This window comes from Arvicanthis niloticus, chromosome 13 (assembly GCF_011762505.2).
Source record: "Arvicanthis niloticus isolate mArvNil1 chromosome 13, mArvNil1.pat.X, whole genome shotgun sequence".
In the NCBI taxonomy this organism is placed as follows: domain Eukaryota; kingdom Metazoa; phylum Chordata; class Mammalia; order Rodentia; family Muridae; genus Arvicanthis; species Arvicanthis niloticus.
This window is the reverse complement of record NC_047670.1, coordinates 32,474,805-32,618,983: the sequence shown is the minus strand read 5'-3', so window position 1 is coordinate 32,618,983 and position 144,179 is coordinate 32,474,805. Positions and strand designations below refer to the sequence as shown.

Below are 144,179 nucleotides of genomic sequence, written 5' to 3'. Positions count from 1 at the left end.
GATACCTCTGTACCTGAGGGAAGTTAATTAGATGGAAGTAGACAAAGGTGCAGAAAGGAGAGAGATACCCTTCCTCCCCATATACAGTAAATGCCAGCAAGTCTGTCTTCAGGTGGCCAAGAAAGGCACTAGTGGATAACCTTCCTAAACTTACGGTAAGTCACAGCTTCATCAGGAAGACAGGTCTGAGTTAGTAGTCCAACTTAACAATTTGTCCTGAACTTACATGTAGACATAGAATAACCCACAAGAGATCCAACATCATTTTCTTTTTGCATGAGAGAATAAATTGGAATCCCATAGAGTGTGCTGTGGTATTAGTGGAAAGCTGTGGAGAGACCAGGTTCTTATGATTGACAGGGCCCTGTGTAGTGACTGGCTTGGTGAAGGAGAACAGACTCTGCTGAACCCCCCCCCCCACCTCATCTCTCTCTAATGTAATTCAGTGAAAGGAGATTTAAAACCAAGCTGCATGCCCATCTCAATGGATATGTGCTCTGCCCTGAGGTTGGCTCCATTATGAAGTCCCACCGAACACAACGTTACCTCTAATAGAGTCACCAAAGGTCCCTGTTAGAGTGTATTAGCATCTGACCTTCGCACGCTCAGTAAATACAACAGTTCATAAGAAATCAACTCTGCTTGCAAATGTGGAGAGGGAATAAGGAACTCTGAAAATGCTCTGGGTTCCAGCCCCTTGATTATGATGGATTCCCTGTCTCTGTTCTTCCCTGTGAAGTCTGAAAACAGGGTGCTATGACTCCCAAGAGGTCTAGTGATTTTGTGATCTTGTTTAAACAGTAAGCCCGAGTCTTACATCAGTACCCTTCTCTAGGCAATCTTGGGAGAAGCCGTGTTTCTCTAAAATATTTTATTACAATATTGAATAAATTAAATTAGTAGCGCTTGTTCGTGGTTTATTGTAAACTAATGAAACAAAACTACCTAAAGTTCCACTCTCGATAGATAATTCTTCATGTGTGTATGTCTTAAGAAAATAAAAAGTTTATTGTAATGTATTGCTATTTTGGAAGCTGCTTTTTCCAAACAACTATATCTAATTTTTTTCCTTCCTCAAGAGATGACTATCCAATGAATTAATTTATATTTTCTAGACTCTGTGTAAATTGAATGATACACCATATATAGTTTAGATGTGGCTTATTTTACATTGCACAACTATTTGAATTTATCTACGTTATGGTATGCATGAATAGTTCATTCTTTGATTTTGTTTTCCCTTTTTTCCCATTATATAGATGTATAACATTTGGTTACTTATTCACCTATTGATAGACATTCAGTTCTGGAGAATACAGATATTTAAAATAATGTTATTAAGGCTGTCCCTATATATTTCTGTGTCATGTTAGTTACTTTTCTCATTGTTGGAACAAAAGATCTAGTGAAAGCAACTGAAGGAAGGGGGTAGATGTTGGCTCACAGTCCATTGTGGTAGAGAAGGCATGAAAACAGAAAACGAAAGCAGCTGTTCAGTGTTGTCCACAGGCAGGAAGCAGGGAGAGATGCACATTGGTAGTACACTTGATATCTCTTTTTGATTCAGTTTGGGATGGTAGCCTATGGGATGGTGGACTCTCCATTCCAAATAGGTCTTCCCTCCTCAGTTAAATGTCTCTGAAAGTGCTATTGTAGACATGCCCAGAGGTATGTCTCCTGGATGATTCTAAATCCATGGCCAAGTTACAGTGAAAAATTAAGCATCTCATACAGTCATATATGTTGATTTCTCTTGGCATAATTCAAATGCAAGAAGTAGCTGAGCCAAAAAGATATGTGCATGTTAAACCTTCGAAGAAATCCCTACACTGTGCATTCCAACCAAATATATGAGAATCTTATTAGCACCACATCCTCCTCCACGTTTGGACAGGACAACACTTCCTTATACCTTCTTTTTCTAGTTGCTATATCTGTCTGTTCTGCCTAGTTTGCTGCATAGGCGTGTGTGTGTGTGTGTGTGTGTGTGTGTGTGTGTGTGTGTACATGTGGAGGCCAGAGATCAACATCAGGTATACTTAGCACTTTCAACCTGAATTTTTTAGACAACATCTTTCACTGAAGCTCAGTGATTTGCTAGACTAGTTGGCCAGTGAGCAGCAGGGATCCCATTTTTGCCTTCCTTGTATGATGATTACAGAGGTAAACCATCACATCTGCTTTTTACAGTATGGGGTATCTGAACTCAGGTCCTCAGGTTTGCATAGCAAGTACTTGAAGTCATCTCCCCATGTCCCTTTCGATTTAAGTAGTCCTTTCTGATTTCCCGTTTTCCTTTGCCTTTATCTGTCCATGGCTCCCAATTGCTGGGTCCTCCATATTGTTTAGCCTGAGCTAGAAGAAGCTGGAGATGTGAGCAGACTTGCCGTGCACTTTGTCTGTGTTCTATCTGTGACAACGTCCCTGAAGCTGGTACAGGGGTTAATTACCTGGTGTCTGTGAAGCATTCTGAATCTGATAAATGCTGATTATTATTACACCAGTATCTCTTCCTTTGTTCCAAAGAGCTGGCAACTTGAGGGGAAGCAGATGAATCAAGAGTTAGCCAAGATAACCAGCATCTTCAATTTAAAAGTTGTCATCAACTTTTCCAGAACTTTCTTTCTTGCTATCAGTCACTGTCCCTACATTTGAGTCTTTGTTTCTAAGCTGCCCAGTACAGCAAGGAGCGATACGGGAGTGCAAGAAATAAGTGAAGTCCTCGGGAAGTGTATATTGCTAACTTGGGCAAGACCATGTCAAGAACCCTAATGTCTCAGACCTACAGGAGTAGCAAAACTTTCCCTGGATGACACTCAGAAGATAGCAAAACCTTTGGGTCCAACTGTGATTATTGACGGTGTGCATAGGAAATATCTACCACAGCTTTCCTCCCTAAAGCCTGAAGAATGCACCCCTATAGAGACGGCGCCTACTGAGATGATCTAAACCTGCCTCCTTGCTCAGCTATATATAATAATCCTACCTCCTTGCTTATATTTATGTGGTACTCCTGCCTCCCTGTTCAACTGTATATAATAAATACACTGAACTTCCTGGGTGCTGTGGCTTCTCAACCAGAGATCCCAGTCCACCCAATCACAGCTTTTCTATATTCCCATGTGTTTATCTTTTCCTTATTCACTCACCACTCTAGTTAGGTCATCCCTAGAGCCATGCAAAGCATGGCACGGGGACAACCAAACACATCCAGCATCTACTCTGTCTCTCACTTCATCTTCACAAAGTGTGCGTGCAGGGAGGCTATTTCAGTGGGTGATACATCTGAGGACAAGTTACCTGGGAGTCCAGGGCTCTGATCATATCCCTCAGCTGGGAAGTAGCAGAGCAAGATTTTGAAGCAAGTCTTTTTTTAACTCCAAAGATCATGAACCTGTTCCACTACCACTGCTTAAATAGAAAGCGGAAAAGGAGTATCCCATTGCCTGTCCTTCACTCTCTTTGTTATACATGCAATGAGTGCTTCAGAAACTGACAATTACAGCATCTGAAGCAGAATGGCAGGGGGAGGTGGACAGTGCTACAGCCACTGGAGACATGACTGCATCATGTTTTAACCAAATGCAGATGTTCCCCCCAGAACTGTTGCATTGACATTCAACTACGATTGGGTACCAGAGAGGATAGAAGACTGAGTCAGATGAGGGATTAAAAAGAGACCTAAAACCAAGAGGAATCATAAAGCAAGAATCTTTGTGGCTTTATGGCAGAGACTTTTAAATTAAAAGAAAAAAACTGAGTTCAGGGCTGGTGAAATGATGCAGTGGCTAAAGGTGCTTGCTGCCAAGATGAAAGATCTGAGTTCAATCCCTACATCCTACATTGTGGCAGGAGAGAACTGATCCCCTGTATGCTATGACACACACACACACACACACACACACACACACACACACAAAGAAGGGAGGAGAGGGGGGAGAGAGAGGGAGAGGGAGGAAGAGGGAGAGACAGAGAGACAGAGATAGAGAGAAATTTTAAATGATTGAACTTTGAAAGCCATTACACTCATACAAACTCAAACCCACTTTGTCATTGCATTGGCCAATGAGGACATCAAGTCAGGTGAGGCAAGCAGTCCTTGTTCTAGCCCATCCATATCTTGAATCTGCCATCACTATCCTTACTTAATGGAATAATCAATCTAGCTAATACTAAGATTTGCTTGCTTGCTGTACAAGGCACTCTGTGACGCCCTCCATGGGTATCTCCATGGGTATTATTAGTGATTTCTTTAATCTTGAAGACTGACTTTGTATTAACAGTAACCACCCCCTTCAGCCTCAAAAGGTGTTGATAAAAGTATCATTTTAGAAGCATATTTTGTATATTTCATAGGAGACAAGGTCAATGTCTTTCAAATGCTATTCCAGGATCAATAGGAACCACTCTCAGGAATAACAGATAAAGACTTAAAGTCAATGAGGTGTCAGCACCCCACCAGCACACAACCCCATTTCAACTGCCTGTGCTTTTCCCACTAAGTTCTAGGATTTACAGTTTAATCTAAACAGGGGACAAAGTTTGTTACCCGTGAACTTAATGTTTGGGACTCATTGGGACTGCGATCCCAAGGGGGTTCATTTACTATAATTCTCTCCATGTCCACCTTTCATTTTTCATTTCCACCCCTCCCATCCTTCATACTGGTTTGCAAACCTGTCCTCGGATGTGCTGTGGGACTGAAAATGAATCTGTCTACCACTGCTTCTGAATTCCTGCAGAATGGACTGTCTTCCCATTGCCTGTCCTTCACTCTCTTTGTTATATATGCAATGAGTGCTTCAGCAACTGACAGTTACAGCATCTGAAGCAGAATGGCAGGGGGAGGTGGACAGTGCTACAGCCACTGGAGACATGACTGCATCATGTTTTAACCAAATGCAGACGTTCCCCCCAGAACTGTTGCATTGACATTCGACTACGATTGGGTACCAGAGAGGATAGATTTCTAACAGAAGCTGTCACCAGAACAATAGCACAAATACTTGAGTTTAACAATAATAACAACAACAAAAAGAAATGTGCTTCCAAGGGATTCAGAGTGGGGCTCATGTGGAACATGTTTTTTTTTTTTTTTTTTCAAAATCCTGTTTTTGTTTTTTTTTTTTTTTCCTTTCATGAGTACAGTGTGTAATATCTCCGAGAGAGGCATATTCATCGGGATATACACAAGGGCATTGCTCTCTACTCTAACAGGCAGAGTGTGTTGCTGACCTTGAAGCATGCCTAACTAATCCAGCTACCCAGCTTGCCCTGGAGATTCCTTGGCCCTGCCCTCTGGGTGCTGGGATTACTGGTGGCATCTATGCCTACCCTACTCCTGTGTGGGCCCTAGGGATTAGAACTCGAATCCAGATGGATGCATAGCAAATGCTTCATCCACTCCATCCACTATGCCATCTCTCTGGATCCCAAATTTTGTTCTTTAATAGGACTTTTTTCCTTCTTGCTTAGTCAGTTGTTCTCGTGGGCAGCCTACTACTCTGAAGAATTTATGCAGAATGAAAACAACAGATCTACACACAGTGGTGGTGGGAAATAGCCCTTCAGAGTTTTCTCACGGTGTATGTTAAGAGATCCCACATAGGTAACTTGAATAAACCATAAAATATGTAAGGCTTTGGAATGATTCAAACCTATGCATACCACTGGACAAATGGCTGTGTCACTGACCCCATGGGTACAGAGGGCATCATGCCACCATTAATATTTACTGGCCAGGTTCATTCTGAAAACTTCAAATTGTTTCTCAAGAATCATGATATTTTTTTAATGTTCATATTTAAATGACTGATTTCAGTCAACATTAATGGATCAGAGCTGACTAGGTAAGATAGCCACCCTGGGAGGATCATTTTGTAGCTTCTCCAGTCTTAGTTAATGACCTGGAAAGGTAATTTACTAGTTTAATGTAGAAGCTGGAAATTTTTATTTCGATCTATTTTCCCAAACTACAACTTAATTGCCTTGAGACACACACATAGCTTATTCACCTTGTAAAGGCTGGTACTTCTCCTTCTTAATCTGTTTTGACCTTTTGCAGATGTTCCTGCTCTGTTGTAGGAAAGTGATACAAAGTCAATAAGCTAAAGGTAGAAACATTTAGTATGCATAAACTACTAAAGGGAGGGAAGATACACCACCAGTCAGTCATTCACATTCTAGTATAAATAGCTCTACAAACACGAAGGCAAGGATGCTCTTTAGGAAGCAAGTCGCTGTTTGGAATTAATGGAAGGCAGTGATGTATTAAATGTTAAAGAAGGGTTCTTCCAGGGCAGGGAGCTTGGGAAAAGTAGAGGAAAAACACTACATTGTTGGTATCAAAGGTACATTAATTCATCTTATAGTTTTCCACAGGGAAAGACAGTGTCTTCATGTTATTCATTCCACGTCTAAAGGACACATTTCCAACAACAGTTTTAAAAATTAGCGGATGCAGTACAATCTCTCTATCACCTGCCAGCTGCTAAGCACATCATACTCACGGCCGCACTTAATCACCTGAGTAGCATCGGGCACTAGGAGCTCCTCAGCACGTACCTCCGTGGTGCTTGCTCTGTGTTGCATTAAGCCCTCTATTAGAGATGCTAACTCGTGTATCTTCACACCATCCTCTGCTCAGAGGCTGAGTTACCATTTTACAGGTGCAGAAACTAAAATACAAAGGAATCAGATGATTGACAGCTAGCAAACTGTGAAGCAGGATTGGTACTCTGGCTTCCCAGCTGCAGGGTTCACGTTGCTCACCTTTGGGGGTACATGTGTTTCTCAGCATGGACAGGGAAGCAACAGAAGTTAAGACCACTCATGAACACCAGAACTGTCCTTGGGTTACACAGAGAACTCAGAAAAGTCAACCTGAGTACAGGCTGCACATTTCCTCTCCTTTGGACACTGATTACTACTGCACTGGCTATGGTGCTTGCTGGTGGGAAAAGAGGCCGCATGCATGTGCCTCCCCCTCTGTTCAGATTTCTCTGTGGTACTTAATGTGATGTTGAAGCCAGGCATGATAGTGTAAGCTTGTCATCTCAGCCCATAAGAGGCTGGGGCAGGAGGAGCGAGCCTAGGTGAGATTCTGTCTCAAGAGAAAAAAATAGCAGTATATAGAAATAAAACTATTTTAATCAACAAGTAAAAAATTATTATAATATATAGTAATAGTTATATATACATATATAGGAACAATTATATATTTATATGCATACAGTATATGTATAGGTGAATGATAAATGATTAAAATGAAAGGAATGGGCAGACAAGGTGGTTTGGCAGGTTAAGGTGCTTGCCTCTAAGCCTGATGACATAAATTCGATCTCCAGCACCCACATGGTAGAAGGAGACAACTGACTCCTGCAAATTATCCTCCAAACTCCATATGCATGCTAAAGATCACATGGGTAAAATACACACATACCTAATACATACATACATGTATACATACATGCATACATACTTTTGAAATACAAAGGAGGAGGAATGAGCTGTAATTTGAATTTGGTTTATGGTTAGGTTTACTTGTATTCTTAATAGACCTTAAGTGATGGCTTATACAAAACTTGTCTGCACTGAGGAGCTAACTCTGTCAAAAGGAATCTTTGACCTAACTTGGAGCAGTGCTTTCTTAATCCTTAAGGAGCATCCCGATAAATATCCATCTGGATGGGGCTGAGATTCTACATTCCCAACAAGCTTAATCTGGGTCCCCATGTTTGAACGAGCACTTTCGTGGGCAGAATTTGAGTTCAGTGGACTGGTGATCTCAGGTTTCAGCATCGGAAGGGAATGCAAATGCATCTGGTCCAATTATGCAACTGGTGCTCTCTGCCCTGTTCCTGCTTGGCCATCCTGATCCTTGAGTTAAATACATATTCTTCATTGAGTAAGATTGAACAGTCAATGGCAAAGAGAAAATTTTAAAGTGATGCCAAATCCCCGGAGAAATTCCCGAGACTGCATGCCTTACACCCAAATGAGGAGACACGTGGCTCCACAGGATACTTTTCAGTGCCTTTTGGAAATTTGTTCAAATTTTTTTCATAAGAAAAGTGCTCCACTAGAGCACGAGATGGGAGCCCTGACTCCCCCAAGCATTTGCCTCCCACTGTGAGATAATGATTCAGCACTGACTGACAGGTGAGCGGCACAGCTGGGAATGAGGCTTCTCAGCTGCACAGAAAGCACATCTGGGGCCCTTGAGATGTCAGATATTTCCAATGATTGGGAAAGGCTAGAATCACGCTGGAGTTCTTTCTTTCCATTTCAACTACTGAAGCCTGAACCGAAGAACACTCGTTTTAACAAAGCCCCTCTGATTGAAGGGATGCTAATGTCTCTTTTCTGCTCATCCTGTCCTCTAGCTGTTTCACAGTTCTGTGCTTTCTGTTTCAGGTGCCCGGAGAGAGTGAGAAACAGTGGAAACCAGCCCTGGTTGTTCTGACTGAGAAAGATCTTTTAATCTACGACAGCATGCCACGGAGGAAAGAGGCCTGGTTCAGCCCGATGCATTCATACCCACTTCTTGCTACCAGGTAGCCTTGGCTGCTGTTTGAATTAATTATGATTATTTCAATATACTCTCATGCCGTCTAATTGTATGGCAGGGGCTGAGAGCTCCTCAAGAGTACAGACACACATATTTAGCCAGGGATATTACTATCTGTGGTTAAACACAAAGCTACATGGAGACAAGACAACACAATACTCATCTGTTATCAAGGAACCAGGACATTGGTGTGACATCCCAGACTGGAAATTTTCCTGGCTCTCTATCCTGTCCTTTGGAAATGAACTAGATTCATGTGTTTCCGGTCTTAGTATTGGAGCACAATCATTATTCATGGGCCTTTGCTTGCCACCATCACAGAGAGACTGTGCAAATGACTCCTTTTGTTCGTGAGAGTTTCCATAAAGTTCCTCCTGGTCTGTGTGATGGTCCTGTGGAAGGTGGGAACACCTCGTTCTGTCTGTTTCTTGGAATGATCAATGTACTAGGTACTTGTGTGAATTGCGTCTTCTCTTAGACCAGTTCACTGGGCTATGATTGACACACAAAGAACTGTACATGTAAAGCATATGATTGGGTGCAGAGGGACATTCACATCTACAAAACCACCTCCCCAACCAATGCCATATTGTGCATCCATCACCTTCAGGAAGTTTCTCCTACCCTCTTTATTTCTCCTGATGGAAATATTGTATCCTTTGGCCAACACCTACCAGTTTCTTCATCAGCTCAGCTCCTGGTAACAAATGTGAAAGTCTCTATTACTGTGAGTTTGACAGTTTAAGCTCTTCATTTAAGTTGAACCACAAAGTATTTGTCCTTCTCTTCCTGACTTATTTTACTTAGCTGAACTTTTCTTTCTTTAAAAAAACAGAATAACATTCAATTACACACATACACACACACACACACACACACACACACCAGGCCACATTACATTTTCCTTTTAGAGGAGAATTTGGAGACCTCACATTCACTGATTCCAAGTACAAAATTAAGCCAGTGGAGAGCAAAAGCAAATAATACTGATACAACAATGTGTGTAGTCATGGAAGACAATGGGAAGTTCAGAAATAGATCCACCCATGGACAGTCAGCTGCTCTTTGACAAGGGTGCCAAGAAGAGAAGACATATGAGGAAAGCATAGTCACATCAGTAAATGGTGCTGGGAGAACGTGGGTATCCACGTGCAAACCAATAAAACTGGTTTATTATTTGAAACTACATAGAAAAACATCAACTCAAAATATATTAGAAACATATTTTAACATAACATCTGAAATCAAGGAAATCCTCAAAAGACACCATCATGTCATTGGATTTAGCAATGATTTTGTTTGGAAATGACACAACCAAGCACAAACAACAAAATGACTTTTCTATCTATTCTACGTCTCCATCAGATATTTGTTACTTATAGTGGTGGCCGCAGCCCTGCCCCAGGAGGCCACAGTGGGGCACTGGGTGTCTTCTGCTGCCCTCAGGCCTCAAAAAACCTAATTTTTTTTTAAATGCTGGTTTAGGAGCCCTTGTCCACCATTGTTGGGATTATAAAGTGAGGTAGGCACTATGAAAAGCAGTGTAGAAAGTCCTCCAACAGTTAATATGAAATTACTATTTGCCTTAGCAATCTCACTTCTGGAGATATATTGAAAGGAATTAAACCTGGTATCTCAAAGAGATAGCTATCCTCCATGTTCACTGTAGCAGTGTTGCTATCAGCCATGTCATAAAATACAGTCGGAGTGCATCATAGTTGTGTCCTCTTCCTTAAAGGCCTGCGTCCTTAAGAAACAGTGAATTAAACTTGAACATTGTCTTGAAGTAGTTGAAAATTCCCAGGCCTGGCCTCAGCTTCTGGCCCTTTCTGTGAGTGGTTTATAACAGTGAGCTATCCTAATCTAATCCTTTCTATGCCACTGTGATTTTTCTTAGAAGTTGAGCATATAAATCTAATTTTCACCTTCCTGACATAGTCTCTGTCAATAAGAACCCTTGCTTTTCTGTTGGGTGAACTGTTGGACAATGTGAGGAAGGCTCCTTTTAGAGTTTGGTCCAGCAGACTCATCAGAGTTCACCTACACTTTAAGCATCTGTCATGAGGTAGACACACAAGTGCTTACTCCTAACAACAATCATAATCAAAGCTTAGTCACAGGAAAGAGAACCAGAGGCAGTTGAATAGGCTGTAACAATGACAACACTTAACAGAGTTGAAATTCTTCTGACTTCCTGCTGTAGTTCATGGTAGACACCAGCAAAGCTGACTTGAAATAGAAATGTTGAGTCCCCCAGTAAATTTCAGGGAGATTTTTCAAAGAAGAGGAGCCATCTCTACATCAGTATAAACAATAAAAAAAAAGTGTTGGATCTTCCGTGCTTCAAAACTTGTGGCAGAATTTAATTCTTCAGGTACAGTACAACATTATAAAAGAAGATAGTAACCATCTTAACATGTATACACACAGGTGGGAATATGCCACGCTAACTCAGGCTGGTCACCTTCACGGTGTGATTTATATCCACAACACTCATGTTCACATAACAAGGAATCCATGCAGCAAAAAAAAAAAAAACAAACAAAAATTAGCACATAGACATGGTTCCAATTTCTCAGAGGGGAGACTGAGCTGGTGCCTCCCATAGCAATTGTCAGGAACGAAAGTAGAGATAGAATAGTTTCCAGGTAACTTTGGAAACCATGGAGATAAAACTAACTCCAGCTCATTCTCAGGTTCCTCTTCACAGCTTCTGGGAATGATGACCAATGAAGATTGTGTTTTCTTTCATTCATTCATTCATTCATTCATTCTTCAGCATTCACCATTCATGTGCTACATGCCAGAAGTTATAATTAGGATGAAGGCTGAAATAAAGTTCAAACTCCAAGAACAAATACATTGATGGGCACCAAAAGCTAAGGAACTATTTATGCCAAATACAACAAGAACAAAATGTTGACTACTGCCTAGATGAGAGGCTGAAAAATAATGTTTGAATTGAAGCTGGAGTGAGAACTCTCCAGAAAATGGTGGTGGGATCCAGAGGGGGGGGGGGCAAGGCTTCCCAGGAAGAAAAGAAATATACCCGCAGAGCCCTTTGTTTCCTATATATTACAGTGTGGTGGGGTCAGAACCCAGACATGACCTTGCAGATCAAGGACATGAGAATCAGTAGCTGTCCTGGTCAGGTGTCCAACTCTTAGCATAAGAGCTTTTCCAGAGCTCTTACATATGTCTCGCAAGGCTGTGGTATGGTGCCTCCCCCAGATTCAGAACCCAGGGCTCAGAAGAGTGAGGAAGTTAGCTCTTGGTCAGAAGGGAACCATATCCTGGAGCCAGTAGAGGTCGATTCAGGTTAGCCTGTTCACTGTGCTTTTGTGCTATCATCAGTCTGAGCCCTGGAGACCACTGAGGGTCTTGGGAGGTAGTAACAATCATGAGCATGATCAGAGTAGATATTCTTAACATTGGTATAAAAATCACAAAGGTCAAGGGGTATCTGCTTAATTCATACATGGTTCCAATTCCATGATGAAGAAAAGAGAAACAAATAGATAAAAAAATTAAGCCATATTTCTATGACAGCAAAGTCTTGAGTTTCTAGAAGACATAGTTCTTTCTATGAGGTTGCTTTCAACTCTTTCACAATGTGACCAATCACAGCAATAGTGTCACTTGGTGAACTTGGAAGACCTAGAGAGGCTACACTTAGGCTCCCCAGAGGTGGAAGAGAGGACAATGACTGAAGGGAAAGGAAATACTAAACAGGCACTTCTAAGAGGACAAGGAAGGAGGGATGAGATGAGCCAGAAACCACCAAGGTGTATAGAATATAGTTTTAGAGCCTCCACCTAACTCTGCAGAGAACTCTTCGTTCTCCAACATGGCACCCACTCACCACATACTCTTCCTTTAGCAGACTGAATGTAAATAAAACTAAAAGTGTAATTTATGTCTTATTGAATACATTTAAGTACTCAATAGCAATAGGTGGCTGGTTGTCAAAAGCCAGATTTGACATCAGAGGGTTAACCAAGCCATGTGGCAAAAAGGAGTATGGCACTGGCAATTGGGTTCATGCTGGCAGCATATGAGCCCAGTGACAGTGACAGCTGGCTTATGGGGTCAATATTACTGGCAGAACAGAACTTAATTATCTGGGACAGGCAAGAATGCCCAGTGACAAGCTCTGAACTCTTTCAATTCTTTTTTCCCCCACCTGGTCACCCCCCCCCTCTTTCAACTCTTAAGTGTACATGTATAGACTAGACATAGTCTTGTGTATAGATAGACATTTCTGCTGGCAGCAGCAGGAAATTAAGTAAAGAATTAATTGTTAGAGTTCCTTTTTTTCTTGCCCAGGCTGGCCAGGCAAGAGTTTTGGAGCTTATTAACTCATTGTGAACCGGGGGGGGGGGAAGAACGGGAGAATTTAAGCACACACATTCTGGATGTAGTAGAAATGGCTACAACCAATTTTATTATTGCTTTTAGCTTTCTTATAGCTTTTAGACAAAAAGTTCTCTACATAAAAAAGAATTATCTCATAGATAAAATGTTACACAAAAGGGAGTTACAGAAAGATGTTGATATTAAGTTCAAAGCAGTGTTTCATTTTATAAGCTCATTATAAGTTCAAAGCAACATTTCACATGGCCTCCCATTATATCATAGTGCACACCTGTGGCTTTATCCTTGGATCTGACCTAGAATAAATGTTTTTCCTTGATCATAAATTTATCCCAAGCCTATTTCTCTTTTGAGTGTAATTATGAAAGCTCATTGTATTCCTTATCATGCAACCTTTACTTACTATTTTATGAAGAGTGGGCACATTCTATTCTTGATTCTAACTTTGTTGTATCTTTCTAGCAAAGTAACTAAAACCATCTCTTTAAACTTTCTTCCTAAAATTATTCGAATCAAAACAGGAATTCTATAAAATCATAAATTCATCTAAATAGCATTAATTCATAAAAGTATCTTTATGTTGATCTGCAGGAAATCTGACCAGTAGGGTGGGCTAATGCCCAGAAATCATTAGATTGTGTAATAGTAACAGGAAAAGACATATCAGCTGTAAGAAGCAGTCCTAAGATGGGACCTTGCCTCTCAGAGCTCACCCATCATAAGCCATGCAAAAATGATGAGCCACCTCCAGCAAGGTTACCTGCTAGCTTTGGCCTCTCCTAGATGGCTCTTGACAGCTAGTGGCTAACATGACAGACAGCATATGTCCAGGATGTTCCCCCAACTTCCAAAAGCAATATGTACCAGTGCTTCCTACAGTACATGCACAGTTATACACACAATGCCTGACTTGTTACAGATCAGCTTCTGACTTTTTAACACTATGATAATGCAGAAATGTTGTACCTTAGTATAAACAACTCATATTCTATGGTATCCTATGTTGCTAAGTTAAATGTGGTGTTAAATATGGTAAGTATATTTAGTGAGTTGTAGGCTATATTTTGGAGGTGTGTTAGGTTTATCAATATGCAATCTCATCATAAGTGGAGAATCACCAGTACATGATTCCTTCAGTCTGTCTCAACCTCACTCAGCAGGTTGGCCCTCTTTCAGCAGCTAAAGATGCTGGATAGTTATCATCTTTGGGGTCTTAACACTGACTGCACAAGCCAAGCCGGCTCAGTAGCTCCAGGCTCAGGGCCATTGCTAAGGAAACTGACAGCTGACAGATGACCCTTAAAAGCAAAGCCTCCAGAAGGAGAGATGTCAGCTTACAAACAGAGAATGGGGTATGAGAATCTTCCAGGGCAGCATGCCAAAAATATGTGAATGTAGGCATAAAGGTAACAGGCATGCCAAGGAGAATTTTTGGGCAAAGCACATAAAGAAATCCAAAGCCATAAACCTTTTTTTTTTATATGAAAATGAAAACAGAAGTCCCCTTCAAGTATATACATGTAGCTGGTTAGAACATAACACAATATAAAAATATTAGTGCTTACTACTAATCTTAAAGGATAGCTGAAGGCAGGACATGCTTTCTCAATTTACCACCACCCTCCCAAATAACACAGGCTAACCATTGAGCTACAAAGTGAAATTCATTCTGTATATGCACAAGACCTACCTACATGTAAGGATAAAGTCCGGGCCATGGGTATTACTCTGAACTCCATCTGACAGTAAGCTCAGAATAATCAGATGACTCAGCCGTTCGTTCTCACCTCTTCCCCTCCAGCTAGCAGATAATTCACTATGTGCTCCTGAGTGGTGGTCTAGAAATGTAAGAGCAAAGAATCTTCATCTTAGTCTCTCTCTCTTTCCAGAACAGTGCCTACCTCCAGGCTAACCAACCCTCCTGTCTTCCAGAGCCATCTTTTGTTAAACACACTCAGTGGGATGTCTTTGCTCTAAAGCCTATGGGATAATGTGCTTTGGAGAAATAGGTTTTTAATAGACTTTTACCTTGGATACCAGCCACTGTAGGTCATTTATCCTGTTCAGCTTCTCCTTGGAAACTCTGTGTGAAGACTTTGATAGACTAGACAATGAAAACAAAGCCCTTTTCTCAGCCTATTGAGTCAGGAGATTGTGCCTTCATGTAGATCTATGCAGGGCTTCCAAATTAGCCATAGAAGGCAGGGTTCCCTTCAGCTGGAACTGGAACTATTCTCTGATGGCACACAAAGCTGGCCTCTAAGATGGGAGGCTAAGCCAACACTCTCCATTTCTTGGCAGAATCGTGGAAATGTAGACTGCTTCCCTAACCTCTTATTCATCAAGTACATCATTTTTTACCTCCTGCATCAGATACTTCTTTCTTCTTGTGACCAAGTATCACATAAAAATGGTTTCTCTGGGATCCTGGTTTGAGATCATATAGTCTATCATGAGGGAAGAGTATGATGAGAAGAGCACGAGGTCGCTGGTCACAATATGTCCTTAGTTAAGAGCTCTCATGACAATGTAACTCCTGTACTTTCTGTCCCTAAATCTCATCGAATAATGAAAGTGGTGCCTCCTGTCCCACTGTGAAGTGAGCACATACTTGTGGATAGTATCACGAAGGTTTCTGTTGGTGTTTGCAGTCTTCCTTGGCTCTCTATGAATTGATGTGTATCATCTTAGCACAGAAATACTCCTCCCAGGTCACCAGTTCTGCAAGCTTACAACTTAGCTCCAAATGCCAGCTTTGTAATCTTAGGCAAGTTTCCTGTCTTTTGGCCTCATATTGCTCATCTATAGTTAGTGAGGCACTGTCTACACCTATCTGATTTAGTCATGACAATAATTATTACATCAATGTAAACTTCTTAGAGTAAGACTGACTCATGGCAAGTGCGCAAATATGCCTTATCCCTTCCTCCACATGGTGTTCACAAATACATTGCAACCTTTTTTACAACACTGCAAATGTGGGACCAACTAAATTTTGCAGGTGGGTACCATAGCATAATCCAAGACATTTTTTTTAAAGACTAAGTATCAAAGTAGTAAAAAGCAGAACTAAGCAAACAAAACATCTCAATATATTTCCTTAACCCCTCATATGCACGGAAAGAAGCTGGAGGTGAGGAGGTGGACAGTCAGAGAGAGGAAGAAAGAATGAGGTAGAGGAACAAAGTGTGTGATCATGAGCAATTCTCGGGGGCATGCATGTGATGGCTTAAAGGAAGCCCATTATTCTGCATGTTAATGGGATATAAATGAATAATGAAATTTTCTTTTAAATATATTTTCATAAATGAGTTACATACGCTGGCAGATAGAGAGGTAAATGGTTTGACAGACTGAGTTCAGACTCATCATAAAGCTTCATTTAAAGTCCACTTGACAATGAGGTGGTTACTTCTTTCTGATCTCACTTCCCTGTGCAAAGAAAAAAGAAAAAAAATGGGTAAATAATGTCTATCACAGTATGAAAGTGACAATATAATTAATGTATTATATTGAAACAAGATTCGTGTTGAGTGAAAACAAGATGCATGTTGACGGCTTGTTATGTGAAATATATTTTGAATTTTTCTTTAGAATATGTAACATTTATGTATAGGTAATGAGATATTTGAGAGAGGGAGCCCTAACACACAGAGAAAATTTATTTATGTTATATGTGCACCTTACCTGCATGGCCTAAATGGAACTCCATACAACAGTTTGCACATGAAACAAAGTCAAGATTACAATTTGGGATTTTCTACTGTGGCATTATGTCAGTGCTCACGGTGTTGAGGTTAGAGTCTGAGATACAGAGCATTCACCTGCAGTTAGTCTGGGGAAAATAAACAATAGGAACTCATTCTCCTAGAACTCTAGAGGCTGGGAGTCCAGGGTGAGGGTTCCAGGATCGTCATTTCTGGTGATAGTCCTCTTGATGGTTTAGAACAGAAATCTTCCTTCAGGATCTTCATATGACCTCCCTTTTTGAACATGTCTGGAGAAAATGCCAGTTCTTCAGTGTCTCTCCATAGGAGGACACTATTCGTGCAAGATTGGGGCCCCATCTTTATGATTTAGTTACCTGAATCAGTCCCATAAAGGTCCTAATTCAGAATGTGGTCAAATTAGGGTGAAGACCTAGCATATGTGTGCTGTGCTATGCTAGGTGTGGTGAAGATGTTAGCATATGAGCTAAGGATGGTACACGATCATTCACTCACCACTGTGCTCAGAGCAATGACCTGAACAGCCTTATTTAACGTAATGTCTGATTTAAGCCACCTGTGAGGCTCCTCCTCCTTTCCCCTTAGCTGAGCTGGGGAGCTTTGTTTGGATTGTCACAGGTGCTGTGTTGCTTTACACACAGAGGGATGACATTGGCTGCACCACAGCCAATATGAAAGGGTTCTCTCTAAATTGAGTTCCTTCTTCACCCACTTCAGAGCTGATTTATTTGGTTGGGTCTCTTTTGTTATTGTCGATTTCAAGGCCCAGACATACGTTATGTATATGCGAATATACATTAAATATAAAAATTGGTTGTTTTTCATAATAGTGGCATCATAATTGCTCACAGCATATTCTCGATGTCCATTGCCACACAGCAGTTTGCAAGCATCTCTCCTACTGACAAGTTTCTGTGGCCTCTCTGGGCTCTGGGAATTCCAGTTTACAAGGCACTTCTGATTTACAAGAGCAAACTCAGGACATCTTCAAACATGCTGTAACTTTAGCTATTTTTGCCCCTGTACTTTTTATGAATCCCTGGGAAAACATATTTTGCTTAGCTAAAGTTTGTTTGAGATTGCTGAATATTATTCTAAAGGTCCACTTACCCACATGAAGTAGGAGTATTGGGGTTATTATCATCATCATCATCATCATCATCATCATCATCATCATTATTATCCTAATTACTAAGTTACGTGAGTCACCAGAGAATGAGGATTAAAGTCACAATTTTTCTAGAATTCTAGAGTTTTAATGAAGAAATTCTGCTCGCCCAGTCCCAGTGGTTGATGACCATTCAGAAACACAAAGCTTGCAAAGAAAAAGAGGTTGCTACACATCTCACACGGACTTGTGGGCCTGACAGACAGTGGAGGGCAGGGAGCAGAGGAAATGATGAGTGTACACTGCTCAATTTTCATGCCACCTGGCAGCCAGGATCATGGAACTTTTGATACCAAGTGTTCAGGTGCCTTAGGAATGAACCTGGTTTCTAACTGCTAAAAGTAGTCAAAGCCTCAGGCCAACCTTCACAAATTTAGACTCTCTTGCCCCTGGAGAATATGACCAATTGCACTTGTTAAATGTTAAATTAGAAACAGGCTGTGGTGTTTATACTCAGCCCAAAAGGCATTCTCACTCTTTGGAAATGTGGGCCTATTCTACAGGCCCGCCCTGGGATGGCATAAAAGATTTCGAGGCTCTAGGACATAGCTTGTACTCAGACAAATCATCATGTGAGGTGCACCTCTTCCCCACGGCCATTCCATCTTGGTCTTGCACTCTCTGGTTGCTGGCCCCTGTCCTGCCTGCTAAACTATGTATTCCTCAGGGCAGTCAGGGCGTTTGCTATTTAGCTCAGGTTAGCTTCCTGGCCTTAAAAGGGCTAGTTGTCTTTGGCATTAGACAAACCAGAAGTTGAATGAATCTGGAAACTCATTTATAATATGAACTTAGGGAAATTATCATCATGCCTCAATATCCAACTTTCTTCGTCTGTGTAATGGGACAGTAGCATCCTCTGGTTTCTACACTTATTGCTAAGACTAAATATTATAAATGTAAATGTGAAGCATACGAATAAGACATGCTAGGCCTGCAGTTGTAGTGCTCACCTTTAATTCCAGCACTAGGGATGCAGAGGCAGGCAGATCTCTGAGTTAGATTCCAGCCTTGTCTATAGAGTGAGTTCTAGGACATCCATAGCTGCATGGAAACTTCTGTCTCAGAAAAAAAACAAAAAACAGGAAAAAAAAAATAAAGGAAAAGAATGAGTCATGCCAAATGAGTGCTCAGTAAACACTAGCAATTGTTAGGATCTGAAAATATACCTCATATGAAAGTGCAAATGGCTGAAAAGTAGGTTGCCCCAAATCATTCTAAAGAAAACACAGTGTTGCATCACAGATGCCTGGTGCCTGAGATATGAAGACCGAGGCTAAGAAGAGGCATAGGCAGCGAACTGCCGGTGGTTCCGCCCTTAAGGCGCCCGCCCGCAGAGGGCGCGCGTCTCTTGGTGCACGCGTTCGAATCCCGTGCTCCCGCTCCCGCATCTTGTGGGGGAAAATAAAAGGGGGAAAAAGATAAGCAGAATTCTTGGGGGAAAAAAAAAGGAAAATGTGGGAGAGAGAAAACCAGGCACTGTAAGAGCTATTGCTCAGGTGATCATACATGGTTCATTCCCCCCCCCCCCCCCCAGGAGAAAAGATCTGATTTTGATTAGCATTGCCTTACGTGGTGATGTTCTCAAAGATCTCTTTGGAAAGTGTATTCTAGGCGTGCTATGGCACATGAAAAACTCATTAAAACAGAGATGGGATAGGGGAATATTAAGAGATGACTAGCAGTTGCATAGGATGTCATGAAACGTGCAGTGTTAACAGTGCTGGATAAAAAAAAAAAAATAGCTGCAGAGGACAGTTTCCTAAGGCTTTGTTTGAATGGCTGTAAATGAGACTGTCCATCAAGTTACAAGTCTTGCTTAGATATGGCGAGGAACATAAAATGAACAAAAGACACCCACAGATGTCTCCTTACTTTTTCCTTTTCATTTTCTTCTCTGTCTATGTCTGATGTTCTTGAGTTTGCCCCCCCCCTTCTAGTAGAATAGAAAAAGTATGGTCCCTGTGGGCTTATAGAACAAGGTTCAGATTCTAGACTATAAATATGGGTTCCTGAGCATTTGATTGATTGCACATAGACTTTTTATTTAAGTGGACCCCAAAATACCATAAAGGTCTTATAGAAACAGGACCATTGGTGAAAGCTTCTATGTATTGAGTATCACTGTCTCTCTTTCTGTACTGCCTCTAAAAGCTGGCTGCGATAGGTCATGGGCAAGTGAGAGAAGAATGGAGGACACTCAACCATCTCCACTTGGTTAATACCAGGAAATAGTCAAGAATGGGCTCCAAACTCCCACCCTGTTCATTCTCTGTTACGCTCATCCCCATGGCTAGTCAGGATCGATCAGTGCTGCAAACTTACTGGAAGATGGGATATTGAGTGACTTTCCCCACCATATTCAGATGAAAGGACTTTAGAAAGTAAAAACCTACCCAACTAATTAGCTATTCCTTGTTGGGCCAGTGGAAGGGTATCCTGGTTCTTGGGTTGTGGGTTTGGCCATGCCCCCAGAACCCAGGCTCTTGACAGGAGGTCTAATCTCCATTCAACCTTCACTCTTCAGTCATGTACATAGGTGGGCGTGATAAACAGGCCCCAGGCCCTAGAGAGATTTACATACTAATGTACCTGAAGGCCAGAGGGTGGAGCCAATTAAGCAATCCTCCCCAGCCCCGCCCCCTTCCCCTCGCTATTTAACTGAGGTCCGCCCTGGGTTTAGGGGGGTGTGCATCCAGATCCATCCACCATCCATCATGCCAATAAACCTGTTTGGAAACCCAAGGACTTTCTTGTGTGTTGGGGCCGTGCTGTGAGGAACCGTGGAGCCACGGAGAGGCCTTAAATGAGCAGCCAGGCCTAACTTCCAGCTGGAGGAACCCAGGGTGTTCCCAGCTGACTACACACAGACTGGCATGAGGAATCCTGCGGTTCCCCAGCCATTTTTTACCCACAACTCCTGGCTGGGCGAAAGGAAGATCATACCTAACAGTTCAATACTTGGTAATGATTGTATGTTTCTGAAATGTCTGAGGACTGCTGGGCCCCATTGGGGTGAACAATGAGTAAAAGTATTTGGGGTCAACAGGAACTTTACAAGATCCAAGTGACTCTTTCTTCCTGTCTTTTCCTTCCCTCCTCCTTCTTGCCTGTTCCTTCCTCTATTTTCCCTCCATCCTCCTCCTTCCAACCTCTTTCCTTCCTGTGTCCCCCTCCCTCTCTCTCCTCGGTTTGCATTGTGGCATCTGTTGGGAGATGCTAATTACAGCAATTAAGTAAAATGAGTATGTAATATTGCTTAGCAACACAGTTACCTAATATGTAATTTTCCTAATTTGGCTGAATCTGTGTGCTGCAACTGTTGTTGCATTAATTAAGGATATTAATAATAATATTTGTACATGGAACATTTTATGCAACATTCTCTAACACCTATCCGGAATTAAATTAGTGTAGAAGTATCCCTTGTGAGACAGGATTTTTTGCTTGCTTATTTATTTGTTTTTCTCAAAAAGCAGTCAGGCTAGGAGCCATACATGAGGACTCAGAAATGATTATGTAGCCTAGTTTATCTCTTATTGACTGAAGGAGAAGCACTTGCCATAGTACCCTGAAAGAACAAGTATTCTAAAGTGAGTTCCTCTAAATATTGAATAAAAAATTGGACCTGAAAGTGCTTTTATCCTGCAGCTGGTTTAAGTGTCATGTAAGCTACACTTTGAGCATGTGAAGTAGTGTGTGTGTGTGTGTGTGTGTGTGTGTGTGTGTGCAGGCAGGTACACATGAATATGTGGGTAGTTGTTTGTGAAGGACAAAGGTGAACATCCAGTATCTCCTTCATTGTGCTACACTTGATTTGTTTTTGGAGACAGTGTCTCTTACTGAGCCTGGATCTCAGGGGTGTAGCTACAGTGTCTGGCCAGCAAGCCAAAGGGATTCTCCTGTCCCCACCTCTCAAGTCGTGGGACAATAAACATGAAACACATTGACTTTTACTTGGCCCTGGGGCTTCAGCTCAGGCCACTCTGCTTGCACAGCAACTGTTTTAATTACCAGTGACCGATGAACTGCCCCAGTCCTGGGTTATATGACAATTTTAAAATATCATTTTAAATCTCTCATGGGGACCCATTTTTTATATATTTCTGTGTAGAGAAACCATATCATTGAATGGAAACTCTTAATGACTTTAAGGGTTTTGAAAAAAAAAAGTTAAGTTCTACCCCCTATGTCAACCAAAATGATAATTTCAGTTCCCTAAACCAGCAAGTTACTACTAAAAACACTAGTTGCTAAAGATAGACCTAAAGAGAAAAACCAGAAGTGGCTGTCAGACATCTTTGGGAACTAATTCATTCTCATTACCTTTAAGTCCACACTCCCTTTTCAGTGAGTACAAGCCAAATACTTTAGATTGTGATTTGCTATTTCTGCTTTGAGGGGCTGAGGGCAGGGGAGGTGGTGTATAGCTGCTGCCATAAGCCACAACTTCTTATGTGGGTAGCTACTTGATAATCTGGTTCTTCCTTTAGCCATAGAGTTAGTAAATATTCACTGAGGTCTATTCTGGAACTGTTCTGGGCGCAGAGAAAAAAAAAAAAAAAAAAAAAAAAACCCAGCAGGGAGTGACCACACAGAGTCCTAGCCTCCTCCAACTTACATTATAATGATAATGATGGCGCCCTAGTCAGGGTTACTGTTGCTGGGATGAGACACCATGACCAAAGACACTCAGGGAGGAAAGGGTTTACTTTAGTTGTACTTCCACATCACTGAAGAAAGTCAGGATGGGAACTCAAAGAGGGCAGGAGCCTGGAGGCAGGAGCTGATGAAGAGACCATGGAGAGATGCTGCCTACTGGCTTGATCCTCATGGCTTGCTCAGCCTGCTTTTTTATAGAACCTGGGACCACCAGATCAGGAATGGTACCACTGGTAATAGGCTGGGTCCTCCCCTATCAGTCACTAATTAAGAAAATGCCCCACAAGTGGATCTTATGAAGACATTTTCTTAATTAATGTTTCCTTCTTTCAGAGACCTCTAGCTTGGGTCAAGTTGTCATAAAACTAGCCAGTACAGATGGGCACTAGAATATATTCTGTGCTAACCAAGGCTACATGCAACATTCACATATCATGTTACTGAATCCTCACATGAGTTAAGATTATTGTTCTTGCTTTGGAGTTGAAGGAACAGAGTTTAAGAAATTAGCCAGCTCATAAGTAGTAGATCTGGGGGTTAAATCCATGTGGCCAAACCTCTCCACTGAGATTCTTCCTGCCTAAGGTTTCATTCAGTCTCTTGCCCCTTCCTCCACAGTGTTATAATGTCCAACTCAGTTTGTACTGTTGTGGGTTGGTTGGTTATTTATTCATATTCTAACTAATAAAAATATAAAATACTACAGGAGGTTGTGGTTTGGCTTCCGAACACGGGAATGCACATCTGCATTTTACAAACAAGGAACGAAGTTGCTCAGTTTCACATGAATCTTGGAACTTGTGTCTGAATGGCAGCCGAAAGCCCGTCTTGGGATGCCAGTGTGTTTTTCTTGCTGGGTAGAAGAGTTACCTTTTTAGGATGAAGCATTTCCTTGGTTGCTATAGTTTAGTTCCTGTTACAGATAAGAAACAGATGGTCATATTTTTAAGGATACACAAATAACCTAAAATGTAAAATAATTGAAAGATAAATAGTAGCTATTTCTGGGTCCCCCTGAGACTGCAGAACAGGAAAAATTATCTTTCCTGTTGGGAAGAATCTTAGGAGGAGTATAAAAGTGCTGTTCCTGGCAGAATAAGAAATAACTCATACAGAGAGAGGTCAGCCCCACCTTTTCAGTCTCCAAATGATGATTTAGTGTCCACTGTCATTTACTGGGCACACGGTTCCCCAGATCTAGCTGTGGCAATATGCTCCCAAGGGTGGTCTACAAATAAGATTCCCACTGAGAAACTCTTTAATGGGCCCCAATTTTGGAAACACTTCAAAATAGATCAATTGTGTACATGCATGGTTTCCATTGCAAAATTAAACTTGAATTATAAAAACATTTAGAAAAGCATGCATCCGTGCTGGTATCCAACTTACATCTACCATGTGTCAGGAAGAGTATCGAGATCATTGGATTGATGAGGCATTGGAGCAGGCTCCTGCTCTGGCGAGTGAGTCTAAGACATGGTGATCAGGAAAGAATAGAACTATGACTTGGTAATAATACCTGAGGAATCGGAGGAGGCGCCTTACCTCAGGAGAGGTAAAGTATATTCACTAGCTGTGAGTTTTATTATCAACACAACTTTGTGGGCTGCGGAGATGGCTCAGTGAAGAAAAACAATATGAGGACCTGAGTTCAGATCCTGACCCCCTCCCCCATGTGAACATCCAGGCATGGCCTCTTATACACCTACGGTCCCAGCACTGTGATGGAAAGAGACAAGGCACTCTTGGGAGCTTGCTAGGAAGCTTGTCTCACAGAAATTATGAGCTCCACATCCCAAGAGACACTGAATCAATGGGAGACTACTGGGGGAAGAAACTCTATATCATTCTCTGGCTTTTGGATGTGTGTACCCACCAAGTACACACACAGAGAGACACACAAACACACAGACACACAGACACACAGACACACAGACACAGACAGACGACAGACACACATACACACACACAAAGGACAACTTTGTCCCTCAAAACATGTTGGCCCAGCAGTTTTCAGTTTTGATACATGAGCAACAGTACTTATCAAGTGAGCACCTTCTAAGCAACGTCAACCTTGCTGGAAGTATTACCTCATCTGAGTTACCAGGGGAAACCATGTATCCTCAGAGTTCCTCCCTCTAGATAAGCCAAAATCCAGAGAGAACATTAATGAAATCATAGACTCAGGTGTATTGGGCTGCTACAGTTCTGGTGAGATCCGATCACTGTAAGGAGCACAGGGATGTCACCTTCTTAATTCCAATCATGCGTTGGTTTCAGTTCATACAGTGTTGTTGGCCAAAGATGCAAAGTTGTTGCTTCCTTTATCTGTCCATCCCACAGACATCTAAAGAGCAAGTGGCGTTGTCTTTACCACTGTTAAAAGGCCTTTCCTCGTCTGGAAATTCCCTGAACATCATTTGATTCCATGTAAATGTCTCTCCTTTGTGGTGAATACAGCCCACATTGGAGATCCTGGTGCTCCTCGGATCATGAAATTAAGAGCATGTAGCCCTTCTCTACTTAAGTTTGAAGTTCTGCTTCAGGATGTGTTTAGTGAGACTTCAGGGTGAGTCATGAGACACTGAACAGGCTGCCCCAAGGAGACAGAGCGATTCTTCCCTATTCTCGCCACCCTAGCTCATACTCTCCGCTGTTATCTATTGGAGAAAATTGTTTCCTGAGATGTTACAGAGGCTGGACCTGAAAAAAAGAGATTGGATCAGGATAAGTAAAAGCTCTCCTCTCAACCTTGCTCACCAGTGCTGGATCGGTGTTTGTCCTATTTGCTTCAAGACTTGAGTGGACTGTGTGTAAAGCAGGCATTACAACAAAATTGTGTGGACTGAGTGGGTTAGGAATTCATTTCTCTCTCCACTGAAAGCTAAGATGTTCAAGATCAATCTGTTGTGTTCTTTGTGCAAGCTGTTTCCCTAGCTTGCAGATGGCTGCCTACATCTGTTCCTTCATGGAACTCAGCATCTGTGCATACAGAGATGTCTAGACACTGTGCTGAGGCCAGGCAGTGGTGGTGCACGCCTTTAATCCCAGCACTTGGGAGGCAGAGGCAAGTGGATTTCTGAGTTCAAAGCCAGCCTGGTCTACAGAGTGAGTTCTAGAACAGCCAAGGCTACACAGAAAAACCCTGTCTCGAAAAACCAAAACCAAAACCAAACCAAACCAAGACAAAACAAAAAAACCCCAACAAACAAACAAACAAATAAAAATCACTGTGCTGCTATTGGATTAAATTCCCACCCTTACCACCACAGTTAATATCTTTATTGAAGTTATGTCCAACTATAGTCATATTGGGGATTAGGCTTCAGTATATGAATTTGAGGAGTGTTCTGACTATAACTTTTCCAGAATGTATAAATATTGATTATATATGTTTCCTGGAGATGAATAAAATCCTTATTGATTGGTTAAATAAATTGGATGAATAAATTAGCAGTTTTTGTTTGGTGTCCAGTTGGAAAGATGGGAGAAGGGACATGAGTAGAGCAGGAAGTTCCTCTGTGGTCCCTTAGAAAGTGCCTGAATCCAAGACTAGTATTAGTTTAATCTGCAGGGCTCAGGTACTTGCCTGTGTCTTTCCTGGGGCCCAGCTGATTGACTGTAAGGTCCTAATGGAGCCATAGGCATAGTTTCACCTTGTGTGGATAGTTAACCATAGCCTGTGCATTCTGTGTTGTTCACACACATGGAGAATATAGCTTAAACGCACCCACATATAAATGCAGAGGACCCAGATGAGGAATTCCATATTACATCTCTGAATTGCCACTAATATTGAACAATAAACACTGAAAACATGCTGAGTCTGAATTTCTACATTTTCAGTGCAAAGTTCTAATTCTAAGAATTGGAGTGTTTGGGTTCATTTTGGTCTCAAAGCTTTTAAAATTGTTTAGCATATGGTTTTTGGAGGGAAATCAAATTTTAAAAAGATAAATATTTTTCAGAAATCAATAAATCACCTATAAAATTGCTTGGCATTCTAATGAACCTGTTTCTACACATTTTTTTTGCATGTAGTTGAGTATTGTATTAAGGACTTTACAAAAAAATGCCTTTCCCCATATTGACACAGAATATTTATAAAAATAATCTTAAGAATATATGCAATACTCCACCCAGAAGATTTGCACACATGTACATAACAGGTACTTGTATTCTGAGTGGATTCAATTGGGAAAGTGTCCTTTTGTAACTAGAATACGTACTAAGCACCAGAAATGGCTTTTTGTTTTAAGACATCATCGTACAAATATTGGAATAATTTTTAAAAAATCCACATCATCTGCATGTATGCTGTGCCTTGGATGAAAGAGCCTTTAGTATAAATATTACATAATTCACACTTGATAAGTTGAAAAATCAAATTTCCCTTTTTCCTTCTCGCTCAGTGAGCATTTCATGATGAGACAAATTTGAATGCCAGTATCCCCACCTCTGAGGCTTTCTTTTATCATTACTTCTCTGACACAGGCACATGGCAGGAGCTGGCCTGGTCCATGGCTTTCTCATACCCGTGACATTCTAGTAGCAGTTGCATCCCTTCATCCCCAAAGCTACCAAATGGGTATTTTCTAACAAAGGTCATTTTCTAGTTATAATTGATCCCAATATTATAGATTCTCTTGAAAAAAAATGTTGGTTTGAGATTCGTTTTATGGTTATAAGGAAAATTTGCCCCATGCTCTGCTGCTAGCAACCTTTGCACCTTGTGTTCTGAAGAAAGTCTTCAAAAGCATTGTCCCAAGTCTGCCTTCCCTTTCATTCCCATATAATTCTCTCTCTCTCTCTCTCTCTCTCTCTCTCTCTCTCTCTCTCTCTCTCTCTCTTTCTCTCCTCCGTCTCCTCCCTCTCCCTCTTCTTTTCTTCCCACTCTATGATGACTATATGTTTTTTTCTCATTACTTTCTCATTGCTTCTATGATACAAAACTGACAACCCCCTAATTATGACCAATTTGAGGCCATTGATGAAAATTATTTAGGGACTGGAAAGTAAAAACAACTTAGAACAGGCAAAACCTAAAGAAACCAGTTGTTATTGGATGCTGGCCATAACATACAAGACACTGAACCAAATTCTTTTAAAATTTTTTATTATATATAACCCTAGTCCTATGGGGCGGGAATTAAACTTATAAGTGTAAAGAATAAAAGTACTTACTGAGTATGAGCCACACACTGGCTTCTGAGCAAGCGACAGTAAACCAGTAGTGTTACTTAGTCTTCACAACACTCCCTTATGAGGTAATAATTTTCTAAAACTTTTTCAATAAAATCAGTGACTTTCTGGCACAATATGTTATGTCTCCCAAACTTCTGTTACCTGTTCAGTCCAACATGCAGCCTGGCCTTTGGGCTCAACTAATCTTGATATTAAAAATTGGAAAAGAGAATAGATGACTATATTTCTTAAAGCAACTGAAGCTTGAACACCTGTGGATCTGAAGATGCCTTGAAAAGCCAGGTGAGGTAGCACAAGCTTGCAATCCCAGCCCTTGGGCAGGGTGAACATGGAGTGGATTCCTAGCCAGCCATTCTGGCCTACTTAGTGAGCTTCAGGAGAGTGAGAGACCCTGCCTCAAAAACAACAAGGTGGATAGTACCTTAGAAGCAACTTCTGAGGTTGTCCCCTGATCTGCACACACACCTGAACACACATGTGCACCCATATGCATGTGTGTGTACATACACATGCACGTACACATGTACATGTTCAATAGCTTCATGAACCCACATACACAGCCATGTGCCTTCATGCATGTTAGAGGCTACCTACCTACCTTCAGTGCTGGAAAGGCGAGAAAATGAACCTCACAGTAAACAAATTTTTCAATAACTTATTTTCCCCTCGAAGTGACTTGGCAAACTCTTCCTCCCACCAATCTCCAGCTTTGTAAATGAGAGGAAGCCTTTCAGAGTTGCACAAGCTTCTTATTAGGAATCCCACAATCTGTAATACAATTTCTTTTATTCTCTACTGTTTAGCATTACAGGGTGGAAATAAATTTCCTTACACATATTTTAACTTCCAAAGTATCAAACTCTTTGTCTAAGAAAACAGCCGGCCCAACAGGTGTCACCTGGTGTTTTCCTAGCAAATAGTGGCGTTGCTTTCCATATTAAAAGATAAGGATGAAAATGCAGATCCCCTGGAGAGAAATAACATTTATAAAATTACACTGGTACTGCCCTGCAAATGATTGATATGAGAGCCACTCTGAAGAGGAAGTTGAAATGTCAAGCAGGAAAGAATGCACTTCCAAGGGACATGTGAGAAGCAGGAGCCGATAGTGGGACTCGGAATACTTTGGATTTTTACGTTTTAAGTCTGGCCTTCCAGGGAATTATTTAATATAAAAGTCACATTTTATGCCAAGGGGATGCTATAAAGTCGGTGTGAAATTCTTGTGTAGTTGAAAAACAATGCTTCCAAAAGTTCCTATAAATACCCACCAAAGGGCAATCTCTACCGTTTCCTCAGAAGTCTAACATTTCTAGGTCTTTCTCTGGCTTGAACAGATAAACAGATTGCTGTTTCTCCAATGGAGTCCCCAGTGGTTTGCATGGCTGTAGGGCCTGTATGCATAACTCTATGCATGCCCAGAGGTATGCTTAGCACAGCTAGATCCTACCAGCTATGAGATGTGACAAATTGAATCTCATGCCCATTTAGTACAATAGATTCATTTTCCTCTCTTCTGCCCAGGCAGAAATATGCACATGTGTGGGGATGGAATTGGACTGGGGAGAATTCTATGCAGAATTTCACTTTTTTATTTTCTCATTGATTTATTTATCTATTCTTTTAATATTTCTATATAAGCATAGTTGGATTTGCACAGGTTATATCATATTATTTGAATCTTCTGCACATTTAACAAAATGAACAGTTCTTTTTTTTATTGGATATTTCATTTACATTTCAGATGTCATCCCCTTTCCCCAATTCCCCTCCCTAGAAAACCCCTATCCCATGCTCCCTTTTCCTTTTTGCTTTTATAAATTTTTTTTAAAATGTTAAACAAAGGCTTTATAAGTTTGGTAATGCTCAATCAGAAGTGTAACCCAATACCCAACCTAGATATATCAACTATCTTTGACTGGTGGAGACACGTGAACATCTGCCTCCATGTCCCCCCTTCTCTTTCTCTCTCTTTCTCTCTCTCATCACCTAGATTCTCCTCTCCTTACTCCTCTTCCTCTCACCTTAGCTCCTCCTACATATCACCCTTCCTGTTAAAATAAAACTTTTCTCTCAAAATGCAGTTAGAACATAATTATGCCAATTTGTACCAGTGAGGTACAAGATAGTCCTAATACCCAGTACATCATTTTGTTGACTAACCAGAATCTCTGTCATCTCTCCTAACTAAAACACTTAGTTCTGAACCTGGCTTTTTTATTGGCTTTAGAATGAATGTCAGCTGAAAACCATCCACTTAAATCTTTTCTCTCAAAGTAAATAGCCAGGATTGGCTATGAGATTATAAGTTTTCAACCCCGTCAGAAATCCAAAATGACTGAGTTAATTGAAATTATGGGAAGCACAAAGCATAGCTTCTAAATCTTAGCCAATTTATAGATATCGCTGAACAACTGAACAGTCTCTATACTACAAAACGTTGGAGCATCTGATCTTCAGCCTTCTGGCCCAGGATCATCTGACAGACTTTAGTGATAAATGCACAGTTCTTAAATGATCTTTAATCTCACTCCATCATTGGAGAGAAGATGATAAAAGCCACTGAAGAGCAGTGGACATCTTTGATTTGAGGTTGCAATGAGTATTGCATCAGTTTGGGGCTTTTCCTGTGTGATGTGCCAAGTGGATTCTTTTAAAAAGACTGCTTTGATGTTAATCTCTCTTCCTGACTCCCTATTCTTCTATTTCCTTCTTTCCCCCCACACCCTTCTCTTTAGGCTGGTCCATTCAGGTCCAGGGAAAGGATCACCCCAGGCTGCTATGGATCTGTCCTTTGCAACACGAACTGGTACCAAGCAAGGAATTGAAACACATCTCTTCCGGGCAGAGATCAGCAGGGACCTCTCTCACTGGACTAGGAGCATAGTACAGGGGTGCCACAATTCAGCAGAGCTCACTGCCGAAATCACCACAGGTGAGTGCTGCCACCTATGAGCTACCAATGTCCCACTAACACACAAGTACCGGGAAGGTGAAACCCTAACTGCTCTGCCCCCCAAACTGTTTCTATTCCTTGTGTTATAAGGTATGTAAACTTATATAGCATTGAACTTCAGTGCTTCTCAATTAGGCATTGTTTGCCCTCCTAAAACATAACTGGAGGCTTTTGTTCTATTCTACCTCATCTCACCTTCATTGAAGAGAAACTGGTAACTAGGATGGTCACTTCCAATCCTCCCAATTATGACCACATGGATGGCTTCCCAAAGGAAGGGAATTTGGGGGTTATAAATAGTAGGGTTATTGGTTATCAACAATGGGAACAGAATCTGAGTGACTAGTATTGGTACTAAACTGAGCTCAAAACTGGGGACTCAGACCATTAGAAATGACAGGAGAGAAGGGCATCTGAGTTGGGGGAAGCAGAGCAGAAGGAAAGTTCCAGAACCTTAGCAGAGTTCTCTCTATCCTTGGCACAAATAAAGAGGCAGAGACAGGTTGGAAGAAGTCTACTGTCAGAGAGTGCTCCCCAAAATGACAAAGAAGAGATGCGTGTGTAAAAGGAGAGATCCGTCCATTCCATGTCATTTACTGCATCCCTACTCTATGCTAGATGGTTTTTCTTATAGTAAAAAACAACCCACTGTGTGTCCTAAATCAGTCAGTTGAAACAAAGCCAATATTGTTTAAATGAAATTAGAGATATTAATGTCAATACTGTCCTGTTTGGTAGAAGTTTTCATTTTGGTGTGTCTATGTACATGTGTGTGATGTATGTATGTATATATGTGTATGTGCAGGTGTGTGTGTATGTGTGTATGTGTGTGTGTGTGTGTGTGTGTGTGTGTGTATTCATGGCCATGCACGTGTGTGTATAATACACATCATAAAATCATGTAAATTGGCTAAAGTGGACCCTGTATTTAACACAGTGTATATAGAATATCCTGTACAAAGCCAACAGTGTCTGTGTGTGTGATGCAGTGTCTTGTCCCAAGCCCTAGTACAATTTCCAGTCCTGAGATCTACAGTGGACCTCTGTCCAGCCTCCTGCTGACACGTTTATACAGGGCACTCTGTGACAATTAAGCATCGCTTCATCCAGTCTCCCAGGACCTCTGAGTTCCTCACAGTCACCACTTGTGATACTCTATTTCTCCTCTCTGTGATGCCGCTTTGCATGTTCCTGTGTGGCTTTGAGGAGGCTGTAGAGGCTTGAGGTCACCCTTGGTCATTTTGAATAGTGACTGACCTGGACTAACATCCCTGCCCTGTCGTTTCTTAGTCATTCAGCTCATTGCTTTGTTTCTTCCACTCCACAGCTATAATCAGAAAAACAGATAGACCCACTTCTGAGGGTCTTGTGAACAAGAACTATTATCAGCTGCTACTCTTAGAATTATTACCCAAGACTTGCACAGCCTAATGTAATAAGCTCAGTGAAGCTATCTAAATTTAAATTAATTAAAGCTTAATAATTTCCTCAGTTGTGTCATCTTTCCTGCTTCCTAGTCACATGTGCTAAAGAGCTACTTCCCAGGATGGTGTAAATCTCCATTAAGCTCTACTTTGCCGGTGTCCTCTAGAGGATGAAGAGTCTCCACCAAACCACTAGAAAGTTTGTACCAAGTTTTTCTGTACCAATAACAAAACAATAATTTTGTACTTAGAGACATGGATAGCTGAGCTTCTCTTCACTCTAGAGATACAGATTCAGCACAGAACCGTGCATGAGAATTCTCCTATAACAGATCTAGGAAGAGGTAGTGCTACTGGGGTATGGGGCACTCTTTAAGAAGTACTGCAGTAGGGTACCACCTCTCAAATATCCAGGAGTACTCTAAATGATAGGACATACAGTAGCATGTGATGGTGTTTTTTTTTTTCTCAAAATGTCTCTAAATATGTAGTAGAATTTCAGTGGCAGTATACCCAAGATAGTCAGTGGTTTTTCCTTTATTTTTAAAGATAAGATGTTAGCAGGTAGCCTAGGCATGCCTCAAACTGACAGTCTTACCAAATGCTGCAATTAGATACGTAGACCACCATGCTCATTCTTGGCTTGAAGAATTTCTGTTAATGATTATCTTAAAAGTAATTTGTGTCCCTAAACATTTCTTGTCATTGCTGATGGCCCACTAGGGGTGTTTCTGAAGGTTGTACACTGATGGTATCTGGCGCAAAAGGCAGGCTCTGAACACAAAAGTTGGAATAGGTTCACGCCACTCAAATGCTGAGTTTAATAAAGTTATAGGTGTATACCAGTAAGATCCAGACTTCAGGCAATGATTTTAGGAAAGAATGAGGCCATCCATGAGGATTTGATTTGTTTTACACTCTATTAGTGTGTAGACACTATCTCTCTCAATAGGAAAATCCCAAGGTTGGTGACATAGTAGCCAAAGGAGGATTACAACGAATTATGTAACGAGGTAGATGGAGGGAAACAGAGTTGTGACATAAGTGACTAAAGGTACAACCCAGCTCCAGCATCAGTGATGCTTTCAGACACTTGGCGAGAAAGACTTCTGTCTTTATCAGAGTTTCTTTTAATGTGATCATGTGTTTAGTTTATCCCATGGAGACTGAGAATACCTTTGGAAAGATGATTCCACCCAGTAAAGACCACCAATACCATATGATGTTGACTGGAATCAAAGCATGCCACCGCTAACTCAGAATAACTAATTGCATAGCTTCAAAGTTCAAACTTGGGGAAAGCATGAATAAAACTATGTTTAAAACTGACTTACATTTGCTGCAGGTACAAAAAACGAAAATCCGCAGAAAGGGAGGGCTCAGGGTGGGAAGCCATTGCTACCTCTGTGGCACTGTCCTTCATTATCCTTGGACTGAGGGTGGGGATGGTGGAGTTCTATCAGAGAAAACCTTTGAAAAAGATGAGCTCACATAAGATGAAAACTACTTACAGTAAGTCAGGGCAGGGGCACGTGTGTTCATCAGAGCTCCATTTGAAAGGACACCTCATTTTGTGGCCAGTCAAGATGCTATGTCTTCCTCCAAAATCTGAAGTGCCCTTCTACTCAATTGTCATCATCTGTCATGAATCATGAGAAGGGAAGGCTGAAAAACTCACTGCCAACCTTCTGTCCTAAAGCCTTCTACATCCGAATGCCAGAGTATGAAGAACAGACCATGAAACAGAGAGGAAAGGACTTGAATTTTCAAAGCCAAGCATCCCCAGGTGGTGAGATTGTCTCCTCTCTGAGCTTTAGGTTTATTAAGCCCTATAATATTATTGAGATGTTTCTGCTTCTGTAGTCAGGGGTGGGATTTTATTTCGTATATTTAAAAAGCAGAGCAGAGCGAAGGGTGACACCGAGTGGTTTCTCAACCAATGACACTATCTAGTGTGGCTCTCAGGATCCCCACCCCACCCCACCACCACCACCGCCGCCGCCAAAGAATTTGTCCAAGCTTCTCTAAAATTCAGTTAGATGTAGATCAATGTCTGAGCCAATTGACCTGCAGAGACCTGTTAAATGTAGCGTTTTATGAGGTAAACTAACCCCAGTCTGATAATTGATAGGCTTTTCTGGAAATCTTTGCTGAAGATATAAAGAATATATTTGTAGCCCTTCCTCCACTGGTGCTAGGGTGCTAGCGACTACCCACTCCCTACCCCTGTAATAGGCTTAATGTACTGGATTCTTCCTAAACAGAGAGGTTTCCAGGTAAAACCCCACACCAGGACTACTTCCAAGGTTCATTCTTTTGCTCCTCTGAGTTGGAGGTGCCCTGTGCATGTCCTCCCGCAAGCTTCTGGACATCTTTCAGGCAGGGAGATGGAGAAGCATTGTTCATGAAAGGTGCCACATCACAGACCTGTCTGCAACAGCACTTGCTGGACCCAAAGTCTTAGGGGAAATTAGAGGAACTGACCTTTTAATTTCTGAAATAAACTTTGTTGGGCCTTTTTAAAAATGAAGGTAGATTGTTTTTAAATTGCTCACTTCTGACCTCTTAAGCATGTTGTATGTATTAACTTTGCATGTTTCTTTCATCCAATGGCTAATATGAGTATTCAGATGCAGGTGCATGTGTGCGTCTGTCTGTCTGTGTGTATCATGCTGTTGATGTGGTGATGGTTATGATGATGATGATGCAGAGGTGGCTTGCTTTATTTAAATAAAAGGGTTGTTGTTTCTGGCTGAAAGCCAGGTCTACCTGGCCCTAGGAAGTCATGCATCCCTTTCCTGTTGATATACTTGTCAGAAGGCAAGCTAAGGACCGCAGGCCAGAAAGCAACCACTGAATCTCAATTCTCAATGACTGCTAACATCAATGTCAATCCAAGAAGTATGGGAACTATGGTTTTTTTTTTTTTCCTCACTTTAATAAGAAATTTGGGGCCAAACACTGGGTTAAAGAAAGTAAAACAGTAAAGTGATGGAGTGACTGGGTAAAAAGCCAGATGGATTGATTTCCACCATGTCTCCCTCACCCTTCTCTCTCTCTCAGCCTGCACCTACAGAAACCAGGAATGCCGCTTGACCATACATTATGAAAATGGATTTTCTATTTCCACTGAGCCTCAGGATGGTGCCTTTCCCAAGACAATCATACAGTCCCCTTATGAGAAGCTCAAAATGTCCTCGGATGATGGAGTCAGGATGCTCTATTTAGACTTTGGAGGCAAAGAAGGAGAGATTGTAAGTGTGCTTTTCTTGTGACCACATGATTCCATTTACTGCATTATGCATCACATCTGCAATGACTTGGGAATGGTAAGCCGCCTTACTACTTACTTAACACATTCTACTGATAGCACAGTGGTGGCAGACTCCTGCTGCAGTTGGTCCTTGAGAAGGTGGAATTGAATTCTACGGCTTCAAACAGATCCAGCTATCTCTAGTTCGTTCCTTCCTTTGCTTTCATTTTCATTTGAAAAATGACATAAATATTTGAAAATCTAGAGAAAGAATCTTTTATAAGGTTAGCATTAAATTCTTACCAAACAGGATTTCTCAGGTGTTTTAACATAAGGTCCCGTTCATTTTGAAGATGCTCTAAGCAGCTAATATAACCTTGGCATTGTGCCAGGTGACGGGGATGAGGGCAGGTATGTAAAATAAGTATTGCCAGGGTAGAGAACTAAGGGCACTGGGGGGAATACACAGTAGATAGCATCAGAGGTGAGGGAGGGACAGACAAACAAGACTACCAAAGTTGGGAACTACCTGTCAAGCAATATTCACCCAAGTTAGCCAGTTAATTGATTAAAGTTACAGCCATACAGAACACTGGTGAACATAGTTCTTGTGTTTAAATTAATGATTTTCTGTGGTCATTGTTCCCCAACCATAGTAGAGACATGTATGAAATCCAATTATCTAGCAGCTGACAATGGTACATTCTTCCACTGATAGGCAATAGTGGTCCATGACATTTCTTAGAAAATGAAGCATCTCACTTAAGGTGTCAAGTACAGAACTGGAAGCACACCCTTGAATTTGTAATAACTACTCTATCCAGCCATTGTGTCCATCACAATAAATTGGCTTCCTGCTCCAACAGGAACAGGGAAAATTTAAAACTCATAAATTAGTCCCTAAATGAAAAAAAATCTAGTTGTTTTCAGTACTGGACGTGCACTCTACCCACCTCTTTCCTATTCCCGCTTCTTGCCACAGGTTGTAAAGGTGTTTCTTCAGTGGGCTTTACTAGGAAGTATCTGAAAAGCATTTTTGGAACTCCCAGAAGCTTACTAAAGGGAAGGGCCATGTTCACAGTGAAGAGTTAAAAGGCCTTTCACCTCAAACTAGGACATATCACATGACCCCACTGACCTCAGTGCAAAACTAGGCTGTTATTATAGGTACTATTGGCAGAGGTGACCAAGTCCATTCCCCAGGGGCCGACAGTGGACCCTTACTCACTGTCTGAGAATTCTTTTATTTTCCAGTGGATTCTCAGAATTCCTATGGATTTTGCTTTTTATATTTCTGCATTCTAGTTCTTTAAATGTAGCCTGAGACCATGACTGAGATGAGGTAGTGACGTGGACATCCCTGTCACTAAAACACATCACGTTTGTTACCAGTGTATCAATCATCCATCCGTGTACCTGTTCTTAAATGCAGCTATTTCACAGCAATGTGGAAACACACAAGAACTAGTCTTTGGTTTTATCCTTGCTTGAATCCAAGGCTATTTTGCTCCTTTCATTTCATTGGATTCAAGTCACCCTGGCTATGAAATACAAAGATTGAGTCAGACATTTTTTAATGTCAATATTTAAAATTGTGTCCATTTTTAGTGGCATGGGATATGGGTAATTAATCTCCAGCTCTGACATCACATAGACTTCAGTCCGCATTTTGTTATTGACTGTAAAAGCTGTGGTTTCATGAAGTTGAAAAACATCTCTAGATCTTAGATTTCACACAGAAAAATGTGTGAAAAATGGGGACAATGACAATTGCTACCTCTTAGGATTTCAACAGTGAAAGATTATCTTGACTGCATTAAAGGAGTTGGAAGGGCCCCCTCCATGCCAGGTCATGATCCTAGAGCAGCAGCATCCATCCGTCCATGCATCCATCCCTGTGTCCTGACTGTGGATCCGGTGTTACCAGCCCAGCTGCCTTCAGTTTCCCACCACGAGGAATTCACCTTAGAGTAAAGTACAACCTTAAGTTGCCTTTATAAAAATGCTTTTATCATGGCAACAAGTACAAAAAAAGAAACCAAGATACTGCTCTGTAAAAAGTGATCTTCAGTTTGGTAGATATTATTGCATGTCACACTTCCCGTATTGTATAGAAGCACCACCATCAAACAAAAGTCACAGGAGGGAATCAAGAAGTTTCCCAAAATTTTCTAAATTAGGTTAAGTGATAATTCCATTTCTGAAGGTCTCTATGCCTTAGCCAGGAATGCCTTGGGTTGTGCAGGAGGCACACTGAGGAGGTTAGGACTTCAGACGTCACTATCAGAGAGATGTATGTCCACAGTGGATGAAGAGCAGAAGGTGGCAAAGACAGATACCTAGCGTGAGCTCTGTAATCATGTTTCACAAGGCAGTTTTACATGCAGATCATATTTAATATTCTAATTACCTTGCATATTAGTAAGGCTGGGAAGAGTTTTAAGTGAGCTGGCCAAGACTAGACATCTAAAACACTGTCGGAAACCAAGAAACAAGCAACTTGAGCTGTGAAATATGAACACCTGTCTGCTTTACCACACTTGGCATAAACATCACTAATGGGGAGCTGAAAATAAATGCTTTAGACACAAAATGTCCCATCAGTATTTGTGGAATTATTATAGGTAAACACATTAGAACTCCTTTTAGGAAAAAAAAAAAAAGCAGGTATGGGCAATGTAAGGAATAAGCTGGAAGAGTTATTCTCTTATGTCATTGAGAACAAAGGTTGAGGGACAAAGCTGCTCTAGTTAACTCCACAGAAACACAAGGGCATATAGAGTGGCTATCACTATGCCCCACCAAGCACTCACTGACAATCTCTGATGCTCTCTTCTTTCTCAATTTCAGCAACTGGACCTTCACTCCTGCCCCAAGCCGATCGTTTTCACCATCCATTCCTTTCTGTCTGCTAAGATAACACGACTGGGCTTGGTGGCCTGAACTGAGAAGCGACTTGACTTAGGAAAGGAAGCCTGCCTTGCCTCGGGACTGTGACATCGGGCAGTGTACCAGATGTAGCATGTACAGCCAGCTTCAGGTTTCAGGAGTCCCATGTAACATCCCAGGCTCCTCTATCGGTTTCAGAAACTTCAAGGGACGACTTAAAGAAAACACCACAGGGGATATAAGAATAAAATCTCATAGTACAGAACAAAGAGGTGAGGACAGGTGCATATATATGGCGTATCTTTTAAATAATGACAACCAAGGACACAGTCATCACAGCAGCATGGAAAGATCTTAATCACACCAGTTTCTAGGCAACTGGGTCACCCAAGTAAGCCAGAGCCGAGACGATGAGAAATGGATAGTTATACCTGTTTCTCTGCCCCTAGTAACAGCCCCTTGCTTCCCTGTGATTTATTTCCTGATTCAAGTTGAGCTAACTTCTATTGGTAGGAACAACAACAACAATACACACATTTTTAAAAAAAAGAATGAAGCAGCTGTTACTTCATTTCCTTAATGAGTTATTTTTCTGTTGGTCTAGAGTGATTCCAAAGTGTTCTCATTAGCATATGTTGAACAGGAATGAAATAAAGCACCGGATGCTAACCTGAGCTTTAAGCTGGCAGAATCTGAGCCAAAGTGGACTGTTTGCTTTGCAAAGCTATCCTGAAGACTCAAACACACAAATGATGATTAATTTAAAAACTCCACTCCACACCCATGGATGCTGTCTCACAGCCAAAACTGGTACCCATATTTACAGAAGTCAAGTTCTGGGCAATTTTTAAAAAGATTGTCATTACACACACAGACACACACACACACATACACACACACACACACATACACACACACACACCACCACTGGTTGCATAGTTGGAAGTTAACTATCTACATTTTATAGTTTTCAGTGGAAGTACCTTTCAGTGGTCCCTGCTTCTGTCTGGTCTCGTGATGCCTGAGGAAAGGAGAGCATCTCTCAGTTCTTGATGATGCTATTTTACATGTACAGAGCCAGAGATATGATCAAATCTACAGATAGCATCTATATTAATTTTGGAATTCCAGGGGAATGGTATAGTGGCTTGATATTTTTCTACAAGAGTATTTTGAGGCATTATCTAGCCTATTAATACTTAATGCTTTTCATTTTTGCCTTTCAAGATCCAGTCACTAAACCTACACCCATTATTTGATTTTGGAGCTACTTTTCACCAGCCCTGAAAATTAAGCCTAGAATTTATAAATTTTCAGTACTCGTTTCTGTGTAGTTTTACACTAGCACATGCTCTGTGGTCTGCCTGTACTGGAAGAGTCACAGTTTAGCAGATGCCTATGAAAAGTGAAACTGCCTAAAGGCCCAGGATTCAGCTTCCCCAGACCTGTGTGTGTTTATGGAGTTGCAGATGCATCCATTTTAAACCATCATTTCCCCAAAGCACTTCCTATACGCCACCATTTCCAAGGGACACGCAACAGTGTTCTCAGATGACTGGTTGGTAATAGGAGCTTGTTGATAAAAATATTTGCAAAATAGCAACTTAAGATATGTTAGGCCCTTGTTGGATTTACTAGCCTCCTCAACAATTCTGGTCTTCATGAGTCTTAGTCTTGAAGGTAGGGGTGAGGGTTCTATGCCTTGCACATCTTTGTATTGGGCATCTATGACGCTAGTGGTTTTTGTAGCTGATACTTGAGGAAATACCACCACAGGACATTGACTTTTGGTTGGCTTCCTATTTTAAAATGTTGAAGAGTGGTGGCCAGCTTCAAACCTGTAGGAAAGTGTTGATGCATTTGTAAATTGTATTGTACTCTTTCACACTATATATTTTCAGAGATCACTGGAATGTTGTTTTACAAGAGAATTATACTTCTGTATTGTAAATAACATGATACATATATTAATTCCAATAGTTTAATTCAACAATGTGTAATCTAAGGTGCTCGGTACTACATGAAGTTTGAGTTAATTACTCAAGTTGCAAAGATTCTATTATATATTTATAGACAAATTAAATTGACCATAGTTACAGATATTGTTTCTTTATTGCTTATGTTTTAGACAGATCAATATCTGGGTAAGAGTCAACATAAATGGTCTTTTCCATTTTTAAAATTTTAATTTAAATATTTATATTTTAGGGAAAAGTATATTTGAATAAAATCAATGCATTTTCTGAAGTAAATTGAAATGTGTAATTAGCAAGAAATAGAAAAATTTTACTGAGAGTTGTGTATATGAATGATTTTTCTCCCAATTAAAATATATCATATCAGAGTGGCTATGATGAGTCAATTTCAAATATCCACTATTGTTTCTCAGCTTAGATTTTAAACATTATCTTTAAATAATGACTTAAGAGTGTATTTTTTATCTTGTCTTAGGCGTTAGTGGATGACCCAGACTAAGTGTGGTTCATGTCTTGGTCAGTGCATCAACTTAGTCATTTGGGAAGAAATTGATTTTTTTTTTTTCTGATTTGCTTTGTTCTTAGTTCTGTGAAGTATGGAACCCACAATGCTTGTTCCTAAATGAAAACCAGGACAGATGGACAATCTTTACCTGGTAGATTCTTCCTCAGTTACCAGACTGTGAATTCCTTAGTCTGGTAATATGCCCATGTTTCTCATCTTATGGCCATTTCAAGAAGGACAGAGGGGTAGAGATAATGTCATCTTTTCCTAACATAGCTAAATAATAATAATAATAAAAATCAAACTATACAATTATCATGAACTACCCAAACAGAGGTATTTAATGAATGGCATCAATGAGGTATGAAAATGATTTTTGGGTGTATTGTGAGTTGTTTTTATTTTTTTTTTCTAAATCTGCCTGCGTTTATAGCCCCCATGAACGTCATGTACAATTTATATATGAACTAAATAAATATTTGCCTCAGATCTCCAATGCATAAGCTATATTTTGAATATATCATGGGGTGAACTGACTGGATGGTGGTTTCATGACCATTTCAGAGGACTGTGTGAGTGTGGAGAGAGACCATGTTACTTTCCTATCAAGATTAGTCTTAGAAGTGTTGATGAGGTAAGCAAATACCACTAGCAATTCAGGATCCATTTAAAACACAATCAGTATTTTATGTAAGGCAGCAAATGTTGACAGGCTCCTCAAAATATTAGTATTTATCCCCAAAATCTTAGTTTGAGTATAGTTTCAGATGAGTTTTCATCTACAATTTTGGGCTCTCATTTTTTTAACTAAAATGTGACCCCTGTACCAAGCTCAAAACACTTCATCTCTCTGTCATACCACAAATGATTTTTGTTGCAATTTCTTGCAATAAATATGATGGACTGGTATTCAGAAGGCATTCCACGAACTGAAACCTTAGTGCTACTGAGATTAGATTTAGAACCATAGAGTCTGGGGTTTCAAAAGACCTACAAGCCTGAAGCATTATTTCTGCACGGTTTATTCCAATGCTACCACCTTCATGCATTAATAAGGTGTATGGATTGCTAGGAACACAGAAATATGATGCTGACATTGGAAGCTGCATAGACACCAATTAAAACGTTTTTTTAAAGTTCACACCACCCAAGCTCATCTCAGGCACACAGTGTCCCTGGTGCTGCATTGCGGGCCACACTGACCTCGTAGCATATGCTGCTGCACTCCGGAACTCTTCTTGAACACTTTGGTATTGTGCATCCAGCCTGAAATTGAAATTTTTCACCGTGAGGAGGATGCTCCTTATCTCACCAGGCAGACCCATTCATTTGCTGGCTGGCTAGAGTTGTTTGAAAGGTCTTGCATTTCTGGCACCAAAACTTCTGTTTGTTTACCCTTTAGTCATGACCCCTGTTTTACCCTACAAAACGCCGGAAGTCCAAGTTCTCTTCCACAACAGCAACCTATATACAGAGACAAGTCACGGCTGACAGCAACTAACAGATGTAAAACAAGTCAAAGAAAACTTTTAATTGGACGTTTAGGGTGGGGGTGGGGAAGAAGAGACTAAGATTAAAATCTTCTGAGATGTCTAGTGATAAAGGTCACAAACGGGAATAAAGCCACAATAAATTGGCAATAAATTGGAGAACAACTTGACAAACATATAAAAATTTTAAAACATGTACCTTTTAACCATGAGCTAGGATTGTACAAGTGCACAAGACCTAACATAGACAGATCATCTTTTCGGCACTCGTAGCCAGCAGGAAAAGGAGGTATATCAATACAATATTCTTGTACACTAATAGCTGGCACATTGATATGTGTAAACGTTCTCCAACTGTCAGTGTTGGCATAGACAAAGTCAGTAAAATCGCAACAAGATTCAACTCTTCCCTGAGGTTCTCATGAAGAGCTACAAGCAACCATCCTAGATATAATAGCTGGTTCTGCTTGACCTAAGGTTTCTGCTTAGAGCAAACCAGTTGCTTGCTTGAAAACATTGCCCTTTAGCTCTGTCCCTCCACTGCTAGGCAAACAGAAAATGCATACCTGGCTTTCTACGTTCTTTCATCAGTCAGATCCAGACTTGGATCAAAAGCCACCCTGTAGGTTATATATAGGACATGGCTTCTAAGGAGTTTCTAAAAGAAACAGTCTGAATGTTGTAAGAATCCCATCCCCGGGAAAGCACAAACAAAATATACCCTTCTTCTGAAGGTCCTAATAACAAACCAAAGTCTGATTCCAGTGAGGTTCAATCCAGGAATGATGAGCTTCTTGGACTTACAGAAGATTATTTGGAGGAACTTCTTACAGGAATGACCCTGAGAAAATCTTCACTCAGCATGGATAAAGATTCCCCCATAGCCACATCAGTGGTGTTTCTTCCATAGTGAACCTTCCCCAACCGACATGCTCTAGTACCTTCCTATCTCAAGGCTACTTGCAATTAGAGCAGAATTGCATACAAATAGCAAGAAGGTGCAAGGGGATTGGATGGAGGCTCAGGTGAGTGTCCAGGGATGCTCCCTGTATCCTTCTTATGATAGACTCTTGCAGGTAGGCATGGCTGCTCTGATGAGAATGGGAACTGTTTTGCTCAGAGGATTGCACTTGAAAACACTGAGAGAAACGAAAACTGTAGGGAACTTAAATCTGAGACAGTAAATGAAAGTTCACCGTATGGAGAAACTGGGCAGGTAATGCTTGCGATCTTCCTCTCTGTGTTCTTGGCTGGGATGGGGCTAAAATATTCATCATCCATCCTGGGACAACCCATCTGACAAAGGATACCTGCCGCCATTGAATGACTGGCTGTCTCTTTGGTCCTTGCCTCAAGTTTTGTTTTCTAGTGAACTTGATTCAAGAGCATTATTAATTTCACTCACAACATTGAAAAGAAAACTAAGTGTTAAGAGTAACTGGGCTATATATGGCAAGACTCTCTCTCTCTCTCTCTCTCTCTCTCTCTCTCTCTCTCTCTCACACACACACACACACACACACACACACACAAATAAGTAAAATAATTGCTACAGAAAGGGTGCTTGGGTCTGAGCATGGAGAGATAGTGGAAACAAGGAGAAGATATTTCTGCTTGAAAAAGGATATCTGGACAGGAACATTATAAAAATGTAATAAGCCCCTATATAAATTATGGCTGAGAAATGGTTGCAGGAATCATAGGTATAACTTAAGCCTTTCAATGTTACATGAACTTCTTAAATGTGTACTTGAAAATTGTTTTTTAAGGGCTCTTTCTGTGGACAAAATTCTGAGAATGGTAAAATATTTTTAGCCTGTTTATATGAAATTTTGAATAATAGAACTATTTGAAAATGGGATCAATTATATTACCTACAGTCCTCTAAATGACACTAAATTTGATTTCACTCAGGGAAGCAAGTTTGGTAGCTCATTAAAACGATTAAACCATGTCCACAAAGGTTACAGCATCACGTCTAAATGATAACAGAAAAATACAGAGGAAACATCTCTTTTGGCTTCTTCTTCTTCTTCTTCTTCTTCTTCTTCTTCTTCTTCTTCTTCTTCTTCTTCTTCTTCTTCTTCTTCTTCTTCTTCTTCTTCTTCTTCCTCCTCCTCCTCCTCCTCCTCCTCTCCCCTCCTCCTTCTCCTCTTCCTCCTCCTCCTTCTTCTTTCTCTGCTTCTCCTTCTACTCCTTCTTCTCCTTCTTCTCCTCCTCTTCTTCTTTCTCCCCCTCCTCCTCTTCTTTTTCCTTTTCTCGAATCTAAGGCTCCATAGAGAGGACATTGATTGGTATTACAGCAGCAGCAAGGAGAGCAAAGGGGGCTGGGGATATGGGAAGACAGCTAGGTTGGTGAGGACAAACGAAGGCAAGAGGAACTGATGTGAAATCAGACCATCTATAGCTTTTTGGCAGCTGAGTGAGGAAAAGGCATGCCAAACACAAACCCTTTCAGGATGACTCCAGTCTTAGGCAGGGACTGCCTTACTCTCACGCTTGGCCTGAAGGCTGCAATTCTCTCTGGGCTTGGACAGGGGCCTAGGAATGTTGAAAGAAAAGAAAGCCAGTTATATTTTTAGCAACTTTTACTTACAATTCTTGGATGAATAAAGCTTATTTTTCTCACAAGAACCCAAAGGCAATGAATGACCAAGAAAGACCTTCAATAATGCCTCATTAATTGTAGCCGTTCTGCTTTATAATCCCATCTGTACAGCAGTGGGGGATGGGGATGGGAGTTGCTTCCTCTACAAGCTTTCTGGGTCTTACAGGAAAGCAAAAACAATCCAGAAGAACAAGCCATTCCTTCTTTCTTCAGTTATAGTCTTGTGTTGCCGCCTGCAGCAACAGCTGAACGATATTTTGCCTATTACATGGCAAACATTTTAGACAAATTTGACAATCATTTGTTACCATTTTTCTCTATGCATGCTTTTATATTTCCTAAAATTTACTATGCATGCAGCCCATAGAAAAGATGTTTGCTATATTTACTATATTTACAGATGCCTCATCTATTGAGAAGACAGTACATGTAATTAAATCATGTGTATTTTCTTAAGTTTCCCCTGCTTCAACACAAATAATTAAATTATGTGTTGTAGCCACTGTTTGAAATGCTAAAAAATCAAGCTTTTATATACTCATAGCCAGTATATGGCTCATGATTTATAATTGCTTAAAATTGTTTCTTTTTTAGATATAGCTAATTCTCAAATTTTATTTATAAAAATACAGCTTAATTTATGAAACATGTACTGTTTCTTAACTTTATAAGACATTTAAAAGCTCATTGGATTGCCTGAACCCCAGGACAATGCCAGAGCAGATTTGTATACTAGACATATTCTAGGCCTTTCAAAAATAATTGGCCATACAATCTTATTCTTTACAACATCAGAAGAGTAATAGCTTAAGACAACAATTTGACATTTCTAGAAAGTGTGCAAGTTAAATTGCAAAAACTTGTTCTCAGTATCTTCAATTTTTTCATAATGGTTTTAAGCCTTGAGGACTTATATGTAATCAATTTTGGCAAATAGATGTTACTCATTTTTGATTAAAAAAATTAAAATATGTAAATGTGACTTGACACCTTTTAGACCTTTTAGTTGCAACTACTTTAATAAGAGAGCAACTAAAAATATAATTAGTTATTGCCTATATTATTTTCCTGTGCTTGGTGTTCCATATCAGACTAAGATAGATAATGGAACTGGCTATTACAGTTATTTGGCTACAGTCAAACATTTGAGATGTTTGTTGACAATTTAATATTACTGATATTTCCTTATTATCCTCAAAGACAAGAAATTGTGAAAGAGATTATGAAACTTTAAAATAATATCTTCATAACTCTCTGAGTGTGGAAAAAGCAGCTAATGGTGCTTCTTCCCTGACTTTACAGGTAATTCTAAAAATTAGGCTTTTTTAAACTAGAAAGGGGGAATTATAACCCCCCCAAGGTCACCAAAAGCACACCTTGCTTTTGTCTTGTTTTAAATTTTCTGCAAACTGATGCTAAAGGTCAGTCTGCAGTGGATTGCCACTGGCATCCAGTTACTTCTAGCTCATTTGCCAGGGTCTTGTGGAGAGGCCCCTTAACTTGGTACTTGATGTGGTCCTGATCCTGATCTAATTAGGGGTGGGTCAGTCTACATTTTTCAGAAAAAGAATGGACTGCCTGCTGAGCTAGCCTTGACACCTTCCGGACTGCTATCTCCTTGCCCAGCCCCTGGACTGAACCGAGAAGAGACTCTGGGGGTGGGGCTTCCCCTTTATATGTGAAAGCAAATTATTAAACTTTGAGCCTTGATCAGAGAACTTTGTCTTGGCTTCATCTCTTCCCGCCCGTTTCCCTATTCTCAGCCTCTCTTACAGGTGAACCCGGTCAGCTGTTGCTGCAGGCGGCAACAGTCTTGATCACTGAAGTCTCTGCCACCTTCTTTCTTTTGCAGTTCATTTGTAGAAGTGAAGGAGACCTAAGGTTTGTCTACAATGAGTTGCCTTACAACCCAGGGGCTTGGCACAGCAAAAGGCATTACTGTGTACTACTGTGTAGCGTAGTGAGGCTGGACCACCCCTCCCACTGTTGTTTGGGTGCCTGGGCTCACTTATGTGGCTGTATTTGGATGGGGCATTACCCTGAGTGGGGAGTTACTTACTGCTGTGTACACAGGTCTGCGGCTGCTGCTGGCTATCACACAGGTACCTTATGGTACTCCATATGACCTTCCCCATGTGCTCAGGATTAGCTTCCAAGGAGAACAGAACAGAAGTTACAAGGTCCTAAAATTCTAGGTTCCAGCTCACGGTAGTCATTGAAATTTACTACCTGCTTAGATGCAGAGATTAGGGATATAAAAACCATCTACGTAGATGGAAAGACCCAAGGCTTTGTGGAACTATTTCATGTTCTACATTCTTTCCTCCAGGCAACGTCATTTTCATTCTTTCTGTAAACAAAACATTTACAGAAAAAAGGCCAACGCAACGTCTCTCCTCCAGACTCTTCAGGCAATGGCTTTGCTCCGCATACCATCACCACATAGCTTAGCTCATGCATCCTTGGGCCCTGTGGCTCTCTGCTTTCCCAAGGAAAAGCGGCACCAATATGAACTTCCCATTCTAAAGAATGGGAACTTTCGGCAAGTGAGTCCCCAGCAGCGGAAGTCTAAGGTCTATTTACACCTTCCTCCTCTTTCATGCACCCATCAAGGTCACTCAGTTGCAAAGCTTAGTAAGCATGGCCAACTGGCCAGCTGGGCTCTTCTCCTGGAGCACAGCCCCAGAGTAGACGCAGCCCCTCTTTGTCCCTTGTCTCATGACGTTTTGCTCCTATTAACGAGTGTTGGCTAGAGCTCCCTACAGATTGCCTGGGTCATCACAAATCTTCCCGTGTGCCCGCTTTCTGGTTTACTTCAAATATTGTTGACCACTTTTTATTTTTAGATATTTTTTTTCTGGGTCATGCAAAAAAAAGAAAAAGAAAAAGAAAAGCTATGAGAAGAACCCAGTAGCTAAGTAGAATTTGAACTGTGGAGGGATAACGTGATGGTTTACACAGGAAATGTCTCCCCTACTCCTGGGCATTTGAATATTTGGTCTCCAGTTGGTGGTTCGGTTTGCGGAGGTTTATGTGGGTCAACCTTGGCTGAGGGACATCATTAGAGAGACAGGCTTTGTAAAGCATGTGCTGCTCCCAATTCACTCTCTCTGTTCTTGTTCCTGCTGAAGATGCGAGCTTGCTGCTCTGTGCTCCCGCTGCCAGGCCTGCCACTTGCTGCCACGACTCACCAGGCACAATGGACTCTTACCCTCTACATCTGTAAACCCAAAGCAGCTCTTCTCCAATTTGTCTTGGTCATGTGCTAGCACACAGCAACAGAAGAGTAACTAAGGCGGATGAGGATGGTTTGTAACTCCCCTTCCAGTGCAGCCCTGATGAGGAGCATCCAGTCAGAACCTCTTTGCTCTGAACATAGGCCAGTCCTTGAGGCATGCAGGCCACGCCCTGAGGTACATAGTACAGAGATGAGGTTGGCAATCAAAACTTTCGACAGCAGTTTCCTTGAGCAGTGGGCGTGACTGACGACAAAGCTTCCACATCCCAAGACTTGTACAGACGCAGTGAATTGGAGCTCTTGGGTCTACAAAGGGAGATCCATCTAGCCTTTCTGATGCTTCTTACAGTTCTACCTCACCCTATCACACAGTCCCACCCCTGAAGTTCATGCAGCCTGCAGCTACAGACATTCAGAAGCTTTTCTTGTTGGTGATGGGTAGAAACTACAGGTACGCAGTTAAGAACATGAAAGCTGTTGACAGATTTCTGTTTCCACATTGGTTCATTCATTGGTGCTGTGGTTTGTATGTTTGTGCTTCATTCCTTGAGGGTTCCTGTGTTGAGACCTTGGTCTTTGTTATGGTGCCGATGCGGTGTGAGCTTTAGAAGGTGAAGTTGGGTTAGAAGTCCTCAGGTCAGTAGGGTAATGCCCACAGAGGTGTTAATGGAGTTCTCTGTGAAATTGCTCAAGCTCTTGTCTAGCGAGGTGACCTTTCCACACATGCTGTTGCCTCTGATGTACCATTCCACACAATGCTTTTACCAGATCCTGGTGAGGATGCCATGTCTTTGAACGTCCAGAACTGTGAGCCAGATAAACCTTTCTTAGTAAAGTTACTCAGCATCACACCTTTCATTACAGGAATGAAAGGGCCAACGAAGAGAGCAAGAACTAGCTGGATACTGGCAGCTTGCTATGGCCCAACCTAATGCAGTAGAAAGCACACAATATCATCAAGGACACTGAACCAAGGGGGTTCTGGGTATACACGATAGATAGAAACTTTCTAAAGGCATTGGCATTAAAAAGGAAATCAACGCACAGTGGCTCTAATGAGCTAAAACCTTAGAGAATACTTAACACCCAAATTGTACCTCACGCTGCATCTGCAAGAGCAGCCCTGTACTGCGTAGCTGGGGGAAATGATTTAAGTATGATGTGCATGTTGTATTTACACAATGAGAGTTTCAATGCTACCCAGGGCAGAATCTTACGGGACCATTACTGCACACGTCTATCATTATACAGCACATGAATAACAGCTTGCTGAGCTCTGTTTGGTCAATTTATAAACCAGTAAAGCACCACATATTCAGGATCTAGAACACATCACCGGTCCTAGTCAATTACTCCAACAGTTGAGTGTTGCACCTCACTAGGAAGGTTGTAGTCTATCATGCCCAGATAGCTCCTCTGAGCTCAGTGCAAAATAGAGAACTCCCTTTTCTTAGAGGAACTTCCTCTTCTCTGCCTGATCTCGGGGGAACACAACCCCCAATCTTCTACCAGAGGAATCTCACAAGCACAACACCCCTCCCCAACAACCTGCCCAGCAAGTACCTAGGATTCCTGGAATGCCTCTCCATACAAATAAGCATTCCCAGTACTTTAAACTCCAGCCAATGAAACTTCATCCTAAGAAGAACCCCTTCCCATTCTCCAAGGTCCATATATAGCTCTGGCTCACCCTGGTCAAGTGTGTGCACACAAGCTGACCCCAATAAAGGTATGCACGCAAGCTAAGATCTTCTGAGAAAGCTGTTTCTACACCCTGAGTGAGAGGAAACGTGAAACGTGGGGCCACAGGAGGAGCCCCAGCATGCATATCACAGTGAGCTCAGGAAACTACTTAGTTTTCTACAACCATTTTCATAATTTCATTTTTTAACATTTTTTAGTTTAATACTTTTAAAATAATTAATCATGCAGCCCGTTGCAGGAATTTATTTCTTATTACTATTGGAGAATAGTATTTCATTGTTGAAATTTTTGTTAGTTTGCTCATCCATATATTTCATTTGGAATTACTGAAAACCAAATTGGTATACATATCCTAACTCAACTCATTGTATATACCTCTTAGTTTTTCTTGGGTTTAAAAATTACTGTAAACTTAGATTTATAGGAAGTAGTCAATTATTTTCCATTCCTACCAACATCATTAAGATGTCCAGCTGTGACACATAGTCACAATGTGGTATTGACAGTTTTAAAATTTCATCCCTCTTTGGGGATGTTTATGGCCTTAATTTGTATTTGATTAATGATGTTAATTTAAACATCTTTACATGGCTTACCTTCATTCTGATGTTTCCTTTTACGAAGTGATTGTCTCAAAATTTTTGCACATTTCAAAAAACTGATTTATATCTTATTACTAAGTCCTGAGAGTTTCTTGTACATTGTACTTTATTTCTCCTTGGTTATAGTATATTTCCAAGAGCAGAACATTTAAGCTCTAAAACAGAATGTTATTACGCCAATTGATTGGAGTTTATGCATTTGTGTCCTTTCTAAAAAAGCCTTGTTTTATCCAGAAGTGAAGCTTTTAGTTTCTTCTGTATGTTTTATGGTTTTAAATATAGGACTATGATCTACATAGTAATATTTACATATCATGTGACGTCATTCACAGTATATCATTTATGTTTCCATATAGATAGGTATACAGGTCAAATGAATACTTGGTATGAGGCCACTCATGGTATGTCTTTTATATTTCCATAAGGAGAAATACTCATCTGTCCAAGTTCTGTTTCTCAAAGAAAAGAGTGGCGTGTGGTGAAGCTTTAAGCAGGATGTCTCGATCTCCATCGAAAGTCTTGAGGTAGCGAATCCTTCAGCTTTGTGGTTGGTGATAAGAATATTTGCTAGTGGGGAATATGGCATCTGAAGTAGCTACTTCCTGTAGCCAGGCAGGACTCCCAGTGGAGGGATAAGGACGGCAAACCACCCCCTCAAAAAAACCTTTAAAAATGTGTACTGCCTACAAGATGTGCAGACAAAGTTGGAGCAGAGTCTGAAGGAATGGCCAACCAAATAAACGGACAAAATTGAGACATATCCCATGGCAAGAACCAATCCCTGACACTCTTAATGATACTTATTGTTATACTTGCAGACAGGAACCTAGTGTAACTGTCCTCTGAGAGGCTCCACCCAGCAGCCAATGGAAAGAGAGGTGCCAGAGACCCACACCCGAACTAGATGGAGCTTGTGGAAACAGTCTTATGGAAGTGTTGAGGGAAGGATTCAAGGACCCAAAGGGGATGGAAACCCAACAGGAAGACCAACAGAGTCAACTATCGTAGGCCCCTAGGGGCTCCCAATGGCTGAATAACCAACCAAAGAGCAAGCATGGACTGGACCTAGGCCCCCCCCACATATGTGGCAGATGTGCAGCTTGGTCTTCATGTGGGTCCCCTAACAACTGAAGCACAGGCTGTCCCTGAACCTGTTGCCTGTCTGTGAATCCCATTCCCCTAACTGGGTCACCTTGTCTGGCCTCAGTAGGATAGGATGTGACTAGGCCTGCAGTGACTTGATGTGCCAGGGTGGGGGATATACCTGGAGGTGGAGGGGCTACTCCTCAGAGGAGGGGAGGGAGAAATGGGGGAAGAACTATATGAGGAGGGACTGGGAGGAGAGGAAAGCGAATATTGGTATGTAAACATATAAATTAATAAAAAGAATACTTGATATATTAAGTAGGTGTAGTAAATGATTAATTCAACATACTTGCTTATGCATTTGCTTTTTATTAGTCAGACGAACATAATTTACATTTGCCAAGTTTCAAATAGCATTACAAAAGTTTATTCAAAATCCTGAAACTACACATACTCACTTAAAGATATATTAAAAGTGCTAACAGCTTATAGCTTTTCCTCAAAGTTGAATATGTATTTCAAATTTTTATATTACCATTAATATATACGCTTATTTTTAAAACGTATATACTGGCATATATTGATTATAGGTAATGTTGGGTTTCATAAAGACATATAGTCTTATTAAGTAATAGAAAACTAGGATCTGTAAAAGAAAAGAAAATGTTATGTATGCCAACTTGAGTGAAACCAGAAAATGTGGTTTACAGAATCAAATCTGCCTCTGGCTTTGTAACTTCTAAGCTATGAGACATTGGGACACTAGACTTCATCTTAGTGCCCTTCAATCTCTAATCCATAAGAGGGAACATTTGTCTCATCTGTCAGCAGTAGGACACATGTAAAATATTTAGCAACATACCCCATAGTACCTAACCACTCCACAATAAATATTCATCAGTATCACCCTCCATGATGCCTATGAAGTTGGGACTATTTTCTACTTTTAGACTAGAAAACTGAGGCCATAAAAGTTTTCACTCCTATGGCTATTATTGTTTCTAGATTAACTTTTCCAAGTTGCCTTTGTTAACCCATTGCCCTGTGGGACTACCTAGTATCTTTTACCCTGTAAATTTCTATTAGTCTACTGAATCCATTTACACCCCAAAAGCCTATTGCTAGAGAACATTTTAAAAGATAATTTTGCTGATCAAAGAGAATCTTTAAAATATTCCCTCATTCTTTGCAATATCCCATGATGTAAAAAGTTTAGATAAAAGGGGAGAATTTAAAATCAAGAGCTTCAAAAGATACCCACAGACACTTTTTGAAAGCCTTAGCTTGGTTTCCACATGAGCAAACAACACACACATTGAGCAAACTTTGAAAACTGGAAGAGACTGCAAAGGAAAAAAAAACAAAAAAAAAAACCAGCAACTTACTCCAGAAAAGCTGAAGATTTCTTTCTTTCTTTCTTTTTTTATTGGATATTTTCTTTATTTACATTTCAAATGTTATCTCCTTTCCTGGTTGATCCCTGTACCCCAAAAACCCCCATCCCATCCCCCTGCTTCTATGAGGGTGCTCCCCCACCCACCTACCCGTTCCTGCCTCCTCATCCTAGCATTCCCTTACAGTAGGGCATCAAGCCTTCACCAGACCAAGGGCCTCTCCTCTCACGGATGCCTAACAAGGCCATCCTCTGCTACATATGGGGCTGGAGCCATGGGTCCCTGTGTATACTCCTTGGTTGGTGATTTAGTCCCTGGAAGCTCCTGGAGTCTGGTTGGTTGGTATTGTTGTTCTTCCTACAGGGTTGCAAACCCCTTCAGCTCCTTCAGTCCTCTCTCTAACTCCTCCCATGCTCTAAACACCAAAGAAAATGAAAAAGCCCAATGCTCTCAGTATGTAAAAATTCTTCTAAACCAACAATCAAGTTAGAGTGTTCAGAATGAAAAAGAGCAAAAGCTGGGAATAAACAATATAAATGTTGCTAACATGTTTTCAAACTTACTTTCACTGGTTTCAGTCTTCAGAGAAAATGGAGAGGGATTCATTCAAACTCAGGCAGAATGTACAAGGCTTAAAACCCACACATTTCACCTCTCAGAAGTTGTGATTCCATAGTAACCATCAGTGATACACGGGGCAGCAGGTAGCAGGTGTGGCAGCTCTTAGAGCTGAAGCTGAAGCACAAGCAAGAAGCAGAGAGCACGCTCAAAGCCTCAAAGTCTCATACAGTGACACATTTCCTCCAACAAGGCACCTCCTGAGCTTCCCCAAACAGGACCACTGTCTGAGGACCAAGTTCCAAATGCCAGGGCTTGTGGGGAACATTCTAAATCATACCACCACAGGCAGCAGCTCAAGCAGGCACACTAATAATATGGGCATGCAATCCAAGAAGTAATGAAATATTACTGTTTATTGAACAATTAAATAACCAAGAGTTAAAACATTTAAAATACATTAAAAAAAAACATAGTTTAAAATATTGTGAAACTGTAAAAATAAGTGCATTAGTTAAAAATACTTTAAGTGAGAATCACCAAACTATATAGATACAGGGCACTGTGGATCCTCTTTACAGACGCAGTATCTATTCTTTAAGTTTACGGTCGGGTGCAGTTTTCTAAGTTAAAGGAAGATGGAGCAGCTTACTTCTTGCTCATCTTTTCTACCACCCATTCGATCACCTGGGGAAGAAAACAGATGCATGATGATAGAATCATCTATGCAAAATACACACGGCAAAGAGCTCCCTACGGCTTCAAAACTAAGCTCTGAGCATGCCCCCCCCCCCCAGGCACCTCACTTCACTTACCACCCCCCCGTTTACTCCAACATTAAAATATATATATATATTAAGCCTCAACTGCTTTTTTTTTCCAACAAAACCTTCAAAGATTGCACAGAAAATATCAAGTAAAAAGACAACATTCAGTCTTTATACTTAAAAGTATTTTATTTTCCAAATTAAGGGCATGTTGAACCCCATATGGAAAGCTGAGTCCTGTGCGTGTTCTCAATGGGCCAGACAATGGCTCACGTCACTTTCTTACTGTTATTTGAAAGTACCTTTGGAAAGGGACACTCAAAAGACTTAAACAGCTAATCAAAATAGATTTTCTTCCTAGTTCTTTGAATTATTTTTTCATTTTTATCTTTTAATATCATTAAAGAAAATTTTTTTGATAAAGCTACCTATTAAGTGTTATTACACTTGGCCTGAACAAGTCTATTGTTAAATATCAAGGACATTTCAGAAGGGTGGAGGTGAAAAGACCGTCTCTGTTTTAACCGTAAGTGTAACAGCAGAACAGCAACCCTGAAACAAAATCCCAATTTAATCGAGCGTGGCTTTCTTGAGAATTACTTACCTGCACCACATTGTTGTTGGCTGTTTTCTTCATTTCTTCAGAGAGACCCCTTGATGTTTTCAGATCCTAGACATTAATGAAACACAGCACTTGGAGCCTTGTTTATTACATTACCAAGAGCTCATTATAAATGAACGTGGGATTATCCTAAAGAATTCTTCAAGTGCTACTGCAATTGAGAAATGATTGCCCAGAATCAATCTAGTAAGAGAGTCTTATCCTGAGATATAGGAATTCTCTCACCAAACAGAAAGACAGATAGACAGACAGACAGACAGACAGACAGACATACACACACACACGCACACACACTGGATGCTTTAGTACTTGGAAAATAAATATCTGGTTTCTACTAATTGTTCAGATATGTACTTTTCCCTTCTTTTTTTTAGCTATTTCATTCCACCACAAAGAGGAATAAAACTCCAGTCTTACTTTCTAAAATATGGCAAGGCTGGAGATTTAGCTCAGTGGCAGAGCACCTGTGTGCCATGTACAAAATCTTGCTTTCAATTCACAGAAGACGGGGGTAGGCAGAGGAGGTGGAGAATATATCAAATTAAAACATAATTAAAATAAAAACTTAATTGTTCAAAGAGGGGAAATGCATCCTCTAGCAAGCAGGTAACACCTCACAGAGGCGGTCACTCTGAATTCTTCTATCAATTTCTCCTGTGTGTACCTGCATGTCTCTATATGTCATGCTTTGCTGGTCCCTGATGATTTGGCAATTTCAGAATGATTATGAATAGCACAGATTCATTAACAGTCAGATCTAGGTCTACACCCAACACCACCTTCTCTTCCTCTACAGTACGATTACCTCACAGCTTGGCATTCATAATTAGTGTGTACTTGCTTTATTATATCTAAGCAAAGGTGGTGTAACCACGAGGCAGACTGTAGCCACGTCTCTCTCAGCTTCCACACTCTGTCTAGTCAAATGACCTGGTTATTGGTTGGTTGGTTTTTTTCTCCACCAAGTGTTCCACCTACATAACTCTGATACTTCCCTCTCTGACAATGGGCTGATTAAATGCCTAACAAAACTTTTTCAAATACTGACATGTCGTGGATAATCTCTCACTTCCACTTTCTGTGGGGTTTTCCTCCCAACTTCATTATCTTCTCTTAGCCCACAGATCTTCCGTCCGATTGCCCCGGTTGCCTGGAGTCTCCCTAGGCCAGGCCCACTGGGGCTTGTTTTGTTTTATTTCTTGGTTTAGTCTTTTATGTGCTCCACTTGATTTTCTAACAAATTCCATAAAAGAGAAAATATATTTTAAAACCTTTTGGGTTTGAAAGTGTTGTTATTGAATCTTCTCATCTGATTGAATTATAGACCAGATAGGTCACTCTGGATTAATACAAGATAGGGCACTTTCCCTCAGAACTAGGAGGTGCTTTTTATTATTTTCTAGTATACTGAGATACCCTGGAGAAGTTTGATAACATTTAATTCTTCGTCTTTTCAGTAAGTAACCATACTTTCTCTTAGGAAATCTCAGAAAATAATTCTGGATACTTGGAGATCAGACATTCTAGTGGCTTCTGTCAGTTTCACTCACTCACTTGGGTAAGCAGTATCTTTTCCAGCAAGATACCTGGGTTCCTCATTTCTGAGAACTTTTTAAAAATATAATAATTTTATTTGTTGAATTAATAGTATAATTATATCATTTTTCCCATTCTTTTCTTCCTTCTAACTCCTTCCATGTAAGCCCTCCCCAATCTCCTCTAAATCTATGGCTTTCTTTCTCTTTAATTATTGGTGGGTGGGTGTGTGTGTGTGTGTGTGTGTGTGTGTGTGTGTGTGTATCTGTGTCTGTGTGTCTGTGTGTGTTCTTATCCTGGTTCAGGCCTGGTTCTTACCATGTTGGTAAGACTTCATCCCCCAAAGTAAAACAGGAATCCTAAGCAGGTCTGTAACAAATGAACAAACTGAAATAGGAACAAAAACATCTTGAGCCTGATAGATTCACAGCAAAATTCTACCAGACTTTGAAAGATCTACAGCCAAACTTTTTTAAACTATTAAAAAACAAACAACAACCAAAACCAAACCAAAAAAAAAAAAAAAAAAAAAAAGAAAGAAAACCAGATCACTCCCAAACTCCCTCAATGAAGCTCGTCTCTCTCTGGCACCCAACTAGGTGATGACACAACAAAGAGAACTATGGATCAATCTCCCTGAGGAATGCAGATTCAAAAACACTCAACAAAATGCCTACAACCCAAATACAGACACGCACCAAGAATATTATCCACCAGGGATAAAGGTGGCTTCATCTCTGAGATACAGGGACAGTTCAATGTAAATGGACTTAAAAACAAAAGACACAGAAAAAGCATCTGACAAAATCTAACATGCCTTCATGATAAAAGTCCTAGAGAAAGTAGAGTAGAGGGAACATACTTCAATATAATAGAAGCTATACAAGAGAAACTCGCACCAACATCATCCTAAATGAAGAAAAGCTTGAAGCAACCCCACAGATCTCAGGAACGAGACAGGGCTTCCATTACCCACATTCCTTTTCAAGACTGTGTTGGAAGACATAGCCAGAGCAATAGGAAAGAGAAGAGAACCTTTGGGGACACAGGGGACGAGATTAGTCCAAGGATCCCTATCTGCAGATGGCATATCATACAGAAGAGATTCCAAAAATTCTACTGGAAAACTTCTAGGCACAACAAATTCAACAACGTGGCAGGATATAGAATCTACTTGCCCAAATCAGTAGTTTTTCTATACCTCAACAGTAAACACACAGCGGAGATCATGGACACATTTGCGACAGTCTCGAAGAAAATAGAGTATCAGGAGGTGAGTGAGTCCCTAACAAAAGCTCTGCTTTATTTTTGATGATTTTCTTTTCTACTGTCTCTGTCTTTGAAGCCTCCTCCTATCATCAGTAGAGGGTCTCCTGGACCTAGCCCCCATTTTCCCTTTCTAGAGTTCTTCTCGTTTATTTCTTACTATTCATAAAAAAATTCCAGCTCAGCTGTTCGGCGTTTCTATTAAATTGGTTTCCTCACACCTTTAATTAAAAGGAGCCTTTGTATTCTGTGTGTGGTTTTGGTGACAGCATGTAGTTCTAGTTTTAGGGGCACAGTTTTATTTCTGGGAGAATTCTAGTGTTTATAACTTTTCTTTACTCTCTACTCTCTCAGAGTTCTCTTTACATTTTTGACTTCCCTGAGTCAGAAGTTATCCACACAGTCTGCCAGTCCTTGGCTGTCCCCTTCTATTTAGAAGAGACACTGAAAGTACGGGAGCCTTGAGTGCTGAGTTTGGTGGCTTTATAAGGAAGGGGACCAGATGACCAGGTGGCTTCTGACTGCCACCCCCAGCATTTCCCTTGCACTAGAAACTTTACTGTCAGAGGTGTGGGCACAGAACTGTTCAAAGGCCCTGTAGTCACCACTGTGGAAGAACATCATTCATTCTGTGGTTTGTTTAGTTCTCTACTTCCTCTGGCTTCTGCTGGCTGAAGCAGCACCAGCCTTACTGGTGTTTCTTGTAGAAACAAGGTAGGCTTCTCATAACTTTGTTTCCTCTGCACGTACTTTCATGTGCATTTTAAAGTACTCAACAAAATATATTTGTATAGTTTTTTTCTTACCTTTCTCCACTTGCTTTTTGTAGTGATGCTCCCCGTCTTAAGCAGACTTAAAAGAGGGTACTGAATGCATGTGTCTGTCAATCCTGTAATTTTACCCTGAGACCTACTTCTGCTTGCTGGTTAGATCTCAGGCAGAGAAGATCAAACAGCACCCAAGTTCAGAAAGCTGTCATCCAACTGTCATCTAGGGGCTGGGAGGAGCTCAGTGGGAAAGAATGCCTATTGTGTAAGCACAAGGACCTGAGTTCAAATCCTCATCACAGATGGAAAGGACCAAGCATGGCTGTGTATTCCTCTAACCTCAGAGTTAGGAGGTAGAGACAGGAGAATCCTGGGAGCTCAGTGTCTAGCCATGATAGCCAAAATGGCAAGACTCCAGGTTAATGAGAGACTCTGTCTTGCAATTCATCTTTGGCCTATGAATGCATGCACAATATACCACACATTCACAGCACACAAAAACACATGATTTGAAAAGAAAATAAAGAAAATTATCACCTCAGCAGCCCTTAACCCCCACCTTACATCTGTCCAAAGTAACAGCTGCCTCTTTATTACTTTTCTTATAAAATACTATACTCACCATCTAGTTTCACATATCTTAATTATAAAATTATAATTAGTTTTAATTATAAATTAAATTAATGCTAAAGGTCTGAGTAAAAGGCCTGTTAGGAAAACAACTAAGGCCTCTGACTGAAGCAACTTGCTATACACAAGGCTAACGTCAAACAAGCAAATGTAAAGCAGTTGTACTGCAAGATTTCTGCCTCCATTTAAAGCAGCCTGGCAGCAAGTGTATAAGACAATATAAAACCTATGCACACACACCTAACAGAGACACCAGAACATAAAATAAACCTAGTTGTGAGTAGAGAAGACACTACACCTTTAGGTAGAACTTGGAGATGTCGAAGAGTCTCTGGCTGCAGGCAGTGAAGCTCTCGTGGGCCTCAGTGATGTGGTGCCTCTTCAGGGTTTCTGTTACCACCTCCTTCAGCATCTTCAACAGAAAGGAACACCTGACTGAGATTTCTCAGAAATGGCACAACGAGTTCAATTTTGGTCATAAGCAAATTGTGAATTATACAGTCATCTGCCTGTACTAAAGCTAAATATGGTTGTTCTGACAAAACACTTGAGAAAAGAAGCAGCCTGTAACATCTACATGCTCATCCAGGTCTCAGGATTCATGTTCAGCAGGAAATGCCTAGTGTAACTGGAGAAAAAATTATGAGCTGTGACCTGAAATCTGAGTGCCAAGCTATACACAGCAGGGAAATACTCTTTAGAAGAAAAAATTCAAACATGGAAAATCAAGCGGGTACCTTTATAACACTCCTGTTTTGACACACTGCATGTCCACTTTTACAATAAATGATCAATTTCTGTCTAATTTGTGTCCCTTACCCTGCTTCCCACTTTTTCTCTATGGACCTTCCTTCCTAGCCACACTGTATTGATCTGCGCCTTCACACATGCTAGGCAACTGTCCTATCCAGGAGCTCCAGCCGGCGCCATCCTTCTAGCATCTGATGATTTTAAGTTCTGGACATTATTTTATTCTTCATAGAACCATTAGGCATGTATATGTGTGTGTGTGTGTGTGTGTGTGTGTGTGTGTGTGTGTATATATATATATATATATATATATATATATATATATATGTAAAAGATTTACACAATGAAGTTTCTTTTCATGCAGAAGTGAGAAAGCAGAAAAGTCTTTACCCGTGTATGTTTCTGGGATCGTGATTCCTTAATTTGCTTTGATGATTTTGATTCGTGTGCTCGTTTTTGTCCTGAACTGGTCTTTGTGGTAACTTTGGAAGGTTCCCGACCAGAAACTGAAAGCACTGACACACAGCGCTCCGCCTGAGGCTTCCTGGATGTCCCCGCATGATGGTAATAACTACTATTGCAACTTGCTTGAGTAACCAAACAATCAGAACTTTCCGATTTCATAATTCTGTAAGGAGGAAAAAAGTACAAATGAAATGAATCAACAATGGAGCCTACTTTTTGCTTTAAATGTTACAACTATTTTTATTTAAACACAAATCCAAGAAAATTAAAATCTCTTGCTAATTTGCATAAAATAATTGATACCAAACAATGAAGCTGTTCCTTTAGTTCTGTGACTTATGCACTGTGATAGCGCTGTCAACTTGACAGAATCTAGACTTTCCTGAGAGATGGCCTCTGAGCGTGCCTGTGGTGGGTTATCATGACTGCACGGATGGCTGTGGAAAGACTCATCTCACCCTGGGTGGGTCCCTCCCTCTCCCTCTCTCTGGGATGCTGGACTGTGCATGGGAGCTGGGCAGCAGTCTGCATGGACTGTTCTCTGCTTGTGGTGAGTGCACTGCATCACCATCTTACTACAGTGGCTTCCTCTGCCATGGAGGCTGTGGACCTCAACTGTGAGGTGGAATGAGCCTGTTCTCTCTGACATTGCTTCTGTCAGGGTATGTTATCAGAAGACCAGCAAGTAGCTAGGGCAGTGCTTAAAAGAGAAGGCAAGTGATACCTGGGATTCAAGCTAACAGGGAAAGTAATAAGCAATATTAGGACACCTCTATTTATACTCTTAATACCCAATTAAGCACTCAATACCCTTCACTAAAGAGTTTTAGGAAAGAAATCACAAGCCTTTGTGTTATACCTCTGCAACGATCTGTGCAAAATAAGCAACTAAAAACAAATACAAGTAGAACAAAAATCGGTTCTTATTTCAGTTTTTGTAAATCATTCATATTTGCTTCCACAATGACTCAGAAATGTTTTCCTTTTTCAAAATAGGCATCAGAACCATCCTTCTGCTCCTCTCAGCTACAGTATACCACAGTATACTTTTCCTGAATATAAATCTTTTTAACAGCTTTGCTTTGCAACTTAATCAGACATAAAAAAATGCCATGAACTAACAATGTTGTCAATAAAAATCATTTAGCTATTTCATAGCAGGAAACAGTATTTTCGTATTTTCACCTATTCAAAAAGTCTTCAAAGTTTTATTTCTATACATTTTATAGTTGTTTTAAAAGCTTAAGTATAGCCAGAACTTACAGCATATTTTATATGCCCGGGGCCTAAATCTAACACATGGTCTAAAGATCTATAAATTCAGTTTTATCAACATCTAAATTCCAATATATTTGGACAATTTAGCTAGCAAAACAAAGTGTCTTGAAAAGTTCCATAGAATGTACTAACAAGGTACACTTTAAAACTTTATGTACATGTAAGGAGTGCTTTTAAATAGGGCCCCATGGAGCCTCTTGGTTGAAGGCCAATGTAAATAAGAGAAGGAGCAGAGAGAGAGAGAGTTAACAGGAAATTCCACCCTCGACTATCCTCTTCAAAGGGCAGCTGAGCCTTCACCTACTGGCAACACCTCTAGAGCTCTGACTTGCCAGCTTTACACGCCCATTGTGCTAAGGAGCTGTGCACTAGCACAGAAGGCAAAAGCTCTTTGTTTTTCCAAGTCATTTCTTTTTATACCTTATAAGCAAAACCAGTTAAGTACTCAAAATACATAAGTATGAAGGAATGAATCTAAAAACCTATGCAGAAAGTAGCGTAAAAATACAAGGCAGACATGAAAAAGCAATCCTCCAGTGAACACAGTACTTCTCTGGAGATACTGTTTCTGTAGGTTTGACAGGTCACCTTTTCTGGGGGTAAAGGCAACTGGGGTCTTTAGATCTCCGTTTCAATCCAGAAACTTCAGTTCGGAGTTCGCCTTGTAATGCTTCTCCTTCGGGGACACTCTGAGGCTCTGACAGAACTGCAGGGGACGGAAGAGGGCTCAGCACAGTGGGGACTGGAAAACTGTCTCTGGTGCAGGTGGTCTGGGTCTCATAACGAATAAGACGAGATTGAAGTTCAGAAAATCCCCCATCTCTTTCTAAAGCTTTTTGGTCATCCAGGCAATATCTAAAATGAGAAAGAGCATTGAAATCAAACATCCAGGAGAACAATGGGATCTTTTCCCTTCCTAAAGGATAACAGCCAGGCACTGTCTTAAAACTTACCTAGTTTCCTAACAATTGTTGGAAAATTGGCTGAATGGCCTACTTCTCAGCAGCTCACAGTTTTGTTCTAGTCCGCTATTTGACAGAAAGATTTACGAATGTGAAGTACAATCTAATTCCTCTTCGACTGCACTTTGGTGGCAACAGATTCAGTTCATCCTCTGGATTATGTCCAAACTAGCATGGCTGCTGTTTTTTAATACTTCTTAAAACTCTAGCCACCCCTGACTTCTCAGCATGATGGGGATGCAACTATGGGAAATGCTGACTCTGCTGGGAAGGACAAGTTTACTGTCAACGCAAAGATTAAGATTTATAGGTATAACAGATTCACTCGTCACCTGAGTTACAGATTTTCTTTTAAACGTGTTGGTTGCCTGTATATCTGAATTCTGGTTTAACCTAATCCAGTGAATCAATGATGTATTAGCTATGCAACTGCTTCTGGACTCAAAATCCCACGCCAAGAACCACAAATAAGCAGGCAGGAAAGCATCGATGACCTTGCAAAGCTCTCCACACCCTCCCCTTTCTGTAACTGCATCAAGGACCACAAATGACATCACCACGAATAATGGTCCAAGTAGAATTGACAACAAACCTTTCTCTGTCATCTGTCCTTTCTACCTGTAAAAGGGATCTAACATGGTCCCTAATACCAGAATTTGTCTCCCAAGGAACACATCATTTCTTAGACACCTGGCAGCCCGATGAGGCTTTCAGAACTGTATTCTTCCCTGAGGAGACATCTTTGATTTCAAGTCCTGGTTCCTTTGCCTATTAGCCATGTGGATTTGAGCAGAGTATTTTATGCTTCTGCTGCTTAATATGCAAAATGTGATTTGTACTACTTATGGAAGGAGGCCCTATCAGGATTATTTGTGAGTGGTGTACTAGGGTCAGACTTCAAAACATGTAATAGTCACCAAATGGACAAGGCTGTCTCCATCAACCTGATATATCTTCTACCTCATTGTGCCTTACAACACACCAGTCATGTGTAGCACGATTGAGAATGTAAACTGAAGTTGGTGACTGCAGAGCCTGAGTAACCATTTAGTTACCAGTGTAACTTCCTTAGGTTAAGGAAGAAGAGTCATCTTGCTCTAGTCAATGCATGACTATAACTCACTGGAAACCTGAATATATACGCCACGCACACTAACTCAGTCACTGACACTTCCAAAAAGGGTTTAAAGATGATTCTAAGACAAAAAGAGAATACACAGAACAGTTGGCAGAGTAAAGGTCATTGTTAGGAGAGGGGCAGTGGTGTCAGTCCAAGGGTCCAAAATGATGGAGTCCTGTAATGATGAATACACCTAGGGCTCTAATGTACAGCATGAGGAAACTATATGTGTTCTATTCTGCAAATTTCCTAGCATTAGACTTTCAGTGCTTATTACACATGACAAAAAGAAGTAACTGTGTGAGGTGTGGCTATGTTAGCCCGTCTAGTAATCATTTCACTCTGCAGATATTCAATAACATGGTGTTACCTATCTTGTATATACAGCCGAAATTCAAAGCTGCTTTGGTGATCCTAAAGCAGTATAGATGAGAGGAACCCTGATCTAAACTTCAACTATGAGAAGTCAGTGCTTCAGTCAGAGGACTGACAGGCAAAAGAGTGGGTTTAGATCACAGATCCTGATGTTTGAGTCTTTCTCTAGCCTTTGGGTTAGCTTATTTTGTGGGAAAAAAAAATGGAAATAACCCTGAAGTTACTCTTACTCTGTCTGGGGACATAAATAAAATATACAGTAAAATTAAGAACCATGAATTTGTGCAAAGACTCTGGGCAAGAAGCAATGCAATATCTGATGAGGCTGTATACTGAACTGTTTGGAGAGAAAAATATCCTATGATTATAAGGGTATTTTTTGTGCTATAATGTTTTGTTTCTAAGATGTGGCCTTTTAACTGCCTTATAATCCTAGGTACTCCCAATGCCCTTCCACTGAATTAAGTACAGTGCACACGCTCCCTGAGCTGTCATTAAAATGCCCTTTAAGACAAAGTGACATGGTAAAGGAGAGACACAGAATACAATTCATATATCTGATGTCAGGGAAATAGTTATTGTTGGACAAATGATTAACAGATTCATATTTTCTACATAAGAATAGCTAAATGTTTTATGGCTGCTGTGCTGGCTAGTTTTATGTCAACTTGACACAAGCTAAAGTCATCTGAGAGGAGAAAACTCCAATTAAGAAAATGCCTCCAGAAGATGGAGCCATAGAAAAGCCTGTAGATCAGTTTCTTAAATAGTGAGTGATGCAGGAGGGTCCAGAGCATTATGAGTGAGGCTGCCCCTGAGCAGACTGCCCGGGTGCTACAAGAAACCAGGGTGAGCAAGCTGTGAGGAGCAGGCAGGTAAGCAGCACCCTTGGCTTCTTGCTCCATGTGCTCTCCTGTCCTAACACCCTTCAGTGATGGACTATGGATATGGAGGCATAACCCAAAGAAAGCCGTTTCTCCCCTCCCTAACTTAGTTTTGGTCATGGTGTTTCATAGCAATAGTAACCCAAACTAAGCCAGTAAGACCGTGATAAATGCACCTCATGATACTATAACTAAAACACCATAAGGGTTTAGGACAGTAACACACAAACAAGTATTCATTAATATTTTAATAAATGAACATGAAGAACATATTGTTTATAAATTCAGATGTACCGTTAATATTTTTCTTATTAAATTAAAACAAGAGAAAATAGGGAGTTGACGCCCAAGATAAATAAAACTAAATTACTTGTGGAAATACAGTCTACCATGCGGTCATATGACAGGCACGTCAGCCAGCTATGAGGGTGCAAGTATTAATGTTTATTCAAAGCAGTGCTTCCATGAGCTTCTAGGGCCAAAGAAGCAAAAGCACCTGTGTCTAGGCTGTCTGTCGGTGCAGCAAGGCAGATATAACTAGTACTGCTTTTGCTCAGCACGGACACTCAGTCCCTGAAAACATAAACAGGTTTCAACTCTCAGATGTGAGTTACATGCAAGCCAGATAGAACTCCCACTTAAGTTTCCTTACCAGATTAGGATCATTATATATGCATACATGATTAAGTAAAATACTAAAAATAGAGTAGAAGGCTCTAAACCTATCAAAATTAAGGAGACAGAACTTTACAGGACATAATATGAGGAATAGGATTTTAAATATAAATTTAAAAGCACGGGCATTGGGCGTGGTGGTGCACACCTTTACTAACTGCACTAAGGAGGTAGTGGCAGGTGGGTTTCTGTGAGATTGGCTTGGTCTATATAACAAATCAAGCTGGCACGGGCTATATAATGAGACCTTGTCTCAAAAAAGAAAGAAAGAAAGAAAGAAAGAAAGAAAGAAAGAAAGAAAGAAAGAAAGAAAGAAAGAAAAAAGAAAGAAAGAAAGGAAGGAAGAAAGCAGGCAGGCAGGCAGGCAGGCAGGCAGGCAGGCAGGCAGGCAGGCAGGCAGGGGAGCCACTAAGCAAACATCACTTAGGAGATAGTTCAGTGGGTAACAGTGCTTGCTAGGCATTCACAAGGACCTGAGTTCAGCGCACACAGCAAGAGGCTGAAGGATGGCAGTGCAACCCTGTAACCACAGCTCTAGAAGGGAGAAACAGGAAAACAGGATTGCCAGAGTATTGCTGGCGTCCAGCTTGGATAAAAATCAGAGCTCTGGGTTCAGTGAGCGATCCTGAAAGGAACAGGGCAGAGAGCAACACAGGAAGACATCCCATGTCCAACTCTGGCCTTTACATATCCATGCAGTCTCACACACATGCACACATGCGTGCACACACACACACAAACACACACCACAACAATAAATAAAACCTAAGTAAATAAACAGCAATCAAATTAATGAGAAAAAGGAGAGGTACATCTTCATTTTTCAGAGCAGACAGTTTTATATGGAGACATTAAAAACAGTGTTGCCAGAAGGTCTCCTTTAACAGTAAACACTAAGGAAAACTGAAGCAAAATAAAGCCAAGAATGTGCTTCTGAAACGCAGGACTGGAGGCAGGCACCAATGAAGAAGAGAATGTGATATGAAGGTTAGGGGAGTGATCACAGGGACGGGAGGAATCATGAGTGGGGATGGGAGAAAAGGCGTGGGAGAGAAGAGTGGGAGGGAAGGAGTGGGAGGGAAGGAGTGGAAGAGAAGAGATGGGAGAGAAGGGATGAGAGGGAAGGGGTGTGAGACAAGGGATGAGAGGGGAGGGGTGTGAGAGAAGGGGTGGGAGAAAAGGCATGGGAGAGAAGAGATGGGAGGGAAGGAGTGGGAGAGAAAAAATGGGAGGGAAGGGGTGAGAGAGAAAAGATAAGAGGGAGGGAGTGGGAGAGAAGGGGTGGGAGGGAAGGGTGGGAAAGGAGTGGAAGGGAAGAGGTGGGAGGGAAGGAGTGGGAGGGAAGGGGTGAAAGAAGGGATGAGAGGGAAGGAGTGGAAGAGAAGGGGTGGGGGAAAGGGTGGGAGAAAGGAAATGGGGTGGAAGGGGTGAGAGAAAAGAGGTGGGAGAGAAGGGATGAGAGGAAAGGGGTGGAAGAGAAGGGATGAGAGGGAAGGGGTGGGAGAGAAGGGATGAGAGGAAAGGGGTGGAAGAGAAGGGGTTGGAGAGAAGGGATGGAGCAGTGTGGGGAGGGGGCTGCTACCCAAAACTAAGGATGGCTGAAAAAGCTATCCAGAAACGCACTACTTTGTAAACCAAATACAAACTCTAATGTAAGTGAGTTTGAACGTAGGTACACTGCATGCATGGATGGTCATGCTCCCAGAAGGCAAGGTTACTAATAAAAATCCCAAGCCAGAGATAAGGCATCTCTCTATGAATCACTGGTTAGGGCAGCTCCATTAGGGGGAGCCAAAAGTACTATTTTCAAGATACGTTGTATGAATGTATGAAATTATCAGAGTAAATTAAAAAAAATTAATGGCTGCAAAGGTCATAGATCTTAGATGGAACCTATTACTACTGTTTTGCAAAAATACCTATGCTGTCAAAGTGTGCTCTCAACACTTACGTTTATACCCACAGATGAGTACTGCACCCAGCCTTCCTCGGAGATGCCGCTGTGTGCTGATGCAATGGTTAACAGACTCGTAACTGCTCAGAGTGCTGAGAAAAACCAACTGCTCAATGCTCAGCCCTAGACCACCCCTTTGCAGCATACCCAGGGAACGTCATGGAAAAGGAGGCAGAAGGACTGTCAGAGCTGAAGCCCAGGTAGAGGTGCTGGGAAATGGGTCTTCTGGACATGACATGGCCACTTGAAATTCACAAAGCTGTGGCCACCAGCACAAGAGCTGCATAAAGACTGGGTCTATCAGAGTCCCATCATGGATTCAGGAGAGGTTTCCCCTCCCTGAGGAGCTACTTGCATTTATGGTGCTTAGGGGTGGGGGTGTGTGTGTTTTCTTCAGTGGTGTAGCCATTGATAAGTTGCTGTTATCTGCTATAAATGCTTACGTAAGCAACACTAATTAAACTTAATGTCAACACGACACACAGGAAGCTAAGAGAGTTGCAGGGGTAGTGGGCGGGGAGTTTGATGAAGGGAAGGAGTTTAGAAGGAGTGGGAAGGGGATAAGAACCCAGTAAAGTGAGGTAAATACAAAACTCAACTGAAACAATATAATGATGTACACATAATTAACATGTTTACATTCAGAGTTCATCTCATCTACTTGTTTCTAAGAAATTAAAATATAATTAGTGACCAGGGACCCTTAATGTGACCTACAGAAAAAATACATACTAACAATGTATGGCCCAAGAAACTTTGATAAAAATACTGCACAACTAAAAAAGATACTTAAATGAACAAAACCAAGTTAATAGTCAACTAATTTTTCTTTAGTGAAATATACATTATATACTGGTTTGAGCACATACTTTGGGGTCTGTATCAATTTACGCCATTTTATTTCACATGCAGTCCACACTCATAACAAAGTAGCTGTAACAACAATACACAAAAGTGTAAATAAAAACTTACTCAATTCCGTGGTAATGGCATTCCGAGGCTTTTTCAAAAGGTAAGACCTGAAGTTTTCCAGGACTAAGCTCTGGTGTCAAAACAAAAGGCTTTTCCCTGAAATGAAAAGGGTTTCGTTTGTGTTTAAGGTTTACTACATGACAGAGAAAGTAAAAGTTTCTAAGGAGACAAATCTGACTTCTTTCCCTACATGAGGGGTTTTTGTTTCTGTTAACTTGAAATAAGCTAGAGTCATTGTAGAGGAGAAAACCTCAACTGAGAAAATATCTCTAGCAGACAGGGCATTGAGTGATGAGTTTGGGCCATCTCTGGGGGGTCCTTGAGGGTATAAGAAAATAGGCTGAGTAACCCATGGAGAGCAGGCCAGTGAGCGACACTCCTTTATGATCTCTGCCTCAGTTCCTGCCTCAGGTTCCTGCCCTGAGCTCCTTCATGATGGACTTTGCAGAAGTGTAAGTCTAGTTGCTTTCAGTCAATAATTTATCACGGCAATAGAACCCTAAGACATACAGCATACAAGTCAAGGGACCTGGCTGCGGTGGTGCAGGCCTGCAATTTCCCAGCACCTAGGAGGTGGAGGTGGGAGGAGCACCTCGGGTTCCAGGCCAGCCTGGGCTGTGTAGTGAGTTCAAGGCGGGACTGGGTTAGAGAATGAGATCCTGGTTAGGGGAAGGAGTTAACGTATCCTGAAAAGCCTAAAAAGGCAACAGCACAGGCTAAGTCTGTGCCCTTTCCCCATTTGTTTTCTCTGCCTCCATTTTAAAAACTACAATGGGATGGCATTCACTGAACAAAACTATGAGACTCAGTAAATAAAAAAAAAAAACAATTTGTAATGTAAATTCAGGAAGCAACATTAGTTTTAAAATATATCATTCTGACCCTTGGTGAAATGAGTTTATGTCCAGTTGTTCAGTTAAAACATTTTGTCAGAGGAATAAAGTTAACTTAAATCTTTGGTAACAAAAGAATGTATTTACTTCTTACTAAAACTCAGAGTATAGTCAGCTTGCCACTTACGTTAAGAGTGAGCAAATTCACAAGGATAAGAAGGTTTCCAGACTAAGTGCTGAATTGGGTTCTTCTGAAGAATGTTTCCATCAGCAAGCCATCAGAGCTAATCTTAGGTAGACCTTTCACACAGTATTATCATTTGAGTCCTTCCTCACCTAAACCTGTAGAGCTACTGTGAATTCAAGAAGGGAGAGGCTGCTGCAGTCAGATTAAGATGGGTTATCCTGACTGGGCCTCCCTTTCCTGATGAGTTACCACCTACTGGTCTAACGGTCAGTCACAGTCCTAAAACTCAGTGTCATGGAAACAGGCAAAGTCGGCCACAGAGTTGGTCTTTCCACAGTGAAGCGCAGAAGTAAACAGGCTTGGATGTGGAGCTGGAAACAAGATGCCCTATGGAAAGGCAGGTAAACCCAGAAAAGCAAATAGTGCATCTGCTCTCACACCCTGCCCCATTCCTGATGGGAGTAAGAAAAGCTGCCCTTCTGCCACCAAAGATTATGTACAGAACTTAACAAGCATTTGAAATTATTACTTAAAATGTTAGACACGTACCAATTAATTAATGAATCCTAAAACAAAACAAAAAACAACAACCAAAACCCTCATATGCTAATAACGCTATGTAGAGTGTACTACAAAAAGTGACATTAGTAAATTGCAATGACCTCATTATTTTGATGAGGGACCATTCAAATGAATAATCTGTAAAATAGGACTCTTAAGTATTCCACATTTTACCCTTCCCTTCATCATTTCTTATTTCAATCCTTCTTAGTGCATTATTTTTTATTTAATTCCACTCATGTCTCAGTTTTCTAAAAAGAAATGTAACAACATCTGCTAAATGTTCCTTATTCCCTTGGTGCACTCTAAGGTGCAAAGCTGTCCCTTTGTTTAATGTAACCCGGCAACTGGGCGGGGCCTTGCACTGGTGAGAGCAGCCAGGTGGGCTTGGCTTTCAACAGTCACTGTTAGGTCAGTAGTTCTCAACCTCCCCAATGCTGCAACCTTCTGGTACAGTCCTTCATTGTCACGGTGATCCCAACAATACAATTACTTCTATTTGTACTTCATAACTGAAACTTTGCTGTTATATATCATAATGTTAAATATCTGTTTTCCGACGGTCATAGTTGATCCTGTGAAAGGGTCTTCAGAACCCAAAGGGGTCCCAAGTCACAGGTGGAGAACCACTGTGCTAAGTGAAGATGCAGTAATAATGTTCTTCTTTCCTAATGTCAAAGGGCCATCAGAGTTTGTTCTAAGAGCTGGGTGAAGAGGCATGTGCCTGTAACCTCCACATGTGGGAGGCAGAGACAGAAAGACTGCAAGCTCAAGGTTAACTTGGACCATATAGTGAGTTTGAGGTCAACCTAAGTTATACAGTAAGACAATATCACAGCAAAAAGAAAAAGAAATCTTTTCTAAGTACATCGCATGTAACAACTTCCCTCCACTGAACTTGGAAGGTACTGCAGTAAAACAACACAGGGAAGATGAGTGAGCAGCGCCGTTCTAGCGAATTATCTGCAGCTGGGCTGTCTGAAAGGCGGTTCATACCACCAAATGGGAGGAGAGACCATTACCACATTCCTTGGTCAACTTATGTAAGCTTTATTTTCTGTCAGACAGTGCTCTCTCCCTAAAGCAAGGCTTGAGAAAATAGCATTGAACACAGAAGACAGTGGGGTTTATATACCCCCAAAAAACTGCAAGATTAGGGGTTTTTCAAGGGTTTTGGTTACAGAGGAACTTGGCAGAACATTTCAAAGTTATTTGGCAAAACATCTTATCAGAGTGGAGGTCAGGGTATAGGGTGTGGAACATGTCAAATTCTAGAAAACGGGTCAAGATCTGCTCAAATCCAAGTATTAACAGAAAACAGGAATGAACTTATTTTGACCTTGTAATAAGATGGCTTCTAATCTTAAGATGGAGTCAGGCTAGCCCATCAAGAACCACAGTATAACTAGAGGTGAGCATCTGTGCAAGGCTTTGCTTCCCCAGTTCCCACTAAAAGGGGGTTTCAACCTCTTAAAACCACGAGGAAGTGAGAGACCCCAAAGTTCCATCAGTTTTATTTCATTAGGAGCATTATGTCACTATGATGATGCAATACCCCAGCTGTCAGAGATGCTCCACACCCTTTCTCCCCAGTAACGTGCACAAAAGGCAACGATGCTCTGACTAATTCTGAGATAACTCAAACCCTTTCCAAAGCTTACCTTTAAGATAAATACTTATCATCACACAATTCAAAATTAGTGAATTGCAGTGATCAAAGTGAGATTCAACCTTTTGGTCCTTTAGAAGGTTTTTAAAATAATGGATTAAAAATAAAAAAGAATTTTGGGAAGTAAGTAAATTACATAATCTTCACAAGAAATTGATGCTACAACTTTACTTATACTGTAGGCAACGGCAGGAACAGCCAGCATCTGTTAACTAGCAATTTTAGTAGGTGCTGTCTCAGAAGTAAATGTAGGATAAAGTATTTATGCAGATGTTGAGTTTGTACTTGGTAAGGTCATAGTTTCAAAGAATCTTGACTATTTTCTCACCTCCCTCAGCTGGAAGGCCATGGTCTTTTCCATCAGTACTCATGACTGACAACCTACATGCTAAATAGTGGCAAAAGCAAAGAGAGACCCTAATGCAGAAGAGGAAAAGTTAAAAAATCCGTATTTTCAAATCAAAATCTAACTTCTTAAAATGAACTTTCCAGGCCTGCAGGCTGTTCACCAGGTAAAGGCTTTGGCAAAGCAACTCTATCTGACTTGAGTTTAACATCTGAGCCTCGTGGAAAGATGGCAGGAGGGAATGAACTCCACAAAGCTGCCTTCTGCCCTGTGCACATACACTGTGGCACACCTGAGCCACACACATATAACACCCCAAAGAAGAATAAGTGAAACACAGGGAAGAACAAATTCCACTGTACACAAAGTGATTCCACTGTACACAAAGCAGATGCCTGTGCCCTGACTTCTGTGGGAGATGGACTGAGTGGCCCCATCATCTTTCTTTTCTTCACATTCAGGGCCACAAAACAGAGGGCATTTGGTGAGTGCAAGCGTGAGGCGACTGAGGCTGGTGATAAAGAGTGGAGACGGACCTGGGCTTTCTGCCTCAGCCCAGAGCTAACTCTGTTAACTAGTGAACTCTAGAGGGAAAAATACAATGCTACTTTTAAATGACTTTTAGAAATTAACTGCAAACTATAAGTTTCTAACTCACCCCCTTTGAATCTGTAATGGCTGAAGATCTCCGACTGGTAATCCATCTGAGGTGAAATACTTAAGCAATTCCTTAGCATCCAGTAATGTGATTGAGTCCCGGGGACCCTCTTTATGGCCCAGCAACTGTTCGGACGAATGAGGTAATGAGCCGGTTCTGGGAAAATAATTTGTATAGTTTTATTAAAGGCGCATTCAAACCCACCACAGCCAGGAAATGATGATGAAAACAAAATCCATTACAAATACAAAAGGGAAGGCACAGATGACACATCTACAGAAGACAGTAACTACAGACTGCAGATGTGACCTGGATTGTAAATAATCTGTAGGTTATGCTACAACCTGCAGCTTGTTTTAATCATTTTACTACACAAATTATCACAATTATGTTATTTATTCAATATAACATGGTAACAATTCAGAAATGCAAAGTTATCAGTTCTATAAAGGGTAAATTTAAACTGGAAGCCCACAATATAAATTTTGGAAGCAAAGGACTAAATGTTCCAATTTTCTCTAAATTTAAAAGATTATTTAAAGCACAGCCGTGAAATGAAACGGTAATGGAAATTCTCTCCAAGGTCTCCTCCAGCCATGCTTACAACATCATGAATACACACTGAGTTATTATTACGTATGAAATGCATGCAGGACTTTGCATTTCCAAATGATATTACCTAAAATATATTCTTAATCTTCATGAATTTCCTTGAAAAAATGTGGAATAGGTCTTATATCAAAACCTAGTGAGGACTTTATAAAATGCAATTGGCACATCATGCCTAAAACAAGCATTCCTCCCACTTTCCAACTAAAGTCTCACCACACATCAGTTACATTACAGACGAGGACAGCAGAGCTGTTTACAATAGCTCAAAACTAGATGGACTCTAGCTAGGAGCGACCTCTGCCTTTATCACTCCATAAACCAAAAAATCTACAGCAAGGTACGGAAGGAAGGAAGGAAGAAAGGAAGGAAGGAAGGGAGGGAGGGAGGGAGGGAAGAAGGAAGGAAGGGAGGAAGGAAGGAAGGAAGGAAGGAAGGAAGGAAGGAAGGAAGGAAACTACTTTCATCTTAGGAAATAGTAAGCATTTCATTAGATCCTGAACCACTCACTGCTTTATCACCATAGGATAAAAAAATCCGTTCAATATGTCAACATGAATTTAATGACTTCAAATTAATTTAAAAATTTAACTTTTTTACATTTATTTACTTAAGTGTGTGCATGTATGTGCACATGTGTGTGAGTGCATGTGTGTGTATGCATATGTGCACATGTGTGCGAGTGCATGTGAGTGTGTTTATAAATCCAAAGATGACTTGCAGAAATCAGTTCTTTCCTTCCACCATGGGGCCATGGGGATTGAATTCAGGTCCTCAGACTTAGCAACAAATACCTTTCTTTTCTTGAGCCACCATGCCAGCCCCAACTCAATTATATTTTAGTCATTACTCAGATGCAACATTTTTATGAATAATTCCATGGTTAAAACCCTGGCATTGGATTTCAGAGCCAGGTTTCTACACACTAAGGGTCAGCACATATTGGCAGGGCCATTCCTCCTTTCTAGCCCCATTATTGTTAAATGGAAGAGAAATCGAATAGAAAGAGTAAAGCAAGAAAACACACCAACATTTTCTCTGAATTTCATACTCCGGGTGGGCAAGAACTGTATGGTGATTTTAATTTAATTTCTATGTAGCTTCTTTAATGATATCTTACAATGTTCCTTAATCAGTACTAATCACAATCATGTTACAGGCTAGATGCAATGGGCAAAGTGTAATTTGCATTTATATAGACTCCAAACACAAAGATATCAAAGCAGTTTTTAAAAGCCTAATTTGTGATAATCTGCACCACCAAGATATGTCTTAGGCAAAAACCTAAGCCTGACAACTAAGCTTTAAACGTTCGCATACATCCTGTCATGATGCTCTCACAACTGGATGGTAAAACTAGGATCTCTGACTCTGCTCTCATGTAGTGGCAAACGTCATGACACAGGTGGATGAGTGAGTCTAAAACTGAATTCTTATGCCTTCTGACTTCACAACAAATGATTCTCTAGTTAAATCTGCTTTAACACTAACAAAATTCTGAAAACACACAATATAATGTTTGCTCTCACACAGAAACTTGGATGGTTTTCCTATCAAAGCACCTTCAGTCCTTAATGACCATTTGATTTATAGATGTCACTGTAACACAGCAAATGGCTCACTCTGACTTGTGAACCTACAACCACAGCTCGTTTACTGCACGTCTGACTCCGGCAGAAGCAAGGAAGTGCGGGTGGGCAGAGATCAATCCAGCAATAAAGGAGATAGAGAAAATGCATTCACAGAAGTCATAACATGGCCCTTAGTGTTTAGAGAAGGAATGTAACACCAAGCTGTAGTGTTGAAAAGGACGCAGGCAAGAAAGGTGATGCTTAGCCCAGATGCTGAGTATCTAACATGCTTCTGGTTCAAAAGACATTATACATACACATTAAACTCCCCATTCAAAAGGAAATCAGTGTCAGCTAGGGAGAAACTTCAGAAAGAGACTGTTTCCCTTTCCAGAAAGCCACAAGGAGACTACATTTGGGGTCAGAGTGACAACGAGCACAAATCAGGAGCGATAAAGGACACCAATGCAAACACTACCTGCTCATACCCTCCACGTTCCCACTCCTGCTATCCACATGTGCTGAAGACACTGGAGCTGTGGAATTGTTTACATGTGTGGGCACTTGTCTTCTTTTGATTGTCACTCCATTAAAAGGAGCTCACAAATACGACAGGCACTGGTGCTTTTCCTCATGTGCCCCCAGTGCTGACAACAGGTATTTAATCAATACTTATGGACAACTATGAAAAAGAGGTTACACAAGTCATAAAATGACATCGACAGAAGAGCTACACACTGAGAAAGAAATGTAAGAGAGCTTCTACTCCACTATCCAGCAACCAGAGTGCCTACTGTGTACCAAAGTCAAAGGGAATTCTGTCTCTTAGACTACCTACTTAAAATATGGGTAAAATCAGAACAATTTCAAGTGGCTTCCCTGAGAAGAGGAATTCCACCCCATTTTACACTCCTGTACATATTCACATGTGTGTGTGCTCATTTAAATTTTCTGTTAACTTCACAAGCTAGGGCCACCACGTGGGAAGAGGTGACCTCACCTGAAAAAACCTCCTCTGTCAGATTGGCCTGCAGGTAAACCTGTGGGGCATTTTCATGATGTGAGAAGACCCTACCCACTCTGGGGAGGTGGTCTTGAATTAAAGAAAGCAAGCAAGCTAAGCAAGTGCAGGGAAACAAGGCCTGGGGAGGAGCACTCCTGCACGGCCTCCGTTTTAGCTCTTGACTCCAGGTTCCTGGCTTGCTTAAATAACTGCCTTGACTTCCCTCAGGGCTGGATTATGTTTGGGATATGCAAGCCCAATAAACACCTTCCTCCCCAAGCTGGTTTTGGTCACTGTTTTACCACAGCAATAAAAAAGTAAACTGAGTGTGTATGCTCATGGAAGATGCTATATAAAGACAGAATACAGTATTCACTGGTTATGCACACTTGCAAAGTAATGGGATAATAGAAAAGAAAGATGATCTTCCCCTTTTAATGGACATGCTACTCTACTGATTAGCTACTTAATCAAGCAAGCATATATTTTTCTTTTATAACAGAATTATAAGCTACTGATATATTAAATAATTAAAATAGCAAGAGAACTCATTTGAAAATACTGAACATGTATTTCTACAAACTTAAATAGTACCTCATTTTTTGTTTAGCTTTTTCAGAAGTTTCTAAATTCTGAAGAACGTGTCTTTCTGGCCATTCCAGAGGATTGGTTTCCATTAGACTTGAAGAATAAGGTTCAACTGTACTGGCATCTAAAGAGAGCAAAGGAAACATCAGCACTAATGAATAGAAACATAATGAATGCTCTATGTAAAACCACATCTCGGAGTATGATGATACAGACCTGTAACCAATGAGTTCAAGGCCTACCTGGACTAAGCAGTGAAACTATCTCAGAATAAACAGACAACTAATTAGTGATAGGTGTATACACAAAGTGTGTGTGTGTGTGTGTGTGTGTGTGTGTGTGTGTGTGTGTAGACAGAACTCAACTGAGGCACTTGTTAAAAACCTGTCAAATGACTGAACAGTATAAAATGTTATTGAAAAGCTTGTTGGAGATTAAAAAAATACCTTGAAATAAAGTTTATGAGCACTTACTGATAAAATGCAATGAACCAAAACTACCAGTTAGCTATTCTTAGAGAAAGAGTTCATGTGAAAAGGAAACCACTCTACAGTGAACACTGTAACAAATGCTATGTGACTTTCATACTAGAAACAGTCAGTCTAGGCAGAATGAAAAGTTGATTACCTCATACTCAAAGGTATAAATGGCCAATATATGCTTATAATGTTCTCAAGGTTATTCTGAAATAATTTCCACTTATCTGTTAATTGGGAGATGCCCTCAAATCATTAAATCTCAGTATCATTTGACTCCAACAAAAGTGCAGGTGGGCTCCATCTTGCTGGTTGCTAAGCTACAGTGAGTTACACCGTGTCTGCTCCTAACCACGGAACTCAACAAACCTGAAAGGACAGCCTCCATTCTCATCAGAACATATTAGCTCAAACACTGCAAAATTAATACCTGTACTATGGTTTTGAATTTTAAGCTTACCTTGATTTAAGAATTGCTTTAAGCTATTATAAAGCGCTCTAATAAATGCCTCAAAATTGCTTGGTGCTTATGTCACTGCTAACAGAATACCTGTTTTATTTGTAAAGTATAAAAATGGAAGCAAGTATCTCTTATTGTCTTTCTACTTATTATTTAACCTTCATTATTTCAAAGTATCTTCTAATACCTATATTTGGATGTCCTCAAAAAACATCATCAGAACACACCATTTCCCATTTCTGATTAACAGTGGTGAAATCCATTTTATAAGGTAATGAGCTTTATAGCACAGCAATGTGCTTCTTAATGGAGACATGGCTTTGTAATAAAAACATACAGAAAATAACCAATACCAGTTCTGCACCATTGCACAGTCAGTTAAGAGGATTCAAGTTATCATTAAAAAATAAACAATGTATTCCTGCATATTACAATACAATAATTATTAACTGAGTATGTAACTTATATAAATATAAATGACATACTCTAATATTTAAGAACACTGAACAACCAGGTATAGTTGTAGTTATTACCAATATAGGATGAATTGTACTGCTTTTATTTTTGTGAAAGCCCTAGCAAGTCTAACAAGTGACAGTTCTCCATTTGGCCATGGTGGAGTCAGCTTATTGACTCATTGCTGAAGTTGGGGAGGACTTTCCAGTGGGGTATGATGCCTGACATCTGACACGGGAAGTGTCTCGGCACTTCTCAGCAGATAACAAGGCCATGTAAAGGAGTTTTGTAGGTAGAATGAAATCCCTTTTGTTATTTCAAACATTCAATGTTATGTTTATAATTGTTCTGTGAAATAGTTTATACTAGTGATAATTTCGGTTTTTCATTGTGGTAATTCTTACTTTGGATGTAAGAACTAATAGCTTATCCTCATTAGCCACACATAGTGCTATTACAACCTTTTTGTTTGCTGGAATTTGTGATATGAAGGTCACTTTTCCCTGGTTTCTTAATTGTATTGGTTCTATTTCTATTTTCTTAAATCTTTTAAATTAGGTATTACAAAAGTAATATGTGCCTTGTACCCTCAAAACAGCATGGTGTGAAGAGAAGACAAATATCAGTAACAATCAGATCATTTAAATCTATGCCATGTAAAATGATGGAATGGTTTAAACTGGCCAAGTCCTGGGAAAGCCTTAGGGAAGACAACAACCTGAACATCCACAGAGTAGATAAGTAAGTAAAAGCTGAAAGAAAAGAATTCTAGGCTGAAGACCAGACATAGGGAAAGCCGTGGGGAGCAGGGGGTAGGAGTGTGTGTGTGTGTGTGGGGGAATAGGACATGTCCAAGGATCAAGCTCACTGATGTACTAAGGAAACAGAAACGTGCAACTTGAGAACCAGATGGAGCACACGGCCAGGGTCTGCTCAGGTCTGTGTAAGCCAGAGAGGATGACACGGTCTGTGCAGATGAGAGCACTCAGCATGGTCTCAGCTAAAGAATGACATAAGGCCTAGGAGATGCTGCAAACACATCTGCAGCCCAGTGCTAACAGCATCCTAGGCTTGCTTGCTCAGGTCACATCAAAGATGCCTCTCTTATCTCTCAGCTCCCACACAAATCCTCTGACAAGCCAAACCTCTCTCCTGACCTCATACTCACTCTATGGCTAGTCTATACTAGCTGCTTCTTCCTTGTAAAATCCCATCTTCTCCTCTCCTTCCATATTGTAAATATCACTGGAAACCCTCTAAGTCCCTGGGCTTCGAGCAAGGCTCTGTAATTGTTCTACTTCAAGTCATGTCTTCTAAATATATGCCATTTTACATAGCCAAAAATATGTAGCACTTACTTCACAACATTTAATTTAACAAATAATTAATCTTCATAGTAATCTATCCCACTGCAATAGTTTAAATAAGAACAACTCCCCAAAGGCTCGTAAGTCTAAATATTTGGTCCTCAGTGGAACTATTTGGGAAAGAACAGGAGATACAGCCTTGTTGGAGGAAGTGTGTACTTACTGGAGGTAAGCTTTGACATTTCAAAATACTTGCCCCACTGCAGTGTGACTTTCTCTGTCTCCTACTTGTGGATCAAGGTGTGAGCTCTCAGCTGTTCCTGCGGCCGTGCCTTTGCTGTCCCCGTATGGACTCTAACCCTCTGAATCCATCAGCTCAACTACTTTATTTTGTAAGTTGCCTTGCTCATGGTATTTTGTCACACAAATAAAAAACGCAATTAATATAGTCACTCTTAATTTAAAGGTAAGGGCAGAGAAGGTGGAGAGGTCAGAAGCTGTGCCCACACTCACACAGCAGGTGAACACAGAGCTTTAGCCTTGGCACTTTTGTTCAGAGCACAGGCTGTAGTGAGGAAGCCTGGTCTCCTGCTCACTGCACATAACCTCATTCACAGGTGACACAATGTCTCCAATGCTCTTTGTATTACTCTGAATTGCTATTTGATGTCGGTGCTGCCATTGAAAGACGGGAATAGCACAAATGGCAGGTGACACGTTTGTGGTGCATATCATTTTCTAAGTGTTTTACATGCATTAACTAGATACCAGAAAGCTTCCCTTTATTCAAATTCATCATAACATTAAACTCCAGAAAAGAGGAAAGGCTCAGTTAATAAAGAAATGACTCCAAATTCCCCATGTGAAGTATGCTGACCTCCTGACCCCAAGGTGTGGCAGCTGTGAAGTGTCTTAGCACGTGCCTGTATCCAGCTCACCGTACACATGCTACTTTCTACACGTTTCAAACCTATCCCTTCTAGCAGCTTAGTAAGACGACCACAGACCACTTCCTCCTCTGCTTAAAAACAGTTAACTAAAGATGTTCGATGAAAGGTGTTAGCAAGATGTCTGCCATATTTAAATAAGTCGAGTTCAGATACGCACACATGTAAATAAATATGGCATTCTTTAAATGTATAAAATATACTTTAGCCTGCCTAATATAGCTCATAAAATTTTAATTAATAGAGTCAATAGAATTTAAATTAATAGAACTGCTACACACATTACCACCACCACCAAAAATTTTAAAGTAATAAGGCCCTTACCATTTACCATGCCAGCAGCTTTCATGGTATCTGTTTCTGTTAAAACGACTTTAGGGGTGAGAACATCAAAGTGATCTAGGAAGCGTTCCCTCGTGAGTGCCAATAGACTTTTTAGTTCATCAGCAGAAACAGCTTCAGGCTGGTTTGCAGCCTTTCTTCTTTCTGCAGGACAAATAGACACAGTTAACCATGTGACATTTTCAGAATACTTGCAGTAGTAGCTCCTGTGTTTATTTTTGTTAAATATAATTTTAAAAGAAAAATGTCTACATTCCTATGAAGCCACATTTTCATTTTGAACTTATGCATAGTTAGCAGAAAAATTTTGAGTTATGAGAAATGAGGGAAAAGAGAGTAATTGGTTAACCCTAGGAGCTGATTGATGGACAGTAGAGCCAGCTTACAAGTCTTCAGAAACACAGAAGGAAGCTCTGCTCTCTGCCCACCATTGCCTTGCTGGCACATCCATACCTTCACTGGCATCAGAACCCATTTCTTCAGGATTTCAGCACATACTGAAACCTCATGAACTGAGCAACTACTGGATTCTTGGACTTTCCATTTACAGCCCGCCAATGTTGAATTAGCTGGACCACAGTCTGTAAGTCATTCTAATAAATCCTCTTTCTCCATATTTAGAGTCATCTTGTAAGATGTTACTCTAGAGAACCCTAACTAATACAGTATATAAAATTAATATCCATAAATCTTTTTATTAAATACAATAATATGTATCTCTGTTTCCTTCTTTCTCTAATCCTAAAAGCAGGGCAAAAAATTAAAACAAACTATGGAAGACAGAAATAAGTGGTAAACTGAGTCAGCAGAACAGAGGAGCAATCACTTTAGGTGCCTGCAGAGAATACTGCCAGGGAGTATGGGCAATGTAGTGAGGTTCCAGCCTCAAACCAGACTGGGGTTAATAACGGATTAATCAGAGCTCCAGCTCTCCTCACTGCTCCATCAACCAGCCTCAGAGACAGGCATCGCTGCTTCCATTTTGGTTTTGTTCTAATAGTTCCAAACTGTGAGCTGTCAAGTATGTAGAACGGTCATGTTAAAGATGGGGTTAAATATAAGTTAAATAAAAGTCCTATAGTTCTGAACGTCAGATCTCAAGTCCTGCTACCAAAGTACCAGTGGCTGTGATGCCCCACTGCAAGGATTAGTCAGAGACAGATGTAATCAACTTTGTGACATTGTGATAAAGATTGTCACCTATGAAATTTATGAGTCTACCTGGGCCATATTCACAGTTCTCCTTGGCTGCAAGGACCCAGTGGGCCACAAGAGGCTCCAAGAACAAAACATAAAGCTGAATACCCACAGAGAGAAGAGCCCTGGATGCTGATGCTAGTGTGAGCAGGGGCTGGTTCAAATCAGAGTGGTGAATCCTCCCCTCCCACTCCCCAGTGACATTTGCCAAGTGTTATATTAGTGGCTGGAGATAAAAGCTGCAGTTGAAAACTGGATGGACGAAAAGAACCAGAAGCCTTGGAAAGGAGCTGAGGGATGAGGCTCTGTGTGCATTTCCTCGGCTACGATTACCCATGCAAGAACTTCAACACAGGAGGACCTCCAGCCCCGTCTTGCTCCAGTCACTCAGTGAGCTGGATGTGACCAGGCAGACTTTGACTAAACCTTCCTCTTTTACATTCAACAGAGCTAGCCAGTCTCCAGGATATCCTGTCTACAGTGTGGCCAGGGACCTTCCCTTGTATGGTTGGTCTGTAGTTACCCAGTTCCAGCAGTTATGGCTAAGTCCAAGACTTGGTATATGTACGAGAAAGCCAGCTGGGTCATAATCTAAACCATCACACCATTTTCACCTATAATTTAGCCTTACATTTCTTCAGTTTGTTCCTAACTTGACTTTGACTGTGGAAAAAGAGGTATTGTTGGGTTCTTTCAAGCTAAAAATCAAAACAAAACAAAATCAAGCCAGGCCAACAAAGAGAGGCGAAACCAAAGAAAAAGGGTTCAAAAGAAACCAAAACATTATAGAGAACAAGAAAAAAATGTGATAGAATTAATATTTTTCTAAAATAAAGATATCAGGATAAGCACAGGCTGCTTTGATGAAGAAACAATTATGGAACAAAGAAGGACTTCTCATCAGGAGCGACAGTGTCAGCCTGCAACCCTAGTGCACGGAGTGGTGCTGACAATGAAAGATTTGAGAGAGTTCATCCTCATCTACACACCTACTTCAAGACAAGGCCACATAAAACCTTGAGTTAGACAAGAAGTCAAATGTTTAAAACTCTGTAAAATAAAATGGAAGATGTGCTGTAAAACTAGAAAAGACAATATGGAAAAAAAAAAGAAAGAAAGAAAGAAAGAAAGAAAGAAAGAAAGAAAGAAAGAAAGAAAGAAAGAAAGAAAGAAGTATTCTGTCCTGGGACATCAATACATAACTCTATACGAGGTCTAGGAAAAAGAGAACTGGGGGAAAAGTTAATAAATATCTAAGGAAAGTTAATGATGTTCTAAGAAAATGGCCTATCATGTATACAGCTCTGTAAATCAGGTATGGGGTTGGGGGTGAGGGAGACATACTATGATTCACAGTAAACCTTCTAGAGACAATACCTTCAGGAGTGGGTCAAACCAATAAAACAAGATCACTGCAGCAGACAGGAGTGGGGTTAGATTTCTAAGAGCAGAGCAAGCCAACAGCATTGTATCATAATATAGTCCACAGCTCAGGAGAAAACTTATCTATGCTGTTACAATGTTAACCAGCCCATGCATGCCTTCATTGTTCAGGGTCACTGGGAAGGGAAGAGAACAGAAGATGACTTACAGACATTAGTTCTTTATCTACCAGTTAGGTGGTAAAAGAATGTGGAAACTGGATACATACAATCTCACAGTATCTAAAAACTAGAAGCAAGGACTGAACTGCCTGGAGGATTGACCACAGGCCCTGCGGACAGAGGGAGAAGGATGAGGGGTCAGGAAGGCAACGCTGGTTTTCACTTTAAGTTTTTCAGTATCATCTGAATTTTCACACTGTATCTATGTATTACTTTGATAGAAAACATTTTAAAACATTTCTAGACCAATCACATTTTCTTCTACAATAACTCTGCTATCCTATAAACTGACAGAAATTTAACAGACAATTATTGAGAACTTACTGTCTGTGAGGCACTCTCCTGGGCCCAAGGTATTTTCCTGGGCCCCAGGCTCAGAGGATTCAAGCAGATTACATTACAGAAGGTGCAGCTTGTACATTAACAGGGCAAGGCCTTTGGTGAGAAGGCAGCGACCACCTTCCCCTTTAGAACACCGGCTTTATGACTTGGGCCCGGAACACCCTACCTCACTGAAGTGAGTATTCTCAGGGTTGGCAGATTTAGACCAAGGTAAGAAGCAGAAGCTTTCTGTGGCCAAAAATAGCAACAGTAAAATCAGAGTTGTATTTCCTCTCTATATGGTCAGCTGGTAGCACTTCTAAAGCAAATGTTTTCCATTGCTTGCTTTTCATAGAAGATACACAAGGAGCAATGTGCTTCAGGAGTCAGTCCCTCGTTTTATTAACTAAACGTCTGGAAAGCAGGATGAGAGAGCACATTGACCTGAATAGCTGAGATGAGGGAGACGACGTAGGTGAGGCTTAATAAATGAAAAACTACTCATCTAACATATGTTTAAAAAAAAAAAAAACCCATATAAATAAGCTTGCATATACGTGAGGAAACATAAAACTCTGAAATGGATCGCCAAAGGAATGCTCTATTCTTCACTAAATAGCTAACATAATGAAAACTAACAAGAAATAAATATCTAAAAGCCATCAATTGAATATGAATCAGGATTTTAATGGAGTGAACCAATTTTTGAAAGATATGAAGACCCTGGTATATTCCATGCAACACTGAAGACAGCGCTGCTCCTGTTACACATTTTACTTCATACTGAACTCTTCAATTTCAAATTCTAAATTTTCTTAACAGCATTCAAAAACATTTTCTTGAAAAAAATTACTGAGGTGTGGTATTGTTAGCTCTTCCCAAGTGTAAATTATAAATTACAAAAATTAGTAATATCAAATTCAGTTCTGTTTTATATATCATTAATACAATGGATCAGATACTTTTTAAAATTAAACTGGAAGTAAACTCACTTCTAAAGTTAAACTCTAACAAGCTGTATTTGATATTCGTGGTATTTTAAAAGATAATGTGTCTCACGAGCATCATTAGTTAGCACAATTTACCAGAAGGTCTCCAGTTCCCTATCATTGGAAGCAGTCAGGGAAATACCATAAGAACGGGACTGTTTATCCTCCATTTTACTGGTATTTAAAGAATATCTTTTTGAAGGCTTGTTTTATGCAAAAAGACTTTTTAGCAATGTCAAAGGCTGACATTTAAAAGATATTTTTGACTACATTATTTAGTTTTCACAACATACACATGTGCTTAAAAACATTTCTCTTCACACCTCATACATGGAAATCACTGAAGAGCACACTCAGACAGTCCTCACACATGGGAAAACACTGACGGGCACAGACACTCCTCACACATGGGAAAACACTGATGGGCACACTCAGACAGTCCTCACACATGGGAATCACTGTTGAGCACACTCAGACACACCTCACACATTGGAAATCACCAACAACCATACTCAGACGTGCAACACTGGGATCTTGTTGCCATCCCTTTATTCTGCCTCTTAAAATGGACAAATGCACTTTTGCTACCAAAACTTTCATCCAGAACTAACTGTCTGGGAAGGGATGAGATTTGTTCAGCAAGAAAGTCACCATAAATAGGTTCACTGGATCATTCACCTAAGGCAAGATTTAATGCTTCAGCTTGCCAGTTACATGTTTATATGGTTAAGTGCACGTGTGGGTATACATGTATACATGTGAGGTGAAGGTATATTCCTTCATTGTTCTCCACATTCTTCTTTTTAACAATTAATCATTTTCTGTGCTGGGAGATGGGGTGCATGTATAGGCCAGAGGACAATATGTAGGTATGACTTCATTCCTTCTAATGTGGTGTCCCAAGGATAGAACAAAAATCATCAAGCAGCAAGTGTCTCCACACCACTAGGCCATTTTGCCTGCCTAGTCTCCATGTTTTTCTTGAGGCAGGGTCTCTTACCGAATCCGCAGCTCACCAATTGGCTAGGCTGGTTGGCCAGAGAGCTCCAAGGCTAACTCCTCTCAAGTGGTACAGGTACACACCACCACACTCAACTTCTACACAGATTCTGAGGATCTGAAATAAGGCCCCCATGCTTGGATAGCAGGCACTTTATGAACTGAGCTATGTATGTCCCCAAATATGCATTACCATTTAATTTTTTTTCCTTTTTATTTGTATACCTGAGTGTGAGTGTGCATTTGTGTATGTGTGCATGAGTGTGCCTGTGTGCATGTGCATGCATGTACATACCACAGTGCTCAGGTGGAGGTCAGAATCATTTCTGTCCTGACACCAGGTGAGCTCTGGAGATAGACTCAGACCATCAGGTCTGGTGCCAGCACCTTTGCCCACTGAACTCTCTCACTCCCATGTCCCACCCTTTACTGAAACTGATGTTTCTTTTTAACAATACTTTCCTTGAACAAACACTACAAATTGATATACAATTACCTTGGTGAGACTAAGAAAACTTTGTGGTGATTACATGAATAATTGACTAGCGATTATTTTTTCTAAATATTCCAAATTAATTCTAAAAGTATTTTCTACTGAATACATAGGCTATTGACTCCAATTTAAGGACTTTCCTAGAAATTATGCATCAGTGAGTTAAAGTATACTAGTATTAGGAAACAATGCATGCTTAATATTTATAAAAATTCAGACTAAAAACCAATTTAATGTTAGTGATGAAAGAAAACTACCTAATCTCTTTTTTAAAAGTGTTGCATTTCCCAGCTAAGGAAAACTCACGATGATAATTCAGTGTGTGAACTGTGCTTAGTTTTCATTCGTTATTAGTGACAGTTAAGCTAAGGAATCAATGTGCAAGTTAACAGACTAATCTCACTTTCTTCTATTTTCAGTTCCTGCTTTCCTGCTACCAAAACTACATAAGAATTATACACAGTAAGTAGAATAACAAATTTCTGTCTTTTATAAGATATGGTTAAGAGGTATACATTTTTTAAATATGAAATTTTCTTGGCCATATAGGTTTTTAAAATATGTACAATGATGTACTGACAATCAAGATATTCTGACTCCAGTAAAAATAGCACCGCAGACCTAATCTTCGCTCGATATTTACATAGAGCGCTACGCATCACACCCAGAAGACAACATGCATAGGGACAAGTATGTAAACACAGGCAGCTCTCACTACACAGACCAACATTCTTACAGTAAAATCAAATGCCCAAACTGTCACTTACTCAGGCATTCTTTCAAAGCCAAAACTTGAACGCTGGCTAATTGTTTCTCTCTCTGTAAAACCTGCTCCTCGGAAAACCTTGGCAGTGATGAGAAGTCAAAAGGGAAGCCTGAGAAATAAGGAAATGTCAACATTAGTGATACTCTGTAATAATAATTAAGATTCACCTCCTAGGGAATGTGTTAGAATATGACTGGAAAAGTAAGAGGCAGCGACTCACCTCTCTTCATCTCACAGATTTCAAAGGGACACTTAAACATGGGAAATGAGTATATTAAATTGTTCCAAGTTTTAATCTTTGATCTGATTTTTAATTCCTTGGGGGTAGCATGGGCACCAGAGTAGACCGTACTATTGGTATTCTCTAATACCTACTTAGAGAATAAGGACAGAACAGTTCATTGTTTCTAAGTACAGGTTGCACACAGTTCCCCACAATGCACCAGGCATCCACCTGTCATCCTCCAGTTTCCAGCAAAGTGAGCATAGGACAAAAGTATGCAACACGGTCCTGGGCTGACTCGGCTGATCCTGTCTCACCCTCTTTTCTGCTTGTCTGTAGTTCTCAGATAACTAGAACATGTAGGAAATCTACTATCAGGGCACACAAAAAGAAGCTTGGGATCTGGTCCTCTCTCACCTTCAACAGTGGGCTACTCAAAACTTTGTCTAGGAAGTCATGTGACCCCGAAAGCATGTAACCTAGGAAAAATGCCTTCTGGTGTGTTCAACTCTGCTATAAGTAGGACACAAGCAGTCAAGACTTTATGTGTAGCATACAGCTTATTAATCTTGGGAGGCTGGCCTGTGATGGATCCTGGGCTGTTTCTGTTCCTCTGCTCCATCTTCTGTGAGTAATAAGCCTACTGACATAGCATATATATATATATATATATATATATATATATATATTCCATGAGAACTCACTCATACATATATACACATGTATTTCTATAACCATACATGTATGTTGTGTGTATATGTACATACATATACATGTATGTGTATAGACACACAGACACACATATATGTACATGTATATGAATGAGTGAGTCCTGCTCATGGAACTTAAATAAATGACTAGCCAGGTCATGATGGATTTAAACTAGGGCTCAATCAAGCACAGTGGCCATTAGTACTTGCATTTCCTGTTTGCTGGCATGGTAATGATCTTTTCTGTTCTCCATGTTGTAGGGGTCTTTGCTTAACATTGCTTATTAGTGAAAACGTTTCACACTATAGTCAATAAGGTAAGATAGAACAACTAGGCTAGGTCACAGGAAGACATGGAATCTCTTAGGAACAAGAGTTCTACGAGAAGTCAGCAACTATGTAAGAAGCCAGAGTGCTCTTGGACCTGGCCATTATGAGAAAGTCTAAGGTGGACCTGGGAAAGACAACATGGAAAGAACCCAAATGCCAAGCATGGGATGGAGAAGCCTTCATGGACAGCAGGCCCTGTGTTTCCAAGGTTATGGCCCTAGTTATGTGCCTATGACTGCATATGAGAATTCAAACTCTAGGTGAAGCTCCTGACACAACAGACCATGACAGGTAATGATATGTGGATCTTTGCTAAATTCCAGGTAGTTTATCAGGCAGCAATAGACAGCCAAAATACAGAAACTTGGAGAAAAAAAAGACAGATAATGCTAGTGAAACATGAAACTTGAGAGAAACATAAATATTTATTTTAAATAATTGCTTTGAGTTTTGAAAACAGTAAACATTAACAACTTGATATTTGAAATTGAAAGCTAATAGCTAATTTTTATTCTGTATACTGTAAAGAAATTAATTCTCCTCATTTTAAATTATAGCAATGTTATATTTAAAATCCCAGCATGGAGACAGGGAAGTGGATGTAAAGTCCCACCCCTAAGCAAGAAGCTATTTGCAATTAATACCTGCTGGGAGAAGAAAACCCAGTTTTCTGTGGTGGACTGTCATTGGGGATATCAGGCACACTTCAGGGCAGGCCCCATGCCAGCAGCAGTTTGCCAACACAAAATGGGCTCCATGGTTTTGTGTGCTTTTTGTTGTTGTTTGGTATTTTTTGCCTTATTGATTTTTGTTAGTTTTGATTTTCTATTTTTGGCTATTTTGAGGCAGGGAAAGCATGAACATGAAGTTGGGTAGGTAAAGAGGTAGAGCGCATCTGAGAGGAGAGAGGGGGAGGAGAAAGAATAAGAGCAAAATACTATCTATACTAAAAAATGTACTTAAAATAAAAGGTAAACTAACGGCAGAAATGGAGTTTCATTATCTTTCCTGCCACTGAAATCCATGTAAATTAATTAACAGTACCAGGAGTGTAGAAATGGGTCTCTTCTGGCTAAGTTAATACTCACTCAGTCTGGCTTCTTCTGTCTTTGTTTTCATCTTTCCATGAATGAAACTGAGTGCAAATGAGCCATTGATCTGGCTGGCCGAGTGAAGCAACGTGGCTCTGCATTTTCCCTTGCCACTGCCCTGCAGCAGGAGATGATAGCCAGAAAACTCTCCTTTCACGTCAACGTCAGGGACTGAAAAACAGAGATCTAGCTAAGAACAGAAAATGGTGCTCATCTCACGGCAACTGTTAGATCCTTCAGAGAGAACGACTGCACACTTCCCTGGTATGCTATGGTAAAACAAGCTGTCGCTTCAATACATTTGGGACCATTTAGTTAAGAAGGTGTTCAAGCAGAAAGTCATAAAACCAATAAAAAGTACGAACTTTTCCATCTGTCTAATCACCATGTACTTGTTCTTTTGCCCTAACTAAAGTTCCATAAAATTCTTCTTATACCTACATGTCCATACTTTTCGGCTTTCGTGTGTGTGTGTGTGTGTGTGTGTGTGTGTGTGTGTGTGTGTGTAGAGGGGCATATGTATTTAAGTGGTATGTGGATGAGTGTGTGCACATGAATACGTGTGCTGGTGAAGGGCCACATGTGGTATCTTCCTCTGTCGCTCTCCACACTATTCATGAGACAGAGTTTCTCACTGAACCTGGAGTTCACTAATCCGCTACGCTGCCTGGCCAGTCAACTCCAAAGATCTGCCTGTCTCTGCATCCTTTCATTTCTTCAAAGTAGAATAAACTAACAGTTATATGCATACACAACTCAACGGATGAAAGGAAAACAGAACAGAAAAACAACTTTCTGCAGGCTCTGTTTCTCTGAATTCAATCAACTATAGAAAAAAAAATATTACGAGAAAAATGCATGTACATTTAAACATATACAAACTTCTTTTTCATTTGCATAGCAACTGCATTATGCAAGAATTAGACGTAATCTAGCAATGCCTTAAAGTACACAAGATAAAAAGTTTATTGTCTAATGGGGATAAAACAAGGTATCTATATCTGGGCCATACAAGCCAGCAGAACCGGAGTTCTGAAATGAAGACCACTGACCACTGGCTGTTACAGAATGCTTAACTACTGAACATGAAGCGCCCTGAACATTTTCTTCCCTGCATGATTTACAGAATTCTGGAAGTGAAATGTAACTCCAACTTTTCTTTTTTAAATGTATATGAGTGTTTGCCTGAATGCATGTCTGTGTACTCCATAAGTGTCTGGTGCCTGTGGAAGCCAGGAGAAGATGTCAGATTTCCTAGACTTGGAGTTACAGATGTTTATGTTGTATTGGGACTAGAGTCAGGTCTTCTGGAAGAGCAGTCAGTGATCTTAACTGCTAAGCCATCTCTTATTAATATATATGCTAATATAATATACATGCACATGTGAAAAAATGCTAGAACAAAATCACTAAAATAATTTTATCACAGCAACAGTCTACTTCACAGATATGATCTGTGAATAAAGAATTATTCCTAAACAAAGTGAGTGTCAAATAATTTTGGCAATTAGATTACAACAAAAACATCACTCCTGTTCATAAACACTTCTTCTAGACATGAACATGAATTAAGGTAATTAGAAAAGGAACACAAAGTTCTATAAAAACAGAGTGATCGTAATTCATGGGTCATCTAAGAACCAACAGTTAAAGCTGCACTTGTCTCTCCACTAGTTTCTGTGTTTGTCTTACCTTGCAGCTTGGCTAGCTCTGTAAACACTGAATTCTGTGTTGACAACAACCTAGCTTTTCTCCTAAGAAAAACATTGACTTTACAGAACTCCCAACCATGACAACTGCAGCTTCTTAAAACCTGTTATCTCAGAATTTTGGCAAGTGTTAGTTGAAGACTTACTTAATAACTTTTACATAAATTCTGCAGGAAATACCAGACTTACAATTAGTAGTTATTCAGTTCTGATCAAGGATTATAAGACAACCTCTATTTCTGAAATAGATTATAAAAGACAACCCCTATTTCTGAATGCTGTATTTGGCACAATCAATCAATGAGGCAATGTTTGGATTACCAAACATTCACCAAGGCAGAAAAGCCTCTTAGCTACATGATACAGATAAAATGAGAAAGAGAGAAACTACCAATTGTCAATTAGTTGCTTCAAATTTTACAAATTAACATAAACCATAGTGAGGGTATATACTATAATTAGAAATTCATTAGCAAAACTTTACTAGTTTTATAGTACTAGAGTTCAAACCCAGGCCTAGGACATGCTAGGTAAGTGCTGTACCACCATGCTCTACTCTCAAAGTTCTGTATCAGCCACTATCTTATATCAGTAAGTTTCTTAATAGGTTTAAAATTTTCTAACACTCACTTTGTTCACAGATCAACAATACAAACAGAAAATTAAAACTATGTAAAACTATGTAAAGGAGATAATATTCCATATAAACATAAGGAAAAATAAAAATATCTCAAACAACCAGAGGGAGGAGTATCCTGACATACTGACAATTATTTTATATATAATTCTTAAGAAATGAAGCTACAGTTACGCTCATACCTAAACCTCACAAAGACCCAACAAAGAAAGAGAACTTCAGACCAATCTCTCTTCTGAATATTGATGCAAAAATACTCAATAAAATTCTTGCAAACTGAATCCAAGAACACATCAAAACAGTCATCCATCATGATCAAGTAGGCTTTATCCCAGGAATGCAGGGATGGTTCAATATTCGGAAATCCATCAATGGAATCCACTATACAAACAAACTCAAAGAAAAAAACACATGATCATCTCACTAGATGCTGAGAAAGCATTTGACAAAATTCAACATCCCTTCCTGTTAAAAGTCTTAGAAAGATCAGGAATTTAAGGCCCATATCTAAACATAGTAAGAGCAATATACAGCAAGCCAGTAGCCAACATCAAACTAAATGGAGAGAAACTTGAAGCAATCCCCCTAAGATCAGGGACTAGACAAGGCTGCCCACTCTTACCTTACCTATTTAATATAGTACTGGAAGTCCGAGCCAGAGCAATTAATTAGACAACAAAAGGAAGTCAAAGGGATACAAATAGGAAAAGAAGAAGTCAAAATTTCACTATTTACAGATGATATGATAGTATACTTAAGTGACCCAAAAACTTCCACCAGAGAACTCCTAAACCTGATACACAACTTTAGCAATGTGGCTGGATATAAAATCAACTCAAACAAATCAGTAGCCTTCCTCTATTCAAAGGATAAACAGGCTGAGAAAGAAATTAGGGAAATGACACCCTTCACAATAGCCACAAATAAAATAAAATATCTTGGAGTGAATCTAACCAAGCAAGTGAAAGATCTGTATGACAAGAACTTCAAGTCTCTGAAGAAAGAAATCGAAGAAGATCTCAGAAGATGGAAAAATCTCCCATGCTCGTGGATTGGCAGGATTAATTTAGTAAAAATGGCCATCTTGCCAAAAGCAATCTATAATTCAATGCAATCCCCATCAAAATTCCAAATCAATTCTTCATAGAGATAGAAAGAACAATTTGCAAATTCATTTGGCATAACAAAAAATCCAGGATAGAGAAAACTATTCTCAATAATAAAAGAACTTCTGAGGGAATCACCATCCCTGACCTCAAACTGTACTACAGAACAATAGTGATAAAAACGGCATGGTATTGGTACAGAGACGGGCAGATCAATGGTATAGAATTGAAGATCCAGAAATGAACCCATACACCTATGGTCACTTCATCTTTGACAAAGGAGCTAAAACCATCCAGTGGAAAAAGGACAGCATTTTCAACAAACGGTGCTGGTTCAACTGGAGGTCAACATGCAGAAGAATGCAAATCAATCCATTCTTATCCCCTTGTACAAAGCTCAAGTCCAAGTGGATAAAGGACCTTCACATAAAATCAGATACACTGAAACTAATATAAGAGAAGATGGGGAAGACCCTCGAATACCTAGGTACAGGGGAAAAGTTCCTGAAAGGAACACCAATGGCTTACGCTCTAAGATTAAGAAGTGACAAATGGGGCCTCATAAAATTGCAAAGCTTCTGTAAGGCAAAGGACACTGTCAATAAGACAAAAAGGCAACCAACAGATTGGGAAAAGATCATTACCAATCCTAGATCTGATAGAGGGCTAATATCAAATATATACAAAGAACTCAAGAAATTAGACTCCAGACAACCAAATAACCCTATTAAAAAATGGGGTACAGAGCTAAACAAAGAATTCTCAACAGAGGAAACTCGAATGGCCGAGAAGCACCTTAAGAAATGCTCAACATCCTTAGTCATCAGGGAAATGCAAATCAAAACAACCCTGAGATTCCACCTCACACCAGTAAGAAGGGCTAAGATCAAAAACTCAGGTGATAGTAGATGCTGGTGAGGATGTGGAGAAAGAGGAACACTCTTCCATTGTTGGTGGGATTGCAAGCTGGTACAACCACTCTGGAAATTAGTCTGGCGGTTTCTCAGAAAATTGGACACAGCATTATCTGAGGACCCAGCTATACCTCTCCTGGGCATACACCCAGAAGATGGTCTAACCTATAACAAGGACATATGCTCCACTATGTTCATAGCAGCCTTATTTATAATAGCCAGAAGCTGGAAAGAACCCAGATGTCCTTCAACAGGGGAATGGATACAAAAATGTGGTACATTTACACAATGGATAATAATAGATAATAATGGATAATAATAGATAATAATGGATAGTAATAGTATTACTCAGCTATTAAAAATAATGAATTCCAGAAATTCTTAGGTAAATGGATGGAACTAGAAAATATCATCCTGAGTGAGGTAACCCAATCACAAAAGAACACACATGGTATCTACTCACTGATAAGTAGATATTAGCCCAAAAGCTTGAAGTAGCCAAGATTCAACTCACAGACCACATGAAGCTCATGAAGAAGGAAGACCAAGTGTGGATGCCTCTGTCCTACTTAGGAGTAACAAAATACTCAAGGGAGCAAATATGGAGACAAAGTGTGGAACAGAAACTGAAGGAGGAGCCGTCTGGAGACCATTCCACCTAGGTATCCATCCCATGTGCAGTCACCAAAGGTAGATGTTGATGTGGATATCAGGAAACGCATGCTGACAGGAGCCTGATATGGCTGTCTCCTTAGAGGTCTACCAGATTCTGACATATTTAGATGTAGATGCTCACAGCTAATGATTGATCTAATCAAGGGGATCCCAATGGAGGAGTTAGGGAGAAGACTGAAGGAGCTAAAAGGGTTTGCAGCCCCATGAGGAGAGCAACAATACCAACCAACCAGAGCTCCCAGGGTCTAAACCAACAGCCTGGGAGCACATAGGTAGGAACTCATGGCTCCAGCTGTATATGTAGGGGAGGATGGCCTTGTTGGGCTTAGGTGGGAGAGGAGATCCTTGGTCCTATGCAGGCTGGATGCCCAGTGTGGGGAAATTCGAGGGTGGGGAGGTGGGAGTGGGGGATAGGTGGGGACACATCCTCATAGAAGCAGGAGAAGTGGGGAGGGGATGGGGGTTCCTGGCTGGTGGGGAGATTGGGGTAAGGGGAGAAAATCTGAAATATAAATACAATATTCAATAAAACAATTTTTAAAAAATAATAAAAATAATATTTAATAATTATGCCAAAAATAAATATCAACATACAGTCAAGAATTAAATATAGGCATCCTAGGAAGCTGTAATTTTTATAACAATGATACCATTGTTTAATTATAAACTCAACTTTGAAATAACTCATAGAGACAAGCAGGAACCACAAATGAGTGCACAGGATCACTTGTGCATGCGTGCACGTGTACAAACACACACACACACACACACACACACACACACACACACAGACACACACACACCAGTCTACTAACTTTACATTCCTAAAACATCTCCAAACATATACAGCTAACATTGATCCCTCATCTTATCCCCTGACTAAGCTTTGAACAAGTTAGCATACAATTTAGCTGTTAATATGACTATGCAATAAAATATCTGCAGCTCAGTCCTAGAGAGAATTTTAACTGATAGCTGTATTTACAGCTTTAAGAAGCCTCCTACTGTGGCGATTACAAAACAAGGATTTACATAGTCTCCCACAGCCTTTTCAAATAAATAACATATAATTCATAAGCTAAATACATCTTCTTTCCATTACACCTAAAATATCAAATTTGAAAGAAACAATGAATAGAAAAATCTATTCAGAGGCTATCCCAGAGCCTCCAACTATGAACAATGACTTCCTTATTGTTGAACAGCATAAGAAGCATGTTAGCCTCTGCAAAACAGCAAAAGGATATTGCAGAGCTTCCAAAGTGTTTATCCTCATCACCAGTGAGACTCAAGTTTGAGACCTACTACTCAGGTGCTATCTTTCTCCAGGTAAATGAAAGTTCCAAAATCCAACTTCTCCATTCTTACTCTGTCCCTGAACACCTGAGTGATTCTCTTCAGTAACTGAGACTCTCCAGCTTGGGCTGAAGAAGCTACATGGGGAAACACATGTCAATCACCCAGGTGCTTTTACAGGAGCAATGGCCTATCGACTGACACTGGACTGTTCTTAGGTGCAGCCCAGCTCCACTTTTCCAGTGTTTAGCTGGTGCACGGAATCACTGAACTATAGTGAACAAAGCTCTACATTTACCTCTGAGGGGACTTCAGGTAGCCTTAGAATCAAATGCCTCTGAGTGTGGCGACACAGCACTGTGTGCCTCCCACACCTCTCTCCTATCCACCATCCTTCCCTCTTAATCTCTTCACAACATTAATGTCGTTTTGTGTCCCTCTGAGTTTGCCCAGACCCTGGCATGGCCTCAGGGATACAACAATTCAGTGGAACCTGGTGAGTTTGCACAACTGAAGGTGATGGCTCCCATCTTCCAGAGTCCATCAGTGGACAAAGTTCATCAGGAAGGGGTAGGGGTCAGTGACCCCATTCCCCTATTTATGACTGTATGGTCAGGTTTGTCTGTGCAAGCCAAGCATACTAACTGCAACTGCTGTGTGTATGAGACCACACAGATTATGTCGTGTCTATGGGGTTCCTCTGCCTTCCTGTCTTCCGGTACTAACATGCTTTCTGTCTCTTCTTCCAGGATTTGTCCCTGAGCCACACAGACGGTAGTGGATGACTCATTCAGGATAAGCCCTTATCCATCACTCTCTTGAGCAGCCATGAGGTCTGCATTAAGCACTCATGACTGAAAATAGATGCTTCTCTGACTAAGGTTGAGAGTTGCCTTTGTCTATACATATATATATGAATTTGCTCACAAATGTTTTCTCCTTGATAGATAGCTAGGACTAAAATTTCTGGGTTGTATGATTAAGTTTACTCTCAAAATGTTTTCCGTAATAAACAGTTGTTCTATTAAGCAAAACACCATGCAATATTTGCTCCATCCTTAACCTGTGATAGTCACGGTTTCAATTACAATTATTCTAGTGAGTGTCCTTATAAGATCACATTCTGGTTGTCATTTGCATTTCTCAAAAGACTAGTGATGCTGAGCAGGCTTCCAGGAGGGTTCTTAGCCATTCATACATCATCAGTGATGACGTTATTCAAGACTCATCCACTTGCTAGTGGGGCTGTCTTACTGAGTTGTAAGGATCTGTCCAGGCTCAAAACATGTTTGGAGCTATTTTCTCCTCATACGTTGCTTATTTTTAAATTGTCTTAAATGTTTTTTTCAAAAAGTATAGATTTTGAATTTTCGTAGACTCTAACTTACAGATTTATTTTTTCCATTTTAGGCAATGTGCTTTTTTTGTATCTGTTAGCTCATACAAATTGTACAATTTTAGTTCTTAAATTTGGATATGTGGTTCATTTTAAGACAGTTTTTACATAAAGTAAAAGTCTATGAACTCCAGTACTGTAAGCTCTTTATTTACTCATTTACTTTTGTGTGTGCGCGTGAGCGTGTGAGCGTGTGAGTGTGTGTGTGTGTGCGTGTGTATGCGCGTGTGCGTGTGTGTGTGTGTGTGTGTGTGTATGTGTGTATATGTGCCAGTGTGTGAAAGGCCAAGGTTGACATCAGGTATCTTCCTTGATTGATCTCCACCTCAGACATGGAGACAGGATCTCTTGTTGAGCCTGGAGCTTGCCATACACACATCATCAGACGCTATTATTATTTTGTTACCTAAGAACGAATGACTTCCTTAAATTTCAAGTAAGAAATACGAAAGACTAAGCTGTAAAAACCCTTTTCAGGAGATCTCCAGAGTGAAACAAAAGCGACCGTGGATGGCCTTTAAGTCATTCAGATTAGGGGCTCCACCCTGTGATGATAGACAAGTTTCATAATTTCTAGATATCTAAATTTTGTCATTTGCAACAACAAAAAGGTTCTTTAAAAAAATCATTTTCCAATATTGTTCTAAAAATCAAAAATAACAAATGCAACATGCCCAGCACACAGTAGGCCTCCAACACTGATAGATAATGAGTTTTATCTCATTTCTATGACTTGAGATGATGATAGCTCAATATTTTAACAAATATTTTATAAGACTCCTCTATGAAAAGCTGGGCACTTTTCATGATCCATCTGGCCTTCCATGAAAACTGTATATGAGGAAATCTCTTTCTAGATACATAGAAGATGCTCTCATTAGTGTGCTCAATGCTTTCCCAGTTTTCTCCATAGCATGATTTTTGAGTGCTCTGCTTACTATCTTTTAAAAGCATTGTTGCTCCTAGGCTTTAAAGCACACTTCAAACTGAGCACATTCTAGGTCACACCACAGAGACCTGCTGCTACTTAAGAACTTTTCATCTGTGAAAGCAACGGTAGCTATAGTTATAATAAAAACATACATGTACTTTACAAGGAAAGGAACCTGGCGAACTGAGAACAACTAAGACACATATTGGCGCATAGTTCATGACTAAGTCCCGGTCCACTTAATTGTTCCTGCTGAGATAGTAATAACTATCTGGAAATACATACCTCACTTACGATATAACACATATTTCTAAAGGTACCTGTGGGTATCAGCTAGGGACAAATTTGCAATATTAAACAGCAGTAAGTAACAAGGAGAAACAATGCTGCTGCAAAGATGGGTGTGACCAGAAGAGCCTGCTGGCAGCCGTGGGTGTGACGGCACAACTGATCCTGAACGAGAAAACAGCTTGGGAGTAAAGGCCTGAAAACTACAATCCTGGGCTGTGTGAAGATTTGAGATTAAGAACTAAGGGCTTTATCTCTACTACAATGTAAGCTTCAAGATTTTGTTTAATGTGAGTCAAGCGTGGTAAATAGTCCTAGTAAACCATATGTGCTCAATTAAAATGTATGGCAAATCCATGAATAATGCATACACCGAATATGTATAAATGTTGAATACACATATTAAGGTGTTCTTTTTACAGATATCTACTTGATGCACACCTTGCTTTTTTCATGCAGTGTCTTCAGGGTTGTTTATCCATTACTAAATACAAAGTTCTACTTTTCAACATTTATTTTCTATGCAACACTATGAAAACAGTGAGTGGGATATAAAGTGGTAATCCTCAAATTACTCTACCACATCTAGTGGACGACGATATCCATTCATGTTCAGATAAATGAACCAAAGAATACTTAACTGGCTGGCTGGCTGGCTGGCAGCTGGCTGAATGAATGAATGAATAAAAATGATAGACAAAGTCTCAAAGAAATACAATCAGGAAACTGTTCAGGATAAGCCTTAATTTGGAGACTTCAAGAACAATGATGAAGAACCAAGAAAGACAGTTATGGCTTGAGGATGACCTGAAAGCTAATGTGAGCTACTGAGAGAAGTACTGTTAGTGGTACATGTGCACAGGTATGAAATGTTCTGGATCCGAGAGTTACTGAAACTAATCAATAGTTACCTTTTCTGTTTCCTACAATACTTGGCTTCTCAAGTTTGTCACCAGGGTAAGTAACAAATGTCCCCTTCAGGAAGGGTCATAGGTAGGAAAGACCATAATCAACTATCTCATTTCATTTTGTTCTGCTTCTTAGATTAAAAGAAAAACTCCTGCAAGGAGCAAGTTTAATCAGTGCTAATGACCTGGACTAATCAGTAATCAACAATCTTCAAACCATGTGATCTGGGTCAGATTATTATTCAGAAGCTTCCACTATCCATCCCTAAGTTTCAAGAGTCAGTGAGTCTAAAACATGAACTCAAACTACAAGGTATTTTCTTAGGTACAATAAAAATCATGGGAGGAAAACCTGTGTATATTCTCAGTCAATAAACTCTCCTAGACTTACAACTGTCGACTTAGCAGCTACCTGAAATTGTACAAAGTTACAAGAAAAGCAAGCATTGATGAGCTACCCAAGATAGACTGAGATATATTTATTTAAGAGATGCAAACATTCACACACATATACATAACTAGTCATAGACATGGTAATAAGCATAGTTTCCCATGACTTCGTGTAGTATAAGGGAAACCTACCACACTGCTGCTCTGAAAATCTACTTCTGATTTTGTTGGATCACCTAAAAACACCAGCTGCATCCATTCCCCATGAGCAGCCAAGACAGGATAAGCCTGCACTTACTCACATTCTAGCATTGCACAAGCGGCTGCTATCTGGAAGTGTGGGAGTCTCTATAACCACAACAGACAACCCCAAGGGCTGGAGAGATAGATGGCTCAGCGGTTAAGAGCACTGACTACTCTTCCAGAGATCCTGAGTTCAATTCCCAGCAACCACATGATGGCTCACAGCCATTTGTAATGGGATCCGATGCCCTCTTCTGGTGTGTCTGAAGACAGTGACAGTGTACTCACGTACATAAAATAAATCAATCTTAAGAAAGAACAAGCCTTCTTAAAGTTAAGAGCCTTTAAAAACAAAAAGGGCTCCCTAGTGCTCATTTGTGAGCACAAGGACCTCTATGCTCACACACTGACATCCAAGATGATTAGGTTAAATGAGAGTTACTTTTCTCCCAGCACAGCAAACTGGCAGCACCAAAACTCAACCAAGTTTCTGCCAATTATCTGCTAAGTTCTCTAAGCACCAATGCCTTTATCTATAACACGAAGATAAACCAATGTACAGTTATTATAAAAGCCATCTTGCTAACAAACCTATGATGTTGTGGGACACAAGCAACATGTGTTAAATAATTAAGTTCTAGTGTCTTCAGAAAATTATAGACACAGGCTCATGTAATAAGTGAACCATTTCATTTTCACCTATTTTGTTCTTGAAATGTGTCTTAGAACCCAATATTCAATCTAAGCAGCTACCTAATTAACCTAAGTCCTGCCTTTTGACGACTGCCCTTTTTAATGGACACGGTTAGAGGTATTAAACAATAAATTCCAATAAAGGTTACTTCCACTTAATGCGTTATCTATTATGTACCAACAAAACATCCTTGTACTTACCACTGATAGTCTTGGGCTTTTTAGCTATGTATTCCTTCCACTTTCTTGAGGCCAGTTGGCTGGGAGGTGGGATAAGCACATTACTAACGGTGCACGGCAATACAAAGAGAGCGCCAACCTGAAGAAGAATACAGCACACTTTGGTTGCTTGCACACTGAAATCCGCTGTTGACAAATGTCGTGTAAAATTCATATTTCACATATTTAGCAGATACTGAGTAGTGCTCTCTCAAGCACCTCTCTGCAAAAATGAAAGAAAAAAAGGCGCCCACACTCTTCCCCCACAAAAAACAAAGAGAAGAGAAACAAGTAAAGCAGAGAGATGGATCCAAAACTATAGTCTCCTCTTTTCTATTAGGGTAATTATTTCTGAAAACTCTGTCTGATGGTCAGTGTTAATTGACAACTTGACAAGATCTAGATAAGCAAGGGCCAAACCTCCTGGCACAACTGTAAGAAGCTATTTAGATTAGGTTAGTTTACAGGCTTGCTTGTGAGGGATTATCTTAGGTTAAATAAAGTGGAAAGACCATCCCTAAAAGTGGGCATCACCATTGCCTGGCCTTGGGTCCAGGACTGTACAACAGAGGTGGGGGGGGGGGGGGAGCAGTCTGAGCATGTGCAATCATTATTTTCTGCTTCCTTACTCTAGATGCAATATGACCTGCTGCTTTAAGTTCCTGGTGACACACGCTGCCCACCATGAAGGATTAATTTGTTAATGAATCTTCGAGCTGTGAATCAGAATAAACCCTTCTTTCCTTAAGGTGTGTCTGTCAGGGAATCTAACATGGCAACAGGAAAAGTACCTAGGACATTTTGCTATACATATTTTCTGAACTTGTGTGTTGGGTAAGAGATTGTTGGGATGATACCTTTGTACATCTAAAAAACATTGAGGAACTGAGAGACCTAATACCCAAAGTGTGTGGTACCATAACTTTAAATACTAGCTGTACTGATTATTTTTGTAGCTACATAATCATATCTGAAAGCAAAAATGAAACTTTCATTCCTAGAAATAATAGATTTATTGCTAGTAGGTAAAATGCAAAAGATAACAAATTAGACTCCCCCTAAAAAAACACATCGCAGTTTCTGACTGATTCATGAGTAAATTCAACTTCATATTTGTATTCTCAAGGCTAAGCATACAGATGTTTCCTAAATATTTGCTCAAAAGAATCACTATGATGTATTTATCTAAATTCTCATTTTGATTAAGGACTAAATAAAACAAATTTCAGCTTTAGGAGTTATATCACCTATTTTAGAAATTCAGTTATATCAATCAGCACATTCCAATAAAGAACATTAATTTTATAAAAACTCTGGAGAAATTTAGGCAAAGCATTAGTCAAATATCTTAAACCTAATGAAAATCTGTTTTAATTGCCCTATGTAAACGGATTAGTACCATGAATACATGACACTGAGTCAGGATTTCACAACATTAGCTCTATTGCTATTTATTATTATTACTTATCTTAATTACAGGTATAAAATTAGGGAAAACAGAAGTGTTTGTCTTCATTATTATAGGGAAAACTTTTAAAAAGTTAGGTGTATTTTAAACAACCAAAGATTAACAATTGGAAGTAAAGCACTTAGCAACAGAAAATAATCAATCAATGTAAAAGACATATCTAATTCTCTAAATACTAAAACTCAGTACTTTCATTTAAAAAAAAAAAAAAAAGACATCACTGTCCAAAATGCAGCCCATGTAAGAAGAGGCTGCCACAGCTGCAAGGGGAAGAAAGGGAACTTTCTGTGGGAACACGCCAGGTAAGGTCCCACTTGCAGCTGTCTAAGGATGCTGAAAGCAGTTCTACATATAACTTACATACTGATTCATGACCCACTACCATGGTCCCACTTTTTAAACAGCCTGTGATGAAATATTTGCTACAAATATTTAAAACAAAGATCAACACAAATATTTCTGAATCTCCCAAGTTTTAATGTTCGATGAAATATAGGTGTCAGTTGCTCACAGTGGATCATAGCAGACGGACTCTGATCGCCCATTCTCACCCATGCACTAACCCTCCGAGGACTTGAGACTCCAAGACGATGCCATAGGTACCTTTGTGAGTCTACAACTCAATGGCCAGCAGCACATTTCCACCATCACTTTCAAACCCCATCCAGTCATCGCACGGCTCCTCTCTAACAAGCAGTCACTAATGAGCTCAGACTTAAAACTGCAAACTCCCCCTTAAAAACCGCATTTTCTAACCACAGAGTAGTACCATAAAACTCTAATATCCTCGTGGAGTCTATGAAGAAAGGCTTTACTACAAGAAATGTTCACACATACTTTGGAGTTAATTAAAGAGAAAGACAGATAGAGGAAGGATAATGCAAAACTAAGGCATTTCCTGATGATTGTGTATATTAATACTTCCGAAAGAAGGGGGGGGGGGCCTTGTCTTCCTGCCGTCTGCACTATCTAAATAAGCAACTGACACACCATAGGACATTGTTTTGATAAACAACAATTAAACAAACAAAGGTCTAAAACCAACAAAGTATAATGACACACATTATGAAAATGTCACAAAATGTCTTATATACTAAACAAAAACTTTTTAGTAAGATTAGTAGTAAAAAAAAACAAGGCTACACACACAGCACTGAACTTCAAGAAAGAATCAGCTATTCAATTACTTTTTTTGAAAAATGTAAAGACAAATTATGACCCAATATAAATAAAAAATAACCAAATGGCTTCAAATTAAAAGATTTCTTGTATAAGTCAGACACCTGTACTAGCTAAGTTTTATGTCAACATGATACCAGCTAGAGTCACTGGGGAGGAGGGAGCCTCAATTGAGAAAATGCTTCCATAAAATCCTGCTGTAAGGCATTTTCTTAATTAGTAATCAATGGGGGAGAACCCCGCCTGTTGTGGGTGGTACCATCCCTAGGCTAGGAGTCTTGGGTTCTATAAGAAGGCAAGCTGAAGCAAGCTATGAAAAGTAAGCCGGTAAGCAGTACTCTTCCATGGCCTCTGCTTCAGCTCCTACCTCCAGGTCCCTGCCCTGTTTCAATTCCTGTCCTGACTTCCTTCAGTGACGGTCTATGATCAGGAAGTGTGAGCCAAAAAAACCCTTTCCTCCCCAACTTGCTTTTTGGTCATAGTGTTTGATCCCAGCAAGAGTAACCCTGACTAGGGCAGCACCTGCTGTAGGTACCTCCCTCTGCTGCATTGCAGACAGGAGTGTATAAGGCCTCACTTATACACACTGACCTGTGCATTATACACTAATGCTTTACAGTCAGAGTTCCAGGAGCACGTTTAAAACAAAATGGCTGCACATGAGGTACTAAATAACTGTTCATTTCTGGGATAAGCATCACCTTCGATAACTAAGGGTCATTTCATATCTTCAATTAAATAAATCATAGGTATATACGTGACTTTAACTTGACATCATCAAAGGCCAGTTCATCCAAAATACTTTGGATACTATTCAAAATGTTATTAAGCATACAAGAAAATGGGACTGGAATCCAAATTTTTAAGGGATCATATAAGTATATAAAAGATCATCTTAAAATCACATTCCCTTTAGAGCATCAGTTTGCTAAGGGAATAACAACCATGGCCTAATATGCCACCCTGGGGAAACTGCTGAAATTATAGAAATCACTATCTCCTCCCAGGAGACTTGCTAGTAACCAGGTAAGACAGGGGTAAGAAAGTGTTACATAAATACAGCCAGTAAGTGTCTTACATATTACACATAGAAATGATTAAAATCATTTCTATGGAACTGCAATGGTTGAAAATTTCCAGAAAGAAATGACTTATGTGTTTTCCTCTTAAAAAATGATATAAGATTTTAGACACAAGAGTCTACATAGGATCCTATATGTCCCAATTTTTTTAATGTTAAAAGGGCATCAAATGTATTACACGATATACACATGTAACTATTAAAATAGCTACAATCTCTTCTGTAGCACTGGAATACAGAAGAAAATTGTAATATAACAAATAACCATCCAATGATGTTTTAAGTTTACTCCCACTCCCTGTTCTACCATGAAAAGATAACACAGTCATACAAATGGCTCCCAAAAGCTGGGATGAGATATCATAGAAGAGATTAATGATATATTTTGAAATTTATATAACTTTTAAAATCACTGCCCGTAAGGTTTATTTCTGAAAGTCCTTTATAAAATCAAGTGTCACTTTGTCTACAAAACATTTGAGCAATATCTTAACATGAATTACTGGTAAAGCTGTGTTATGGTACCAAAGTCATGAGCAAGAGCTGTATTTACTTTTTTTTTTAACAGGTCCTGAAATGTTAAGTACTAGATATACGATGAACAAAGCCCCTATACCTTTCCACACAGGGAAGAGATCTGTTCCAACAGCAGTATGGAATTCTGCCTCGTGCAGTGCCCAGTCACCTCTCTGTACTCAGGAGTTAAAGAATGAGAGACCAGCAACCAGAAAATAGCTCAACTTGGGAAAAAACAGCTTGATTATTACACTCTCCCATAATTCACTGAAAATCATTCATTAAGCTTAAGTACAAGAATTACCAATTATTCTTTCTGTTATGCATTATTTCCTTAATTATTAGTTCTGAGTATCTACTACAAAGTATAAAAACAAAGAATGAGTAAAAAAAGAATCTCTGCCTTAAAAAATTCAAGGGCGCTGTGTTAGTGGTCCATTTTAAACCAGCAATTACATAATTTAAAATGTCTGTTCAGGGTCAGTGAAGGGGCTCAGGGGTAAAGGCACCTGACCTTTTAACAACCCTCAAGATGGAAGGAGACAAGCGACTCCTGCTAGCTGGCCCCTGATCTACACACAAGTGACCCACCCCCACAAGAAGACTGAATATTTCAGATCTATATGGTGGCATTTACAATTAGTTAAAAGTACCGAAAGATGTATCATCCAACTAATGTTCATAAATCAATCATACTGATGGCAAGAGAAATATCTGAGCAAGTCAGAAGTGTGTATAAATTCCCCTGCTTTCCCTAAATTCCTAACATTCTCCTCTGACGCTCACAAGCACAAGGGGTCAAACAGAAGGAAGCCTTCTGCCTATTCTAGAAGCATAAGTTAGTATATGAAGCATGCAGTTGGGGATAAACGTTAAAACTATTCTTAAAACCATGACCAGGAAAAAATATACTAAATTATCTTAGGGCATGAGCCAACATCTAAATGTAAAGCAAAATCATAGAAACAGCTTCATGTGCCCCTTTTCTGCCCTTTCGCGGTACAAGTGGGTTTTTGCAAGTGAGACCTTTTAGAAACCCAACTTTGGAATTGGGAGAAAAATGTGGCCATGAGTCACACCCACACACTCCACAATCCGTCTTTAGCAGAACAGTATCAAGAAAAGAACAGAAGTCATGGAGAGGCATCTTGGATTCAAGAAAAGGGAAAGTGATTCTTAAATGACACTTGGAACTAAATAAAGCAGTAATAAAGACAACACAAAACCAATGTGGGCGTATCAAGACAGTGCTGGGCAGGACAGTTCCAGTTAATGCCACTCTGTGTAAGAGACGTAGCCTGTGCTCAAGCACTCAACATCACAAGCACCAAGGAAGCAAGGCTCAGTCAGCTCCATACTCCTTCCATAATCCTGCCCACAGCAAGAAATCTACAATGCAAGAAAGGCTGACTGGCTTGGGGGAAGGATTTCTGTCAGGAGAATGTGGAGAAAGCAGGAACTCCCTTCCCATGAAGCCCCACGGAAGGAAACTCCACTTGGGCATGAACATTAAACAATGCATACAACAAAGTGAAAAGCAATGTAAATCTAACACGCGTTTACCTGCTGGTTCCAAACCATTCTACCTGACCCACAGAATGTAAAATAAAATGAATATGTCAACGAAAGGATACAACTCAAATTCGATATCCGACATGTAACAGGAGGGAAGATCTGATAATTTTATCATCTGCACAAATTCTAAAGCAGGACCATAATAATGGAAAACCTGGAAAAGAAATTCAAATTGTTTACTACTTTAAATACTGCAAATGAAATGAAAGCAAACAAATTACTGATTAGTTTAAAATTTTAAAAGCCTCACAGAAAGCATGAACACACCCAAGCAAAATCAGTTTTCGTTTTCAGAAAACACCAGCAATCCCCCACTTCCCCATCCCATTTCTTTCCCCACCCTCCCTTGGATGCATACATGGGGGCACACAGTGGTCTGAATAAGATGCCCCCACAGGCTGGGCACTTGAAGATGTGCTTCCTAGCTGCTGGATCTCTTTGGGGAGCCTTAAGGGACTACGGGTTGGGTAGCTTGTTAGATGAAGGTGGACTTTTTGCTTTCTTTGCTTTATGCTTGTAGTTCATTTCATAAATGAGTTGTCAATCTACCCAAGGCTGTACCTACTATATAGCAGGTGAAAAGTCAAGTTTCAAACCAGGGCCTATCTAGCCATCTAGCTTTTCCCTCATCTTAAAAGAGTCACAGAGTAACCTCCAACTGAAGATCATTCAGGCTTACACTGACTTTAAAATTATTACCTCGTTAAAAAAAATACTTTGTAGCAATCAGTCTCTCACCAATGTGCAGTGATCATCCCACAATGCAACTCACACACTCAATTATAAGAGTTATAGAAGCTATGTCGGTAAGCACAAAGCATCATACATATTAGTAACAGCAAGTCATGATTCAAGAGTATTTCATAGAGCAAAATGGCACGATTGGACAATTGGACGATAGCAATAAAAAAAAAAAGAAAGAAAGAAATTTAAATGTATATACATTACCTTAGGCAAAATATTCTTATCCTTAGTTGACGCTATCCTTTTGGTAAGGAAGCAGGTATTTAAATTATATGCACTAATATTCATAGGTGTGACTCCTTTCAAACAAAATTCAGGAAAACTAATTTCAAATCCAAACTGAAAAGAAACCAAGAGAACTTAACTATAGGTGTTATGTATAAAGATTAATATACTTTATCAGAATGAAGATATTGAGAAGAAACTGACCTTACTATAGATATACAAATCTGAATTTTTTTTTTTTTTGATACCTCAGCTTAACGGGCAGTTCTTCCTGTTAGGTATACATCGTACCATTAACTTAAACACCAATTTTTCATAAAAAGCTTTCAGTGATCCTAGGTTAGTCAGCAACAGTAAAGTAACTCATTTCACGTGGCCCACAGGACCAAGCAACCTCACTGGTGCACATTCAATGCCTGCTTCCTACTAATCTGTAAGTCACAGTCAGACAAAGCTGCCTGTGTTCTCCACTACTAGACTTGTAATACGGGGCCTCGCACAGCTTACCTTCAGGGTATGTGGGTGAGAGAAATCAGTTACCACAGGAATAGCAACAATATGGCTGTTAACAGTAAAGATGAGATGATTCTGACAGACAGGACTTCCTGTGTCACTACTGTGTACTCATATTAAATAATACAAGCCAAATAAATAAGTGCTATGAGTTATTATGATCATCCTTGTCTTAGAGAACAATATAACTATGGCACCAAGAAGTCACACAGAACTGGAACGGACTCAGGGTTTGAATTCAGGATTGTAACTCTACAGTCTACATCTTTAATCACTAGAATGACTGCCGGCTGAAAGCTATGAGATGAAACTGTGGACTGACGGGTGTGTAGTTTCATACTAAAGGAGTAAAAGAATCCCATAAGAACTCTGGCATGATCCACCCACATGTAAGCACATGACTTCAGAAAATGAAAACAAAGGCAATTCTCCAAAGCACATTGTTAACTCGTTCACTATGGCTCAATGTTAATCAATCAATCAATCAGCATTGAGACAAAGTGAAAGATTAATTAATTAATTAATTAGTCCTATTAACACCATTTGCAGAAACAGTTTACCTAACAACCGACTCTTCATAAAACTAGGATAAGCCAGTATGTAAATCTAGATAAACTATGGCACATTACTCCTATTGTCTTATTGGATGGTTCACTGAGCCAGTAAGAAAGATAAAGGGGGGAAAAGTACAAAAGCAACAGGAATGCAAGAGCCCATTCATTATCCTGAACAAGCATTAAGAAACTACCTTAATTTTCCTATCTACAAAACTTACATATATGAACATATTTCAAAATAGATAGAACTTATAAAAACCACCAACACTCACCTCTGAAGTTGAAGACTTACTGAAGTAATCTAAGTAACTATTTTCATCTGATGGCTGATATATCTAGACTCTAATAAAATTTTTAAAACATTGTTTAGGTGAGCTGGTATGTATGTGGCTGAGATCACCTAAGAATGCATAGATAACTGCTCCCAGTACTGTTTCTGGTAGATAATACAGGCAGTAAAACAAAGTGTCTTGGGTAAGCAACATGACTAATGTCCAATACTGTTCTCAAAACGCCACACTATCCAACAGCCATTCCTAAAACACAACCACAGTGTCTACTGAAATCATAACCAATAAAAATGTAAAAAAATTTAAAACTTGGACCAACTGAACAACAAGTCACCGACAGTTCTACTCAGAGCAGTGTGTAGGTCAGGGGCCACTGCTATGAGCAGATGCACCGTTTGTATCACTGTAGAAAACTCCACTTGGTGTCAGTCAAGGGATCCTGGCATTGACCTCAGCTGTACCAGAAGCAAAGTCCAAAGGCCTTCGTTGTACATGGCGAAGCTATGAAACCGGTTACCTTTCGCTCCCGCATCTGAATCTCTCCCCTCCACAGTTCCCTGGAGTCAACGGCAGTTCTGAACTCCTCTAAAGGTATAACATTAGCTGACAGGTATTCTGCAATTTTCTGACAATTTCTGTTAAAAAAAAAAAAAAAAAGATTTTGATAATTGGTATTTTGTAATTTTCTGACAATTTCTGCTAAAAAGAAGATTTTGATAATTAAATGATGGTAATTCTGGTTTTTTTTTTTTTTTTTTTTTTTTAATGGCTACATTTTTAACTACAGCCTAGGAGAGGTAACTGCAATTTTCTATTAATATGAATTATCCATTAAGGTAGTCTCTGGGGAAGGGCTGCTACATTCACACATATTCAGAGTTGTCATCCCTACTATATAAACAGAAACCTTCCAGTTACTGCTGGCTTAACTGTGTCAGATGCTCACACAGATTCAATGTCAGTCCCTCAGCTTCAAAGAACTAAAGTGCCACCCTGAATGTCCTTCATAGCTCTTATGACTTTCATAACAACACTTGATCACAGGCAGTCTTGACTGTGGGCATCCTGCTTTGCCTATACTCCACGTAGGGAGCTCACCAGCATCTACTGCTAGGCCTGGCTTAGTCAGCATTCTTTAAGTGCTTGATTTGTTAAACCAAAAAGGAAATCATTAGTACTAAGTTTGGAATCAAATGTGGAGTACACAACTGACCTCTACTAATGTGTCATAAATACAATTTGTACCTTGCCATGTACCACAGAAAGCAGAGGGGACATGACAAGTCTAGCGGAGTCGCCACCCTAGTGCACATAGGTACTGAAAGCCTAAAGGTACACAGTGCATTTGGAGAAATGGTGCTCAACAGTGACTATCCATCATCACTAACAGGATCTATCATAACCTTAAACATCTTAGAAATAGGAGAGGAAAACCTAGGTTCCAGTAAAGCTGCAAGTCTCTAATTACAGTACAACAGAAAACTGTACCTCATCATATTACAGTAATTTTCAAAGGCTCAATCTATTGAAAACCCAGTAGTAGAACAATGACATAGGACCAAAGGAGCTTACATCTCACAGTGACTTCCTGCTATGATAACTTTTGCTGAATGCCATTCCTTCAGATGTTTCAAGGCCCCTACAATGGGCAAGCATTCTTTTAACTTAGGAGGATCTTTGTCAGAAGGCAACAGTATTACGTCTATCATCGCTCTACCTAGGGAAAAAAAAAAAAACAGTAAGTTTTAAAACATGCTGGATCTAAAGCAGGTTTAAACAGTGCTCTCAACAACTGAATTTTTTAAGCTTATTTAGAAAATAAAGGACTATTTGAAAACAGTAGATATCTTCAAGAGTTCAAAAATTAAAATGCTCCACCATTTGAGGTCATGCCATACTATGTGGAAATAGCTAGCACGTGCTAGAAAACAATGAACTATATCGTAATAGCTTGCCAATTCTCCAGCAGCAGCTAATTATATGGATTGCTTTGGGGGTCATCAATGCTCCTGTACTCAACAGGGAAGAAAAAGAAAAAAACCTGCGATTTCATCATATCCTCCTATATTTAATTTTGTTATCCAAAAGGGAATGAATGAGTATAAAATTGAAATGCTCAAATAAATCATTTCTCTTAAAGGACAATAAAGCATTCAGTATAACCAATCACATTACCATCATTAGATTCTGAGAAAGAAGTTTACTTCACACCAGTTTAAATGACATGAAATTACAAATTTATTGAACGATCAGGAAATAAAATGAAATGAAAACTAAATAAAAATTGGATAACCAAAGGCATTTAATTGGACAAAAATAGCAACTGTATAAAATTTTAGTAAATATTTTTAAACTGGACATTTCACTGAAGAGAATCTGGTGGGCTGAAGGGTAGCTTAACCTGTACAAGGCTTTGGGCTCAATCCTTGGGTGAAAAAGTTACCAAAATGTTAACTTGTGAACACATTCAGTGAGTGCGTATTTCTGATGCACATGGAAGCCAAAGAGGGCACTGGAGTTATAGATGGCTGTGACCTGCCATGTCAGTGGCAGGAAGTGAACCCAGGACCTCTGCAGGAGCAAGCAGGGTCTTAACCACTGAGCCATCTCGACAAACCCTGTATTTTCTATACAGGACTCCGTAGTAAAATCTGGATGTAAATACCAGCTCCTTGAATGTAAGAATTTTATTTGTGTCATCCTTTATCACTATCTAGCTTTACACACCACTGTATATTCAGTTTCCAGAACAGTGCATGATATACAATACAGACAGCAAACAAACATATGGTCAATAAATGGTATTCAATAATGAAAACATTTATTTAAAAAATGTGCAATAGTATTTGTGGATACCACTGTACCAAATTTTGCCAATAACTATTTGAGTAATACAAAGAATACAGTATACTGGGACAAAAAAGGTGTTTAAGGATAATATCATATAGTATTTTATAAAATATGCTTTCCATTTTAGAAACAAAAAGTGGTTTCTATTTTTAAACTGCTGAGCAAAGACCTTGATCCTACTGCACGACATTCCATCTGGTGATGTGTATGCTATCTGCACCATGAAAGTGTGTTATCCCGACAATCTAAGTTAAAGAAGCAATTTGTCCTGGAGTTTACAGGACTGGCAGTCTATAGAATTCATCACTTGTTCATAAAAAGTACAAAATACAAATAATCTAAAACAGTTATCATATTACCAGGAGCAGGAAGCTTGTCTGATAACTGATGCAAATTTTCTGCTGATTCTTCATATAAGCTACAATAAAAGAATACAGTTAGAGCAAAATGCCCTATATAAATATGCATATAAACATGCACAAGCATGCATATATATCATATAATCATAATAGGCACTAATGATCTGTGTGCTACAGTCATACATGCTAGACACATTACCTTCCTTATTTGACTCAGCTGACAAAGCCATTAGATTAGTATTCTCCTTTAAATAAAAATCCTAAAAAGACGTAGCCATTATGTGTGAAAGCCATACTTCAACCTGCAAGCACAAGCTCTCACCCACACCCAAAAAACAAACAGAACCAACAATGATGATAATAATAATAATGGGAACAAAGCGCCCAAGTTATATTTTATATATTCAATATAAATAATAGAGCAAACACTTTTCTAATCTTCCAAGCAAGCCAGCAGTAGGTTTTAATAATAAAGGACACTGCTTTTCTCTGAGTTAGTGAAGTCTTCACTGAGAATATGACATTTTCTCAGATTCCTAAAAAAACTATAAATTTTATTCGGATAATGAAATTCTGTTCTCAAAATAAGTTCTTATACAGGATAAAGGTATAAATCCTTCCTCATAAGGTGATATGTCTATAACAAAAGCCTAAGGCATCCTGTGCTAACTGTCGTTTCCAAGCTCCCTCTTGTGGAAACAACGTAGCTCTGCATCATTTTTTCAGTAATAAAACATGACTAGATAAGATCTTTTTAAGGCTCAGTGAAGGCATCTTAGAAAGTACCAAAAAGAACTTGGTGAATGAGGCAACAAAAGACTAGATGAGCTAACTCTTTTTTTTTTTTTTTGGTTTTTCGAGGCAGGGTTTCTCTGTGTAGCCCTGGCTGTCCTGGAACTCACTCTGTAGACCAGGCTGGCCTCGAACTTAGAAATCCGCCTGCCTCTGCCTCCCAAGTGCTGGGATTAAAGGCGTGCGCCACCACCGCCCGGCAGAGCTAACTCTTTAAAGATGGCCTTACACCACACAATCAAACAGTACTTTCTAACTCCTACTATTCCACAGTTCTTCACTCGTGTACACTGCTTCCTGCATTAACCAACACAATGTGAAACCCGTAAGAAGGGGCTCTTAAACCTATACAATTTATACTTAGATCCTATGACTACTAAAACAAACAAACAAACAAACAAAAAAGCATTTCCTGTCACATGACAAATGCTAAAAGGAATGGAATTTAACAAAGAGCCAAAACCGGAAAGTCTTAGGAAGAAAAAGGTTATTACAACTTAGTGTCTGGATCATTCCCACATTCTAGCAAGATTCAAGAGGCTAATAAGTGAAGTCAATTGACATTCCTCAAGAACTGTGTAGATTACAAAATGTATCAGAAATGTTGAAGAGGCATAAATTGGGGGGAAAAAAATCCCACGTTTCAATCTCAGAGACCAAAATCACAGTGTGCTTCGATTTGAATGTTATCTGCTAGCATTAAATAACTCCCCTAGTCAAGCTAACACAGAATCAGGCTGAAGTTAGCTTCAAGAAAACGATAAGCCAGTGCAAGCAGCATTCCAGCAGTTGTGTGAACCTAAACATTTTCAGGTATCGATTAGATGAGAGGTCTAGCCTGCCCAGTGTCTTCCAAAACTGAAGTATTGAATATTGCAGTCGATTACAGTTCCCCTACTATAGTTGCTATAATAGCCAATCTTTTCCCTCCCGTCTCAAGACAACAGGGTATTGTTAAATATCTGCCAGGCAGTATAGGCATATGAGCATACTCAGCCAAGGATAAGGATTCCCTGCTATTACTGTCATCTTCTTCAAAACACTCAACAGCACTCTGACATTCTTCTATATTTGCTTGAAGAACATCTTCGATTTTATCTTTTTCAGCATCAAAATGTATCTCTTGCCAATCAGAACTACAAAACTAACAGAAGATGATGGTAAGTGATGGAGTTACATTATAATTTATAAGCACAGACATTTCCTATTACAAAGCCAACAAATCAAAAAGTGGCTTTAAACAGAGTGGATTCATGAAATTACAGTAGGTAAGGCGTTCACTAACAGCTATTACCTGGTAAAATCCGCATATTGCTTGCACTGCAAAGAACCACTTCCTGGAATGAGGTGTGCCACCCACTGAACAAGCTTGAAAACAAATCACACTTATTAGAAGAAAGGCAGACAATAAAAAAGCAGCCACTGTAACAAATTACTCCTTAGAGAATTGAATAATTCTGAAATATAGTCTGTAGTTTTCCAAGTTATAAATCTCCAAGTTGAGTAGGTTGGAAAAAAAAAATCCAACCTACTTAAAGGAAAAATTACAAGTTTGCATTAATTCAAACTTCATATTTCTTAATCATCATTTAAAATCTACTATAAAGATGTTTTAAGAAAATATAGTTACTCAGTTAAGCCTGGGTGACACGAAACCAGTAGGACACCAAGTAAAACCAATTCCCTTTCCAAAGACCATGCAGGCACGGTTCTACCTGGTCACAGGCAAATGTTCTACTTGGAAAATGCAATACCATAAAATATACTAGAGAGAAAGAGAGAGATAGAGAGAGAGTGAACTCCAGGGTCACCCTGAAGCATATCTCAGAGGAGTCAAAAGAAACTGAGAGCTATGGAGAAAAACCAGATTCAAGGCTGGGAAGGAAAGGTGAACCATGAGCTTAACTTGTGGGAGCAAGGCAAGGTGCTGAGTGTCAAATGAAACTTTTCTTCCAGAAAGCTCAGCAAAATACTGTTTCCTTACAGAAAATGGACCACTCCACTTGCCTTCCTATTAGTTCTTTCTTCACTCCTTCCTGCCAGCATGCTAGAGGTACTGACCTTCCAATGCAAGGCTATTCCTCAAAACTATCCCAGCCCAGGCATTCTAAACCACTCCCCTCACTATTGAAACCCTCAAACCTATTCCAATGGAGTCCGAGCTTCCTGTGTTCAACGACTGCAAACCCCTTTCTTCACTCTTCATAAACCCCTGAAAAAGCTGCCTACCTGTGATGGTCCCTTCCTCATCAGCTTTGCCACGCCCTTCAAAGGCATTTTAGTGGACTTTTTGTTCCTAACATGCCACTAAAATTGTTCTCGAAGTCGCTAATAACTGACTTTTTGCAAAATTATTAATTTTCAGCTTTGTTGATATTTAATCTCTCAGCATGAGTCAGAGAAGAATCAACGGTGACTGCTGTGATTATGACTATTTTCCCCTTACATCAGCTGGATCTGTGGCACTAATTCTGGCTTCTCCTTTACAGTCTCTTAAAAATGGGGTTCTCTGAATACTGGGCTTTTTGAGATTGTTTGTTTGTTTTGTTTTCTGTCTTCCTGCCATCTAAAAAGAACCTCCTCTTTCTCATGACTTGAATCTATACACAGATGATTTTATAACCACATCTCCAGTGCTGTTCTCCTGTAGTTTGAGATATAGGCACATCTGTTCAATCTTTATATCTCAAATATCTTATTAGGCAACTATTTATGTATACCAAACAAGTCACCATACCTCCTTCTTAGTATTGTCATTAAAGATGCTTCCTTCTTAGTTAATGCCACCAGTCAGACTTCTGATGTCATTTATGATTCATTCTCCTAAACTAAGCCAACTCAGCATGAAGACAGACATTCTCTCTCTGCTTCCCTTCAGATCTATCCACTGCCTACATCTGTCTGAGCTCCCCATTCCCCAGTCTTCAGCTGATCTGCAATAATCCCAATAGCTGTAACTTTCTCTACTATCCTAATGTGTCCGGTACAACTAGAGTACTTCAGAGCAGATCTGCAGGTTGTGGAGACAGCTCACAGATAAAGTACATGCCATGCAACTGTGAAGACTCCAGCTCACATCCCCAGAGCCCACATAAAAGCCAAGCAGGTGTGGCAGACCTCTACAATCTCAGCATTTGGGCGGCAGAGAAGGGGGATTTCCTAGGACACGCTCACATAAGGTAACACATGAATACCCATCACCCACTTAAAAGAAACAGTAATGAGGAAGAGGTGGAGGATGAGGAGGAGGAAAAGAGGAAGAATAACAACATCTGATCATCTTCCCTGCATTAAAACCTTTAATGGCTGTTGACTACAATGAGGAAAAAGTCTGAATACCCTGACACAATTTACAAAGATGTCTGCATAACTGTACCAACCTAGCTTTTTAGTACACAAACCATTACCAAAGAGAAAGTGTACCATGTAGTAACTGATCATGATACTACTTTCACAGTTTGCTAAGTAATCACTGAACTTCTTACGATTCAATTCTATACAGCGAAAGCAAAATATCTAAATTTTGTTTCCTCCTGGCCTTCTGATGTAAACTCATTGTGGTATTTGTTTCCAGTGGGAAACTAGAAAAGGCACTTGCTGAGAAAGATGAAGAACAGCAAGAAAACAAAATTATTGGTGCTGAAAGTGCTTTTCAAATCTATATAAATAGAGTTCTAGGTTAGTGACTGTGACAAACATGCTAAAATGGATAAGGATGTTTGCCCTGGGGAAAATGACGTTAGCAAAAGACATTAAAGGAATGCACAGATATTTCACAATACTGACAGCCCAAAGAATAAATCCCTGGAAGCTGATGTAACTAGAGTGTAAGTCAGGAAAGCACAGAAAAGATGCTAAATCTCTATAAGTTCTATGATGGCAAAGCAGAAAAGTGATGCCCAGCTGTTTTCAATAGCTCTAATAAGGAAGAAAAATACTTCAATTATAGTGTGTTTCGTGTTTTAATATACAGAATACACAGTAAATATTACCTATACTACTTCTTTCACTGTCTTAAATATTTAAAACCAGTGTTTTACATTTCTTTTCAAATTACATTGTGTGTGTGTAGACACCTGTGTGTCACAGCTCTGTGTGAAGATCAGAAGACTATTTCAGGCGTTGCTTTTCTGCTTCATTATGTATGGGTCCTGGGGAATGAACTCGGATTATCAGCCATGACAGCAAGCAATCCTACACACTGAGCCATTAAAAACCAGCAAGAGTTTTTAATTAGCTTTGATAGGAATGTCACAGGTCACAGAACAACTCTAATGTCTAATCGATTATTGTATTGGGATGGTCTTGCATGCCTTCAGCTTGCACTGTCACTTGCAGAGTTCTGCATTACTGTGCAAAAGAGGTGTCTTCTAAGAAACCCTGTCCTTATAAGCAGAATGAGAACTCAGTCTAGAATGTTCTCAAGACCTCTTATACATATACACTTAATGCACAAATGAGGGGAAAATCTTTGCTTCAATAATAGCAGCACAACCTAAGTTTTACCAACTTCAGAAATTATCAAGAGCACCATTAGAACGTGGTCAACAGGCCAGTGCAGCGCCCACATACTGGGAATCAGTCCTCAGTGGTGAGCACTGACCGGCTCAGTGGTGAGAGCTGCCCCGGAAACAGCGCAGGTTCTGTAATAAGGAAGGGAGCAGATTATATAACGGGATCGTGGGAGCTGCAGCTCTCAAAATGAGGACATTTTCCTGGCATCTACAGACACTTCCTTCAGCTTGTAGGATTTGATCTGTCTCCATATTCGTATTTTCGGGGCCATTAAAGGATACTATCAGATGGAGAGGGAAAAGAAAAGAAAAGAAAATTGCCAAATACATTTACAAATAGGTGTATTTGTGAAATACCAATAGCGCTAAAAGTAGGAAAGGTTTCTTGCCAAAGTGGGATAACTTCAAAAGGTCAAAGCAGATGAGAACTGAGAGGAAGAGCATCAGCAAGCAAAGTTGTTTTTGCTTTAAGAGAATCAGTTAAAAAAAAAAATGACAGGAAAGTAACACCCCCATGTGGTAAAGAAGTCTGACTGGGAGCTCTAACAATGTGTCTTTAATCAAGACCAGACCCTCTCCACAAGCAGGGCAGTGGTGGCACATGCAGTTAACAGAAGCAGGTAGATCTCTGTGAGTTCAAGGCCAGGCTGGTCTACAGATAAGAGTTCCAGGAGAGCAAGGGTTACACAGAAGTAAAACTCAAGTTGGGAGCCCAGAATAACTTTTATAACAACTTACAACCCTCGAATATCAGGAAGGAATAGTAATGTCATTGAGAATTTCTTTAAGATACCCCCATATCCCTGTGCCTCATTCAAAGTCAACCAGTATTCCTAGGCTATCAAACTAACTGATTTCCAATAAAATGCTGAGTCAGATTTTGCGGGGGGGGGGGGGGGGGGGGGGTGGGGGGTGGTTGTCATTCATTACACTGCTGTACTTACCAGGGAATGTACTGTCATCTGGATGGACTGAATCATTGATGTTTCTCTTCAAGAGGTGATAAATATTGGTTGCTGTCAAATCTATATAAAATAAATAAATAAATAAAGACCTAATTCAGTCATCTAACTCAGTGGGCTCAAGAGTTAACATAATCTAGGCCTGTTTCAATTTCACTATCAGAGGATCCAAAGGCCGGTAAATTGTATACAGAATACATGTTGACCAAGACTATTCAAGTGCTAATACACCAGAGGAAATAATCAAATCTCCTGATTTGTATATGCTAGTCAGTAACAAGAAATCAAAACTTCCTTCCAAAAGAAGTATATACTAACTATATACATTTCTTCCTCAAAACGTCTGCTTAATCAGAACACACACAAAAAAATGTAATATAGAGACTAGTCAAGTACATTAAAGCAATGCAATCAAAAGTAGCTAAAGTCTTTTAAAACCGGTCATTTCTTTTTTTTTTTTTTTAGTGTGGCATGTTTTCTTCCTTGAATGTCAACTCATATCTGCAGAACTTATCGTTTCTTTCTGTGTTTTCTTCAAGGTGGAACACCAAGGGACACTACTTTCTAAAAACATACCTTTCCAGAAAGCAAAAATTCGATTACTAGCCCACCAAGAGATACAACCGGGTAAATTTTCAGCTCGCCAAGCACTTGGGGCACTGGCATCCAATACCCACAATTTTATATCTTTTCCAATGACACGATACTACTGTTCAGTTCTTATAAAAACTACTTCGGAGAGTTACATGTTCCCAGGACCATTCGACCTACGCTCCTCCCTCTGGGACTTGATCAGAAACTCAAATTCCTTGCCTCCCCGCCGGTCTTTCCCGCCTCTTCTCAGCCCAAAGCTTACGAGGCTGTTTCTCGGTGCTCTCCAGGGATGACGCCTCAGTCCCGGGCTCGATTTCCCCACTGGCCACGGATCGAAACTTTCCTTCCCTCCAGGTGACTAGCAGCAAGTACCGATCCATCTTCTTCACGCTCAGACTCAGTTTTAGGTCTCAAAAGAGCCGCGCGCAACGCGCACTTCCGGTTTCCTGCCGCTTAGGTTAGCTGGAAAATAATGTCCTACGTCGGTTTTTCCGCCAATTATTTCGGAAAACTATTCTCTCAGTAGCCACACTCTTTATTCCTTTCATAACGAAACGGCTACCGGCGGGGACCCGAGCGTGGCGGGGAAAGCAGATGAGCGCACGACGGCAATAGGAACCTTTATGCTCGGGTGTCTGTGTTTCCCGCCGGACGGGTGGCGTTGTTGCTCCGGCTGAGCCATTGGAAACTAAAGGACGCTGCAGGTCGAGAAGCATGTCTAGCTTCTCTAAAGCGCCCCAGGTGAGCTTGCACGTTTCGGGCAGGATAGTGTGCTCAGTACGCTGGCGAAAATGAAGAGCAGTGGCTCACAGGGATTTAATACAGAGGCTGAGCTTTCAGAAAAGCTGTCTCCCGTAGCCAAGAAGTGCTTTAGGAAGTCACATACCAGACAGCTGTGAGTCTGGCCACCATTTGATATCTTTGTTTTGGTGCTCCTCTCTCTCCTCAGCCTGCCCCTGTCTTGTCTTTTGTTTCTTGCGGAGAGAGAAGAGATAATAGTGAGATAATAGGCTGAATGACGTGGGGCAGTGAAAACCAGATCTTTATTTTTGTTTAGTACAATGGAGACGGGGGAAGGTAAGATGTGGAGCTGTATCTAATGTAGTGTAGTGCTTGTCTAGCATGCCGGAAGCACTGGGTTCCATCCCCAGTATCGCATAAACCTGGAGTTTGGTGCAAGCATGTTATCCCAGCACTTGGGAGATGGAGGGAGAAAGATCAGAAGTTCAAGGCTAGCTTCCTCTAATACATAGTGAGCTTGAAGTCAGCCTGTGCTACATATGACTGTTTAGAAAGAAAAAAAGGCGACCTGTGGTAGGGTTTTGACCTTGAAGTCTTAGACATCAAAAGGATCAAGCACCTAGGCCACCAGGTGGAAGATAAGCTGTTCACAGATCGGGGATCTTTGAAGGACAAAAGGGAGAATTCAGTTAGAATGCTATTCTAGTATACCACACAAAATACTCATGTGTATCAGTCAGGCTAAAACACTGGAGTGCTAAGATGTCCACAGTAGGTATTGAAGAATTGAATGTTGGTGTAAGAAGAAACAAGAATTACTTTTAAGAATTCTGGTTTGGGCAACTGGAAGGTTGTCATATAGGAAATACTGAAACTGAAGCAAATTTTAGGTAGAAGAGAGAATTAGTTTCTAATATAGCCTAATGCCACTTGAAGTACATTTCCTTTAAATGTAGTTGTTACCTGTCTGTAATGAGGTAAATACCGGATGTGAAAGTCAACATTTTAAAACTTTGACAGCAAGTTGACATTGTGGCAGCATTTGTATTGTTTATTAAACCTTCTAAAAGTATTAGTCATCACGGGACGTGATAAGCTTGTCTTTTGCATGTGTGTATGGTAGTTTAAAGTTTAGGATGACTAGTATGAAACCACAAGCTTATGTGTATTTTTCTAGCATGTAATCTCTGTGTATATGCATACAAAAGCACCTGGACAAGACAGGAAATCGAGACAATTTCCTTAGTTTGGAGACATTGAGGACAGTGATTTTATCAGATGACCTAAAGATGTCTTGGATGACAGGCCTGTAATACTGAATGAAGTGGTGAAAGTTGTACATTCAAGCCTTTTGAGGGGTACAGAGTGAACTTGGGGCTAAGCTAGGTAACTTAGTGAGACTCTGACTCAAAAGTGTGAAAGAGGGGCTAGTGATGTGTCTCAGTGGTAGAGTGCTTGTCTGGTGTCTCGGTTATCACACACACATAGACATATTGAATCCCAGCTCTACTTCTCTGATTGTATAGTTGTGTTTAGCTCTCCTAGAACTGAGTTCTTGAATAATCTTCAGTTGACAATTGGCCACTCAGCTTTCTGTATAATGTGTCCTTACTATCTTATTAAAATAATGAGAAAAGACTTCAGAATTGATAACAGAAACAGAATACACACACACTAGTGATAGTCTGTTTTTCAAATTGCTGGCATTAATTATAGAATAAACATGATAGTTGTAGTAATGGTTTTAATTATTTCCATTTTAACTAGAGTCATTTTCTTTATTTCTTAGCAATGGGCCACTTTTGCTCGAATGTGGTATCTCTTGGATGGCAAAATGCAGCCCCCTGGCAAACTTGCGGTCATAGCATCCAACAAACTTCAAGGATTAAATAAACCAGTGTACCATCAGCTGAGTAAGTACTGCCTTAGACCTGTCATTAGCATTTATGGTTTGCACTCCAGAATAGGAAGTTCATGAAGTTTCACTGGACTGTGTTTAAGGGCTTCTTTCAGTATGTATATGAGGATTCCATATTCTATTCTTTCTCAAAGACCTCATCAGGTGCTAAACTGAATTTGATATGTAAAATACACACACACACACACCAGTTAGTTCTTTCAGGACAGCCCCATACTCTGAAATCTGTGTGTAGAACATGAATCTAAGGATTCTGCCATGCTCAAGCACCTCGTGCAGTATGTGGCCCATACCAAACCTCATTAGAATTAGAGGTAGCTTTTACATGACATTTTCAAACAGATGCTTCATAAATACAAGCACCTCTTGTTCTTCCTGGGAGTCTGGTTCTGTAGTTGCTGTGACAGCTGAATGACTAAACACTGCACAGCACTTTCACCTCACTGTGTTGAACATGTTAACTCCACATCAGCAAAGCCTCTCATGACCACAAGATGTCACTACAATCAAATTTCTAAATCACCAGCATCTGATAATGCGTTGTCTTCTAAGAATTTACTTCCAACATTTAGGAGTTTAACTAGCAGTTATTAACTTAATCACTGCACACATTTTTTTTTTAAATGAACAGCAACAAATAATGACTATAAAGTTGACCATTAGGTATCAGACTGTAACATAAGTAATATTTGAACTGCTTGATTTATCAGATGGACCTTTGCAAGATATTATGGGAAGCCAGCTTGTCACTTACACATGATTTTATTTTTCCTTTCACTCGAGCTTGCTCTCTCTCTCTCCGTCTCCCTCTGGCCCCTCCTCCTCTCTTTTTTTTCTCTCTATCTCGTGTGTGTGTGTGTGTGTGTGTGTGTGTGTGTGTGTGTGTGTGTGTGTGTTTTACTAGGGACCTATACTCTGAGATTTGACTTGTGGGAGATTTAGGTCAAGGAGGAGAGAACGGGGACTCCCCACCATATATCACAGTCCTCACAGTCAGGGTTTATGGTAACAATGACTTGAGGCTGTACACAGGCCCAGATGCCAGAAGTCATGTTCACATGAGGCTTTTTACATTTGACCTTGAAATTAAACTGAAAGTTTAATTGAAATTAAAACTGAAAGTAAACATAAAGGCCAGTGCCAGTTCTTATTGTTTTACTGCTTCTGAATACTGATTTTAAAATATTTCTCACATTAGATCTTAAAATCTAAAAAAGCAGCGCTGCACTGGTTGAAGGAGGTAGTCAGGCCTTAGCCTCTTGGCCAGAAGTCACCATAGAAGGATCCTAAGACTCTTGTGTTTGGCTTAAAAAACAATATTTTGAAGTAGGGCTTGAGAGGAGAGGTGTAAAAAAGCTACAGACAAGAAGGAAATATTTACAAACTACACAGTTAACAGAGGACTTGGACCTAGACTATATAAAGAACTTCTCAAACAGTTCTAAAAAGCCTCGAGCTAATTCGAAAGTAAACAGGTAAATGACTAGGTAGCAGGTACACAAAAGTCTAATTCAAGCTATTAGGGGAAATGCAAATTAAAACCACAATATGCTCATAAAATAGTGATGAGTAGTAGAATAGTGATTTAATATTTCAGATTAGTCAGTGACCTCACACACAGTGGTTCATGTTGAAACTTGTATGTTGACGTTTCACTTTGTTTTAAGATGGACACAAACTTAAAGGTGTTTTCAGGAGGAAACTGTTACTGTACGTGTACTTTGGTTTTCAGGTCATCTGTCTTGTCACATATGGGTACAGTCATTGCTAAGAGTGCTGTTTAGGTTTAATTAGTTAAATGTGGTTGGAAATCGCCTCATGGCCATAGTTAAGTGTAAAGCCATAGTGCTCCATTGTTCTCTAAAATTGAAAAGAATAATAATCGATTGTAATGTCTCACATTTGTTTCTAATTTGCCTATTGGCAAAATATACTTCATGCTTTTCTGTACAGATTGTTTTCATATTCTTTGCTATTTGTAAAGGAAAACTTGTTTTGTCCACTAAAAGGTAAATGTAATAGAAATGTTTAAATGTAGACATTTTGGCAGAAATTTAATTATCAATGAGAGAAATAAAGAGAATAACAATAATGTGCCCTAAAGAATGTGTTGTCATCTTTCTAAATTTTTCTGTCACTGTTTTTTTAGTGTTGAGATGCTTACAACAAGTGAGACAAATGTGTTCAAGGCTGTCGCGCTGGGATTTTCATTTCTGAGTGTGGCGTTAGCACTTTAGTAACTAAATACTCGAGTCATTTTTTTCCTTAAGGCTTTGATGTTTTCATATACAGTCTCTGCCTCGTTTCTTTTTAACCTAGGTGACTGTGGAGACCACGTTGTCATAATAAACACAAGACATATTGCATTTTCTGGAAACAAATGGGAACAAAAAGTTTACTCCTCACATACTGGGTAAGAGGACGCCATTGCTAAGGAACATGGTTCAGAGGTGCTGCTTTAATGATACTATTGGTTTAAAGGAAAAGGACAGTTGTTAAAAATGGTATCTAAGGAAATACTGATTTTACTGATGTAATGTGTATTGCTTAGTGAACAAAAACAGACCAACACCCATCAGTGCACAGTCTTTCTCCTTCTGTGATTCATCATACTGTTTACAGTGCTGTCTGAACGCTGAAATCTCACATGAGGGTTAGAAAATGACTACTCTTCTCTAGCTCCCATTTTGTCTGTCACCGTCTCTCATAGATGCACTTACCCAAGTATTCTGAGAGTTCCCAGGAACAGTGGGACTCTCTCCCTCCATCTTTCCAGTTAGGCTGTTCACTGTAAAATAAATTTTCCCATATCAATATTGTGGTTTATAATGTTTACTGTCAGCCAGAACTCCTAAGGTTTTTTTCACCTATGTTCCTGTTAAATTAAGTCTCTTTATTTTTTTATGTTTTAATTGTGTTAATCCAGTGGCAATTAACTGCTCCATTTTAGATTGTGTCTCCATCATTTAACTTTGAGGTCCTGGTTTTGCCGTCTGTGTCCACTTAACCCGTAGTTTCAGGTGAAGAGCAGAATTTACTTAAGCTTCTCTCTGTGCTATCATCCAACTTATGATTATAAATGTTGAGCTTCCACTCATTTTTTAAAAAACTGAATGTGTGTAAATATTTTGCCTCCATGTATTTATGTGGCCCACTTGAGTATAATGCACAGGATGCCAGAGGAGGGAGGGGGAACCGTGAAACTGCAGTTACACACACTTGTCAGCTGCCATGTGGGGGAAGGAACACTGGGTCCACTGGTAGAGCAGCAAGTGCTCTTAACCACTGAGCTGTGTTTCTAGCCTCGATCGTCCACTCCTGATTAAGGTTGTCCTTCATTTCTTTTCTTTTTTTTTTTATTTATTACTAACTTTTTTTAAATGTTAATCAAAGGCTTTATAAGTTTGGTAATGCTCAATAACAAGATGCCCATACAATCAGAAGTGTAACCCAATACCCAACCTAGATATACCAACTATCTTTCACTGGTGGAGACACACGAACACCCACCTCCATGTCCCCCCTCCCCCCTTTGTCTCTCTCTCTCTCTCCTAGCTCCTCGTCTTTTTACTCCTCCTCTTTCTCTCCTTATTCCTCCCACCTTAGCTTCTTCTACATATCATCCTTCCTGTTAAAATAAAACTTTTCTCTCAAAATACAATTAAAGCATAACTATACCAATCTGTATCAATAAGGTATAAGATAGACCTAATACCCAGTACTTCATTTTGTTGACTAACTAGAACCTCTGTCTTCTCTCCTAACTAAAAGACTTAGTTCTGAACCTGGCTTTTTTTCTTGGCTTTAGAATGAATGTCAGCTGAAAACCATCCTCTCAAATCTTTTCTCTCAAAGTAAATAGCCAGGATTAGCTATGAGACTATAAGTTTTCAACCCCATCAGAAATCCAGAATGACTGAGTTAACTGAAATTATGGGAAGCACAAAGCATAGCTTCTAAAACTTAGCCAATTTATAGAGACCTCTGAACACCTGGACAGTCCCTATACTACAGAACGATGGAGCATCCGATCTTCAGCCTTCTGGCCCAGGATCATCTGACAGACCTAGTGCTGCAGAATTATTAAGGGCTGATTACTCTGTCTTGGCAGATATAATCAGTCGACTATTCTGCAAATGTGTCCTTTTCTGGACAGTAATTTGTCTGTAGATGAAAAGAGGCAATTCTTGCCTAGTGGCTGTCTCACCACGACTGGAGTAACTCCAAAGATGCTCAATTTCTTCTTAGAATCCAAGACAGGAAGCTGTCAGGAGCAGACAGGTCTCTAATCAAAATGAACATTAATACAGAAATGTTTGTAACGTCAATTCTGTGGACTTCTGACATTTTGAAAACCAACTATCCATGTAAGGCAATCTGGACTGTTGTCTGTTAACTCCACTCAGCTATTTCTAAATAAAACATAGAAAACACCATAACAATAAACTCCAAGCCATGAATTTGCTATAGTCCCTTAACTCACAGGCTGACCATCTCAAATCAGTTAAAAAAAGTTAAAGAAGGACTGGGTCTAAGCCTTGTATTCCTAAATGTGTTATATAGGCATAATGCCTATGACAGTAACAATATTAATCTCACTTTTATATCAATAAGAAACTCGTACCAATGAAAACTTTAAATTTGTAATCAAAGTAAATTTTGTACCATTTAAGAAATTATAACTTCATCTTAATAACAGTTATACATATTTCTACCAGTAGGTTATGGCTATGCAATAAATCCTAGCTAATCCTCCCTGTTCCAACAAAACCACTACTTCTCCCTAGAAAGACAGCCCAATATTAAGCACTTCAGTCCCCAAGCCCAGGGAATAGGGGCGCCGACTATTCATTAACTTCTTCAAGCTGATTATGGGCATTGAGATATCAGAAGAGGGGTGGGGGAAGAGTAAATTGATAAGCCTCTGATGCTGTGTCTTCACTGCATCCAGCTGGAATTCCAGGACATCAGAGGTTAGATAGAACAGGTCTGCTCAGCTTGCTTGATGAGTAGATACACCAAGGCTGTGTCTTCTGCAATATACTATTCTTAAAACAAATTTTAGTATCAAGGTAATTTTTTGTTTGAATTCTAGAATCTAGTCTTCTGGCGGCCTGCCTCTGTCATGTCTCATCCATATAATTCTAGGAGTTTCTATGAGGTTGTGCTCCCACCATCCTCCCTTTCTGCCTCCCTGCTCTCGAATTCCCCAACACTAGGGAATCCAAACTTTCAGGCACCAAGGCCCTTCACTTCCACTGATGCCTGACAAGAACACCCTCAACTACCTATATAGGTGGAGCCATGAGTCCCTCCCTTTGTGTTCTCGGGCTGGAGGTTTTAGAATGGCTACTCCAGCTTGTTTCTTAGGACCATTTGCTTGAAAAAATTGTTTTCCAGCCTTTTACTCTAAGGTAGTGTCTGTCTTTGTACTGAGGTGGGTTTCCTGTATGCAGCAAAATGCTGGGTCCTGTTTATGTATCCAGTCCATTAGCCTATGTCTTCTTATTGGAGAATTGAGTTCATTGATGTTAAGAGATATTAAGGAACAGTTATTGTTGCTTCCTGTTATTTTTGTTATGTTCTTATGTTGTTATGTTCTATTTATGTTATGATGCTTATGTTCTTACCCTTGCCTTTCGCCATCTGGATCTCCTTAGTGCTACTTGCACTCACTGTCTCTGGCTGGAGCCTCTCTTTCCTATTATCTTGGTTGTTTCAGAACTGTGTGGGGTGGGTGTTACTACTGGGGTTAGAGCTGGGGCCCAAGGTCTGCTCAGTGCTCAGGCGCAGACAGGAAGGAGCCAGTGCTCTGGGCCAGGAGTGAATTCCTGAGTCCCAGTGGGTCCCAGTTACTCCCTGTGTTGGGGCGGGTGTTGCTTTCTCCTTACCTAAGCTACTGCCTGGGTTAGAGCTCCTGGGAGGCCAGCTTCCTCTGGGTTTTTTGAGATTGGGTCCATAGTTGCCACCCCGGATCTGCTCAGTGCTCAAGGTTGTCTTTCGTTTCTGACCACACCTTTGCCTTTCATGTCAGTCTTCTTTCCTCTCTTACCCAAGTGTTTCAGATACCTTCATTATTTAAAGCCAAAATTTGTCCATTTGCCCCTTAAAATATGTTCTGGAAAGTTTGATACAGTTTCACAAAAATAAACTCACTTGCATCTCTCATAACTTCTGCTTCTGGCAAATCTCTGTAAACTGAGTTCTATAAAATAGAAGTAACTGGGAAAGAAATGTGAAAAGTCCTGAGAACATATGTTGCATTTAACCGAGAAGCCCTGTCAGTCCCTGCAGCATTGCCTGTGTCTTGCAGCAGATGCAGGGCAGAAGTAAGACAGCAGGCAGCACACTGCTGGGCACTGGTGGGCAGCCTATGTGGTGAGGATGTCAGAGGGTACCACCTCCTCACTGGCTGGTGAAAAGTCACAGTGCTTTGCACGCTGTCAGCACAGCTTCGGCTGCAGCTTCCAGTGATGCTCTTCAATGTACACTGATTGCTCACCTCGATGCCTCTGACGGAGTGTCACTCACCCTCTTTCTCAAGAACTCCAGTTTATCCGTTAACCCTTGCCTCTTGTCAACTCCTGAAATGCCTTCCCTGTGTTCTTGCTGCCCAGGAGATGATCGTCTTCTGTTTCTCTGTTTGCTATTCACCGTATCTTATGTGTCGTGCTTTCCTATGCTCTTATGTACTGTGTCACGATTACATATTCAAAATTTACTTTCTAGTCATAAACTTTTAATATATGTGATTTTTTTTAAATGGAATGAAATTCATTTCTTATCCATGACCTGACATTTTAGGATATATATAAGTTTGTGTCTTTTTTTTTTTTTTTGAGTTAAATAAAAATTATTTCAGTCATTTTATAGCAGTATACTGCATGTTTTACCATGCTTAATTATTCTTCTCTGTTTAAAATGAAACAAAATTTAGATATTTATAGCGTTGGATAGTACTTTATAAAATATGTAAGTTCATTTAAAATAATCCTCTGGAAAAGAAATTAATTTCAAGATGAAAAGGATTAATAGTTCTTTTGACAGGCATTTTCAGAGGCATTCTACTACTCTAGAAAAACACACATATACGTATACGTGTATGTATATAAGTTTTTGATGACTGTGGCCATAATATTAAAAACAATACCAATAAGGCTTTGAAATGTTCATGAACATCTGATTCTTTTCATTTGTTTAATAGTGACGTTTCTACCCTTTTATGTGACCTCCATTTTTTAAGGGAGGGGGGAGCATTATTTATTTGTTTGGGGTTCTTTGAGATAGCCTTTGAAGCCCAGGCCTGTCTTAAGCTCATTATGTGGCTGAACCTGGCTTTGAACTCCTCATCCTCCTGCCTCTGCCTGCAAGTGTTGGACATAGAGAGTGTGCTTCATGCTCAGCTTCCTAATCTCTGTTTATGAGCTTTTAATCTATTAGGGAAATTAGTCTATTATTATTTTTTGTTTCTTATTAACTTTATAATGTTTTTTTACTGTTACTTAATTTTTATATAACTTGATCTGGCCTTTCCATTGAAATTTTTCTGATTTGTTTGAGAAAGTCCTTTCTGACAAATAATTTATGAACATCAACCTATCACTTTTTTCAGTGTTGAATTACCTTGTTGAAACTCATTGAAATGTGTTGACATGGCTGACCAGAACCGCATCAGCACCTTTCAGGTTAGGGTCCTGTCTTCTTTACCTGTGCATCTCTAGTACACAGGAAAACATACTCTTAGAAAGTATACGTGGAATTAATTCATATGGGAAACTTGAGACTGTCATATCATCAGTCTTTCTTCACTTGTGAGAACCAATTGCATATTGCATTACTTGAGTTATTCCCTGCTTGGGATTTGCATTAGCTTTCCAGGTCCTTTAGGAGAAAGTCCAAAGTCCTGACATATAGCATAAGTGGTATTATGCTTTAGCATCTGCCAGCCCACTGTTAAAAATAGAAAGATGATCTTTAGCATAGCCATTACAAAGTAGTTTTCCATGAAGGGAAAGACTATAGGAATACATGTCTAGACGGGTGGGGTTTTTCTAAAATTGAAATTCCATGAAACAAATAAGTTGTATCAGTTTGCAAATAACCCATCTTTCTCAGTAAATGTTTAATCTGGTTTTTTTAAGTTGAATTCTTAATATGTAGCTTCTTCAGTCTTTTTTAAATGTTTCAGAATTTCTTGAAAGTTACTTAAAAAAAACTTACTTGAAAGAAACTTAAACTTGTGTAATCCTAAATTTTCCTTTAGAGCCCACTGGATGTTCTCTTTCTCTCTTTATGCTTTTTTGTTTGCTTTCTTTTTTACAAAAATTATTTAAATTTTTTTCTTTTACTTAAAGTTGTAAGCCTTTACAGCCATGTATTGTCAGTTTCTTATACTTTTACAAATGTAATTTTCTCTTTTGACACATAGACTTTTAAAAAATTAGTTGGGGCAAATTTATTAGACTAAGCCATATATAGATATAAAACCAGAGTCTCACTGTTATACTGAGAGCCATTGACAGAATCTGATTTCTAGATCTGGATCTGGTTACCAGGCTGATTCCAATTTGCCATTTAAGTCTGATATTTGATCTGAGCACTAGGAAATATATAATTTACTACCTAGAAGCAACCCATAATTCCTAGTGATCTTTCACTGACTTTTAAAACAGGATAATTATCTGTGTAATGAACTGGCCAGATTGTTGGTATCCACCTACAATCCCAGTACTTGGGAAGTAGAAGCTAGATCAGGAGTTGAGCATCATCCTCAGCTATGTGAGGAGGTAGAGGCTAGCCTGAGCCATGTGAGGAGGTAGAGGCTAGCCTGAGCCGTAAGAAGTCTTATAATATAGGAAGGAAGAGGGAACTTGTCTTCAGGACCGAGTGCTCTGCCACCAGCCCTCCCAGTTTTCACACCTAGATTACACCGTTAGTCTTACATGGTAGGGAACATAAATCATCTGGCTCACTGCTATTCTTTGTTTCTTTCTTTCTTTCTTTCTTTTTTTTTAATAAATGAATGGTAATCTAGGCAGAATGAAAGGGTGAATGAATAAATGGCAAAATTAATATGAAAATATTTATGCTAAGAAAGTTTTCTGAGATAACTACCTATGAAATAGTCATAGCCACTCAAGAGAATAGTATTTCAATTACCATAGCTTACTAGTTAATTTATTTTTAATTTGTGTGCAAAAGTGGGTATGTGTATATTCCACAGCACATATGGAAGTCGGGACAACCTCCTCACCTTTCACCTTGCTTTAAGGCAGGGTTTCTGGTTCCTGGGTTTTGTGCTGTGTGTGCTATTCTGCTTTGGGGCCTTCCCGGTGCCCCTCTCATCTCGATGGGGCAACAGGACTATAGATGGCTGCTCTGCATCTGGCTTTTATATGGCTCCCAGGATCCAAACTCATGTCTTCATCCTTGCACAGCAAGCACTTCACTCACTGGGGCGCTTCTTCAGCCTCCTTACTATCTCTTCATTGTCCCTCAGTTGGTTTTAAGGAAAGATATCCTGGAGCTGGGAAGATGGCTCAGCAATTAAGAACCCTGGCTGCTCTTCCAGAGAACCCGGGTTCAATTTCAGCACCTGTGTGACCATCTATAATTCCATTTCCAGGACATCTTATTCCCTCTCTTGCCTCTGTGAGCATCAGGCACACATGTGGTGCATAGACGTATGTGCAGGCTAAATACCCATGCAACCAAAAATAATTCATAATAATAATAAAATTTTAAAAAGAAAGACATCCTAAGGCTGGAGAGATATTTCAGCAGTTACTAGCACTTCCTGTTCTTGCAGTAAGATCCCAGTACCCACATTGCACCTGACAACTGCCTGGAACACCAGTTCCAGGGAATGCTTTCTTCTAGCTTCTGCAGGCTCCTGCACACACATGGTGCACATAAACACACGTAAAAATAATAGCTCTGTGAAGAAACTGTGAAGAAAGAGAACAGCATGCAATCAGTTCTACTTTATGAGTCCCTGGGAACAAACTCAGGTTCTCAAGCTTGGGTATAAGCACTGTCACCCACTGAGCCATTTCACTGGTCCCATTACTGTTTAATTTTTAAGAACATAGTGTCCAGAAGCAAAATATAATTTGTTAGAATTATTATGTTATTATAAACGTATGATCACCCTAAGAACATGTTTTTCTTTTGAACAGCTACCCAGGTGGCTTTAGACAAGTAACAGCTGCGCAGCTTCACCTGAAAGACCCAGTGGCGGTAAGCTTATTGTGTGTGTTGGTTATCTCGGCAAGACTGATTCAGACTGTTTTTACCATGTCACTTCTAATGTAGGCACCATTCAGGGCAATACACGCTTCATTGTATTATACAGAGTTTTTGGAGGTTTTTGTTTGTTTGTTTTTTGTTTGATGGTAGGTTGCTTTTTTTGAGACAAGATTTCTCTGTGTAGCTCTGGCTGTCCACCAACTCACTCTGTAGATGAGGCTGGCCTCAAACTCACAGAGATCTGAATGCTGAAATTAAAGGTGTGCGCCCCTCCCCCAGCCTGGCCACACAAAGTTTTATTAATGTCATGTTCATTACCTTTGAGTTTTATTTTCTAATTACAGTTATGGCAACTCAAAGATTTTAGATACTTTTTTTTTTTTTTTTTGGAAAATCTGTCATTGCCTAAAATATGATCTTCCTACAAATACCTTGGAGAAAGAAAGAGGAATATAATATATTTCTTAGTGTATTTTAATCTTACCAACTTGTTTGCCTTACTTATTATCTGATTAAAGGCTTATTTGATACTAAAATTTAAGTTATGTGTCAGCTGAGTCAGTCTCCTCGCTCCCCTCAGTCTCTTTGGGCACTTTCTGGGCATCCGGGGTGATGACTGTCAAAACTGAGGCTGCTCGAAGCACCCTCACCTAATCCAGAATGAGGGAATGGTAGTGATTCTCATCACTTTCATGAAACAGAGAAGGATGGGCCTGAACGATTTTATTCAGAAGATTGCCAGCAACACCTATGCATGTAAACACGCTGAAGTTCAGTCCATTCTGAAAATGTCCCAACCTCCAGAGCTTGAGCTTATGAACGCCAACCCCTCCCCTCCTCTGCCAAGTCCCTCTCAACAAGTCAACCTGGGTCCGTCCTCCAATCCCCATGCCAAACCCTCTGACTTTCACTTCTTGAAAGTGATCGGAAAGGGCAGCTTTGGAAAGGTTCTCCTGCCAAGGCACAAGGCAGAAGAAGCATTCTATGTGGTCAGAGTTTTACAGAAGAAAGCCATCCTGAAGAAGGAGGAGGAGAAGCATATTATGTCGGAACGGAATGTTCTGTTGAAGAATGTGAAGCGCCTTTGCTGGTGGGCCTTCACTTCTCTTTCTAGACTGCTGACAAACTTACTTTGTTCTAGACTACATTAACGGTGGAGAGCTGTTCTACCATCGCCAGAGGGAGCCCTGCTTCCTGAACTGTGGGCTCGCTTCTACGACCCTGAAATAGCCGGTGCCTTAGGTTATCTGCACCTCCCTACACATCGTTTGTAGAGACTTAAAATCAGAGAATAGTCTCCTAGACTCACAGAGATACGTTGTCCTCGCTGACTTTGGCTCTGCAGGGAGAACATCGAGCACAATGGGACAAGGTCCACCTTCTGTGGCACGCCTGAGTATCTCGCTCCTGACCTTCTCTATAAGTAGCCGGACGACAGGACAGTGGACTGATGGTGCCTCAGGGCTGTCTTGTATGAGGTGCTCTATGGCTTGCCTCCATCTATAGCCGGAACATAGCTGAGGTGTATGACAATATTCTGAGCAAGCCTCTCCAGTTGAAACCAAATAAGAAGATTACACCCCCATTTAACCCAAATGTGAGCTGGCCCAGTGACCTTCGGCACTTCAATCCCGAGTTTACTGAGGAGCCCGTCTGCAGCTCCATCGGCAGGTCCCCTGACAGCATAGTTGTCACGGCCAGTGTGAAGGAGGCTGCAGAAGCCTTCCTTGGCTTCTCCTACGCACCTCCTATAGACTCCTTCCTCTGAACACTCCCGGGATGGTTCTGAAGGATTTCCTCAGCGTTTTCTAAAGTGTTTTAGTTAGCCTTTGGTGGAGCTGCCAACTGACAGAACATCTTAGAAGAGAATTTGCACACCTGGAAGCTTGGCAGTCCCGCCTGCCCTGCGCACACTGCTTGACGGAGCCGGAAGCTTTCCTAAGAGCACACCCTCCTCAGTGAGCTTATGGGGTCTTCATTTGTTTTCTTCCTTCCAACGTGGTGCTAGCTCTAAAAAGCGTGAGAGTGCCGCCTGAGACAGACACCTTGGTCTCAGTTAGGAGGAAGATGCAGGTCTAAGAGGAATCCCCCGAAGGTCTGAGCTGTGATCAAGAATATTCTGCAATGTGCCTTTTCTGAGATCGTGTTAGCTCCAAAGCTTTTCCTATCACAGAGTGTTCAGTTTTTGTTTGTTTGTTGTTTTGTTTTTTTTTTCCCCTTGCGGATTTCCCGTGTGTGAGTGTGCTATACCTGATCACAGACAGTTTTGTTGTAAGCATCAGTGGGACACTTGCAGGACACTACAATGTGGGACATTGTTTCTTCCACATTTGGAAGATAAATTTATGTGTTGACTGTTTTTTGTAAGATATAGTTAATAGCTAAAACCTATTGAAACGGCCTTGCAATGAAAAGCATCCAGATGTCTAAGGAAGACATTGCTGCTACAAATATTTCTATTTTTAGAAAGGGTTTTTATGGACCAATTCCCCAGTTGTCAGTCAAAGCCTTTGGTGTTTTCATTGTTTAAAATGTCAGCTGTAAAATGGGCATTATTTATCAGTTTTTTTCCCCTGTGTTCATTTTCTTTTACATTCCTGATTATTGTATGTATCCTGTAAAGAAAGTCTGTACATTGGGTTATAACACTAGATATTTAGACTTACAAACTTATTTGTAAACCATCGTTTTAATGTACTGTGTTTAACATGGTTATAATGTGTACAACTCCTCCTCCTTACCACGCCACTTTTTGTGTGTGTGATAAAACCAATTTTGGTTTGCAAAAAAATCTTGAAAACTATTTGCATAAAAAATCTAAGTTATGAATTTATTCATTTCTATATAGCTCTGTCATTGGAGGATTGTATATTTTGGAGGTTTGGCGTTAGGTGAATTTAAGTTTAGAGTGATAATCTCACAGAATAAATAGATAAAGGTCAGTGTGATGCCTTCTTCATCTCCAGCAATGCTTCTTACCTGGAGGTCTGCTGCTCTCCTAATTTGAAAACATTGTATCAGTCTCCTTTTGTTTTGTGTTTATCTGGAATATAACTTTCTGTAGTTTAAACTAACCCCTTCTAACATCTACTATCCCTTCCAACACTTCACGAGGAAAAAACAAATCCCAGGAATAAGACAGGGAAACAGTGGATTGTAGGCAAATAAATATACACACACCAACAAAAACCAACGAAGTCAAATGATATGAAGATAAATAGCAACACTATTGAATTGGAAGGGGTAAGACAATCTTGAAAAGGTGTGTTTGTTAAGAATTCAACACAGTGTCTAGCTTATGCTAGGTAGCCACTCTACCATGGAACTGCACTTCTAGCCCTATGACATATTTTAAGGAACAATTAATAGCTTGATTATTAATTTAATAAATACATATTTATTATTCTTGAAGTATATGAAATAATAAACACTATTACTAATACTGTTAGAAGTGTAGTTCTTCACAGTTGATGGCTTCTGGCCAGGGTGTGGATAAGAATTCAAATATCTTTAAAGGGCTGTCCACTGGGAGTTTGACATGCTCCAGTGAGTATATGGGCAACACAAATTGGACTTATATGTTTTTTTTCTTTTCTTTGGGACAGGGCATGAGGTTGGGGGATGGGGGGAACCTGGGAGGAGTTGGAAGCAAGTGTGATTGGAGTGCATTGCATGAAATTCCCAAATAACCAATGGAAATATGTTGGGAAAATAAAAATAATAAATATTGTTATTAATATTTATTATCATTTGAATGGTACACTCAGCAAAATTATAATCCATATGTTTGTCCTACTACTGCTAAAAATAAATCTCCATTCTGGTACTCTACAACTTATTTTCCTTCTTGGTTGTCAATAAGCCTTGCCTTTGAACTATACTATATAAGAAATAGCCCTTTCCCTTGTGGTAACTGTTAGCTTCTTTCTTCTTAAATGCATTTATACGTGAATAAGATATCACTTCAAAAACACTCCTTATTTTCATAAAAAAAATTGGAGGGAAGATAAATACGCTAGTTGCCATGATGCAACCATTTGTTTAGTACTACCTCGCGTTTCCTTGATGGAATAAATGTAAGAGGGGTGTTCCGTTGTACTTGGGCTGCTTGCATTTAGAAGTTCCACAGTTGCCGTCTGAATTGTTCATGCAGACGCTACTTCAACACTGTCTTTCATAGGTAGTATTTTTTACACTATTACAGGTCCCTATATTGTGCTCGGCTTGTATAGAAGAACTATAAGGCTGGACGGATAATGCTCTCTAATATGACTGTTACGACAAATTAGAGTTTTAATTACAAGTATTTTAAAAGTTTGAAGAGTTAGTTTCTGTTTCATTTGAGTATGTTAACTGTACACTAGGAGGCAATATGATTCAACTTTAATATTGACACAATAAGGTTTGTAAAAAGTGTTTTAAATTTTTCTTACTTTCCAAGTTACCATGCAGCAAATGGGTTTAATTATAGTAATTTGATACACATGTGTCTTTATACTTTGTTCTAATTTTAGTTTTGATGAACAAAAATTGAAAGATAATACAAAATGTTTGGTGGAGGCTTATAAAATATTCCACTTAAACCTATTTGCATTATTGCCTCATTGAAAGATCTTAATTTGCTAACATTTTATTTATCACTTTTTGTTCTGTGATGAGTGTTTTACCTGCATGTATGTCTGTGTACCATGTGTGTGCATTGCCACAAAGGCACATGTCATCCTAATGACTTAGGGGAGAAGTGGATTTTGCATGTGATTGCATATACTGTATTTCTCTTCCTGGCAGTAATACTGTTTCATTTGAATTCCAGTACAGCATTTGCTAGATAGATGGAATTAAGTCACTCTGTCTGTACCTATCTGTACTCAGGTTTCTCTGCTGCTAGGTGAGGCTGGTCACAGTACTGGCCTCACAGCATCATAAAGACATTGTTAAAATGGGATGCACTGACTACCATCCAAGTAGTGAATTGTTGGTGAATGTTCATTGTGACCACTGCTTCTAGCTTGTGTCTTACTGTCAGTGTCACGAGACTCAGATTAGTTTGTAAATGTAAAGCTCACTGTCTCCCTCCTGGAGGAGACAGGATTCAAGTCCCATGGGTTCTTGCATAAGCTGAGAAAATGACTTAGGTTGACACTGAGCACATACAAGTTGCTCTCTAGTCCCTTCCCTTTGCTCTTTCACTCCATAAACACTAAGCAAGTGGCCCTCTAGGAAACAGCAATGTAGAAAATAACAGAAGTCCTTGTCCGGTGCTCCTGTGCAGTTTACCTAGTCTGTCTCCTCCCCGGTTCACACAGAATCTTAGCCATGCCTTTGACCAACCATCTTTAATTGTATCGCTTTCAGTCTCACCTGAGTCTCACCTTGCCCTCCCTGTATCTATTTTTCAGATTGTGAAATTAGCTATTTATGGCATGCTGCCCAAAAACCTGCACAGGAGAACAATGATGCAAAGGCTGCATCTTTTTCCAGATGAGGTAAGTCGGCAGCGCTGCGGGCAGTGCTTCTCCTGGTGCACAAAGAAGCACTACTTCCTGCTTTCAAACAGTTGCCGTGGGTTTGTTCTCGATAACCATATTTCAGCTTCTAACATTTATTGTATTTTAAAGTGAACATAATGCACACACACATGAGCAAATGCATACATACACAGTGGTAATTATTCCTCCATTAACTGATATATCATTGAGCTAAAGAGCAAAAAGATCTATAAGTTCTGTTTCCCTGTCAGTCACTGCTTTCTTTTTAATGGGAATTATTATGGGATACCCACTGAGGAAACAGGGATCCTCGGTGGTGGTTTCATCACCTGTGAAAATATAATAGTAATTTTCTTTCATTTTTTTGTTTCAGTTTTTGTTTCTGAGAAGGAAAAGTAATGTTTAGAAAGGCGGTAGCCCTGGATACATGTGCACACTCAGCCAGATGGAAAAGTGTAAGGCTGGACCAAGACAGCTCCTTTTTATAACACACAAGAAAGGAATAAATTAATTACTGCTTTTTAAAAATTAAATTGCCAAGGTGGCACATATCTGTAACCCAGCTCTTAGAAGGCTGAGGTAGAATGATCACAAGTTCAAAGCCAGCCTAGGCTGTCTAGAGTATTTTTATGGCCAACCCGGGTACAACCTTATCTCCAGAAAACAAAGAGCAATGAAAGGAAAGGAGGGAAAGCAAGAGGAAAGAGGATTACAGAGAGCATCGTTGCTCCATTGAACTTCTCTGGATTATACAATATGCTTTAAGGGTTGTAATATTTTCTCATTCCTTTTGCTTGTTTTTAATACTAAGTTTATTGTTTACTAATAAATATATCTTAAGATTTCTAAGCCTTAGGTATGTTTCATGTAGGATATTCCAGAAGATATTCTTAAGAATTTAGTGGAAGAGCTTCCTCAGCCACGGAGAGTGCCTAAACGCCTGGACGAGTACAGCCAAGAAGAAATAGAGGCTTTCCCGAGAGTGTGGGCTCCGTAAGTGCGCCTTCCCTGTGTCTTTGCACTTCTCTTTGCAAGCTGAACTCTGAGAAACGTAAGACCCTTGAAGGTGGTAGGAGCGAACACTGTCAGATCCCCTTAGAAACTCAGCAGCTCTTAACCTCAAACTCCTTTCGAGATGTTGAACCCAAAGGTCTGTAAGCCTTGTGACTACGTGAGGTAAGTGCGAGGGTGTTGCTGATAGTGCACTTGAGGCCACCTTATGTGGGGTGACTATTTTAGTGATAACTCCACTGTCATCATCCTAAAGTAAGGAGTCTGCATTTGCATTCCCAGACTGGGTCATAAGACAAGAATGGCACCTAATGAAAGTCCATTGATTCAGGAATTTTAGTTTTGATCCAAGAAGAAAAAAACAAAACGTTTTTTTTTCTCTTCCACACAATTTCCTTATGCCCATTATGACAAGCCATCTCTTATCTAATTGTCCCCAGGCTCCTTTGACTTGGAAATGCAGATGTAGCTTGTAACTTCGTTTTCTTGGACAGTGCCTCTTGTAACCCTTACCTGTAGGCTATCACCGGGAAACTTCCTTCCCACTGCTGTGTTTCTCGTAGTGCAGGCTGGGCATATGCATTTGTCTCTGCAGTGTCTTGTGTTGCTCACTAGATTTCCTAGCTCACAATAAGACTGTGTCCTTGTCTTACTTAGTACTAGGCACAGCTCCCAGTATTCTGCATGAGCACTCAGCACATTCTCACCAACGGAATTCATGAAGATACATCATTTTCTTCATCAGCCTTTATAAGTGAACTTCAAAAAGCCTAGGAAAAAATGAAACAAAACATATTTCAGTTTTTATAACCATCAATCGTTACCCAGGATAATTTATATCTTATTATTATTTGTCTTCCTATATTAATAACTAAATATAGCAAGAGGTAAGAGAGCATTTACAATACTCTACAGGTAATTAGAGCTTCTTATGAGGAACTAATAAGTTAGTATAGTTTGATCCCACTTTTTATAAATGGGAAAGTATAGGCAGAGAAAGATGTGGAGTAGTCACTAAGATCGTGTACTAAGTGGTGACTAGGGATTGAGCAGAAGGTAACAAGCTCCTAGGTCATCCTCCCAACTGTAGCCCTGGAGTGCCTTGTGCATCTACGGTGGGCAGAGCTGTCAGTGTGTTAGCTACAGCTGCCCGCAATGTACACAATGAACAGCCATTCTCCTGAGCAGCCCCACTCCTAGAGAGAGGACCTGCCACGTGCTCTCAGGGCTGGATGAGAATTCCTAAAAGTTGAAGAGATGAATCCTTCCCTCACCAACTTCCAAACTCAGGTTCAGACCTTACCTCTATATGGCCTAGGTCTAAACCCTTCACTAAGCCTGGTTCCTCATCTGAACGCACACAGTATTAGCATGCCTGTTCATACAGAATTTTTACATAAAAGAAAGAACGCTGTTCCATCAAGTTGCCTTCCTGTAACAACATCCCATAAATATGTTCCATGTCTAATATTCTCATAGAATCACCATCAGAAATAAGCTTATATTCTTGACCAGCAGAATCATGATAGCATTTTTAACCAGATCTACCAGGGATGCAATTAAAGCAAATATAACACCAAGCACATTTTATGAACTTGAAGTTATAATATAGTCTACAGAGTTTAACCAAAGCAGTGTGGAAATACACTTATATTCAAAACTAAGTCTATTTAATGTTATTAAATCAAACAATACTGGTCACAACTGCTTACTTTTATAACTGACTGTCTCCACTATATAAGTACAGAAAGGGCTTCTCTACAATTATTTTTAAAGAGATTCTCAGTAGAGCTTGGGGCTGTTTGGCTTAGTTGCGTTCCTACTATAGGAATGGATTTTCCTGCTCCTTCACTTTGTATTCCCTTGTAGCAGGAATATGCATTAGACGGCGGGCTTTTCTTTATGGCTCATTAAAGTAGTAGTCTTTCCTCCTAAGTAGTTACCACATATGTTAACCTCTATTGCCAAAAGAGTAAATGGATATGCATGTACTTAAACCTTATTGTGGTATAGGTATAATAATCATTTAACGTAAATCATTCAAAATGTCATTTTCTCTGCATGCTAGAGCTGATACCAGATCTGGTTAGATTTTAGTGCATGAAATGCATGTGACCAGGAAAAGCTTTATAGACAACCAGCCCTGGCCAGCTGTAGGTCTGAACACTGCTCTCTGCTCTGCCATTACTGTTATTGATGAATAGACTAGTTGATGTAATTAAGTCAGTAACCACAAGTGATTGCCTTGCTGGCCTGTGCCATTAAAGTTTAGGACTTCAAGTTCTAGTAAATTTCTGTATACTTTAAAAGTAGAATTAAAATATCTCAAATACCACTCATTTCAATACACTGAAAGTGGAATTTCTTGTAGCCGCCCGCGGCCACAAGTCAACTGGATTCACCTGAAAGGGGGGCTGGGAATGAAAGGGGAAGGACGGCGAGAAGAGATGAGGCCAAGACAAAGTTCTCTGATCAAGGCCCAAAGCTTTAATGTTCAGCTCTCAATCTAAAGGGGAAGACCCAACCCACAACCCCTCCTGGTTTCAGATGGGTGGGATAATCCATAGTCAGTTCCAGGTCACGGCCGGAGATATCTCAAGGCAAGCCCAGGGGCAGTTCTGCTGTGTTCCGGGCAGCCGAGGTGGGTAACTCCACCTAGATCCTGTCACTTGACCTTGCTGTGGCAACCAAGGTCTCTCAGTCCTGCTCATGGGGGGGTGGAGGGGGGAGTACAATTTCTATTGAATTCTCCTTCATGAGAAGAAAAGCTCTCCTTTTGGAGGAAGAATTTACTTGAAATAGCTTTTATTTCACCAAAAATAGATGATTCAAGAATATAGTCTCCCTTTGGAATATGATCATTAGAAATGATTCAGGATTGATCTGATGGTGACTCTGCAGACACAGTGGAAACAGGTGTGCCTAGACCACACCAAAGTGAAGATACTCTGCATGCTGGGAAGTTGTTCCTTTGGGGTGTGTGTGTGTGTGTGTGTGTGTGTGTGTGTGTATGTGAGAGAGAGAGAGAGAGAGAGAGAAATAGAGAGAGTGTATATGTGTATGTTAATAAAAATAAAACTCATATGGGATTTTTTTGGCTTTTGGTAATAGGGAAATGTATAAACTTTTCTCTCAGAGACTAACGCTTTTGAACTGCAGCAGTAACAGCCTAAATATTAAGCCAGCTGGTGAGAATAAGTTTGATTTTATTTTACTCAAAACTACTACTCTTGGAATTTTATTTAAATTGTTTTAGTGCTTACAGAGGTTTTCTGTTCTTTAAGTCATACTCTCAGCATATGCTAACTCCATTTTGCCTAGCTACTGAGTAGTCATTTTTTAAAATAATGGTAGGATATAAGAGATGAAAGCTATCAATAACAAAATCACAACTATTAAAGTCAAGCCATTCCCAATTGGCTGTTCATCTGACCTCTTTCATTAATGGGTAAATTTACCATGTTAGCTTGCTTTACACTGCAGAACTTTTGAAGAAAATGCTGTAAAGTTATTTTTTATACTCTACACAATATGATGTCAGTATAGGCTTGACTGAGCACGTGGTGATTGTGGGGATTATACTTAGAATATCTTTTTATTTGTGAGAAGAAATTTAGAAAGAGGGGGGGGAGGGAACAGCAGGACCATCCTTCCTTTTTACACATCCATTGCCTGAAATCATAGCTTTCAAGTGGACAATTATTTTAACACTATCATATCAGTAATTATTTCCATAATTGTTGCGGTTTGGCCAGCATATTACACAATTCCAACAATCATATCCTGTGTGGTACTCTCATTGAAATGGAAATATTTTACTGTGTGGGCTAACAATGAAAATTGGGTCGTTTTAACTTCTCTAGTTTTGAGTTTTACATAGTTCTGTCAGAGAGCTTTTGTCTGGAAAGACTGCATCGGTGAACATTTATCTTGAACTGCTTTGCCTTCTACTCTCTCACTTGTTAACTCAATGATGCTTTATTTTAAACAAAAGTCACCTTTGTAGAGAAACTGAGCGGAAAGTCTTAGCATCAGTGGTGCTTGAGCGTGAAACCCCACATTCCCTGTGTAATACATGCTACAGTGTATGCATTTACAAATGTGCCTGTCAGGAGAGGGCCAGAGAGGGTGGGGCTGAGAAGGTATGAGGACAACCATGAGTGGCTTTCACACTGTCTTCCCCCTGAGTGGGATCAGGTTTAGAGCATTTAATGAGTAATACACATGACGCTATGAAAGCAAGTGGCTCCAGGTGCTGGGTACAGTAGCACAGGAAACACCGAGGGAGCACCGTGTCCAGGCTATAGCTGGTGAAGGGAATGGGGCTCTACTCTTAGAGCGTGCCCTCTGGCGTGAAAGCCATTCACCCTAATAATGTGTGTATTGTCAACTTTATTGTAGATAATATTAAAACAAGAGTTTTGTCCGTGTCCTTATAAAATGTGCATTAGCTCATAAAGTTGAAGGTAGTGAAGAAAGGTTTTACCTCCTCTAATCCTATAAGGAGCAGGGGTCTGGGTAGGCAGCACCAGGGTTTTCTGTAATGATGCTAGCCAGCCTGGTCATGTGGCGTTTCCCACAAGACTTAAGTTGCTGTTCCTCATAGTCAGGAGCTATTAGTGAACTTGAGTTCCCTTCCTGTTTCAACCAGTCTAGCACTGGCCTAAACCATAGACATGGGGATGTGCAGTGCAGCTGTTCTGGGTATGAACAGATCAGCACCACTTGTTAACATAAAAAGAAATCTATTTTAAAGAGAAAAATCTTAGGAATTTAGTTTTCTAAGGAATTTTTGTTTTCTTGGGTTTTTTCTAAAGCACATAAATATGAATCTGGAGGTCTGATAACAACATGTGGGAGTCAGTTTTCTCTTGCCCTGGTGTGGGGTCAGGGTTGATCTCAGGTCATCAGGCCTTCACACTAGCAGCTCTTCCCAGTGAGCTATCCCACCAGCCTGAGAAACTGAAGGCTTTAAGTTACTAAATATTTAGACACAGAGAAACTGTGGTACTTTGAAATTGTCATTTCTGTTTTGTAATACTTTGGTTTGAGTGTATTTTAGAAGTGTTACCCTTAAGTGAACAATTACTTGCATTTTAAAGTGGAAAATCTTTATCCAGGAGAAAATGAAATACTGGTTCATGAAGAAATACACATTTTCTTTTTTTATCTTTCAGACCTGATGATTTTCGGATGTAGGAGAATGGAAATGGTAAAAAATTACAGCAAGAGACTGAATGCTTCAGGAAGTATTCCCATGACCCAGGGCAGAGAGAAAACATGTGAGCTCACTGTGGAGAACACTCAAGAAGGCCAGGCCTCAGCAGGAAAGTGCAGAAGGATATACTATTTTACAGAAGTGTAACCTGCTTTAAATGCTATAAATGTTAATAAAATGCTTATTTGGTTATCTATTCAATGTTTCTTACTGAAAACATAGCCCCTCTATAACATGCAGTTGTAAGTAGCCAAAAATCCCCATATTTGTGTATTTTCTCACAGAAGGTGAGAAAGAAGTTCTTATACCCATGAACAAGGCCCATCCTCCATATTCCTTTCCTTACCTGTTGTGTCTTATCCCCCATTCTGTAGAACTCATTGTGCTGACTCAGCACGGACATGCTGCTGCCATCTTTTTCTGTGTCCTAAACAGCCAGTTCCATTCTTTATGGTCTAAGATGTTAGAGGAAGTAGGAGGTGGAGGTTAACTTTGGATGAGACGCCTCTGATGCACCTGTCAGGAAGTGTCAGCCATGCTGGATTTGAACTTTTTGGTGAGTGGCTCTTTTGACTCACTTTTGCTCTCGTGAGTGACTCTGATGAGCTGTCAGTTCACCAAGCCACGCACAGGTGAAATTTTGGTTTGTTGATGCCCTGTTAGATCAGTCAGTCTTACAAAATCTTCAACATAGGTGTAGCTTTTTCTGCAGTTCCCCTGTTGGCCAGGCATCAAATTCTGCACATGCAGAAGCCAATGATGTTTCATGTCCCATGGTGCTGGGA

At 40.0% G+C, this 144,179-nt stretch overlaps 3 protein-coding genes, 2 long non-coding RNA genes and 1 pseudogene across 5 annotated transcripts in view; 5 read left to right on the top strand and 1 right to left on the bottom strand.

The window, feature by feature from the left end:
• The window catches only part of Sntb1 (syntrophin beta 1), a 241,638-nt gene extending 202,874 nt beyond the window's left edge, over positions 1-38,764 (top strand). Inside the window, exons 4-7 of the mRNA XM_034517259.2 lie at positions 8,416-8,555; positions 30,442-30,638; positions 35,147-35,337; positions 38,187-38,764. Of these exons, the coding sequence (XP_034373150.1) occupies positions 8,416-8,555; positions 30,442-30,638; positions 35,147-35,337; positions 38,187-38,279 (621 nt within the window). The 3' untranslated portion in view covers positions 38,280-38,764. The remainder of the gene's footprint in view (positions 1-8,415; positions 8,556-30,441; positions 30,639-35,146; positions 35,338-38,186) is intronic.
• A 15,018-nt stretch (positions 38,765-53,782) lies between these two features.
• Positions 53,783-119,343, bottom strand: Mtbp (MDM2 binding protein). The gene is made up of 22 exons (XM_034517240.2): positions 119,032-119,343; positions 118,158-118,238; positions 113,994-114,067; positions 113,692-113,843; positions 111,908-111,966; positions 110,271-110,415; positions 109,216-109,333; positions 107,318-107,452; positions 106,429-106,523; positions 104,895-104,967; positions 100,533-100,650; positions 89,143-89,316; positions 86,793-86,900; positions 80,405-80,566; positions 76,441-76,558; positions 72,664-72,819; positions 68,410-68,505; positions 62,056-62,322; positions 60,115-60,352; positions 59,273-59,386; positions 54,758-54,823; positions 53,783-54,073 (listed from the first exon to the last, which is right to left on the bottom strand). The coding sequence occupies exons 1-22, from the start codon at positions 119,147-119,149 to the stop codon at positions 54,035-54,037; spliced, it is 2,706 nt and encodes a 901-aa protein (XP_034373131.1). The 5' UTR covers positions 119,150-119,343; the 3' UTR covers positions 53,783-54,034.
• Positions 83,768-86,715, top strand: LOC143434078 (uncharacterized). Its single transcript, XR_013103271.1, has 3 exons — positions 83,768-84,019; positions 86,445-86,487; positions 86,575-86,715. It is a non-coding gene; the product is annotated as an uncharacterized LOC143434078 (long non-coding RNA).
• Positions 109,180-118,851, top strand: LOC143434077 (uncharacterized). The gene is made up of 3 exons (XR_013103270.1): positions 109,180-109,289; positions 113,807-113,859; positions 118,715-118,851. It is a non-coding gene; the product is annotated as an uncharacterized LOC143434077 (long non-coding RNA).
• An 8-nt stretch (positions 119,344-119,351) lies between the features above and the next one.
• Positions 119,352-143,590, top strand: Mrpl13 (mitochondrial ribosomal protein L13). Its single transcript, XM_034517242.2, has 7 exons — positions 119,352-119,510; positions 121,300-121,423; positions 123,748-123,841; positions 131,607-131,667; positions 137,076-137,162; positions 138,037-138,158; positions 143,354-143,590. The coding sequence occupies exons 1-7, from the start codon at positions 119,484-119,486 to the stop codon at positions 143,373-143,375; spliced, it is 537 nt and encodes a 178-aa protein (XP_034373133.1). The 5' UTR covers positions 119,352-119,483; the 3' UTR covers positions 143,376-143,590.
• LOC117719130 (serine/threonine-protein kinase Sgk1 pseudogene) lies at positions 132,197-133,594 on the top strand (annotated as a pseudogene).
• Positions 143,591-144,179: the final 589 nt, after the last annotated feature.

Coding starts and splice junctions, on each gene's coding strand:
- Mtbp (XM_034517240.2), bottom strand. CDS start 119,149: ATGGATCGGTACTTGCTGCTAGTCACCTGGAGGGAAGGAAAGTTTCGA. Junction 118,239..119,031: donor GAGCACCGAGAAACAGCCTC/GTAAGCTTTGGG, acceptor TATTTTATATAG/ATTTGACAGCAACCAATATT. Junction 106,524..107,317: donor ATAAGAATATTTTGCCTAAG/GTAATGTATATA, acceptor TTTCTTTTCCAG/GTTTTCCATTATTATGGTCC.
- Mrpl13 (XM_034517242.2), top strand. CDS start 119,484: ATGTCTAGCTTCTCTAAAGCGCCCCAG. Junction 123,842..131,606: donor GTTTACTCCTCACATACTGG/GTAAGAGGACGC, acceptor TCTTTTGAACAG/CTACCCAGGTGGCTTTAGAC. Junction 137,163..138,036: donor TGCATCTTTTTCCAGATGAG/GTAAGTCGGCAG, acceptor TGTTTCATGTAG/GATATTCCAGAAGATATTCT.